Source organism: Sinohyriopsis cumingii, chromosome 15 (assembly GCF_028554795.1).
Source record: "Sinohyriopsis cumingii isolate HCF-2022 chromosome 15, ASM2855479v2, whole genome shotgun sequence".
In the NCBI taxonomy this organism is placed as follows: Eukaryota; Metazoa; Mollusca; class Bivalvia; order Unionida; family Unionidae; genus Sinohyriopsis; species Sinohyriopsis cumingii.
The window spans coordinates 73,692,867-73,822,444 of NC_142975.1; the positions used below are offsets into that span (position 1 = coordinate 73,692,867).

Consider the following 129,578-nt stretch of genomic DNA (forward strand, 5'->3'; position numbering starts at 1 on the left):
TTCACGATTTTAATTTGATTTCATTCATTTAAACTAATGTAACTCTTCGCAAGTTCATAAAACGATGGATACAATAGAAATTCGTAACAACAAAGTAGAAAATCAATGTTCTTAACATCTTTTAAAGAGACAGGTTAGATGAAGTGTGTCTACACCGATTTGATAGGCGAGTTTGAGGTCTTTAAGACGTAAGAAGGATCAGCACGTGGTGTTGACGTCACAACTGGTGATCCCATACTACTTGCATTGCTGTCAGATGCTCTAACTGGAATGAAAGGTATATAGTATGTCGAAAAATGTGTATAAAACGTATTATGGATATCTAAGGCACAATTTTCTATGTATCATCACGTTATTTGGTATATGCAAATATGCAATGTATCCGAGACGAATTACACAGACAAATGTTCCACGTCTAATCGTTAGCATAAATAATAAAGAATTCATATCTCGTCATTCCAATATTAACTTTAAACATGAACATTATAGATTGTTTAACCTTGGTTGAGGCTCAGACCTTCAGATATAATAATCATTCGAAAGCCGCAGTTGGTACTTATATACACATATACTAAATATTTTAAATTATCAAAAGTAGGTATACTAGTTTCGTTGCGGTTTTGCTATGGAAAGGTTTATTTTAATGTCATAAATGTCAGAGTCATGCACGATATAAAATGTTTAAGCAGCAAAATCTACCGTCATGCTCCAAGTACAAAGTTTGTCATCATGCTCTAAGTACACAGTTTGCCATCATGTCCTAAGCATAACATTTGCCATCATGCTCAAAATACAACATTTGCCATCATGCTCAAAGTACAACATTTGCCATCATGCTCAAAGTACAACACTTGCCATCATGCTCAAAGTACAACACTTGCAATCATGCTCAAAATACAACTTACGGGTTCTGTAACCAGAATATTGACCTGCCACTCACCAAGCAACTCAGTCATGTGCAATTTCCTCCAGGACGCGGTACGGATTACGAATTTTTTTTAATGTACCCGTATGATGTAAACGTTACCGATATAAAAACTAGGTCGCATGCAGGATGTGGCCTGCGGGCCGTAGCTTGCACATGCCTAAAGCAACTAATCTTCTTCATAACCATAGCTTTCGAAAATGAGAAAGACGCTGCAATGATTTCTGTACCGATTGGAAGATGAACAGAAAGAGGAAGAGAAGGATGTGGCCCTTGATAACAAAAACGTTAATAGCTAATTTAGTCTTCTAAATCAGTACTGATTAGCATGAACATGGAATTTTCCCTGATTTACAACTAAACGGTGATCAATTATTTTCACATGTGGAAATTATTAGGTAGTAATGAAAACTTGTGTGCAACTTGATTTATTCCCACTTGTAATCAGGTCCTATGTCATCCATCCATAACACCTGCGTTTATATTACTTTCTATTTCCTACTAGCTTAACACCATTTAACTTCAATTGATACAAAAGTACCATAAAATAATACTCTATGTAAGACGACGAAACGACCTTTGGAGAATAAATCTAGAAGACGTACGGTATTTTTGACATAAACAGAAATGCTTTTCCAGACATGGCCTTGGTTGTAAACTATTTGGATTCCTCGGCAAATCCAGGCTCAAACAGTCTCCGTGACTATCAAAGGTGAACTGTCTCAAGAATCGTTGTGAGAGAGAAGTTTCTGTTAAGAAAAATTGTGGATTCTTAATTAAAGTTGTACATCGTCGTGTTCTTAACATGCGTCTGCGTGGATGTAAGACACCAATTCCATGTGGCATAATAAAGAATACTATATGTATAGGTGTCTCCACGGATTTAAAACAGCAATTACATGTGACAAAATAATAAATACTATGTGTATAGTACAAGCAGTGCCGGATTAAGGCCTTCCAGGGCACATAACATATTATGGTGCCCACCACCCACTCCTTCTAATTTCATGTGAAACTATTTTTTTAAAAAACAATAATAAAAGCTAAAACGGCGGGAAAATACCAGTGTTGTTATCTTTCCAAAACAAATTACTCGTACATGCAGATCGAAATAGTCATATATAATTCATTCAGTTTCATCATCAACAATTAATTTGATTTGATTTTTGTGGTGGCCATGTTGGGCTGGTGCCCTAGCACGTGCTGGTGTGCCTAATGGTTAATCCGGCAATGAGTACAGGTTTCTGCATGGATATTTAAATCACCAATTCCATGTGACAAAATAACGAGTACTATGGGGTGAAGAAGGTGTTGAAAGATTCGGCTGAGTCAAACTAGGATAACTATAATACTTGCAATTTGGATATACATAGCTCTAAGTTTGTATATTAGTTCGAACTCATCACAAGAATTGTCGCAAGTATCATCGAGATGAAAGCAAGAGTACAACCAGTGCATTTTCTAAAAAAGTATGTATGTAAATTCTCTCCAACATAGAGTTATTTTCTGATTTGTTTTGTGTCCTTTATGTTGGTTTGATGGAAAATTTAACACATTATTGACAATATCATGGCAAGTAATTTAAGTGCCTTTCTCAAGAACACACTGAGGTAACCTATCTTGGTTATCCTGGTTGGGTAATGAACCCGTTAATCCATGGGTACAAGCCCGACAATATGTGAAAGTGTGGGAATTTAAGACTGGGTTTGAACCGGCATAGAATGTATAAGAATTTAACATCAAGTGTTTGCCAGCATGGAGTCGAGTGGGTATGGACATTAGCGTTTGGGATGGTATGACGTCTATGGAAAATTTAACAACAGAGAAAATCTGGGTCTCTATGGGGTATATGGACCTTTAAGGAATCTATGTCACTTGTAAAAAGATTGACTGTGGATGATTACTGCTGTTGTTCCTGTTCGTGGACAATGTCAGAATCTTTTAAATAGGGTAAAAGATGAACCCATACTATGTACAGTACAATAAAATACAAATCTTGCTAACTAATGAACGTTCGTTAGTAAGATCTTGGTTCCTATGGTCAAAGATGGCTTCATCATTCCTTGAACTTGAACTACGTTTTCGAGTTAAAGGAAAGAGATAACCATAGTGATCTTGAAACCGGAGTGATACGTTTTCATCGAGTCTAGAGAGATTGTCTCGTAAACAATCAGTAAATGTTCTAACAGAAACTTCAGGCTTCATTGATGAATCAGATATGCGCAAAGATTGTCCAGATATCGTCCTTTATACAGTGCCTCGTATACAATTGTCGCGGATTCGTATGAGCTTTACTTTGGACACTGCACATGACAAAGGAAGAGGTTCTAGCAGATAAAATAATAGGAGTGCGTTTTACATATCAATTATACTTTGTGATACACTTGTTCTGTTTTGCACATTTTTGGGACGGAGTGGGTGTTTACACCATTTCCGCAGCAGAAAATCTAGACAAACGAGAAATAGCTTTAGAAATGTGTCCATTAAGGAAGCCGTCTCCAATAAATTGTGGAACAAATTTTTAAACATAGAATGATGTCAAACAATGCGTGTATCGTTCTGGTCAAATGATGAGATCCGTGTGCGGTCATGTTTAGATATGTTATGCATAGAGTGAGCGAACACTGATCTTAAAACATTTTAAACACATAGAAAGAGGGAAACAATGTGGAAACCACTGGACCACCCTCGTGGCTCCAATCCTGAAACAAATCACCAATATTCAAGTCTCCTTTCCTCAGTTTAGTCCAATATATATATATATATATATATATATATATATATATATATATATATATATATATATATATATATATATATATATATATATATATATTGGACTAAACTAATATATATATATATATATATATATATATATATATATATATATATATATATATATATATATATATATATATATATATATAGGATGACTTTTTCATAGCCAATGTAAGAGCCATTGCATCATAAAGTTACGTGAAAAGGCTGGACCCATTGTGGTTTGCCATAATTTAATTTTTTGGCCGGGGGTGGATGAATATGATATCTTTCATCATTGAAGATTTTGTCTGTTATAGTTATTATCATGTTAGACGTGTGAAGTTATAATATACCTTCCGTTTTTATGTTTCTCAATTACTATTGTAATGCTATTAAAATGAAAGGTCAGTTACTGATAGAATGTGTTCATGGTTCACACGAGCGACTTCGACAAGAACATGTGGGAAGAATGGATGTTGAAAATTGCAAATGAAAGATTTCTCTACAAACGAATAGGTCATCAAGTAGAAAATGGATTTTTATATATACCAGGATGTAATAAAGCCCAATACAGAAATTATAGATTGAAACATTTTACCATTCAGCCATCGCCATCCAGTTGCATTTCGACATGCTGCAACCCAATATATTCCACCATATGTAACCAGCCTCAAAACAAGGTTGATCCATGTGTTGTTGTCAGGAATTATTGTAAATTCCATAATATAGTTTTTACAATATTTCGTGCACAGATCCCAACTCAGTTGTTGTTTACTTGCGATGAAGTAAGTCTTGTCTCCTTCTTCGACCCCATGCATGAAAATGGGGAATGGATTGCCTGCAGCAAACAAAAATACTTTAAATCACTTTATCTGGAACGAGCAGATCGTGACAATATTTATCTATCACAGTTTTAACCATCCTCAATAATGACATACAGCTAAAGTCAAGTCCTTCACTTCATAAACATAAGTTGTCTCTGTACTAAATTACCCTAAGTATGTCGTGAAAAAAAAATCGTTATTCATCTTAAGGATCGGGCATATAAAAGCTCTTTGTAGGAAGACAGTAACATTCATGACAACTCGTATGCATTGGAAACTCAGCAAAGAATCTAACATTATTGCATAAACGATGAATGAGAAAGAATCCTTATATGCTTTTGTATGTTTACGTCACGGTAATATATTGAGGTGATCTGTAAGAAACTATCTTATATGGTAAAATGTGTTAGGTGTGAGATAATCGAAACAAGAAAATTATAAAAGTCCATCATAAATATACATTAGAAAAGAGATACTTGAAATGTATTTGACAATCCTCTCTTTTATGGATTCTTTGACAGCAAACGTCTACTCTAGTCTCCCAAGAACATATAAAAGATACACGGAAGGCTATACTCCTTGCCACTAACGTACTGTCTGCATGAACAGAAGGAATTGTGGAAAGGACAAAAGGAAATATAGATTAGCTGAAAGTATTAAAATACACAATTTCAGGCTTGAGATACATACTTTGGGACTTCAAGCTTTGAGATACATACTTTGGAACTTCAAGCTTGAGATACATACTTTGAGACTTTAAGCTTGAGATACATGCTTTGGGACTTTAAGCTACGTCACAGAATTATGTAACAAGCTTCCACTTGAAGCAGATTTGGAAAACTTAATAAAATTGCTCACTGTAGCAGAAACTGATCTGAGATATATAATTGTGTGTAACCCTACTGTAACTTTGATGACAGAAAATAAAAATAAAACTTTACAGAAAATTTCAACTCTTTTTCGAATGTACCTGTCAAAAGCTACAGATGGGTTTTTATGATTTATGTAAAGTGAACCATCATTTCACAAAACATATTAACGGAATATGTCATATAACTAACAAACAACGTTATTAAACTAATTCAAAGTACCAATTCAGTCTTTTCAATGCTGATATCCACAAATAATTTTCACAGTACGTTAGTCTTATATGTAAAACTACGTTACGTACAAAGAATATCTGTCTTGCCACTGCATCACTTCCTCATCAAGTTTAGCAATACTTTTAGCAACGGTGTGCATTTACATCGTAGCTTCATTCCTGTCAAATTAAGATTTAATTTAAAATTCTTACTTACCAGAGACATTCCCAGACTGTTGACTGTTTGCCCAGGAGATTCCTGCCGATGTCTTTGGTGTGGTCCGAACGGATGTCATCGGCCACTTGAAACCGTCCTTAGGTGAATCGGATGTTGAGCCAAATGTAGAACCTTGACTTGTTGTATGAATCTCGTGCTTATCTGGGGGAACAAAAACAGCAAATGATATAGTTTAATTAAACTTTTTGTGAATGAGATAAATGTAGCTGAAATAGTTGATTGAATTGTATAGCCATCTGGTGATTGAAATGTACAGACATTCAGTGATTGAATTGTACAGACATTCAGTGATGGAATTGTATAGGCATTCAGTGATTGAATTGTACAGACATTCAGTGATGGAATTGTACAGACATCTGGTGTTTGAATTGTACAGACATTCAGTGATTGAATTATATATACATTCAGTGATTGAATTGTATAGACAGTCAGTGATTGAATTGTATAGACATTTAGTGATTGATTTTGTACAGACTTTCAGTGATTGGATTGTACAGACATTCAGTGATTGAATTGTATAGACATCTGTGGTTGAAATGTACAGACATTCAGTGATTGAATTGTACAGACATTCAGTAATTGTATTGTATCGACATTCAGTGATTGAATTGTACAGACATTCAGTGATTGAATTGTACAGACATTCAGTGATTGAATTGTACAGACATTCAGTGATTGAATTGTATAGACATCTGTGGTTGAAATGTACAGACATTCAGTGATTGAATTGTACAGACATTCAGTAATTGTATTGTACAGACATTCAGTGATTGAATTGTATAGACATTATGTGATTGAAGTGTATAGACATTTAGTGATTGAATTGTACAGACATTCAGTGATTTAATTGTACGGACATTCAGTGATTGAACTGTATAGACATTCAGTGGTTGAATTGTACAGACATTCAGTAATTTAATTGTACGGACATTCAGTGATTGAACTGTATAGACATTCAGTGGTTGAATTGTACAGACATTCAGTGAATGAAGTGTATAGACATTCAGTGGTTGAATTGTACAGACATTCAGTGATTGAATTGTACAGACATTCAGTGATTGAATTGTATAGACATTCAGTGATTGAAGTGTACAGACATCTGCTGATTGAAATGCAAAGACATTCGGTCCTGAAGAAGCAATCGTTGTTGTGTGTGTAATCTACTTCAAAGTATCGTTGTTCATTTTTTTAAAGTAGATAGTGTTATAAAATTTCTTAACCCAAGCGCAAATTTGTAAAGAGAAAAGGCTGGTTTGGGGTGGGCAAGTGGGTTACTGTTATAAAACAAAGCAATATAATTGCAATGAGAAAAAGGTTTGACATGAAATTACATTGAACTATTTAACCGCAAATTATCAATTAACCAAAATATGGCTTAGGTAAGGTTCACGGATCAAATATTTAAGATTTTACATTGTCCTGGTAACTTTACATTTATCCGGGTTTCAATTAATTTATCATTAAATGCGTTATTTGTGTGTCAATACCATTGGAAATTTAATACTTGTAACTGTTTTATTTTTCATAGACATGCTGTATATTTATATGCAGTGGCCCCAAACTGTTGACATTATTGTTATGGAGACGATGTTAGGTTTTTTAATTGGTGAATACATGTAAACACTTTCATTGGCAAGGCGTAATGTTTTGGAATTGAAAAAATAACATGTGTGACAATCTAATGTACCAGCACACCTGTTGATGAGATTGATGAATTGATGAACAATACATTGCTGATATTTTCTTGATATATGCAAACCTTGATCAAATTTGTTGCTAAATCACTTCATCAGTCATACCTGTTGATAAATCCATAAATTATGATACCGGTTAATAAATCCATACTTTGATCATATTTGTTGATTATTTCATATATTAGTCGTATATGTTGGCAACTTCCATGCATTACTTATATCCGTTTTCACAAGATATCATTGGTAATTATGTATTGCTGAAATATGTTTTAATTACAACTGTTCATGAACGTCATCATTGTTGTATCCGTTGATGATGAATTTTACGCGCATGAGTAAGGTAAAGGATTTAGTTCTTAATGTTTATTTTATGAGAGGTTAAAGTAAGGGTGTAAATTAGCATTAGTTTCCATTTTAAAGAAACATCCATTCATTTGCTGGTGTGACGTGTCTTTGCCATATACAATCGGAAATGGTTTGATCCTGTTCCAAATGTGTCAAAAGCGGAATTGGATTAGGTGGAGCGTTGACACGCAGGTCTCCCATCAGGAACTGTTTATCACTTATCTGCTTCAAATGATGACCTTCCTGACAAGGATGCAAGATGGCGAGTGATTATCTCGTTTACTTCCTTTTCGTTGCCCCTTGTTCTTTGATTATTACACATAAAATGCATATCCATCGTTTATATTTTGGTGCCTTTTAAGAAAGAAAATACGGCTGTTTTGTGTCTCTATCCCATAAGTGAATGCTTGGCACATTATTCGTTAAAGTTTACACGTCTGTCATTTTAAACGGCGAATATATCTATTTATCATTGTCTCTTGACTGGTTTTCAAGTTTCATTGTTAATATTAAGAAGTTTAAGTGCCTTTTTCGCTTTTCTTTATTTTTGTTTTAGAGTTAAAGACTATATCATTTCGTTAAGACTCAAGAAGAACCTGTCATGCTTAATATGTACCAGGACTTGTCCTGCATTGTTCATTTTTTGCACTTGTGATTTCTGCCGTTGGCTTTGTGGTGTAAAGGGTCTGGACATATTTAGGTGGAATCATCGCATAGTTCACTGTAGGTGAACCTGGTTGTAATTTTATTGTTGTTTCTGTTGTTGTAGCAACTACTGCTAACTCTGTTGCAGTAACTTTCAATTCAGACTGTGTCGGTGAAGCAGAGCCGGATGTGCCTGTGTCTGTAAATATTGTAGATATAGACAAAGTGAACCAGTTTTCATCATTAGGACTTTATGTAGAAAATGTCAAACTACGAGACGTTTTCAATGGTAATGTTTCAGTCTACATTGAATGTGGACGTTAAACATATCATATACGTAAACACACTGCACGATTATGAATTGGATATATGTCGATTGGAATTAGCAGTGTATGTTATTTGTTTGGTTTTTTTTTCTTTCTATTTATCCCTTTTAAATTAAAGAAGAGATTCGCAAAGAACAGAAATTAATATTTGATTTATATTATCATATTATTATAGAGTAGATTCCTTTGCTGCCACGGGAAACATTGTTATGAACCAAGATGTATTTATTCCATGGATCTGTAATGCAAGGAGTATTATTATTATTATTATTATTATTATTATTTCCCTATATTTCCATTAATAAATTCTAGAGTTGTGCAATAGTAGTAGTAGTAGCGGCAGTAGTAGTAGCAGTATTAACACCCACTCACCTTGACATAATACAGAAAATATTTTCTGACGTCCCATTCTTGCAAGAGTTTTGATCGATGGAACCATAATCAAACATGACGAATTTTCATAAGCTGTATCGGTTGAAAATATACTATTTGTCTAGGCGTTAGTAAACGTTCGACCTTTGGAGAGAAATCAGGATTTTGTCGACCGAATTTGATAAAAACAGAAGCATAAAATTTGATAAAAACAGAAGCATAGAACTTAAACATGCAATTTTATTGTGACTAAATATAAAGACAGTTATAATCTTACGGATAAAACTACTACTAATCTTACGGATAAAAATAATACAACAATTACCAAGATAAAGCAGGATTTGTTACTGTTTGCAAAGTGCTTGGTTTTGTCACTTTTCAATAGTTTCTCATTGTTATAATCATAGTCATCGTTGTCGTCATCATCATTATTTAACAGTGCTTTAGAAAACAAAAAGCCATTCAGTATATTTATGCATGTATGTATGTTTGTTGATGGAAATGTGTGTGTATGTAACTGTCTGTAATATAATCCTTTTGAATGTAGCAATCTCTTGATTCAATGACTTCATATGGTATGCTGAGATGGTTAAGGTCAGTTAACAAATAGGAAACATTTACATAAAGTGGATGCATTAAACTGAGTTGCATGATAACGGTAAAGTCCTACAACTGTCTGCTTCTTTGTATTTAAAGTCGATCGCTCACGCTGTTTCGCCCTTGGCGTACCTCTTCGTAGAAGAAGATGTATCTAAAATAGAGCAGAGCCTAATACGTTCGGGCTGGAGTCATCTAGTGTTGTCGCCATTTTGTGAAGGTCCTCAACATAAAGGTGTGTCTGCGTCTATGAGTAAACCCAGTAAACGTATTCATCTATGATCATATCTTAACTGTTGGCACCCAAAATATTTGCATGAAACTGTCGTTTTCTTGTGAACACATTTAGGGTCTATTTGTAGTTTTTGCACTTTCAAATGTAATTCTCCTTAATATGTCGTTTTATTTATTGTGATGCCAAATCTATGTCGTTTTATTCACACAATATTTGCATTTACAGTATTTTATTGATAGTTTTTCTTTCTCCATTTCTTCTATCAGTTTTTTTATCTTGCATTGGTAACCTTTTACACCGAATGGGTGTGCATCACATACATAAAATCTGCATTATTGCACATCAGGTGTATGTTGTCCCTGAAACATTCTTCATTTGAAATATCTTGCCTCTGTATGGACCTGAGCGTTCACAAAATTTATTGTTGACTGTGACATGTATTTCAGTTGTTTACTTTTGATGACTACGAGATGTCAAATGAAAGTACTCTGAAAGCTGAATGTTCAAAATGTTGATATCCACAAACTGCTGTAATAGAAATAAACGTAAATGATATTAGCTTATTATGTGTTACCTTTTATTATTGAGCGTTTAGTGCCTATGCTAAAATTATAAACAAACGTTTTGTCCAGTACAACTGCATAGCTAATTTTTATGTCAATCACTGGTTTCCATTTTTTGCACGAAATTTGAAATAAGTTTAATTGTCATTATGACTGCATTAACATCTATGTGATTTTCAAATACCATTTATGTTTTCCAAGATCATTTATTAGCTTGGAGGCTTTAACTTTGTATTTGTTTTTTGTTATGAACTTTAACTTCTTCTGTGCTGTCACTGTCTTTGTATCTTGGATACTGTTCATGTTTTAGTCGCCTTATAGCGTTTTTATGTGAAACATTTTATTGTCTATATGTAATGCATTGGGGATTACTTTCCTTGATGCCCTTGTTTTCTGATCAATATAAATTCACACTATGCGCATGTTTAACTCATTTTTTCTGATGCTCCCTGTTTTCCCGAAATCTGTCATTCCTAAGAATCTTGTTATCCTTCCTAATGTCTCAGTTTTCGTGCCCCTTTTCTTTGGTTTCAATTTAGTATATGTCATCTGGTTTATAACATAGAAATAACTTTTCTTCATAAAGCAATCCTTCCCTTGTATCATCTCCCTTTATATCTTCCGGTCTTTGGTTATAAGAATCACTTAAAATTATTTTCCTGATATTAGAAATTTCTTTGCTTCAGGTACAAAAATGACTCTTGACAAATATGATTGCTTGTTTAAGTTTAGAAACTCTAATGTTTCCACCTATTTTAAATTTGGGTGTTCAGAATATATTAGCTCACAAATAACTGAATATATCAATTAACTTTGATAAACCTTGGACATATCAGATTTTATTGTTCGGTGTAATATATTTGTAATCTAGTCATTAGAGTTTTGTTAAATTGCTCCACTACGGACTATTTTCAGTTTGCTAAGTTGAAAAGTATTCGATTCTATCCTTTTCTAACAAATTGGATATTTTTACTGTACGCTTCTTTCCATTCATTAGGCTGTTTATTTTCATGCTCTCGGACTTTGCAAATTTATCTGGAAGCAATATATACGTTATAACATTTTATTCGTGTTTTGTTTTTACTTTTTTTGATTAGGCAAACTTTAAGAAAATCTGTCAATGTCAAGATGCATTTGCATCTATTGGTGTCACACTTTTCGTATGCCTGCATGCCAACAATATCTCCCTGCCACTAGTAATTCACGTGATTAACATAAACTCTTTTGCATGAAAGTCTTTTCCTCGCTTGTATGTGTAATATGTTTGTAGATTATTCAGTTAATCATTATTTTAATACAGTGTAATTTTTGTGTGTTCAGTTTAATTTGTTCTCAGATGTGAATTATATTTGTGCAAGCAATTGCCCTTTAGGAATCACAGTAAAGATATCTTAAATACAGTCATTTGTCTTGTTCTGAAAATTCCAAATCTATTGATCTACCTTAGGAATATATTGACTCTGTCGATAGAGCTATGATGTCCTTAATGTTGGCCATTGAAAACATTATAACGCATTCATAGAATATTTTACTCTTGACCCATTGTCCTTTGGCGTTATGAGCAAGTGAAAAAGGACATCCGTCCAAATTGCAAACTTTCATTTTCAGCAATTTGCAAAGTTCATCAGCCATTACTGAAGAAAATGATTTCAAATTAATGTTAAATTGTAATATTATTATCTGTAACAGGTTCGTCATATACTGAGCCAATATGTGTTATCTGAAGACTACATTTGTTCCCCATAAATAATATCTCTTGTTGCCGAACCGCTGTAGATTGGCCTAGTAAAATTTACGAAAAATATCTTCCACTTGTACTATACTGTTGGCCTTATATACATCAGCAGTCATCTTCATCAAATACGCAATGTATTCCTTCTTCTGTCTTACTGCATTGATAATCTTACGTTCAAATCTGTTGCTGATTCTTTCAATATCATAGTAATTGAATATAATAGGTAAATCTGCTTTTTTCTAAACCATTGCTGAATGTTGTTTGCAAGGACATATCAAACGTATTATTTTCAGTTTATTCCGTCCAAGCTTGTTATCAATTAATTATGAATTGCCAACCGACATTTTACGTTTGTTAAAGTCATAACATATGTATATCACCTACCTAAAACATGTTCAGTTTATTGTTTTGCACCATTATTTACATTGTGTCGAAAATTTAATAATTATGTGAATTGAGTGTCAAAGGACTCGAGAGTATTTTTGTTTTAGAAATAAACACAAATTGTCGAAGATATAGCGGTTGTATTATTCTACTCTATTTCAAATGGTAAAAAAGAATTAATCTGATTAAATGATTCAGCATATCACTTTGTAGAAATCGCCAATGTATTCAATTTTCCATGACATTCAGGGTATTTTTCTTTGTCTTTCTAAATATGAGCGGTCTGAAATAATGGCGTATAGGCATAGGAGATGTCAAAATTAAAATTTACAATTTATAACTAATTTAAGACTCTTCGTTACTCAACTACTAACTTCCACGTCCTTTCCAGCAGGAAAATTATCACCGGATGCATTCCAGTAAACAAAATGAGTTGCAACAATTAATAGTCTCTAATGATATGCAAGAAGGAGTACTGGACGTATTCTGCATTCTCCGCTCATGCATCGTTAAGGATCAATTAAGTTATTTCTTGTCTATTCACTTTTTAGCCACCATCACCACTACCACCCAAAACATAATCATAATAAAGATGAAAAATGCTGAAACACTAATGTACATTATATGAGTATATATGACTGCTGTGTTAATTTAAATGAAAAGAAATACTCAAAAAATACCATTGAGCCATATGCAATAAGTGTTTAGCTTGACCGCACCTAACCATATTCCGCCATCGATGTTTTTCAATGTTTCCTGGACAAATTGTTCTGTAGCATCATCATTATCGAAATGAAACATTTCCTTTTCAAGTCGTTTACAAAAAGCCGTGGCATCGGATTTATTTAGAAGATCTTTGTAATAATAGTAACACATGTTTCCACTGGATGTAGATTTGCAAAACTTAGTATGGTTGCTCACTGAAACATAAAGCGCATGGGATACAATAATTTTAATGGCAAATATTTGGTTTTACAAAACGTGATGGAAAAAAAACGTATACTGCATACGATGTCCCATCTTAGGGCGAATGCAATTTTTGATGAACGCGTATTGGCTTCGAGGGAATTGGAAAGAAATGAACATCTATCCAGCATCAAGCTGAATCATTTGCCTGCATAGCGAATGCGATCTTTTATTCTCTTCATTACCAGTTAGGTAAAAGTATTTGATGATTACATCTGTTCGCCATTGGTTTAATGGTCATTCGTAATTACTTTTTTCCAGGTTGAGAAAAAACTATTGTCGTGTGCACCTTATTACAAGTGAACTCTAAAATCGCTAACATGTATCCATAACTAACAAGTATCCTTGAAAATACATCATACTAACGTTTACATTTATTACATTTAATCAGAAAAACATAAACATATTTTGGAATTTTCTCTCAGACTGCACACAGAGCAACAAAGCAAGCACCATTATTTACATTCGGCTAAGCCACGACAAAACCAGATGACATTTTACATGTCATTTAGGAACTAGAACTTTGATCCCGTGCACACTAAAGATGTGTCAACACCACGAAGCCCATAAATTGATACAAATTATTGAAAAATATGTCGTTTTCTGTCTGGTTCTCTTTGTCAGTATCACAGACAGTCATATTAAAAGCAAGATCCGTCTATATTCCATGAATATGTTACTCTGCTTTAATTTAAACATGGATTACAATGGCTTAACAATACACTAGCTACTTGAAAATGAATTGAATTTATGACACGCTACGTAGTTAGCAAACGTTGGTAAACGGCAGTTATTAACGTGTGGTTCGATTATTTTTCAGTTGACGTTCTGCTATTAATTTATTTATCAATAACTCAAACTCGTTGAACTCAACCAGCTTATTCGTCAAATGAATCTGTCTCCAGTCCCATTCTTTCCCCGATAGTTATTAGGTGAATCCCTCTCTAGTTCCTTTTTGTCACTTTGTTTATAAAATAACTTCTTCTCTAGTCCCCTTCTGTCCCTTTATTGTAGATAGTTCCCTTCTTTCCCTTTTTATCCATGAATCCATCACTAGTCCCCTTTCTTGTATTATTTATAAGATTAACCCATCTCTAGGCACCTTCTACACTTATTTATAAGCTAATTCCCTCTCTAGCCACTTTTCACCATTATTTTTAAAACAAATCCCTTTCTAGTCCCCTTCTGTTCATTATTTAAAAGAAAAATCACTGTCTAGTCCCATTCAGTCCCTTTATCTATAGACGAATCCCTCTCGAGTCATCTTATGTATATCATTTATAAGATAAATCCCTCTCTAGCCACTTTCTACCCTTATTTATAAAACAAATTCCTCTCTGGTCCCCTTCTGTTCATTATTTATAAAATAAACCCCCTTCTAGCCCCTTTCTACCCTTATTCATAAGATAAATCCCTCTATAGTCCCATTCCACCTTTGTTTATAAGAAGATTCCTTCTCTAGTCCCGACTCTCAGCTCTTTATAAAAGTTTAAGATAAGTATTTTGCGACAATATAACTTTTTAACAAAATACTAAAGATATCACATACAGTTTCATCATCTTAAATAAAGGCGACTACTTTATAATAATTTACCAATTGTCGTCGCGGACTGTTGTGTTGTTGTAGCGTTTTCTGTCAATACTTCTTTTATGATGTAAGGCGTTTGAAGAGATCTCGTGGTAGGAGTTGTCGACGTCAATTTGTCAGATGTGGCAACATATTGCTGTGCTGTTGGCTTAAAAGTAGAGCTTCGACTTGTCGTAAAAATTCCCCGTTGATCTGGAAATCGGCAATTTTGAGAAATTATTGACTTTCTATGGAATCATTATATCATCGACGGCGTGAAAATATCTAATCTAATTTTTAACGATGTTTAGCGCCAAAATGCAGAAATGATCTCCCTTTCTCAATATTACACCGTTACCCACAAGCTTTGGCTTATTATGAATGTCGCATACGTTTCATATAAACTCAGGTTGTATTTAGCAGGTACATTGTAATGAAAAATACTTGAAATAATGCATTATTGAAAGTACGGCTTTTTCTTTTAACTTTCTAGAATTAAATTATTATCTTTCAAAGTTTGACCCAGAATCAGTCATATCCTCGACTTACCATCTGATCGGCATAGCAAATAGGGAAAATTTATAACTGTTACACCTGTCTTCTATACCACAGTATACATCAGTAACATCCCAGTCATTCAAATTCTGGGACGGAGTCTAGAAGTGTGTTTTGGGAAATATAACTAAAATGAAACAAACTGTTCGACCTAGTTCTCCGCTCAGATGTTTTTGAGAACCTGGTTTGACCAAAGTCACCACACTGATGTTTCAATGACCTTGATTCGACTCGCATCACCATTCAGATATTTTGAGGACCTTGATTTGACTCAACTCACTATTCAGATATTTTGAGGATCTTGGTTTTCCCCATATCACCACTCCGATGTTTTGAGGACCTTGGTTTAAAACCTACTCAACACTCAGAGATTTTGAGGACCTTTGTTCGGCTGTATTATAAGCATAGACCCACTTAATTTCATAGGAACTAAATTAATCAAAAAGTCTGAGCAGTATCAAAGGTGAAACGATAACATGGGCTACAGTTCCCAAACATATCAAAGTCTGAAATAATGTTGTGAAGATTGTACTGGTTGAGATCAAAAATACACCTCAACAGCAATTTATTTTGTGTTTCCTTTGATATTCTTATATTTAATACAAGAGAGTATTTGGTATCTTTGTTAAGAACTAGTTATTCCATAGCTAAAAATTATATTGATCTAAATCAATCGATCTCTTCTTCCTTTGCATACCAGTATTGCTCCGTACAGTACTTACATTCTTGCCATAAACAAAGGCTGTATTCATGACAGTTTCTTGACTGTAGACTATTCACGGCTTTTGCTACGTTCAAGCTGAGACAGTTCCCGTTGTTTTCAGCGTGTACGTTCTCTAGTAGGTGTGGCGACAATGATGTGTTCTGTTGCGAAGCAATGTAAACTTCAATGTGAAGATTTAGAATCATTTGTAAATTACAGCTTATTGGTTATGACATCATGGCACTGTCATCAGATATATGATGAGGTCTTTTTTAAAGTCCGCGTTACCTAAATTGTATTTATATTCAAAGCAAGATAAATCCATAAATGGTAGTGATAAAAACTTTAGTGATTGGCAAATAATGCAACCGTACTCTTATAAAGGATATGCATTCAGAAACATGCTAAATAAAGAAAAGAGTCATTCATTTTCTTGAACTGTTTGAGCAGCGACGAGAATATGTATTTTTGCATTTGATACATTTAATAATTATGAGAAATTCTGTTGTTGAATAATATATACAGAAACACGGAGACAGACAGATGTATTAGTTACTATATATATTGTTACTCTAAGCGTTGGAAGAAAGATGTAGACAAGTATATACGCATTAATAACAAATAAAATATTTGACAATATTTGAATAAAAGTCTGGTAAAATTGATTGACGAAATGTTTGTTTTTATGAATCAATTTGAAGATGGCAAAGAAAAGACAAAGGGTATACTTTATAACCAATCAATAGTCTTTATTTCAATCTAAAATAATTTTTTGAGATTTTTTTGTTGCTGTCAATATGCCTATTTTTCTACTACTATGTCAATCGATACAGACAACATTCAATTTAACGAAAACTGATACACATGAAAATGAAGGAAACTACGGTATCTTAAAGTACAGCATTACTTTCGTGCTTTCTCCAGGATGCGCGATATGGCGCGAATCTTCCTAAATTTAATAATCACCTTTCGCTAATATTGAGCTAACGAGCGAAAATTACGCAGATAATTTGTGGTTTGCTTAATTTACAATTCGTTAATAATAGCAAAATGCAATCTGATCATTCAAGTATTTAACTTTTTAGATCAACCGTCATAATAAAGTTCTATGGGATTGAACAAGGAGATGCTTTCATTAATTTTCTTGTTATGAAAAGCTTTTCTGTCAACTGTACTTGGCGAGGTTGTACAATGGAGGACACCCAGTTTTCTTTATCTTGGTGTCAGGGGATCTACCGTTACTAGCATTTTTAATGCATGCTAGGTAGTGCCACGATGAAGTAACACACTATTGCTACTGCTGTTGCAATTACGAAAATAGACCAATGGGAGTTTATATTTATTCAATACAATTAGTTATCACACACACTTTTGTAAAACAAATATACTGTAAGAGGTCTATACATTGATATTGTTCTCATATAAACTCTACGATCCCTAAAATTTGAAATCCCCACCATTATGATGTCAGAAGTGGATTCCTTTAACTCCTCACCCAACCTCACTCCCTAGCAAAAATCATGCGAAAACAGTTTTGGTTATATTTTATCTCAAGATGGGATCAATGCGTAGAAAAACGAGTTTTACTTGGGAGCAATTACATTAACACGATTATGTAGGGTACCTATACATTAATGTCGTTATTAATGAAAAGTACGTCAAGAGACTTAGTCGAATGAGTCACTAGGATACAAATACGAAGTAACATAAGAACACGTCATTTCTGTGTAAAAAAAAAAACAAATTGCGATTGCTTCTTTATGGTAGAGACTTTGAAAAAGGTCATAAGAATCACGACTACTGCTGATAAACGAATACAGAAGAAAACGTTTTTTACCGTTTGACCAATACCAGTTACTCGCTTTTCTTGAGGCTGCAATTCAATACACATCACCTTGCCTAAGAAGCTTTAGAGTGATGTCAAGCCAAGTATGATTGTCGGCAATTACAGCGAATTCCAGTTGATCATCTTCTTCTCCAAACGATGGCAGGCAAATGAGGAAGTGATTATCTGCTGAGAAACAACAAAAAAATCTACTTTTATTCTTTTCTGTTCATGTGCACAGGGCGAACAGCTTTCTAAGTGTATGCTTAGTAAACACACACACACTTTACGTAGGTCCTACATTAAACGCACCATTGAGAGTAATTTTAACAACAACAATGACAAAAAGCGCTGTTGTTATATTCGCATACATTTTTTTCAAAACCATTTAGAGCATGTAACCGCAGTGTAACGCATGTATTTGAATGCTTCCGATTCTCTGATTTTACTGGCTTTGAGCATTGAGACTTGTTCCCTATGCGATTTGAGTAATAATGTCCTGATGCGATTTGAGTAAATATCCCTTTATGCCATTGTAATAATTATGACCGTATGTCATTTGAGCAATTACGTTCTGGTGAGATTCGAGTAATTGTGTCCTGATGCGATTTGAGTAATTATGCCTTTATGCCATTTGTGTAATAATGTCCGTATGCCATTTGAGTAAATATTCATTATTCCATTTTAGTAATTATATCCTTTGCCATTTGGCTAACAATGACCTTATGTCATCTGCATGTATATGTCCTTTGCGATTGACGTCACAAATAATGATACATGTTATGAATATTCTCAGTGACCACTGCCCATTAAAGAGCACACAACGTTCAACCACGCTATCCCAGTGTCTGTGCCTTGCAAAGGTACAATTTGCTTGAGCCGTAACCAGAGCACTCCAGTTATTTCACACTTAACTGATAAAATGGGCTCCTGATAGATTCTTCGATGCTAAGAAAAAAAATTATCTATGCTTATACACATTTAATATAGTCTAGTTATTGCTTTTTACCATTTAAATTTATATTTTTCTTATGTTTGTACGATGACTAGTTGGTAGTAAGGCGAGTATTGTATAAATGAATAATACTGTGTAAAAAATGCCATGAACTTCTGGCCTAACTGTCATATAAATTCTCAAGCTGTGTACGTACTTACTTTAAAATATTTGACCCAACCTGTAAAATTGCAATACAGGACAATTCAATCAGTTCCTTATGATTTAGCCACAAAAAAACCCAGCTTGTTTTAACGCAGAGGTTTAAAGCAATAATCAGCACGCAAAACTGTGACGTTTTGTGAAAGCAGCAAGTGATTTTATTATGAAGGTCTTACTGACTATGTCTTAAAACACGGAGACAGACACAATTTTCACTGTAATGATGTAGCATGAGGTACAGCAATATCGAACATTAATGTATATTTATACAAAATAAATATATAAAAACTATCTGTTAACTACACTACGGTAGGTAAATAAGACAATAACAACGTAACTAAAAGGTTCCAAAACTTTCAGTGAACACAAGTTATTCATTCGGAATCCAATTAGCCACGGTCCATCATTACATAACCACGCCCACATACACCCATAACCACGCCCAGATACATTAGCATATCCAATGATATAAAGTGAAAGTATTTTATGTTGACACTTACCTTGTCTGAATTAATAATAATATTAATAGTGCATTCTGAACATTTCGTGACGAATGATTTAAAAATGTATAGGTTATATATATATATATATATATATATATATATATATATATATATATATATATATATATATATATATATATATATATATATATATATATTCTTTTGCCAGCGATAGTATTTGTCCCTGGTCCGTAGTTATCTAGACGTGTTGGGGTTTGAGTGACATGCGGCGATAAGTGGATTCCTTCGCAAATGTTACGGATTATCTATTTCTGAGAAGTAATAACAAGCAATTAAAATACTTAGAAGCCCAAAACAAATTTATCTATGCACATTCATTTGATTTTAGATGAAATGTGGAGTTTGTTGGTGTTTGATATTCCAACAACGGAATTCCATGAAACTATATCGCAAAATCAAATTTGACCTACTGACCGGATAACACGAAATACTAAGAATACATTTCTCCATGACCAATATTATGTGGACGAATTCATGAATGTAACAAACATTTATCATGGTCCCTAAAAAGACCTGATATATTACGTCTCTTAACGACCGATCCATATCAACCAACTGTAGAAACAGGGAATTAACAAAATGGAAACACGGTTCGAAAACAGAGTACAATTCTCTTAGCAAGATGCAAATACATATCTTTTGCGAGAGTAATAAGTGATGCAAAGAAAATAGAGCAAATATTCAAACCTTCCCAGGAACGTAAAAAATCCATTCTAAACATGAATCGTAGGGTTAAATGCCTATACAACTAGAAAGGTTCCTTGCCAGCTATTTCAAAAGTTATTATTTCGTAACTTGCAGTAGCGTTAAGAAAGGTTATCTATAGGCAAGTTTCTAATTTTAGAGGAAGTATGAAGTGCGTGTGGTGTTTGATATGAGATTCCGATTATGATTACATGTCACGTGTGTGTTAACGATGTTACGATCCGTTGACCTGACAGCATGAGTTATCTATACAACGAACACTACTCCCACACAAAGAACTGGTTTTTTTTTTCTTTCTTCCTGTACCTATATACTAGCTAGAGAAAGATTAGAAGCAATCAGAAGATATCTTCCTGTTCGTGATGCTCTCAAACAAAACTTGCAAGAACGACAAGAAGCACAAGTTGAATATGTAGAAGATAAAGAACAATGTCTAGCCTGTTACAAAGATTACTGAAAGAGCAAAAGCAAAACAAACGGACAAAAAAATTTTAGAAGACCTTTCAACTAAAATAGCTGCCGCTCAACCACAACCTCCACCACAACCTTGTGACGAAGAAATTGAAGGCGCTGTTGGAGGAGAACCAGAACCAAAAGAAAAAGTTGAAATGCTTGAACAATTTACCCCAGAAATAATTAATACAGTAAAAGGAGTTGTAAACTTGAAAGATTTTGCTGCATTTGCTGCTTCGAGTTATAGTTTCAGAAAAAGATATTTAAAACCTGAATATGCTACTAAGCCGATATCACACGAAAACAGGTTCAGATGGTTATTTCGAATAAATAAAGGAGGTAAGCAAGTCAGAAAAGATGATCTTGATTATAAGGCATATTTAGATGAAATAGATAATTATTATTCAGAGCTAGAGCAATATTTTAAATCTGATCCTGAACCTAAAACAGAAAAACCTCAAGAAGAACTAGAACAACCAAAAAATCATATCGACAACAAGAACAAGAAAGAGAGGAATATAAAAAACAGCACCTAAATGAAATTAAAAGTAGATTTACATCTGAGGCTTTAAATAATATTAGAAAAATAAAGACTGTTGATAAATTGGTAGATATTGCAGTAACATTTTATGAACGAAATAAATATCCAAAACATGAACAATTTGGATCTTTGTCAGAAATTGATTGAATTAAAAGTGTAGTTGTTTCTAATACTGGTCTTGCTCCTTTTTATGAAGAGGGTAGGGAAAATAATTTTTTTAAATGTTTCATGATAAAGTAATAGAAAGAAAACAACAATTACAACAAGAAGAAGGTATGCTTGCTGAATTGTTAAAAGATACGCAAAGCTCTGAACCAAACACCGGAAGTGGATTAGAAACTTGACCTGACAGTGTTCTTGCCGATGTTCATCGCTTAGACATTCTGATCGGAGGAAAACGTGAAGGAAATAATTCTCCAGAAATTATTAATGAAATAGCTGATATTTGTCGAAGATTATATTCAGGCGGTGCTGTCGATCGTAATATTTATCATTCTCTCATTAACGAAAAATTAGATGATTATTACAGCGACTGATAACAATTAATTAATCAGTATGTAATTTAAAAATGATTAATGCTCAACGTGAGCCAATAATAGTTAGGGTAGTAAACTGACGATTGCCAACGTACAGAGCGATTTACGGAGATGGACTTGGTGATGTTAGTCAAGATTCTAATTAAGAGAAGAGTTTCAAAAGCAACACCTTTCCAAAACAATATATTTGCGTGGATGTATTTGACTATAAAAGACAGACAGAATCGCTCTCCCCAGTCAGTCTGGAAATGCATCGGGAGTGAACAGAGGTAAGTGAAATATTTTCTTGAATATGTTTAGTTAATTATCACACAGATGTTTAAATTATTGTATAAATTTAGTTACGATGACACACACAAACATAAAACCTGCATTAGTCGTATAAATATTATGCAGTAATAAGCGAGATAACTACTTAATTACTCTGCCGGAGAGAGCTTTATCTTTTGACAGAGTTATTTGCCTTCAACAATGGCAGTCTCAAAATGGATAAATAACGGTTATATCATGACATTTCACCCAGCATAAAAAAAAAAACTTATATGATTCATGACTGGCAAAATGCACTAATGCACTAAATTGCTCACCAACACTGAAAAGAAGTCTCAGAATGAATAAATAATTTTTCTATCAATAATTATCCTACAATGAGTATAATGACACAAAAATATTAAATAAATAGTAATATAATATTAGTATTCACAAGCAAGGTAATTACTTAATTACTCTAGTGGAGATAGCTTAGCTTTACAGGGTTATCGCCCTTCAACAATAAGATTTGTTATGTCTGGTTTGGCAAATATGTTTCAGAAAAAAAATGTGGGCGCCAACATTATTATTATGATATATGCTCGATGTACAAATACTATTATTGTTAACAGTAACTGAAGGAATTATATCGTATTGTCCGTAGAAAGACGTTTGGTTACCACAACAAAAGAAATATTCTGATGATGAAAATCCTGATATAACTGATTTTGAGAATAAAAACGCGTAAGATCTTGGAAACAAATATTTGGTAAATTCACCTAAGGAGGATCCTATGATCATATACAACATTTTGCAAGATTGATTATAGATGATGCTGAATTCTATTTTATAATTTCTGATACAACGAATAGTAACACGTTTTTAAGTCGAAATAATATTAATTTATCCGACAAAACTAAATTAGGTACCATTGTGAGATATATCGATGGTGAGTCACCGCAGTTTACTCATTTAAGATATTCAATACTTGCGTACGTTTCGATAAATCTAGTATCGATGATAAATAGAGTTTCTGAATTTGCTGTCAGAGTCGCTACAAATGCGTCTTATATCAATAAGAAACACGGGATTGCTAGAAATATTGCAGATCGGCACTTATGCATCATGGGGTGAATGGAGAATAAAACAAGTAAGTATACTTAATTATTCTGAATCCGCCGACGTTGAAATTAAGGATATTTATCACCCTAAAAATCAAAATATCAAAATTATCAATTGCGCCATCGTTATTTGATCATGTAGCTTGACATAAAACAGTTTATCTCAATGGATCTGGTAGTTTTGGTAAAACAACTCGTGTGATCGAATTATTCTTGAACAGTTGTTCAGAACTAGTTGTATTAACACCTACACACAGACTCGCAAGAGAAATGAGAGAAAGAACTATTAAATCATGCACTTATCATAAATTCTTTCGATGTAAGGGAGATAAATGAACTCCTGAACGAATGGGAGAGAAATATATTCCAAGGATTATTGTTTGGGATGAAATATGCACCGTTTCATGAGAAACATTAAAACATTTTTTTGATTGGTTATTGATATAAAATAATGTTGTAATAATGTATGGCGATGATGGTCAACCACCGACTTTTGTTGGAACGTCTGCACATAAATGGCTGAGGAATTTTGTATATTATTATAAGGAAATAACTGATGATCATATTGCGCATGATACAGAATTAAGAGAGTTTAAGAAATGAATCAGACTATAACCGAATAAAATCAAATGTGAAACAATGCCTGAATTAATTTCAGAAACTCCTATGAACAAATTTGGAATTTATGGAGACCAAATGATTTGATAGTGGCAAACAGAAAGATAGTTCGTGATACACTTCAACAACAAATATTTATGTTATATAAAGAGAAAAAAAAATCAAATCTACCCGTACCATTGTGTTATCGACCAGCAGATACGCGACGATAAAATATCGACGTTGATATACCAGGATCGTCAGAGAAACATAATCCTGTATTAAACGATGTTAAGTTCCTGTCAGTGTTGTTGAGAGCGCGTTCACTATGGACAAAACTCCATGGACGCTAGGATACGCAATGACAATTAATTTATCACAAGGATAAACCATCTCTGATACAAATGTTTGGATCGTAGATGATCGTATCGAATGGTCAGATTTAATTTGTCTCGCAGTGTCTCGAGTCAGAAGAATATTTCAGCTGCGAAGAATTGTGATAGACTTCACAGAAAATAATGATCAAATTCAGGAAACTAACAATGATATAGTAAGAAGAAAAAAATTAGTTATAAACATTGTGAGAAAAAAATAATCGAGACTTTAATCTCTATGCTGAATTTATCATGACTTTAAAACAACGACATCACTGTGCAAGCTGTAACACAGTAATGCTGTGGCAATATTCAAATAATAATCCAAGACAATTTACCGTAGATAGAATTAATAATAGTCTTGCTCATATACGCGAAAATGTGATGCTGACCTGTCTTAAATGTAACCGACGTGGAGGTGCTAGTTTACAAAAGTGAATGCGCTGGTAATTGTGTGTCTTCAGGAATTACTTGTAATTGTTCACGTACCAATCCACGCTGAGGAGCAGTTGAATCTAATCTGTAGATTGCAGGTATACCCGTGGATCTTACTACAATATACATTTTATGTGTTGTAATAATCCAAATAGGATCAGTCGCTCCTTTTTTACCAACTTCAAATTCACCGGGTTCGTATAAATACCTGACAGTCACATTACCTAATACTGGTTGTTTTGAAAATTCATTTCATTTTGCTGGTATATGTTTTCTGTAATTGCATTAATGGGTTTCTTGGCAGTTGTTCCAGTACTTACATTATTTAATGCAGTTATCACACTTGGTAATCTTTCAACCCATTCGCGAGATCTTATATCTTTCTGAATGATTTCCTTTGCATATTAATATCCAAATAACAGCTCAGCAAGTTTTGGATTAAATCGTTCAACAATTGCCTGATCAGATGAATTGCAGTATCTCCTCGTCTGATTTTGACATTATGTTTTTTCATCAGAGATGATACTGCATCAAGACATTTCTTGCCAGGATCAACCTGTAGTAGCTGCAACCATCGCAAGAGACCTCGTTGATAATTCGCTCAAAAGCATAAGGAACTTCAGTTACTATTTCAGTTTATAACGGCTCTGCTTTTATATATCTACTTGCAACATCAACGACAGTTAACGCGTATTTGTATGTTCGTTATTGACGTCTACCAATTTTAATAGCATCGTGTGGTAAAAATAAAATATATGCTTGATGAACTTCATTAAGGGTGCTGATATCAAAATGTGCATGCTGAATTATTTAGGTGGTGGTAAATAAATTTGCTATATTGCCAGTTGTGCTAACCAATTTGCAGCTACAGAACGTGTAAAATTTGCTGCATCAGCGAGTTTAGTAATCGCTGCTCTAACCCTCCAATATCCTCTTGGGTTATTATAAAACAATTCCATTATTTTAATAATCGGTTGAATAATTACTGGCTCCTCATACTAGTTTACCTTTCATCTCAGATCTTACCAACCATTTAGCTAATGATTCTCTAAAAGATTCATTTTTATGGAATTTAACAAGTGAATCAACTTCACATCTGCAAAATGTCGTTGTTAAAGATTTTTACTTTAATAAGCTACATCATGAGCGTGACATACTTGATCAATAGTATTTATTGGATACTCTCCAGGTCTTGGTTTATCTCGCTCATCAAGTCAGATATCAAGTCGAGTTCCAGGACCACAATAATTATATCCTAGAAGATGTTTTCTCCTGGATATTTAGCCCATTAATGGAGTTCCTGATAATTTTATTAATGAAGTAGCGATATCACCACCAGAAACTTTGTGTCCGGAGAATAATTTATTTTTATTTGTAACACATCTTACACATTTATCTGTAAGTGCACTTGTGGGGATGGATTCTCTATGTCGAACACAATATAAATCAATATTTGTTATTATATTTGTGAAACAAGACTGTCGTTGAAAACAAGAGCCAGTAAACCATATTTCAGCATTACCGAATTCCATCAGAATGATAATAATAGGTCCATCCGGATCGGGTAAAACACAATTACTGCTTAATTTGATACCGAGATGGCTCAAGTGGGATACATTGTATTTAGTAGCTCCGTCAGTTGATGATCAGAGATGTTACAATGTACTTAAAAAGTTTAATGAAAATTCAAAATTGTTGGACGAAGATGGTAATGATATTATTAATTTTATCACCGGTATTGATGAAGCCCCATCTTTAGATGACCTCGATGGATTTATTAATAATTTAGTAGTATATGACGACGTAATGCTGGACGAACAATCTTCACTGTGGTGCAAATACATGCGAAATGCATGCAACAACACATGGATCTCTATACAGTGTTCATCGACCTCACCAAGGCTTTTGACTCTGTAAATAGAGAAGTCATTTGGTTCGGCCTTGGAAAACTTGGCTACACTAGAAAGTGCACCACCGTTATCCAGTGTACAAGGACGATATCACAGCAGAGGTCTTTGCCAATGGGGGGTGCTCAGAGCAGTTTGTCGTCTCGACCGGAGTGATGCAGGGCTGTATGCTCGCACATGTGCTGTTCAACCTCTTCATCACCCAAGTCATACTCCATTCATTGATCCCTGTTTGACTTGCGTCGGCTGTCTACAAGAAGAAAGACACTGGACAGACTGCTACTATACTCTCTGTTCGCAGATGACTGTCCACTTATGACACAGAAGGAGAACCACCTTATTGTGAATAAGTTCTCTTAGGAATCCAAGCTATTTGGTCTGACAATAAACCTAGATAAAACAGAGATACTCTTTCAGCCAGCTTCTTACAAATACCCACCACAACCCGCCATCAACATCGAGGGGAGACAGTTGGAGGACGTAGAGAACTTTACATACCTGGGAAACACAGTGTCTTCAGACGGGTCTCTGGACAATTCAATTACAGCCAGAATACAGAAAGCAAGCCATGCTCTATGAAGACTTCGTGTCCGAGTCCTGAAGGAAAAAGACATTCAGATGCCTACCAAGACCAAGGTTTATCAAGCTGTCGTCCTCCCCTCCCGGTTATATGGCTGTGAAATCTGGACCGTATAATGCAGCCATGTGAAGCAGCTCGAGCAATTCCACATACGCTCACTACGATCAATCATGCAGATCCGAAGGCAAGACTGTATCCATTTAGAAGTCCTCAAAAAGGTCTTTATTCATAGCACCGAGGCACTGCTACTAAAGGCGCAGCTCAGATTGTCTGGCCACTTCATTCCGGTAGAGAAGACCTGAATACCGAGACAGATCTTCTATGGTGAGCTCATGTTAGGAAGCTGGAAACGAGGGCACCCTAGGAAAAGGTGCTAAGACAACATTAAGTGTAACCTGAAATATTGCGGAATCCAACCCCGCGAGCCGAAAGCTTGGCCAGTGCCAGTCTACATGGCGCATGCTCATCACAAAGGATGTTGAAGCAGCAGAAGATGACTTGAGAGAAACAAAGGCACATCGCACCATCCCAGACCATCATGTCTACAGACTTCCCACGCCCAACCTGTAACATCCAGTGTGCATCCAGCGGTGGACTCGGGGGCCACATGCCTAGTCACCGTGGGAAGTACAACTAGTGTCATCATCTGACACGATGGACAGAAGCAGCAGCAGAAGAAGAAGAAGAAGAAGAAATGATATAGTATTTCCCTTAAAAGATTCATATTGACGAATCCCTTGTTACTCTAGTAATTTGTGTTTCATTTACGAAATAACCGGCTCATCTAGTGATTTCAAAACACCCGTTGAGTCTGACTACCAGTCCTCCTGTAATTGTTATATACAGAAGATGCAACTGTTGATCTCCTCGGTTTCTCTATACGACAAATTCCTTTATGTAGTAATGCATATTCTCACATCTGCTGAGGTTTTAAGGATAGACTTTTTTAATTTGTATCCGTGGGTTCTTTTGTGACCACGCTTACGATGCGACATTTACTTTACCTGCAAAATCATAGCAAACGACATTTTATTACATATAATTCAGACTAATTCCGCTAAAACTTTCAATTGATTTTTAATGTTTTCTTAACTCTATATCAAAGGTGTTAATGAAGAAATTTCATACTGCTCTAGTAACATAATAGCAGCGTTAAATTTTAATAGTAGTACAATGTTATTTTTATTCAAACAATATTGATGTATGTATTTACTTCCGCGTATAGAGATCGTACTATTTTAAATTCCCTATTCATCAGTCATAATGTACACTTCCTCTGTAGAAGTAGATATTATCCGTCCTAGAAACGGGAGTGATAAAAGGAAGTTTCAAGATAACAAAATTGTCAAAAGTTTTAAAAATAAACATTGGGATGAGCGAGTGAAAAAGAATGTTTGAACATCAAAACACAAAAAAGTAAAAACAATTTGAATTCGCATCTCTTGTTTTGAAGCCATGAAACGCAGAAAGACAAACGTGGTTGTTTGTAAATAAGATGCATTGTCTCGCATACAGTGTAAACCATTAGCAAGGATACTTTTGCAATAGAAGTGGTTCAATTGCAACCAAACGTTTACCATTCATTCAACACTATGCAACTGCTTTACATATAAATGCAAAGAAATGAAAACTGAATAGACGATATAAAGTATATATTTATCATTTCTACAGACATGAATCTTGTGTGGTGATCTAATTTTTGAAAACACTCATGAAATTGTTATTTTAATTTTTTAGCTGTTGTTGTATGGTTTAACGCCATTTTTCAGCACATGATAGGCTATACATGGCGGCCAGTATTAATGGTGGAGGAAGAACCCGGGAAAACCCCGGAAAGAACCACCGACCCACGAGAAGCTACTGGCAAGCTTTCTCACATACCCACGTTGGCTGAATCCGAGACTTGAACCCACGCAGACAGAGGTGAGATGGTAGTGATCAGTAACGGACAGCGCTTTAGTCCACTCGGGGCCCCTATTTTTTTAGTAAAAGGTTTCTAAGATCACTGGAGTCTGAAACGTAGATCATTATGACATTTTACCGGTAGTCAGTAACAACCTACAAAGTGACCGTAGCATCTAATTTCGTGATTATGCAAACGTAAAACTGACTAATAATAATCCAGTCACTTTATAAAAGAAAGCTATGAAAAGTGTCATGAAGTCTTTCGGCTGTGAAATTTGGAGCTCTTATTGAGGTGTATAATTTTTGGCAGTGCTTGTAGATAGTATATATACGTGCGAGATAAAACACTCGTTTAAATCTAAAACAGTCTGATCTTTGTTACTTTGGTTGTAGACCACGCACAACTAATAAAATTAAATGATTAACTAATGGTAGTTCAAATTAATGCTTAGTGTTTTCATATCTTACCACATTCCTTGCTACTGCATAACAAATTCAGGTTCCTAGACCTAACTGCTTGATTAAGTTCTTTTCTACTGGATTTTCATATCTGTGTGCCAAACCTCTATCTTACTATTTAACCTCTACTATACTGTAGTGATATTTGAAACTTAACTAATGCCGTAAATGGAATTGAAAACATGCTATATTTCTGGTGCGTCAGAATTATTTTTTTAAGATGGAATGGAGGAGTACCCGACAACAAGGATGCAGAGAGAGAGAGAGAGAGAGAGAGAGAGAGCTCATTTAGGGAACGGGGCCCCGAGTGGCCGAGTGGTCTAAAGCGCTCTCCGTTACGGATCACTGCCATCTCACCTCTGTCTGCGTGGGTTCGAGTCCAGGATTCGGCAAATGTGGATATGTGAGAAAGCATGCCAGTAGCTTCTCGTGGGTCGGTGGTTCTTCCCGGGGTTTTCCCGGGTTCTTCCTCCACCATTAATACTGGCCGCCATGCATAGCCTATCGTGTGCTGAAAAATGGCGTTAAACCCCACAACAACAACAATCATTTAGGAAACAACCTTACCGCATAATACAAGAGATTATTTTAACACTCTAGCATAGGTTGGTGATTACACATGCATGTCTGTCTATACGTTCTGGGACCATGACATGTATATATTTCATCAGCATACTAACACCAAAAAAAAGCAATCTTTAAACCGGCTAAATGATCATACATTCAAAACAGTCTAGAAAAACACGAGAGACGAATACAATGGTGTTGTCATAGAAACAAAATCAAGCCGTATCGTGACATCAAATGTGTCGCTGTGCCTGTAGTATATGTTGATGTTGGGTTTAGAGCTATTCTGCAGCACATGATAGGCTATACATACATGCGGGTAAGTGTAACTGGTGGAGGAACAACCCGGTAAGAACCATCGACCCACGAGAAGCTACCGGCAAGCTCTCTCATTTACTCACGTTAGCCGAGCCTGAGACTAGAAACCACACAGACAGAGGCACTGCTCCAGAACACTGAGTGCTTTAGACCATTCGACCAGTCCATCCATCCTTCTCTCTCTCTCTCTCTCTCTCTCTCTCTCTCTCTCTTCTTAACTGATAAAACTCTCAATTCTTGTTTACCATGCGATAATAACTTAGCATGTTTATCTCCGACCACGGTATGCGTTTCTATTTATAGATTTATTTGATATATCGTAACAGATATAATTTTCATGAATTTCCTACAACCCTTGTTTACCGTACTAGAATAGCTTAACAAAGTTGTCTCCCAAAACATACCGCGGGTATGTTTCTATTTATAAATGTATTTGTTGTTCATAACAGATAAACATACCTAAAATATCTCGAATTATTTTACCGCGCGAATAAATATATCAGTTGTTATCTCTCGAGAAACAGTTATCGCAAATATATATTTTAACAAGTTGCGTTAACTGGCTGAACCATATGTCCGAGATGAAGACGTCTGTACTTCATCAACCTATTCCAAATCTGGTTAGAAATGAACTAGAACCCCTTAATTTAGATTCCCAAGTCGTAAATAACTGAGACGTATTAATATGCCAAACGTAAGTAAAATCATATATAAAGGGCTTTAAGAATTTTTCAAGAGAATTATAAACGAATACACATTTTATGATAGTAGCACTCAATATTTTGTATGACATTTCTAACGACACTGAAACCTACTTGAAGACGATAACAAGTCATAAAATACGTCATTTTTATTCTGTTCAAGATCAGCTTGATTTACCTGTCGAACCTATGAAACGTCCCACCAGCAGAATGGGATCATTTTATACTATAAAGTGACATAAGAGTATAATGAACAGAGGTGAAAAGAGGAGTGTCACTGAGATAATTTCTACATTTTACATACCGTATTTTGGGCTGCAAATAAGCAATATGCAAATGAACTGAATGCTTGATAAGGTTGTCTATTTAAGCTTGTTAGGAAAAAGTTATTAGCTGGTTAGAGAACGCTCACACATAGATTTATTTGAACGCTGAAAAATAAAAGTCTTGCTTCATCGTCAACAATGTGGAAAACATTACTTTCTTTTAAGCCACTGAATTTGTGCTAACACTCCCTCACCAAGGTCATATAAATCCAGTTTGGTTAGATGCAGTCGCTGGTTTAACAGATGTTTTGTAACTTTATAGTGTATTGCAAAAATTGAATTCGAGGCAAATATCTCCCACCGAGTCCCACCACTGCATGAAATTCTTGAAGATGATAAAAAAAAAACGAAAGCAGTTAGAGAGAAAAAAACAAAGAAAATAAGCACGTGGACATACTGAGTTTATTTCGTGGAATTTAAAAATAGCATAATACGGAAACAATACTGAAGGGTCGATTAATTCTGAAGATAGCTGTAGATTCATGTTGCTGTTAATAGAGCAGGAAACTAAAAAGCTAAATGATGACAAATATACAGAAACAAAACAAATTTGGTACGATGAAACCTAAGTTTGTGCCGGAAGACATTTACTCACATGCATTGAAGGATAGATTCGAACGATTCAATGAAAAACTTCTGACGCCAGAGCCAAAGTTGTTTTCAAGTCGGAGTGACAGTAATATATCAAACAACGATTACCGGTATGTTCAATGGTATTATGTCACATCAAAATCAACAAATGTTTTTGAAAATCATGTACAGCACACTACAAACTTGAGCCCGTTCTCTATTAAATTGGTCCCGGTTTAGTTCATGATGATAGTTTAATAATATCTGGTATATTGAACTTTTGACAGATTATTGATATTTCATAGTAACGTTGAGGTTAATAATGAAAACAATATCATGTGATATAAATTTCAAATATTCAATGCATTTTGAAAAATATCCATGCTGTCGATTCTAAGAATCGTAATGATCAATGATGTCACAGTGTAAATTACGTCATCTGACAAAGATTTTGGACATTTTGCAGATCTAGCAGTGATAAAAGATTTCGTAGATTATTTTGACTTGTTTTTGTGTGCATGTTTTACAACTATTTTATACCCATGTTTTTTTTTTTCCTGATTATGTATTGTATGTTTCATTTGTTATTATTTTATTCAATTCCTATTTGTATGGTTCAATTTTTGGAACTATTGCAGGTACTACTCCTGGAGACATATGACTAATTTTGTCTTCCATAGATCAAGAAGCGTCACTTAAGGTTAATCCAGTTACTTTATCCAACTAAGTTTTATCCTTTTCTTTTAATTTCTGAAAAAAATAGAAAACGGTTGTGAAAATTATGAATCGAAGGAATGGAAGATCGTGGACATGATTATTTATGATCTGTAAATTCGAATATAACTGATGATTCTATTAACGTTTGCTAGTGGTTTTGAAGATCAAAATATACTAAGGGGCGATTTTAGACAACAATCCAGAACACAACATGAAATCATTTTTGAGAGACCGTTCAAAATTCTGATTATAAATGTGGCTCCTTTGCAAATCTGTAAGCAAATATATTTGAGGCATCCAAAAAAATATCAATTGTGAAATTTAAAATTCAGATCAAAAGATATATTCGGCCGATTCAAGGATCACTGACAATCACGGGATACAGCTTTTATCAGCTTGATCAATATGGAGAAAACCCAGCGGATCTGCTTTTATGAGAGAATAAAATACTACAACAACTATGCAAAGACATGATTTATGAACACAACAATAAAAAAACAGATGCATTTTCGGCGTGATTAAATAAACTCTGATACGCAGAACCTAGCGAAAGTTCAATGTCAGAGAGAGCCTAAATAGCACATTGAACTATCGGTTACCATCAGACAACCTATGTAATGCAATGAGAAGGTACATGTTTATCGTTGTACAATGCATGACTTAGAAATCGAATCATTTTATTACACAAATTATAAACTGGAATGGATACATTGTTTCATATTCTTCGAAGAGTGCAACATTTTTGCCTGCAGGTGAAGAACTAATTGTCCGAACATTATATACAATTATTGTAAATTCAGTTATAATTGAATGTGTAACAAATGCAAAGCTTGAAAGGATAAAATTTTCCAGTTTGGAATAGAGATCTGATTGATGCAGTGAGACAAAGTGGAAGAACGGCATCGAGTTTTTTAAATAAAAGTTTTGTTAGCTTATTTTTGTTTTCGTTTTGTTTTTTCTTTGTGACTGTGTGCCACGAATGGCAGCTGAGAAAAAAATTCGAAAGATCAAAAACAAACATGATATCACAAATATTTAATTTTATATTTAAAGCGAAAAATAAACAAGCTAAACATTTTGTGAAATTTCAAGCAGGAATGTTCATTCTCATCCATAATTACCCTTGGATATTCTACAGCTACATAATTGTAAATATCTTCAATTATCAATTCAAACGTTTTGTAATTTCAATACCGTACATTATTTTCTAATCCAACAACTACCGGTAATATCGCAAGTTGTGCTGATTCTCCAATTTTATTTAAAACGAAATCAACAGAAACTCATCCGTTCGTGCAATTTAGATATTATCTTTTCTTTTATTGTGTGTCTCACAAACAACTTTTACATCAACCACATTTATCTGGTGTGACTGAAACTATTCGTATCTGCTTTTTTACATATTTATTACACACCTATTTAATATTACATGGCCGATCTAATATTCGATATATAAAAAAATCAGTATCGCACACCCAGTCTGGAACGATATTTACAACTTGAAATATTCAATAATAGTCGACTTATAAAATATCGGGATTGATTTATTGCTTTTCATTTTAAATTATTCAAAATTTAACATTTGTTATTTTAAAAAATGTGGTCATATTGGATGAAAATGGCTGTTTTGCCGCTAGGGATAATAGAAGAGTTCCATAAGTAGCGACGGGCAGTATATTTGCATTTCACGATATCTAGGCCCAAAAATTAGAGTTAGTTGAGGTGGGAAACAATATTTTGGACAGAATGGTTCTGAGTTCTCAGATGAGGCTGGTGTTCAAAGTGACTTCATACATGAGACAGACGAACAGACAGACACGTCTTATGTTACGTGTTTAGGATCTAATAAACACTAACACAAGAAAGAGTGAAAACAACAAGCTTTGAAAAATATAACAATTTATTTCCCTGGAAAAATTCTGCAAAAATGAAGAAAACAATTGAATTAATGATTTTAAGAATCAAATCCAAAAATAATTCAAGAATAATACACGAAAACAAAATTGAAAGAACTAATAATAAGATGTTCTAACGATTTCAAGTTCGAATCCCGACGAAGAATCCAAGATGGAAGACGACGACGTACGCTGTAATACGTAGTGTTGAAATCTACAGTTCCTTGTAAAAACAAGAAATATCATTCAGGTTCTGGAAATCTGAAGAATTTTGTTATATGAAAGCTGTCCTTGTTCAGCAATTTCATATGAGCACACGTATTTTCCAGGGAAAAAAAGAATTAATCCTTTTGAATCTAAGTAATCTGAAATAACTCCAAACAGCACAACATACAACTTCCAGTGTAAGAGCCCAACTACTGAAAATATCTCTCCAAAACAAAGGTTATATCGTATTCTAAAACGCAAAAAGGGTTCTCGTGATTATGTTCCAGAACCTCGTAGAAATTATTTGCTTGTTAAAGATCACGTACATCCAGTGTGGCCCTGACGAAAGCCAATCATTTTACTCTAAGAAATAATATAAAAAAATTACATCTTAAATCAGTAGTCCCATCATTACTTCGACAACAACCAATCATTTTTAAATAAAAATAGAACTTATTTACAAGCTTGCTAATAATTTTGAATCAAGGTCATGATCTAGGTCAACACCTGGTGTTTACTAAAACGAACAGTCACGGTCAAACTATTTTCTAGAAAAGGCATCATCTCTAGTAAACAAATTTACATTACAGTAGCATGTAATTAAACGTAAAAAAATTAAAAACTGACAAACGAACAATTAAATTGAAATAAATATATATTAAATCAGATATAATTAAATCAAATATACATAACACACAGAGAGAACACATCCGTCTCCGGTGAAATTTTCCCTTGAAATATTAAATAAATTTAGACAAAGTAAGAAAGACTCTGCAATATCATATGAAGATTCAAGTCATTGTTAGAACTTACCCACGTTTGGACAACACTTTACCTTATATTTAATTCCCAAGAGACATTACACAACGTCAAGTCATCTAAACTACCAAACCTAGGTAAACTCCATTTCAGCTTCATAGTTTAAAAAGTATGGTCTACGGAGTTATATTTGATTAAGGAGCAAGTTTAAGTGCAGGAACACTTTATATATGAAACTTTACCTTATATTTAATTCCCATAAGACATTCAATATCAAGTCATCTAAAATACCAAATTTAGCTAAAAATCCATTTCAGCTTCAGAGCTTAAAACATATTGTCTGCTTTGTTATAAACGCCAAATGCCTAGTTAATTAAGTGTACGTTAAAAAATAAATATGTGTTATGTAATTAATACTAAACCGTATAAGTGTTTTTTTCGGTGGAAAGAACTCTTTTGATACGGCATAGAATCAAAGAGGTCTACCACCCATTCTGAACAAATCACATATGTAGTTTTATATATTTTGTAACAGATATCGAAGAGTTGCTTTAAACAAAGGAAAGTCATTTATGGTGAGAATTGTGGATGCGTTCCTGGGCCAAAATGATTTTTATAGTATATAAATTACATCCGTTGAGTTGTAGCGCACTCAAAGTGTCTTTGATTTAGTGATGACGAAAGGTTCATAAATCTACTGGAGATATTTAGCATTTAAGAGATTCTTCTGAAAGATTTAGACAGGTTATATGTGACCTTTGAAAGTGAAAGTGAAGACGTTATGTTATTTCAATTTTACAAACAATAAAGGCGTGTATGTTATAGCTGCTTAATGGAAGGTGTTCAAAGCTGCATACATGGCTGAAAAGTACCTCGGTTTTAATATCCACGTTAAAGCAATGGAAACGTTTGAGGTTTTAAACAGCACTTGCAAAAACTCCTGTAAAGTGCAGAGATGTATATCGCTAATAAATGTGATCCAAGCAACTTGAAATGATTCAACAAAAGGTTTTGCAATTCACGTGTTTTAAAAAAGTCTGGATTTTACCAAGACCTCTTATGAACAAATCTTTATACATTTTGATTTACCACACTTAGAGAGCTGGAAAAAGAACATTGAGAAATGTATACACAGTTATTTTGACTGTCCCTATAAAGTCACGGCAAATCCATACACTGATTAAAGACGAAAGTTTATAATCAAAATTCTTTTCTACTGCGAAATTCGCTTGAACATCAGAAAGCACAGTCTTTACAACAAAGTACAAAGTAATCCTAACTAACTTTTAGAAGCAGACAACCTTTTTGAAAGAAATTCTTTATGATTCCTGAAGGGCCATATACATGTTATTACTTAGTGTTATTTATAGATCCATTATGCAGATGTAAATCTGCCTTATAATGCGTACTACACTATAATTGTATTTTTTTATTTAAGCTATGTGGCTTTTGGATATATAACATTGAATTAACTAATTAATTATATAATTAATGGAATAATTGAGAAGGACTAAATTGTTGTAGAAAAGAAGAGTATGTAACAATAGCAGCACTTGTTATAGCAACTGCAGTAACAAAATCAACAGATACTCTCTGTACAGCAATTTCGTAAGAAGGACTGCTTTTCCAATTCTATATGCACCTTCTACAAAAGTTCCAACTACTCTATCACCACCACCTACACCAGGTCAATCAATGTTTAAAAGAAGAGGTTTAGAAAATTTTGCAAGTTCTTTTGTATTGTTTTGTGTCATTAGTAGAAGGAGCATTTCTTGGAATTCTTGGTTTTGTGACTGGCTGGTTACTCATGAATGCTTGATAAATTTCTTCGGTTTGTTCTCTATTTCAAAACGTAAACAGCAGAGGCAACTATGAGGTATAAAATAAATGATTGTTTCTTCATTTCATTGTTTAGGCTGGGTTTTTTTACCTTTCTAAATTACTTTATGTACTTTGAACGTCAGAGAATATGATAGAATAAGCGTTTGTTTTACTCACATCATCATCAGAGTCATTGTTCTCTGCATATTGGATATTCACCCTGTGTTCTTGTTTGTCCACAACATTTGTTTTTTCTACATGTCAACGACGACTATTTGGCATTGGATATCTTTGTTAATACCCGAGATCTTTATGTGGAGGAACGTTTTATGGCTTGCATGTATAACGTGTATGTAGATTCTTTTGTTGGCAACTGTTTCAGTTTATATTACTTTTGATTTTTCCCAGTTAATTTGGTGGGTCCGCCCAATTGGTTGATATTTTTTGTGAACATTGTGCCGTCGGTTTGAAATATATGTGCTTTAAAAACTGTTTACTCTAAGATATTTTGAATACTCTAAAGATGTTAACAGAGTACTTTACGTTTGACAAAATTTCTTTTGGTGTAATCAACAAGCCAACAGAGCATCCACCTACAACTGGTACTTTTAATTTCAACAACATGTATTCTTTTCAATCCTTTCAACCATGTGAATGACTTCAGATCGATGTCAACTTTGTTGCCATTTAAATAACTGATTCAAATGTACTCATTTTGTATACCTGAGTCACCACCTGCTGTTTAAATCTGACTTTGTTTCACAAACATTCGAACTATATTTTTGACCAATGCTTGTATATTGAATTTTAAAAGTTGACAAGATCTTCGATTTGTGCTGTGCATTTAGCCGAATGCAACTTAACATATTTATCCAAACCAAGAAATTAAATTTATCCCTAATGAACAAATTTGATCCTCCGGACAATTTTAACACTTTATGAATTACATGTAAGGTATTAGTCATATTTCAAATGTCATGATAGCATGGTAGTATTTCAGTAGTAAGGTATCGGAACGATTTGGCGCATATGTATGGAAATTCAGTTTCAGTGAAATAGGTCCTATAATAAAGTCTACGAACGTTCATTCCTAAGATAGTATTGTATAGTTAATTAGATTTGCAGGTCTCCCATAGACTACTGGTGCTTTTGTAATTATTCACCGAACTATGTATGTTGATATTGTTCCATTTATTCTATATATCGTTTTTAATTATGCGCCTTACACATCTTTTTATACTCTGAAGCAAATATCGATGTACAATTTAAGCGTGAAACATATAAAATTGGAAAACGTTCCCTTAACATGATGTACTTTCAAACTGACAAACCGGAACCATTCTTTTGTGGATATGCACTCTACTTTTGGTTCCTTTGCATAAGTCGGTTACAACCGTTGTACATATCGCATTTTGATGGGCAGGAACTCCATTTTTGTGTGGTTTTCTTCTGTTTTCATATGTATATAAAATTAACAATGACTTGAAAAACAACACTCTACTCATGACATTGGACACTTGTATTGCCAAATGCTTGTCAATATAACTTACTGAAAAAATATACTAAGATAAATTCTCGTGCTCATTTCCACCCGTGACATTTGTTGGCGCTGCTTGCCAGATATCCTATCTAGAGTCTTATTTAATAAAACACAATGTAATATATAATTTGCATACATGAACCAATAAGCATTTTCGCTCTTTTTATTGGTATCGCTACGTAGATAAGTATATAGTTCAGATACTCCCATCCACCCATACAATAGTGTGATAACTAATTGCAGTATACCTAAAAATTCCCATTATACTCCAACTCCACCCACCATGCATCAGCAATCGCACACACACAGCATTGCAGACATTCCCATCCAGTTTCGAAATAGAAAAATTGCCTTCCAGTATATTTTGGAAGTCCCATAACTATTACTGATGCTTCAAGCTGTAGTTTTAATTTTTTTGTATTCGCTCAACCAACATTCATCACAGCCATCACTGGGCTATTCCAAAATGGACCCGGATATAAATTATATATAGTTGTGATGGTATTAGTTACAGTATATGTACATTTTATAGTCAATAATGACAATACTGTGATATTAGTTACATTGTATTTATACTTTACAATAATAATGGATATACTGTGATATTACAGTGTATATGTACTGTACATTCAATAATGGCTACACTGTGATATTAGTTACAGTGTATATGTACTCTACATTCAATAATGGCTACATAGCTACGATGTCGTAGCCTCAACTTCAATTGTTGTGGTTGAGGCTACGAACTGATCCCATCATGCAATGGAGCAAAAAAAATCATCACTAAAGTCAGAAAAACAAACAGTGTACATAACTACATAAGTATAATCATGTTGTGAAAGAAATTTGGCTTATTTTGAATTTATTAAGTCCTTACACGATAAAATAAATTGGCATGGTTACTCTAACCTTATCCTGTCCGCCATGACAGATAATGCGAGACTCTCGCCGTGACCCATTTTCTACGTAAAGCTTGCCAGACCATATTTTTGATATTCTACGCTGTATTATTATCAATCAAGTGCGAATAATGGCTTCTTGGTGGAATTTCAAAGTTGCCGATAAACCGTATTTACTTTTAATGCACAGAATTTCTGACCCAAACGGCGCCAAAATTTTACTACGATTTGTTTACATTTCCTAATAAGGCGTCAATGTCCTTATATCGCACACAAACAAACGAGGCTGAGAACGGAAGTAATCATTATTTGAAACAACATGGCGGACGATCTAAACGAAAATATCGGCTAAAAAAGGTAAACGAGATTTTACAACTATTTCTACAAAGATTTTCGATACTTCCGGTATTAAATAAGAGGACTACTCAATTTATTGGATTATATGCAAGGATTATGTTAAAAGTGTTATTATTAGGCTAAAAGAGCGCCGGGTGTGAATCACACCCGGCTTGCTCCATTAACGCGTATATGCTCATGTTAGTACCCTGTCCACGAGGTACGAGTAAGGGTACTAATATTAGTACTAATGGCTACACTGTGATATTAGTTACAGTGTATATGTACTGTACATTCAATAATGGATATAATGTGATATTACTTACAGTGTATATGTACTGTACATTCAAAAATAGCTATAGTGTGTTATTAGTTACAGTGTATATGTACTATATTTTCAATACTGGCCATAATGTTATTTCAGTTTAAGAAAATTATACAAATATGACAGTAAATAGGTATTTTATTTTTAATTCTGGTTAATATGTGTTTTTAGTATAAGAAAATTACACAAACATGACAGTGATGTTTTGTTTTACTCTTAATATTGGCTACAATGTTTGATTAATTTCAGAAAATGATACAATATGGTGAAAAATATCAGTGCGTAAATGCAATAATTTGTTTTTACTTACAAGTGTTCCCAGTTTGCAAGAGTTCACCAATAAATATAGTTCATAGCTGAATCGTGCTTATCGCGATATCCTTGGTGAAAGGCGCTTGGGGGTGGGGTGGGGTAGTGGAAGAGGGAATGATGATACATTATGTTGTACTGCCATATAAATACGTACGTTCCAGTGCTGATACATATCGCTGTGTAAGTTGTAGTTTCTTATCCCCTTTTATCTAATCGGCAACAAAAATTTTGAAGACAATTTTATGCAACAAAACTCAGGGTCACCAATAACCAAAGATGAGTTCGCTCCCAGACCACCACTCTACCGGCTATATTATTGGTGTTGTTGTTGTTGTTATTATTATTATTATTATTATTATTATTATTATTAGCTTATGAAGGTCAGTTGATCCCGCTCGTATAACGAGATCTTTAAATATCAACGATTTCTTAACATAATCCAGCAGAAACGTATCTCATAATGTTTATAGAAATAACCACTTTCAAAGATAGACCTCAAATTTTGACCTAAAAAAGTAACATATAATGTTATATGCTTTTTTAATTTTGATCCAGGTGACCCTAAATTAATTTCCTTCGGTAACATTGCGAAATGAATGTTAGAAATATGAGATATAAAGAAATAAAAGTTCAGTTTCCTGTATGTTACCATTATATACGTTGCTAAGAAAACAAAATGGTATAGTGGGCGGAGGGCGATAAGTTTCATTAGTTCTTTTCTTCTTTTTTTTTTCTTCACAATTTTTCAAATATATCTTACTAATCGAAAAGTTCTTATTCGTAACTAATAATAATATGTCAAGTATAAAATTATAATCCAGAAGTGTAAGCCTGAAAAAGTATGAAAATGTTTGTGGAAAAAATTGGACACTTTGTCTAATTCTTCCGTACTTTAGACGTCGTTGTATTGTTGCATGCAATGTATCTTACTACCGAGTGAATCAAAACCCTGAGTCTGACTTGAGGCCAATTGTTTTTGCCTATTTACACTTTTGTACTTGGGTTTTATCTGCTTGTATTATAATTCCCATGTTTTAGAAAAAGGGATTGTGAAATAACCCCCGTCTAACTATTCGTTCGTCTGTCTCTAGCTGCATCTCCTCCAAAACCGCTGGAAGAAAATTCTCCAAACATTGAACTCGATTTGACCAAATGATGACCTGCGACTGAGTATGCTTTCGGCCCTTTGCTCTGTGGTACCTGAGAGGAAGTAAAGGATTAAATTTACAAAAATTGCAATTACAGTGACATTTTGTGTTACAACTCTTGAGTCGCGTTCTGAAGATGCGAGTAGATACTTGAGAGGGGCCTGGGGGAGCTTTGCAACTGCATTTTGATGTAAGACCGAGTAGGGGGAAGGGGAATGATGTAGTTCTCAGCCATTTTACATGTCTAAAGATTGTCTGTTTAATTCATTTGCGACATGAATTGTTTGCGTTAGATATTCAGTTTATCCGTTCCTATTGTGACATCACAATGTTATGTGACTAGCTAACGCGATATTATGGCACAAGACTTCACAACCTAAAATATTTTTTTAAAATATAAAATAAATTAAAGATTAGTCCAATATAGTAAACAAGATGGTAAAATACACCTGATAACACCTTCTAAACATAAAGTTGTTTACGTAAGGAGATGTGACACCCGTACCATCCTCTTAACAGACTTACCATCGACCACCGGACGGAAGTAATTTATGATACTATTTTATCTTCATTTTCAACGACTATAATATACAACATTCATGCACCAGTCAAATATACCCTGAAGGGTTATCCTCGAGTGGCCCAACCGACAGTGGCCCAGTCTGGATTTCAGTTCGCATCATCAAAGATTTCACATCCAAAAGACATGGAGTCCGAGAAAAAATTTCGAGAAAGTCAAGTGGAATTATACGAGAATAGTTCTATCAGGTAGGAATTTAACAAGACCAGTTCAAAATTATATGCTCAAGAATTAAATAGTATGAATATTTATTTTTGAAAGCATCTCTCTCTCTCTCTCTCTCTCTCTCTCTCTCTCTCTCTCTCTCTCTCTCCTTATTGTACGCTTTGGTCCCTGTGTCTACTAACCGTGTCTTTCTTGACTTAAGATAGGTGTTGTTTCCAAAAATCGTGTTGATCCATAGATAGTCATCACCTATTAATTAATTATTTTTGATCTTCTTTTACAAAAACCAGTCCAGGCAAACATCAGTGATTATATTAGGCGCATTAGTTTCATACATTTACCAGCAACATGTGTTTGAATAACTCTTTTTCAGTTTTTTCCGTAAACTTTTTTCTTTTCTTTATAATTTGACACTACGTATCGTGCCAAGTGCATACGAGTCCGACCTGTTATAATTTGGTCTTTATGCCTTATTTAAAACTCCGAAATGTTTCCTTTGAATAAGAAATTAAAACTGTGACTATGCATATTGATAAGAGAAAATTGAAACATAACCCCTTGTACAACATCACACAAACCCACACACGTAGATATACCCAAACGTTGATTAAATGTGACTAACAATGTCATCCGGAGGAAATGAAACTGATTTGAATTCCCATCCCCCAAAATAGATATAGTGAAGTCTGCAGTCAGATCGAGAATATCGCCTGAGAGAGAGAGAGAGAGAGAGAGAGAGAGAGAGAGAGAGAGATGGATCAGATAAATACTTTAATACTGTTTATAATCGTGTTTATCTACTGTCCGTCTTTCCGTCTATAAATTGACCCTACATAGATTGTAAAATTATATCTTTCTAATATTCAATTATTTACAATTGGACTGTCAGTCCTTATTAACTAATTTGCTTTCACCCATAGCTGTATTAACTATACACTACAAAACTCAAGCACAAATATGCGATTATGAATGAAGAAAGAAAGCAATAGTTATATTAATAAAACAATAACAATAAGTATTGGTACATTTTTTAAAAATGAGGAAGAATATGAGATTCATTGTAACGTTGTTCCAGGCGTTGAGATAAAGACATGAAAATATGGGGATAGAGATGCTCTAGTCTGGTATCATGAGCGAATCGTACAGTTTGTAATACTGTGTTTGGAAAACTGAACAAGTGGTTAGTTTTCTTTTAGAAGGCGATCTTTCGACATTTTGCAGGCAAATGTCCACTTTTATCCGAAAAATGGATATTCCAGTGTAGCAGCATGTGTTCGTAATATTTAATACTACGTCAGATACAGCGGTCGTCGTCTGGTGTGTCTCTTGACTTCATTTAGTCCATATTTAGACCCAGCAGGTGTTCATCTGGTATGTCTCTTGACTTCATTTAGTCCACATTTAGAACAAAAATGTGTTCATCTGATGTATCACTGGTATGTCTTTTGACTGTATTTAGTCCACATTTAGAACAAAAAGGTGTTCATCTGGTATGTCTCTTGACTGCATTTAGTCCATATTTAGAACAAAAAGGTATTCATCTGGTATGTCTCTTGACTGCATTTAGTCCATATTTAAAACAACCCGGTGTTCATCTGGTATGTCTCTTGACTGCATTTAGTCCATATTTAAAACAAACCGGTGTTCATCTGGTATGTCTCTTGACTGCATTTAGTCCATACATATTTAGAACACACCTGTGTTCATCTGGTATGTCTCTTGACTGCGTATAGTCCATATTTAGAACACACCTGTGTTCATCTGGTATGTCTCTTGACTGCGTATAGTCCATATTTAGAACACACCTGTGTTCATCTGGTAAGTCTCTTGACTGCATTTAGTCCATATTTAGAACACACCTGTGTTCATCTGGTATATCTCTTGACTACGTTTAGTTAAGAGTTTAACGTTGTTTTTTTTTCTGCGTTTATCGTGGTACACACTGTCAGTTGCCGCCTCACGTAGCAAATAACTCCCGAAGAGCGTTATGTAAGCTGTGTGAGTCAGCAACTGACAATTTATACTACGATTAACTCAGAAGAAAAAAAACGTTAAACTCTTATAATTGAAACTTTTGACATTTCAATTATTTGGTATGTTATTATTACAGAAATCTTAATTGAGCGTAGTAATACATGTTTGGGGTTTTCTATTACGTAGCTCTTTATAGAACTTAGGATATTCCTGCTTGATCGAAATAAGGTCATATTTTTAATTTAAAAAAATTGTAAGCATGTTCTTTTCTTTTAATGCTTACCTCCTGTCTGTATTCACTGGCAGTGTTTATCTTGTGATGTACACGTGACTCTATTTATAAAAGTGTGTATTATTAGAAAAGTAGTTCTCCTTACTGTTCATACAGAAATAAACGCAATTCATTTTGATCACGTGGTAACATTCTGATAAATTGAAATGTTAATTTACTTTACCAGCTACTGGCATTGCAATTATTCCATATTTAGAACAAACCGATGTTCATCTAGTATGTCTCTTGGTTGCATTTAGTCCATATTTAGAACAAATCGGTGTTGATCCGGTAGATCTGTTGATTGCAATTATTCCATATTTAGAACAAACCGGTGTTCATCTGGTATGTCTCTTGAAAAAATAGTAGAATAGACTTTACTACACGTTCTATATTATGAAATTCTGTACATACAACCTCTAAGTTTAGAATATCTTTTCATTTTGTTTAATAAAATATCGGACTTTGGCAGCATTAAGCTCTCGACATGTGTGTGTGTGTGTGTGTGTGTGTGTGTGTGTGTGAAGACACACATGCAAGCATACATACATACATACATACATACATACATACATACATACATACATTGAGTTATCAATTTATTTTCAGTTTGATATCCAGAGAAAATATCATTTTCACAACTTATCGGCACCATTATTCTAGCGATGCCAAACAATATCGTTTCTAAAAATATTAAATGAGATAAAGTTACATGGATATACATGGATTTCATAAAGTGTGAACTTACTATTGTATGTTATATTTTGTTACGCTATTAATATGGGCCAAGTGGTAAAATGGGGAGGGAAAAATGCAAGAATTGTGAGGGATCATTGGGAGATATTTTTAGGCAATTATTTTGAGTGGGGAGTGTTTAGTAATGGACTTGTTAGTTGCTTTATATTACAATTTCATCACTATCTTAAGTCTTCTGGAAAATGACCATGAAAAGGAAAACAAGAAAAGAAAGGTTATCTCAAACTGGAAGATGCACTGGGAAGCAAGGAACAAATAATAAAACTGAACTTACACGAGAAATGAATATTTTTCAAAAAACTGGTTCAATTTAAATTAATTGGACAATGTTGCTACAAATATATGTTATTAATTATGTTACTACTTGGTGTCGACCTGGGTTGGGTCTGGAATATTGGTCAATGACTTCACTTGGTACCTCAACCCTTGCAATGTCTCTTTGAAATTGACGCTTCCATCAATGGACTAACAAGCACCACAAATCTTATAATTTACGTTTTAAATTTAAATATGATGGGGGGGATTTTACCCCTATCGTTTTTAAACACAAGTGCGACCAATCAATGTTCTCTGGGCTACAGTCAAGTCTAAAAGTCTTTCGGAAAATGTAACAAACAATCTCATCGGTGTTAATTTTCTCACTGACAATCATTTTGTACTGGATGGTGTGAACGTGGATGTTGTTTGTTCTAGAATACTGTTCCAAATTGTCACATTTCTGCTTCATCATGTCGGCATATCTCTTGGGATCTGAAATCTTTTTTATTTCCCCGAGATAGGTGCTCGTGCAATGAAGTCACATACTGCTTCACTTGTATTGCCAGGGTACCGTCTACAAAACGGTTCAATGTCTCGACATTGGTTTTTTTCTGTCAGTGGTTGCAAGGGGCTTCAATAAAAGCTGGCAAGTTTTTTTTCCGTTCGACTAATGACTTTGTATGCATGCTGCAATCGAACTACTTACATCAATGTTGCATGGAATGTTTCCATTTTCTGTACCCATGATCGCAACTTAAATACAGTGAAGAGACATGCCAAAACAAAGCCCATGTGTCTTACATAGTATTGAAAATGATAAAGAGATATACCACACCAGGGCGGCTGAATCCTTCCTAATGCTGGAATATAGTCCAAAGACATAGCAGACATTATCTTGGGGCTCTCATTTCATATATTTTAATATCAAATTCAATTTGGCATTTTCCTGCAATCGGATATTCTTATGGTATAATAATAACGTAAAGGTCATGCCCGTTTAATACATTTCTTTTACCGTTTAAGTTGGAGAAAATACGAATATTTTCTTGATGTTGGGTTTAGCCAAGCTCTTTTCCACTATTCTGGAATCAACCCAGAATACACTCTTATACGAATATCAGCACAGCATAGAGTTAGCTAAGATGTGATCAGTCCAGAATACACTAGTATGCTGGGATCAGCCTAGCATATAGTCTACAGAAGCTGGGATCAGCCCAGAATATACTTTAATGCTGGGATCAGTCTAGCACAGTCTACAGAAGCTGGTATCAGCCCAGATTACGCTGTAATGCTGGGATCAGCCTAGCACCAATTATACCTGAGCTGGGATAAGCACAGAATAGACTATAATGCTGGGTTCATCCTAGCTTAAATTCACTTAAAGATGGGATCAACCAACCATAATACACTATTATGCTGGGATCAGCCTCGCGCATAGCGTATCTTTAGTAGGGATCAGCCCAGAACACACTTGAATGCTGTGATTAACCTAGCAGATTTCACTTGAGCTGGGATCAGCCTAGCACTAATTCTACTTGAGCTGGGATCAGACCAGAATACACTGTAATACTGTGATCAGCCTAGCATCGATTGGGAATCATAGTCTTGTACATTTAGATTCTAACCCATGAGTAGCCGCCACAGAGAGAGCCAAATATTTTTTAATATTTTAATTAAGTATTGATGTTATTTTAGTTATGACTATGATTTTGTACAATATTAGTAATAATGAATAGTGGCTGATTTAAGAGAAAGTGAGAGAGTGGGTGAGTAAGAGACAGAATGATGTATAAACTCATGTATACTGTATTTTCTTACAATGCATGTATTAAATCTTTCATCGTACCTTTCAGTATGTTTAGTTGTGCATAAAGAAGACTTAACCTGCCGTGTCATCAGTTTTACTTAAATAAATGCCAGTAGCTTCTGGTGGGTCGGTGGTTCTTTCCGGGATTTTCCCGGGTTCTTCCTCCACCTTAATACTGGCCGCCATGTATAGCCTATCGTGTGCTGAAAAATGGCGTCAAACCCGACAACAACAACAACAACCTAAATAAAATTATGACATGCAAAGCTAAGTCAACTTTTTCTTCCTATCTTATTCACGTAATCAAGAGAAACCTAGGCCACAAACGTTGTTTCTCGTATTCATATATGTCGTTGATCGTGTTTCCCAGTGTAGAACAATGTGCAGGATAGCTCTATCCAACCTCACACGCGACCTTCGTCCTGACTCGTGGACTATTTGTGACCTTCTACTGCAAGCATAGCGCACTCATTTAACATGAAAGTCCCGACTTCCATCATCACTTGTGTATTTTTTCCAAGTATTAAAAAAAAATAACCCACAAAAAGACCTCACGATTAATTGCAACACATGTACGTACTAACAGTGGCGGAAGTCAGGTGTCCTGCAAACGGGCCATTTCGCACCGATCAATATGAGAAATGCGTCTTTAATCGAAATTCGAGTTGAACACGCCGTTCTTGTTATTACAGTCTTTTAAAATTTATTTTATCATTATAATTTCAGTAGACTAGATCAATTCTAAATCAAAACTGTCCTATTTCTATTTCCTAAAACTGAATCGAGGACTATGTAATTAGTTTTGACTGCCTTAATTAATCTTATGGATAACAGTGAGCTATATTTTTTACCTGTTCACATTTGTGTCATTGCGCAAGCTACTTGCAATGCTCAATTCGAACACTGTGTATTGTCATTATCATAATAGTTTCAACCACTCTCCTTTGAAAGATAAATTAATATTTAACGTCATTTAAAATGTATACAAAAATTTCAAAATTTTACACCGCCACCCTTATAATAAGTGATACTTGTCTTGCCTAAGCTAAAACAGGAGAGACAAAAATCAAGTGATATGTGCGATTAAGGCTTCTATTTCCTACATATTAATTAGATCTAATTAAAAGGTATAGCAGACTAATGGCATAAATACCTATACAACTATTAGAACATGAAAAATATTTGTATGAGTATTTGATATTTCGAATGATGAATTTGAAATTCAGATAAAACAATTATAATACAATGGTATACTATGGGCTTTAAAAATAAATAAATAAATAAATAAATAAATAAATAAATAAATAAATAAGTTTGTAATGAATTCAAGAACAATAACAAAATAATTAGGTAATTAGGTACTAGCTGTATTTGTACTCTCTCTCTCTCTCTCTCTCTCTCTCTCTCTGTTTCCTTGTGCAAAAATATTATCTTTTAAATTTCGTTTGAAGAACTTTGGTTGTGCAGTACTTTGCTTTAATAATTTTTTTACATGTAATAGAAACTTCTGTGTTTTTGAAACGACCATTGGCAAGTTCGCCTAGCTAAGAAACTTCCGGGACATTCCAGACTAAAGATATTCCAGCCGTATTCTTTATCCGGGCAACTGATCTCCCGTCGTGATCCCTCCGCTTAACTTTGACTTATCAGATCATGATATTGGCAGGAGATGTAGGATTCTGGCTGACGATACGTGGTTGGCAACACGAAATTGGGATTATCATTCTCCTCCACTTTTAAATTAAGGCGGCATCTATGGAAGCTAGGAAAATTGCTTAAACAGATGGCTTCCAGAAATGATTCAGAGAAAAATGCATTGTTTTGAACATACGGAGGCCAAGAGTCACGTTTAAGGTTGTTTTCTCTTTGCTTCGTGAAATCTACTATGGTATCTGATATCTGAATCAATGAAAGTTTCACAGGCGAATACATGTTTGAAGTTACTTTATCTTTTAAAACAGTCGATATTTGACATATATCTTAATTCGCTATTATGAAGCAAGATATCAAAACAGCAAATGGAGATATTAGATTCCAACCGTATCATAAAGCAAACACTGACAGTGAAGATATTGCCGAGGAAAAAGACTTTTGGTAAGTAATGTAAAACAAAACATAGGATATATGCTATTTGCACTTTCGTCTTCGTTTATAGATTTGATAGATTTTAATGATTATTTCCTTTCTATGAGGAATCGATATTGGGTGCATATTTTCTCAAATGTAATACTCAGCTAAGTAGTATATACACTCATCATACTGGACCGCTTTCACGGGACTTCATCATAGTATGGACTAGTTTGGACTAGTTTTGTAAATTGGACAACGCGACATTATTATTATCACCTATTAGTGTTTAGTAATTAGCGATAATTAGAGATATGAATATTTCTCTGTATTAGGGATTTAGGTCCTACTTCGCCGCATTTGGCATGAAATGCCGATCGACGGCTTAGAATTGCGTACTTACAAGTGTGAAGTAGATAAAGCCATATAGGTATGAAATTTCATGAATATGTGGATCTTGATTTTATCAGAACAAAATTAATGGTGTTAGCTTGTGTCATAGGAACTTTAAGTAGCAACGCTTATTGTCTTAGTGTCCTTGGAAACAGAGAAACAACGACCTCACTCCAAACTCAAACATTATTTTCTACATTGTTTCGGTTTTCTCTGGGTCCTAATACGGACTTATAAGCTCGCTACTTTATAGACTTCTGGCTTGCTATAATATTCAACAGTTTGCAACATCACACTTTGTATCTACTAAAATTTAAATTTGAGAAACTTTAATGCAAAAACAATATAATAATGACTTAAAATTTTCAAATATTTACACAGCTCTCTTGACATGTCTTGCAGATTTAAAAACAAATGAGAAGTAATGTTTGTCATTTGAACTATTACAATTTGACCTGAATATATAAATTTTGCAAAACCCTGTATGGAATGACTAAATAGTAAGCATGTCATTAAATTGTGAGTAAGATACACTTTATTATAATTCATAAAATTGAAATCATGACTAATTATATTCCCACTGTGTTAGGATTTCTATACAGGTATTATAGTCGTGACCACAAGGTTGCATAGCTAGATATTATCTTTTCAAGTATCAATTCAACGTGACGTGTGAGCGCGCGCGAACGCACGTGTGTGGTTCTGACGAACTTGTTCGGGTGACATCTACGACAAGAATTAACGCGACAGAAAAGCACAGTTAAAATATCCTATACTATTTTATAACTAAAATTGAACTGAGCAATTTTATCCAAAATGGTGAAGTATTAAAGTTTGGCAAGCTATGTGCTAAAGCCTGCATAGATTCATGCAGGTTTTACTTTTTAGGAGGGGGGTGTGGATCATTGATAATTATCTCTTGGGACTCACCTCACCCCACCAGCCCGAAAATGGTGTCAGACTTCAGAACCGTTTATTCGTTAGAGTCCCAGAGAGAGAGAGAGAGAGAGAGAGAGAGAGAGAGAGAGAGAGAGAGAGCTCTTGGAAAAAGAGATTTTGTATGACTGTCTTTGTTTAGAACATTATTACTGTATGTGTCTTATTATATACATGTATGTATCTTATAAAGCTTATAAGATGAGAACATATTAAATCTGCTAAACACATGCATGCTAATTTGATAATCTTTCTGATAGCAAAAGTCCTTTCTTTATTATTCATAGTACATCTTTACCAAAAATATAGCATTATTAAATTATACATTTCGTTTCACTTCAATCATGATAGAAAGAAGTTAAGGCCTTATGTATAATGACAGTTAACTTCTATATTCCATGACCTTAATTGACATGTAGAATTTGTTTGTTTGTTGTTGTTGTTGTTCTTTTCCTTTTATTGCTTTTGCTTTTTGAACGGCTCGTTTTATACATTAACTATATCGTGCTGAGGAAATGGAACTCACAGAGCCAGGATGGCCTTGGTGGGCATCGAATCTGCTACCCTTATACTATGAATTCGACGTTCTACCAGCTGAGGTACTTCGAATCCCTTTTTGACGTGTAAATGTGGGGCGTTTTCAAATTAATTAATCTGAATAATATTTTATGTTGCATCATTTTCATATAGGTCATGTAGTCAAGGATCAATGTATAAAATGGTAAGATACTACAAAATTCGCATCCCTATAATTACCTATAAAACACATTTTAAACTTTATTTATTCGGTGGCGATTGCACAAAAATGTATGCTAATATATACGAGGTGCTTATTTGTTGATTTTTTGGCGGGGTATGAAGCCCGGGAACCCGGAAGAAGAAAAAAACCGACCTCGGATTGACGACCACGTTTACTTGCATGTGTCAGACCCGCGGATTGAATTAAGGAGAGTCGAGATACCACGATAGCGCCTTACTATGTCATCCAGGTCCCTTTTAAATTCTTTATTTAATTGGATTGATACAGTATTTCAGAACGCATAAAATAAAACCGGATATATATAAAATGCTAAGTCATCAAAATAACGTTAACTGAGAAAAACTTCTGACTCATTTATCTATATCCACGTGTAATAAACCTCGGAACGTTTTATCTATTTTAAACAATGCATCAGTTCATGGCCTACACTAAATTTTTATGCTGAATTTAAACGCGCAATCTCAATACTACGTCAATAGAAAATCAGGTTTTGGGGGTTGGTGTTTTTTTTGCATCAGATCTTTCTCGCATTTGTTGCGATTTACAGCCCTTTTGAATTATTTTGATTGATATATCGATTCAGGACCTGCAAAATTTCTCGTAATTCAAACACTTTTACAATGTGATAAGTTTGTTTGCAATGTGTCTGTTAATGGGTTATTTATCGTGATGATAAATCAGTTCAGAACCTTCCAATTTACACCGTAAATCAAACGTTTTAATGACGTTTAAATTACGTCAAAACATAACCTGCATTTCTATTTTTCTAATATTTTTACAGTTAATTGCAAGTTATTGGCACTGCAAATGATGCATGGCGTGCCTTCCTGGCTCTAGTTTCAGCCACTTGAGACACTTGGGAAAAATGTACGACAAAAATGTTAGTGGAGATAAGACAAAGTCAGTTTGTAAATAATGATATTCAAACGTCATAGTTTTTATGGATTAATGATCGTGAATAATGTATCATGTGCGTTTTCGTAAATAAAATTCTCTTCAATGTATTCTCCTCACTAGGTTTGTAAAGGTTTGTTCGCGTTAAGAAATTTAGTCGGTATCAATAAATATAAAAAAGCTTGATATTGTACAGCGTAATGGACATGAAATATATGTTACGACGCGTACTTTATATCAAATGCCAGCATGTCATAAACTTAGATCATTGCTTTGCTCTTTAAAACAAGTAGAGAAGGTTTATCTACATCGGACTAATCAATGATTTACCGCTAATCACCGGATCAAGAACCCGACTTTTCCACATTGATTCACGTATGTTAAATAATCGATTGTTGCCTATCTAATGCATGAAAACGGTCAAACCAATATGGCTTTATCAGTCATTCCAAAGCATACGCGCACACAGGTTTCTGCCTGTGTCTTTTTTCCTTACGCCTTCACCGGGATTGATTAGTTTCAGCGCCCTCTAATGTGTCCCTAACCTATAGGATACCTGATATTGACGAAACTTGGTCAGGTAATCCGAATTAATGACGATAAGTTAATCGGTCTGAATGCCACCGTGTCCCATTTATATGCGTAGACACGTCTGTAATATTTTGTATTACTTACTGTTTTAAGGTCAAGTGACTTGCTAGTGTCTTGGTGTACGAAAGTGGTTGAACTCACCGCATGATGGTAAACTTTCTACCAAAAAAAAGTTTTGTACTAATGAAACTGTTAGCGAAAAATTAAATTTACTTTTCAGTGTGTTACTAGAGCAGTATATTGAAAAAAATTCAGTATCTTATATTTTCATATTTATTCAATAATAGACATCCGCTGTCCGACTGTCTGTCTGTCCATCTGTCTGTCTCTCTGTCTCTGATTTATGTGTACACAGATTTTATATTGCCATTATTTATTTATTTATTCCTTCATAATCCAACAATATATTGTATATGCATATTGTATTGTATTGACAATGTGCATTTTTGCATACGGCAAATCAATACAGTTCTGTTCTGTTCTTTTCTGTCATAGTTGTAAAACTGTGTCCATCTATTTTATACGAATAGGCATAACATGGTGGTTGAGTATGGCATAGCCACATATCACATAGGGTATGTAACAAGTGAAGATCTATGAATTATTACCTGTAAAAGCTGTCATTGAAATGTTCAGGTACAATCTGTTTTGCGGAAATGTATTTATTTGAGCAATTATATGCAATTATAGGCAATCTGAAATTGAATTTTACACGCAATGTATCACGACATTGAAATAGTATTGAGCTATTGCACTGTAATTATCCCAAGCAAGGTGCAACGGCGTTATAATTTTCATTTGACTACTAAAATGAATACTTGTACTGCTTCTATGAATACTGTTATTGCTATGAATTTTACTACTACTATGAATATTACTACTATGAATTCGGATGCGGGAGGTCGTGGGTTCGATCTTACAAAAATGGTACTAACAGCTAAATAATACTATCACTGCTATGAATACTAATATTGAAATGAATACTACTACTAGTATGACTACTACTACTACTAAGAATACAGTTACCACTATGAATAATACTATTAATACTACTACTATTACTACTAATATGTATATTCTACTATTTATACTGCTAATATTATTACTATTATGACTACTATGAATACTACTAGTATGAATATTACTATGCTACTACTGCTATGAATACTACAACTATTATGAATACTACTAGTATGAATACTAGTATACTACTACTGCTATGAATACTGCCACCAATATGAATATTACTATTACTATGAATACTACTAAGATTACTTTTACTAGCGAGCCAGATCAAACAACAGACTCTAATGATAACGTGTATTAGCTACACAGTAGTTCATTTACTAAATACTTTGCTTCAGATTTCCTATTTCCAGATTTTCATATTTACTGCTGATGAGTAATTCAGCATAAAAGTCAAATTGTAGAAAAAGGTTAAAATGACACTTTTTTCCAATTACAACTTTGCGACTTAAAATATATTATGTTATTATGTACGTATGAAATTATTATTCCACTCAACACAAAAACAAGGTCCTTAGCACAGGCAAACAACAAGTACGTTTCCTACGGCAAAATATTTCCATGACCTCGTGCAATAGCGTTATTATTGTTGTTCTCCTCCTGGTGTCCTTTTTGTAGAGAACCGCCATGTCAGTCCCCAACTATTATAAAATGCAGGTCTCACGTCACTACAGGTGCTCCCTCTGCTATGGCTTTACCTATATTACTGTCATTGTTATTATTAATGCTACTGCAGGGATTATAATTAATCTTGCAAGTTTAAGTTTTGAAAGACCCCCTTCCCCCGTCCGTCTCAGTGATCCGTCTGTCATTATTGATTATTTTACTACCTTACAGGTATTGTATACTTCACAAATTTTATTGTAGAACTGACATGTAGATCTATTCTCTTTTTTTTCTCTTTTTTTTTCTGTTGTAGTTGTTGCTGCTTGTTTTCGTTCTATCTTCTTTCGATGTAATGCGCATAAATACATTTATGTATTCTAGAATGTCGACCTCTTCAACTGCAGTTTAATAAACGCGAAGAGATTTATGCATTGTTAGCAATTCGTAAGACAAGGGTAATTGATCCAGTTTACGTTTCGTGTTCAATTTACACGAACTTTACGCATCATTAAGTGTTACAAATGTAATTTTAAGTAATTATCGAATTATCTCAAACGAAGCGCAAACAGTTTGGCGATGGATATGACACGGTTGTCTATTACAGATACATCTGTTTTCCTGCCCCCATAAAAGAAAGTTTTATTTTAATTTGTTTTGTTTCTATTTAAAGGATCATTCAGTTAAATATGCTTTTGAGTTCAAGAAGGGTATATCACCTTTTCAAAGGAGCTAATGGAGATTTATGATTAGTTAATGCTACCTAAGCCATGATTAATGGATTATCGTTTTATTCCAGCTTTTCGAAACAAGGAAAATGGTCAGGCCGAACCAGCTTGGAGAAAACCATGATAATTCTTGGGGTCATTCTCTTCTTGGGACTTGCTGCTCTGGCTATAGCACTTGGCGTTGTAGTGGCAAACAAAAAGGACACACACGGTATATATATATATATATATACTTAACGTTATCAGTATTATCTCTGATTTGTAATATATGTATTTTTATTTGTAGGAATGCAATTAAAGGACAAGAAAGTAAACTGCAGTATAATTTAGACAATCGATCGCGTTTTTACGACGCCAAGATGAACAATTAAACACATTTCATAAGCACTCCTAATTGTTTCTCTGATAGAAAGATTTACATCGTAACGGTTTACATGAAAAAATGAAAATAGACTGCAGTCGGTTGATGTCTTTTAATACTTAGTTCTCAATAGAAAATCTACACAAGCAGGAAGGATCATAGATAATGTTTATTCTAAAAAAAACTCAAAATTGATTAAGCTACATTCGTGTCTTATCATGGCTAACAAAATATACGTTGGCTGATCGCCGCCTGCAAAATAATCGGGTACGGAAATAAAATATTTAGTTATAAAAAATTTAAAAATGTTGATGTGTGAACAGTTCTGAGAGGGTAGAACAGCTCTTCCCATGGTCTAATCACAACAATAGTGGTGGTTATGGGGTGGGAATTAAAGAGAGATGTACGACATAACATTTTTGTTTGCTTCATTTTGTCAAGTTGTAGGTAACTACCATATTTATTCTAATAGATACATCAGCGATGTGCGGGTGCCGAGGGGGCTGTGTTGTTGAAAACCTTTCTTCATTGTTTGACTTAAAACTTTCGTAAATTAAATTGCTTTTATTTTTCTTACTCGTGTACTGTTTTAATTATTTGGACATACCATTATATATATATATATATATATATATATATATATATATATATATATATATATATATATATATATATATATATATATATATATATATATATGGATATCTAAGCCTAAATAAGGTAGGAATTTCATTTTTATTGTGGAAATGGGGGTGGGGCTTTTATTAGCAGGGGCTACTATCAGAATAACTACGGTAATCTTGTGCAATGTATATATGACATATGTTTAATCAGGTTTTAATGGCACATCGGCATTATAGTGGCAATGTCGTGCCGATTCCAGCTTAAAGCCTTGCATACAAAGTAAAAGTTAAGTACATCAAAATAAGTATATCAAAATAAAAGATTAAAGGTAAAAATGTTAAAATGATGAAAAAGATATAGATTTCAAGGTAAACAATATATAAACCTTAAATTAAGGTGTCAATATATAAACTACATCCCCATCAAAAAGCCAAAATGTTGTCTTTAGTCGCATCATCGCAAAGCGTCTGAACGTAATTTGCATTCACAAACCAGGCAAGTTCGTCATATAATCAAGATACTGTTTGTTCATGATTTGATAGTGAAATCAATGTACAAAGATTTTTAATGTTTCTTTTCTCATTATCGGTACTTTTCCTGCTTCAAAGAAAAAGCTATTTTGGGAGAAAACTAATAGGGCAAATGCCATTTGTACTGTTTCAGGTTTTTCAGTGTTGTTAACAACTCGCGATGACTACAGACTTAAGATCTGTATTCTAGAGTCGATCGAATGTATGTCAGATAAATTTGGCTTTGATTATCTTTAGATAAGGTGTACTTTAACTTCTCCCAGAGCCCGATACACGCTGAAGCAGAATGATATTATATAATCGATACGGTTCGACAAAGAGTCGTATGATGTTTAGGCAACGCCAAGGTGACGATGAGATAAAGCAATTTAAGAAATTGATTTTTTTTTAACCTGAAAATTCCAGATCTTAGAAATATTAAATTCTTTGGTTAGCAAACAAGACACACTCTGTTTTTGAGGAATCGAAATTTACTGGCTTTGTGAAGATCATCATATAGTTGTCACTTCAAACATGTGTAAACATGTGCAAATCGTTCCTAAACAGTCCTCACGTCATACGTGTGCAAACATTTGCAAATGCTTCATACACATTCCTCATTTCACACGTGTGTAAACATCTGTAAATGCTTCCTACACATTCCACTGCTGAGCTGAAGAGGCAAGCCAGGAACGCGCGTGCCATCAACCCTCCTGGACACTCAAGCCCCTTGTCCCTTATGCAAACGAACATTTCGTGCAAGGATTGGCCTCATAAGCCACCTGCGCACGCACAGAACAGAACCAGCCACTCCAACCCTCGGATGACTAGAGTGGTCCTCGTCGACTCGACGGACAAACAACAATACAATCCACTTCATTTGTGTGCAAACATATACATATTCTCCCTACACAGTCCTCACTTCATTCGTGTGCAAACATACACAGTTCCTTCTTACACAAAGTGCTCTCTCATCAGGATTATAACACAGTCTCACACACACCAATATTGTGTCCTCTAAACATTAAATATGTAGGAAATATAAGTGTATATGTTGTGTCATAAAGTCTCATGTTTTCTTTCTCGTTACAGTTACGGAAAGTTGCAACTCGCAGGAGTGTACACAAGCAGGTAAGACATTCAGTTCAATTCTCTCTTTTTTTCTGCCAGGTTCAGAATGTAACGCAAGAGCTGAAATGTTCTCCATTACAATTTAGATTTGTAACAGTGCTCTTCTTCTTTTTCTTCTTCTTCTTCTTCTTCTTCTTATTATTATTATTATTATTATTATTATTATTATTATTATTAATATTTCGATCGAAAACAGGTGACATATTTTGGACATTACATCTGTGAGAGTGACAATTCGACTAATATCTTACGTTATATTTTCAGTGAAATTCGAGGAATTGCTGATTGAAAAGTTTGTTAACATTATTACTGGAACGTAAAGAGACTAAGCGGTTACTAACTTAAACGTTTCAAGTTGTTTTTCCACCTTTATTTACCCAAGTTCTGCAGAATATTCCAATAATGCTATCAGGAGTTTCATATGCAAAATATTGTCAAAGTTTAATGAAGGGGAAAAGAAAAAAACATTTCGGTAAAACTAAACAGATTACAGTTATGAGGGTAAAGTGCTGCAAACCTACTTTTTTTCTCGCGTGTTAATTTCACAGAGCTAGCGGAAGAATCTATTCGCAAATATAGAACAATTATGGAGGATAATTGTAGCTGTAATCCCCTTCTTGTATGTGTTTGAATTACAGCAATTTCATAAAAGAGCGGACTATATGTACATGTGTCCGTCCGTCGTCCAGGATCATAGCTCTTGTGTAACTTAATATTTTGGCATCTTAAGGTGAACGTGTCGCGCACCAAATTCGGGTCAATATGGCCGACTTTCCAACATTTATATAAAACTAAGTACTACGTCTGTTATAATGAAACTTATATTGGGAGTGCATTATGGGATGGACCGTGGACCGAAAATTGGTTTTAAAATCATGTCAGGGATTTAATTCGAATACATTGTGGCCTATTGCGAACGAATGTACAGTAAGGGCGCATATTTAAAAATATATATGTCATACACCAAAACTGGCCCGCCGTGACCTGTTGTAGGACTGACTCTAAATTGCCTAAAAATTATGTACGTCGTCCCTGTCCAATAATTTATATCCTTCAAAGCATGCTGTTATTCAGCTTGCCCTATATTTGGGATAAACGTATGTCATGCATTAAAACTTCATCAGTGTGACTGTCTTTCCAAGATTTATTACATATGTGCTAAAATCGTGAAAGGGCTTGAATACCAGTATATGTCAACAAATTGCCACTCAAGATGCGCTGAGGCTTCATCTTATTATCGAAGAATTGCAAAACACCAAAACTGGATCGCCGTAACCTATTTTCCAATATTTGGAACATTGCTTAAAATATTGTCTATGACTATCCACACAGTTTAATATCTTGCCATCAGACACACATTGTAAGAGCATATTGGAATTAAGCTGCGCCACACACTAAGACAAGATTGTCGTGACCTGTTTTTTGTAACACTGGTTTAAAGGAGAGCTCATTTTCGCAAATAACTGTAGTTTGTGTTGCGAAAATAGTTGTCTTCTATATCTTCATTCAACATAAATACATGAAAATAATAGAGCTTGGAAACTTTGGAACTATTTGGAGATGTTTTATATTGAGCAACCATGTTTTAAACTAAAGTAAACTAACAAGAATAACACGTACCAAGTAGATACGTATAAAGAAAGCACGTGTGTAAAACTGCACGAAACCGAATTATTAGTGGGGTTTTTTCTTACCCATTAAATAATTCCAAATAATCTGTTTGCAATCTACTCTAACCCTTATGATTGATGAACATTTGAAGACATGTGCTAAAAATGAACCGATCTGAAAGTTCGTAGAATATTATGTCTAACCTGCATAGCCACCTAAGGCAAGTAAAGTCATTACAACCATAATTTACTAATTAATGTGAAAACATACACAGTGTTTCATGACCATGCACGCGACAGTGTCACGAAGGGTGAATTACGTGTAAATGTGTGTGTGTGTGGGAGGGGGGGATTTTTTTACGTAGCTTTAACAATTTTTCAGTCATATCGCTGCGATGTCTGCAATGTGGCAGTTTATAGTGATGTCTAGCACTGGGGCATCATGCCGCAGAAATGTAGCATGACGTCCCACCCAGTCACAATATCCTGACACCAGGCCGATCAGTCCTAACACTAGCCTCTTAATGCTGAGCGCCTCGTGAGGCAGCTGTTATTACCATTTTTGTAAGTCTTTGGTATGACTCGGCCGGGGATCGAACCTCCCGCTTCCGAGGCGGACGCTCTAACCATTAGGCCACCGGAGCGGTGTAAGTGTAAATGTAAAAATATTTAATTGAACATGAAATGTATATGTATGTCACTTTTCTCCACGTGTACCTTTCTGTCTCTTATGACTTCAGACGCTAATCAGGTTTCATGACTATATACATCAAAGCGTCTGTGATCTCTGTAACTTGAAAAATAGGTCAATACGACCTACTTTTGTAGATAGTTTGTATAACCCTACAAGGTGAATGTACCATTAAGCTTCATAATTGTGCACACAACAGTGTCAGAGAAACAATGCTAAACGCACAACCGTAACTAACCGCTGCAGCGTGAAAAGTAGGTCACTGTAAAGTAATTTGTTTTTTAATCTTCTTACAAGAGAACAGATATCAAGTCTTGTTACACTAGGCTCAGTTCGAGTACTTATAAGGCGTTCAGTGATGGGTGAATTGAAAATTGCTATGATCAACGTTTCCTGTGCTGTCTATACTGAGATTCCTCCAAGAATGAAGGACGAGCATGTTTTTGTTCAGTCAGTGCTATTGTAAGATTTTGTTTGTATTCAGTAGTTTCCACTGGCGAGAATTTCTTGAATTTGAGAGATAACTTTACTCAACAAAGCTTATTAGTGACAACAACACGGTATAAAAAACTCAGCCGGTGATAATCATTTAAAATAGTCATAGTGATACATACGTTTTCTTTGTGAAATTAAATATTGTTTAATTTACTCTTCTGCAAAATAAGCTAACATTTGTGTCCCCTTTACATTGATTAGTGTATTCGGACTGCTTGGATTTCACACCCATGCGTATTCTATGTGTATAGTATTATGATTCAGCTATTTTGTGTCTAGACTGTTCATATCACATTCTCGCAGACGAAATGAGACTCTTATGGACCTATTACCTAACAGCTGGGGATGGAAGGGGGAGGTGCTATTGTTTTTTGTTTACTTGTTTGTTTATTTGTTTGTATATAAATAAGGCATTCCTAATAAGTTTATTCCAGCAAGATTTATTTCCTTTTGTACTCTTCACATAAAAGAAGAATTGCTATTTTAGTAAAAATAATTGGCTGTAAAAAAAAAAATTATTATTTATTATTATATTTTTTTGTTGCTTTAAACGGATTTTTTTCTCTCATTTTATTGAACTATGGGTATAGTGATGTATTTCCTTTAAAGTCTCTTTAACGTTTAGCGCTGTTACTATGCTGTTGTGCGTTACTGATTTATTTCAGCATATATATATATATATATATATATATATATATATATATATATATATATATATATATATATATATATATATATATATATATATATTTATTGCGCGCAGCCAATCAGTGCAACGGCTATAACGATATATAACGGAATTATAAGCTCATATTTGCAGTGTTTTGTTTCATATTTCACCTTTAAAAAAAGACTTATAGAGCGTTCTATGTTGAGCTATTCAGATGTCAATCTGAACGTCAAATTTCTGGCAAATTTGTGCTGCCAAAAATATGTTGCATAAAGATCGACGTAGAAAGCAATTAAACTTTTGAAAAGTTACTAGTCATGCTATAATATATGAGTTACGTTCCACATTTATAACGTTTAATGGCGATCTGTTAGTATTTAAAGGCATAGGCACATAAGCAATACTCTTGTACGTTTTACAACTCGAGTTGATATAGGGGTCGTAAATAAATTCATGTAATTCTGTGTCAGAAACTACAAACTGATCCAATGGCATGTAGAAGTTTAATACGGACACGCGTGTTTTATTGCTGGGTACGTTATTTGTGAGAGACGAGCCATGCTCTTCTATGTTGGGCATATTCAGCACTTTCCAATCCAGCAGAATATTTTGAAGTGATTCAAATCTTTTTCCATACTGAAATTTTGACCAGGCTATTGTTGTCGGGTACAATGTCCTCTTTAACGCGTTGTACCGGGTACAACATGTTCCTATTTATAGTATTGTCTTTGTTCTTTTGTTTCGAGAAGCTTAGAAGAAGTTAGATAAGGAAATACTCGCTCCTTTAGAAAACAACAACAGCAACAAAAAGGAAACAAACAAGCACAAAACAGTACTGGTAAAATACTTGTGTCTAATAAACAAAATGTAATAATGATGAAGTCCTCGAAAAAGTAAGCAAGTTTTCTATTTAACATTATGCACGGTTTCATGTGTATTTTTTGGGGGAAAGAACTCCCTCAAAAATTATACATGTTGGATGCTCTCTGCTTTTTTGTCTCGACAGAATGTGTAGGGACCTGACGAAATTCCAGTTTACAGTCCCATAAAGCTGTTTAACACGTAATATCAATAATGAACACATCTGCAGCAAATTGGCCCCCTTCCCGCCATTCTCCAAATAACCGCCATTCAACAACCACCACACTTTTATGTCATTATTCAAAGCATATATTCCCGACCAACCCCGACCCATCTTTTATAAGACACTTTCATTTTTCAGTTTTTGGCAAGTTTAACAAATTTGACATCTAAAGTGTTGCTGACTTCATTTTGAGTGCGTGGGGAAAAAAATTATTACCAACTACGCAGGCACAAATTATTTCCAAAAATCTCTTGAAAACAATTGGTCAGTCGGTAATATACACTGTATGATCATGTGTATTGCGTTTCTTGTTTCCATACTTACTTGGATATATAATCGGTTGCAAACAACCTACTTAGTTTTAACGGCAATTTCAACACAATTTTGGGGCCCCGAGTGGCCGAGTGGTCTAAAGCGCTCTCCGTTTGTGATCACTGCCATCTCACCTCTGTCTGCGTGGGTTCGAGTCTCGGATTCGACTAATGTGGGTATGTGAGAAACCTTACCAGTAGCTTCTCGTGGGTCGGTGGTTCTTTCCAGGGTTTTCCCGGGTTCTTCCTCCACCATTAATACTGGCCGCCATGTATAGCCTATCGTGTGCTGAAAATGGCGTTAAACCCTACAACAACAACAACAACAACAACACAATTTTGAATGTATCATGCCGTGGAAATGGTATGTCAGTATGTTAAAATGACACCTGGAATGCCAACCAGGGTTCACCTGGACGGGTGTAGGACGCATTACTCCTGGAATACGAACATGAGCCCCTGATCTGTTACAGCATAAACCGCGGGGAATCAGCCTGTACACTGTTCATTCTTCTTTTGATTTGCAGCGAACATTGCCGACGCGGATTTGTCAACGTATCGTGCGACAGCAGTGCTGTTTAGTGCATATTATGCATGAGTTAATACGATATTCGCAGGACATGGACACTAGAGTACATAACCACCATAAACAACATCAAGAGTACTTAAGAGAGTAATTTACCACGCAAGGTCACGATGTCATGAATTGTTTTGCTGAATCAAAAGTACTCAACGCAAGATTTAGGACTTAATGCACCTATAAACGGACTATGTAAATGACTTGAGTGGATTTTTGAAGAGACATGTTGTTGAAGAATTTATAAAACTGTCATAATTGGGAGCTTCTGGGCAAATACACTATTACAGTTTGGTTCGGATGACCTCTATATGTGTCAAAATAACTGAGATTCAATTTTGGTTAAGAAAGAACAATGTCTCAGGGTATTTCGTATTTGAAATATAGAATACAATACAAAGTCATTTAATTGAGAATTGGACACCACATTTTCCCATTTTTTCATTAATTATCCAACCATTTTCTTATGATGATATACATTATACGATCATACCTGTCTGAGTGTACGTATATGCATAAAGTCTGTAAATTACTACTAGACCGTTTAGGGTATAGACATGAAGATTTCGTATATGACTGGGGTGACTTGTAGATGTGTGCGGCGGTTTCAAAATTTTGAGGGGGCTCCGGGTGGTCGTCTTTACCGAATTGACATCTCTCCTCTGTCCGCGTGGGTTCGAGTTTCAGGCTGGAAAATGTGGTTAGGGGCTATCTATTTAGTATGTACGCAAAAATCTGGCAAACAAAGCTCGACCCCTCCCCCTCCCTGTACACATGCGTACTTTTTTACACACACCCCACCTGTGTACGTACGCTTGACGCACCCCACCCCCCATCCCCCACCCCCCATTCTATAGAACGGCATATATTTAATTCACGCAGAAACGATCAATGATTAATAATATTAACGTGTTTAATAAAACAGATCGTCCACCGACGTTGAATGTTTGGCTACATCAAATAAATAAACTTCTAAAATTTAATTCGTGGATTATTCTTAGATTATTTGTGGATTTGAATCGTAAAACCGTAAGTTCTTATTTTGTTTACTTTTACAGTGTTTTTCCGAGGAAATAAATTATTTGTTATATTTTTCAAAGCTTGTTGTTTTCAATCCTTCTTGCGTTACTGTTTATTTGAGGATAACTGGGGGGAGGTGGCACCATTTCCTTCCCCAGGAACAACTGCAATTGTGCGCACGCCACAATAATTAAACTCAACTCAACAACAATTTGAGGATAAACACGTAACATAAGAGGTGTTTGAATTTCCGAATAAAATTTAAATAAATGTCTTTGTCAAAGAATTATGTATGAGCACTCAAATATTTCCAGGAAAAATAATTAATCTTTTAGAATCCAAATAATTTGAATACAAATTAAAATATAACTCCAAACTGGTCACAACAAAAAGAACAACTTGACATCAAGTGTTTATAAGCCCAAACTGAGAAATATCTCACTAAACTTCACTAACAAATCTAACTACTTTGCAATTTCGGAAAACACAGAATTGCGAAATAGGGCTGTTTACAGTCTAACGTCACATACTCTCAGTGCGACCTTGATAAAAACCAATCATTTTACTCCAAGAATAAAATTAAAATAAAACGTTGTTTACTTGTCTCAGTGATTTCTGAATCAAGGTCGGGAACTAAGTCGAAAATAGAAACTGTGTTTCTTCGATTATGTATTTATAAAAAGATTCAAGTCAAACTGAATTTTCTATAAAATATCAAATTTCTGGTAAACAAAATTACATTACTTATACATTTAATTAAACTAAAAAGATTTTAAAACGTACAAGCAATTAAATTAAATCAACTATAAATTAAATCAAATATAAATAACAGTACGATATTGCTGCATTAACTCAGTATTCTATCCCCGTCGAATGTTCTTTTTTCGGATGCAAATTTATTCAGTACTGTCTCCCAACCCACCAACCGATTTAAAAAAATTAAAGCATCAAGATATAAGATGACAATGTTAGTAACAACTAAGACAATCGAGTTAGTAATTATAAATCAATGAACGAAATGAGTAAATTTTGAGCATTATGTATATCCTTGATGTTTTTGTTTTCAAAATATGTGGTGGGGTTGGTCAAGCTGTCGGGGTGGGTGTAGGATAAAGATATCCAGGATTTAATTGAGAGTGAAAATGCACAAGGGACCGCTCTTTTGGCCTAGTGGTTAAAACGTCCGCCTCAGATGCAGGAGGTCGCGGGTTCGAACCCCGGCCGAGTCATACCAAAGACTTATAAAAATGGTACCAACAGCTGCCTCAATTGGCCCTCATCATTAAGAAGTTAGTGGTCGGCCAGGTGTCAGGATAATGTGACTGGGTGGGACATCATGCTACATGTCTGCGGCATGATGCCCCAGTGCTAGACATCACTACTATAAGCTGCCACACTACAGGCATCTTAGCGATATGACTGACAAATTGTTGAAGTTAAGTTAAAAGTCCAAATCACACACATACACATTCGAATGCACAATGAACTCACAAAATGGGATAAAAACTGCTCAGCCTATAATAAAAATATACGGCAAATAATCGAGTTACCATGGTACGTATGTGTATTCATTATGGACCTTACACAGAAATGGCGTTCCATATTTATGTTAAATGTTTTACATCCTTTGTCTAAGAAGGTTCAAATTAATAGTTTTATACAATTTTTCAGCTGCACGGATACTAAGCTCTCTAGATAAGTCTATCAACCCATGTGAAAATTTCTATGACTTTGCATGTGGCACGTGGAGGAGAAAGAACGTCATCCCAGAAGATCGGTCCAGCACAAATGTCTTCGGAGTTCTCAGAGATGAGGTCCAAGTCACCCTCAAAAGTGAGTAGCGATGTACATGAAGTTGGGTGTAAGCGTAAGGAAGCAGTCAAGGCTTTGGTCTTTTGTATTTGTGTGTATGTTGATGTTTTTGTTTGCTGCATGTATGTTGACATATTAATATTTTGGGTCCATTCCACGCCACACCACCTCTCTCTCTCTCTCTCTCTCTCTCTCTCTCTCTCTCTCAGTTGATTATAAGGCAAAACCTTCAGCATTCGAGATTATATAATGAATGGCCTAAGATGATGTAGAGGTTGAAATTGATTCCCTGACTTTTTACGAACGAAACGAATTTCTAAACTATTGGATATGTAATAAACATGGATGATTACAATATATTTGTGAAGTACGCGACCTCTCAGAATGAAAATATATAAATAAATCGTTCAAATTCCCAGTCAGTGTGTATATTATTGTACAACAAAAATGAAGATAACAAAAAGCGTTACTACAAACCACACGTAACACGCAAATAATATTGTCTATACTCGCTTATAAGTCGAGTCACACTGCAAGCAACCCTCCAAAGATCCTGATCTGCCGTCGCATCGTGCGAGTGCAGATTAGGGTCTATGTTGTATGTTATGCTGATTACTCTTAACAAACTACACAGACACATACCTGCCGGAGATTTATGCAAAGGCAGATATGGGTCCGTGCAGTTTGCTGTTGGGTTCGATTTAAAAACGAATACATACGGTAATAGGACAGGAAATTTTTGTCTCTCAAGATGAGTGTAGATTCGTTAGTATAGGTAATACGGACTATTTTCAGTATAAATGTGAAATGAAATTCGCCGTAACTTTTCATTATCAATGGAGCCGTAACGTTTCATTATCAATGGACATTTTGGGCCGTGACCAGCAATTTAAGAGAAAAATAAGCGGAGGCGGAAAATTACCTGTTGGTAAGGTCATTAGGATTGAGAAATCTGTCTGGTATAATGCTTGTTGAGAACCCACGGCGATGGTGTGGAGTGCCTTCTTTGATTGAATCAGCAGCAGTTCCATTTTTATCTCTGCTAACGACATGATGATGTACTCGAGTTCGCTATAATGTTTCATGAAGTAGCCGGTTGTTTATCAATCGGGTCACTGACCATTGCGTCATACTGAAGTGTTCTAAAAATAGATATCTTGACACCCAGTACAACCCCAAACCAAAGTTATAAGGTAATAATGAGTATTGTATGTTGTTTTACTTTGTATTCGAGAGTATTTTCAGTTCATCTTTAGGTATTTTGTATATGTGACGTATTCGGGGGAGAGGGACATAAAACATAATGTTCGTTCTTATTAATTTCTTTGTGCATGTTTGAACCACTCATTTACAAGGAAGATTTTCGTCACGTTTAAACTTAGAAGTAAATTTTGAAAATTTTATTCGCAAACATTTATCCCAACTTGCCTTCATGGTGATCGACTTGTAGGTTTGTTTCTAAGAAGATAGGCTCGTGTGTGCGAGAGTGTGTATTTGAGATATGAGTATATATGTGTTTATGTCTTTAATGTATTTTGTGTTCATAATGGGATATATGTGCGTGCGTGTGTGTGTGTGGTATCTGTGTATGTGCATATTTTTTATTCTTACATGTGAGTGTGTTAGAGACTGTAGTGAGTGTCTTAGAGACTGTAGTAAGTTTTACTTGTACATATACGTTGCATTAGAAGTTATAATTTTCGATTAAATATTTGAGGACTACTTGCAAGATTGTTAGATTCTGAACAAAATGTATTATCCTCAGAAAATAAAGTTATTATTATTATTATTATTATTATTATTATTATTATTATTATTATTATTTCCATTCCAATATCAATGCAAGCTTTTGAGTTGCTTTTTTTTATGCAAGAAGTGGCATACGATGCCAATCGATCGCAGAGAACGGCTAAGGGGATCAGCAAAGACAGCTATGACGGTATGGCATCTGTCTAGAGTTACAGAAATCTTTGGTTCCTGCTGAGGTCCGTTCGGGTATTTTCTCCTCTGTGATATAATACTGCCAACAGGCACCGAGGTTTTCGGGGAAGGGTCTACATTCATGCTGAATTAATTAACATATACGATACGCCATTCTTGCACATAAGTGGTTATATTTCTGAATTGATAAGTGTTATGCCTTCCAGGTAAAATTTATCGAGGTCTGTATGCAGTTTGCATGAGAAGTGCCGCTATTCGGTTACTTGTTCGATTCAAGTTGGGGACATATTGCAGAAAGAGCTTCGTGTATCCCTGAAGCTAACCATGTGGGCTCGGAGATGCACAATAAGCCCGATTTGTTCTTAGGCCGTAAGAGGCGACGAATGGTGGTAAGAACCGTCTTCGCTTAGTACATCTGGCCATAGAACACAATTAATTTTACTATATGTTCTCTACATATGTTTCTCAGTACTGACCTTTCCACTGTGTGACAATCAATACAAATCATATGTTAATCTAAAATACCTTCAAAGATGACTTCACGGTGATGTTCTTGTCAAAGGTTGACCTGCTCTTATTTTGATATGCTAGACTGTCAACAGAGCAGCATGTAAACAGAACACAGATTTCGCTTCCGGATCATCACCAAGGCCTTATTACTCACTGTGCACTGTCGCCGAAATACACACAAACAACCACACCCTGAGCTCATATTCTCAAGAATAAATAATTACCTTTAAATCCCTACCAAAAATGCATAAATAAAACTCTTATATCACCATCACAATCAGAGAGGAAAAAAATGTTCCAAAATTATACTAGAACTACATTCGTGGGTACTGAACTGGAAGTACTAATTGTTACCTGATTCCATCTGATGACCGAAGGCAAGGCACTCTACTCATACTGCATCGTTACTACATAACCTACTTGTGTTGCCGTGCCGTAACAACAAAACAAACTACAACTAACCTAAAAAGACATATCCTGACTCTCGGGGGAAACGAAACATGTTCCGAAAAACGGAGGATGGGATGAACGAGTTTGGGTAATGCCAAATCAGCACACTCAGCAGATATCTGTACCTTTGTTTCCTATAGATAATTTATTTCTATGAAAGGGACCGAACCAACAGAATCATCGCCATTATTTCGACTAGATAGTGAAATGTCACTCAAGGCGTGTATCGGTTACAAGGTTTGCCAAGTCCCTTGTACCAACTATTATATCAAGATACGTTCGGAAATTTATTTTTCTCAACCACACCCACCCTAAAGACTATTGTTTCCGTGAACATTGAAACATATATTCCAGACCTGCTCGGAATTCGTATGCATAGAAACTTTAGCAGATATCTGTCAGGAAAAAATATGATCAACCACCACCCCCCACCCTCAGCCTGCGGATCATTCATATTAAACAGACATATTTTGATCGAATCTCTTGTTCACATAATGGCGATTATAACGTCATACAGTTCATGCTATCTGAAATGACATTAAGCTCAAGTACAAAGACGTTGCTGGTGCAAACATTCTTCCTTACAGGCATGAATTATACTGTTTTTACTTTAAAGATGTTGACTGGTATGCGTTGTTTTCATTATTAATTTGATTTACCACATTCATCGTCTTATAGTGCTGCATGGCTCCCATGAAGTCGTGGCGTATATTTCTCTCATAATTTTTTTTCTTCACCAGACCATGGATTTCCATTAAGTGGTATATAGCTAGCTATTATCATATGTCAGTAAGTGGTAAAATCTGTGTCTTTCGATTAATTAGTCATTGCATTGACGCTAGTTGCACAACAGTGACGCCGTTCCCGTATTGGCTAGCCTTGCAACTTCCACTGCAGTGACTGGTAGAAGTTTCACATCGGCGCGATGCATCACGGGAAAAAGGAGCTAAAATTCAGATCTTTTATTAAGGTGTATGGTGATATCTGCAGTCTCACGAGAGTGGAAGTTTGAAGAAGTTGTCAGAGAAATATTTCCACTGTATGGCGATAAAAGCTAAATCAAGCCGAGTGACCTAGGCTACGTAATATATTTTGCGCGTTACAATAAATACATAACAATGCATGTGCTCGAACCAGTAACTGCAGAAGAGGGACGCGAGTTTGCTTATTTATTGTTAAGCGCCCGTTTTATCCACTGACACTACATCATCGCTGGGTTAATTTATGCAATCGGGCCAACAAAAACGCCTATCGTTTGGTCTGCAAAACAAATTAAGTCTGATGCGTAGTTCCACCTAACGCTATCACTAATTACATCTCCATATCTATTTTCATGTCGTGCTTCGTCAGCCTTTGAGAAACTACAAGTAATTTTCCCCCTAAAATCTTGTCTACATTTTGATGCTTTTGATATTCGTGCCATTATATCTCTATCCCGCCAATTAATAGAAAGAAAGAAGAAAAAACGGAGATCAAGACTTTACTGTCCTATTTTATATTTTTATTAGAAGTGTGCAAAATAAACTGAACAATGTTTATGTTACGCCAAGTAAGCTACATTACACTTTTTTCCTCGTAAAACCGATTACTAATCAATCATTTCTTCGCGGGTAACTTTCTTCTTATCGACATCCATTGCGACAGAAGTTCTCAGAAAGACATTTAATGTAAACGGTACAGTCGTTCGGCGCTAGTTGGTCGTTTAGCTTGGGAAGCTCAAAGAATATTTATTCATCTTTGCAAGTGTCAAATTGGGCATCGTAGACAGAAAAGCAGACGATATAACACGTATGATGGAGAATTCTATTTGGTTCAAACTACAGTCAAGGCATAAATTAATCTGATTTAAGAATGTCATATCAATAAAGAATGTTAGAGGTCAAGTATGCGGAACAATTAGAAAGGACACTCGAACAACTTGGAATTTATATAAGTATTTCAGTGGGATACTCAAATAAGTGGGCTGGAGTCATATTGAGGTTTATCAAAGCATAGCTACCTCTTACGGTTTATGTTCCCACTTTGGTCATTACAGTATGTATTTTGGCAACGTGACTTTAAAAGAGCCGAACAGAAAGGATACACATTAACTATAACTACTAGGATTTTTTAAATATATAATTAATAAACCGTAATTGGGACAAAGAAGATATATTGTCTTAGTGTCTAAAATTTAAAAAGTAAAAGCAAAAACATATAAAGTCCAAAACATGTTAAAACTAGTTGAAATAACCCGTTTAATGTACAGATGAGTATATTTTCAAATGTCTTCAAACCATTGTGGTCAGTGATGTTTAGGTGCGAGTAATTACATCTTTACATCTACATGTTACTATGTCAATTTGAAAATAAATTTGATTTTTTGGGGGGATATCGTCAATATTTGAGGAAATTTAGGAAACTAACCAAAAATGTATTGCGTTTTCTAGTGGCAACTAATGGAAAGGTTTTGCTTATTTGTAATTACAGAGATGTAATCAACATTATAATATACAGCAATGTGTAGTTTCCATTGTGTTTAAGTCATTTGTCTAATATATATTATGTAATGATCCCAGTCGAGAACAGAAACATTAACAATTTTAATGTTTCGATACCTCTAACACAGGCAGTACATGTCATGTTTGTGTGTGTGTGTGTGTGTGTGTTCACAGCTGGCACAGGACATAACCCATACATCAATATGTCATAATGTTTTGGAAAACTTTTATCGTCTGATCCCAATCTCCCTAATAGGTGTAGTGTACGAACTCCGGATTACCAGGATTAATCACGTGTCTCTGAGAAGGTAGAACAGCTAATGCTACACTGTACCTAATACAGCCGTATATACAATTAAAACACTCAGTAAAGGGATTAAAACCGGAAAATATAGAATCCTGTATTTAAATGACTTGACAACAATTCTGCCTTCTACAAAGTTTCAAGCAAATGCGAACTTGCTTAAAAAAATTAAGGGTGCTGTCAATTAGCAATAAATTTTCATAATTTATTTTAATGGCGGTAAACTTCAGTTACGAGTTTGAAAACAATTACACTATCGCGGACTAGCGGGAAAACGTCTTGATCTTGTCTCCATTGCAATACACAGTGTTATGTTAAAAATAATTTTTTAAACGCATCACATTCGTTACAGTCTGAAACCCATTGTCAGGATTACAATCCGCTTACGATGAATAAATTCTGAAAATATTGCTACATAGTTAAAGTCCAATTATTGTACGTCAATGGCAGATAAAAATTCTCACAACTTGTGTGTTAGTGTGGTATTCTGTCAACGAGAAAACCAACATAGAATTCCTTATAAAGCTCTAGCGACAGGGACGGCACAAGCGCTCGATCCTGGTTACATATTACTGTAGCAGACTAGTTCCGAAGTTTGCGGGATTGGCCGAGTTGTCGTCAAGAATGATCTGCATCCTGGGACCATATTTATATTCCCCGCCCCCAGCGTATGTGTAGAAATGTAAACCGTTTTTATTTACAGATGATAATTAGCGTACTTAATGTGAAGGAGATCCTGAGAGGTATAATCCTGTACTGAATAAACTTGATGAAGACTCGCCGTTACATGCGTTCAACATGTATGTATGTATGTATGCATGTATGTATGTGCGTACGTGTGTGCGTGCGTACGTACATACGTATATATATATATATATATATATATATATATATATATATATATATATATATATATATATATATATATATATATATATATATATATATATATATATATATATATATATATATATATATAAGTACGTATACAACACTAGAATCTAATAAACTATGACAGATAGTTAACTTGATACAATATGTTATTAAAGTTGCTTTTGATAGGTAGATTGGCGAGAAATTTTCTCAGGAAGTTCTCGAACGTTTTCGCTGAACATTACTGGCGTACAGTTATTGCCTGCAACTGAAAGTGGTTGCGTAATAGAATTTTCCGTTCTATTTCGTAATTTCGTCTTTAATTCTCTATTTTATTTTGAAACTAATAAAGGTTGGAGTAATTCCTAAATGTTTCCTTATCAATAAATTTAATCTGTTATAGCATTTATAGAGCCTTGAAATTACGTTACACTAGCTTTCATCTGGGACTTCAAGGCGACAAGGTAAAACGCGGCAGACGCCTGCGCAAGTCCCTGTTAGAACTGGATTGCCTCTGGCTATTTGACGATCGCTAGCTCCAAAAGATGATAGATAGATAGATAGATAGATAGATAGATAGATAGACCGATGTATATATGGATATCCGTATTATTCTAATTGTGTTTTGATTCTTTGTAGACCTGCTCGAGGCCGACAACCAAGCCTCAGATTTAGCTGCCATCAAACGTGTCAGAGACATGTACGTGTCTTGTGTAAATGAAGGTAAACGCAAAGTTATATTTTTTCATATACATGTATTTTGTATTGATTTTCCAGGAAAATCGATTTGTTATTACAAGTTTTAAAGCACTGTAACTGTTCTGATCCGGTACAATGAATGTGAATTTTTCATGTATGTTTGTCGTACTTGTTTGCAGTTGCTATTTCTCATCTGCGTTCGGTTTATTATGAAAATTCTTGTTGTTCCTTTTTTTCTTCCCTAAAATGATTAGTGCATTGGAAATGATTTACCCTGATGTTAGCATCTGCGCAAGTGACTCGTCAGCTAAGGTTGACATGTCTCGATCAGCCTTTGCAAGGCGGCTGACGTGCAAGATGGCTGACGTTTGAAGCGTTCTGGAATAGCTCTGATAATGTACATCTATCAATACATTAGTGTCCAAAATTAATTTTAAATTATGTATTCAGGCAAAACTTAATTGTATATTCTAACCGAGATTTAATTTTCATTGATTGTTTTGACTGATTTTACTCATGTTGAATGGATTGAAGGAAAATAAAAACTTAATGGTGGTAGCCCCTAACCATTGTTACCTTTCGACCCTTTCTATCAATATCTTTCAATAATAGAAAAAGTCAGTTAATTAAATTGACTGGTAATAATGCATAGAGTTTTACATCTTCACCTCAGTTCTATCTTTGTTATATCCCACATGGAGTGGCCGAGTGGTCAAAAGCGCTCACCATTACGGATCACTGCCATCTCACCTTTGTCTGTGTGAGTTCGTGTCTCATGCTCGGCTAAAGTTGGTACGTGAGAAAGCCTGCCATTAGCTTCTCGTGGGTCGGTGGTTCTTCCCGGGGTTTTCCAGGGTTCTTCCTCCACCAATTATACTGGCCGCCATGTAGAGCCTATCTTGTGCTGAAAAATGGCGTTAAACCCTACAACAACAACAATATATTCCACATGACGTTCGTGACTGGATATCCATAAGAGACTGGTTGGGAAAAAATGAGAGCATCTATATAAAAATGATCACAACAAAAAAGAAATCTTGTCTCAACAACCCTCAACTAGATGCACTTACGTCCTCATCTAAAATCCAGTACAATTATCAGTTCCCAATGCAATCATTTCATAATCATCATTAAGCATGTACTTGACAGTAATTACCAGTACTATCAAACTGAGAATGATATTTTAGGAATCCTAAGTTATGATCTATATGATACGTTTGCTACCTTAGCATTCAAAAGCATAGAATCTGAACGCATATCTTATTGAAACGTTGCCTGTTCTGATATGAATATATACAAACCGACTGTACTAGCTTATACGTCCACTTCAACTGTAAATAAGATAGACCCTGGTCTGTCGTCGCATAATGCGCCAGCAGATCAGGGTCTATGTTGTTTGTTCTACTATTTATACATTATGCGCCGGTAGATCTGGGTATGTGCAGTTTGCAGTTGGATTCGACGTAAAAACGAGTACAGACGATATTTATAGGTTACTGCATTTGAATGGGAAATATGAACTAGGGTTTTTTTTCTTTCTCAGAACAATACTGCACGACCTTGGTGGGTGAAGTATTAGTTCGATAAACAAAATGAGTTCATATTTTCCCATATAAATGCAGTCCCTTTTTACTATAGGCACATTTCGTTTCCCTACCTAAGGCTTAATAATACAGGAATACACTACAAGAAACAAAGTAATTAAATTTATTCTGTATACAATATAAATGCACAACCGTAGATTCATCTATACATAGTAACAATATTAATGCGCACACAGCAGCTACCTTTGAACTTATTCGCGCTACACATTAGTTTAAAAATATTCTCGTTCTGGTCTACTTAAAATTGAAATTTAGAGTCATATTTTGAATGAATGCGCATTGACAAGAACTTGTCCAGTTGGTTTGGAATGAATGGATTTTGTTTTTCTGTTGATCCAATTCAATTCTACTTTTTCTGCTTACGATGGACTGGATCTTTTAGGTATATTCTGTTCAGTAAGGAGAATGTGATTTCAGTTAGAACTGTAGTCAAAATTACAGTACAATTTCGGTGTGCATCAGGTTTTCCGTGACATGGGTCATGCCATTCGGATTTGCAGAACTAACTAAGAAAGTGCAATTTGAGGAAATGCAACATGCATTAATGTAAGTATATTTATTACCATTCTTATTACCAGCTAGAGAAGACATATGTTTATGTCCTGTCACTTGCATATTCGCTGTTGGAGGACCCCAGCTATGTCCTGTATCATACATTGTAAGTCTTCTATTGCTAGATTGACACTGTATCAAAATAGTTAAACGGGGAAAATTACAAAGCAGCTGTTGTGTGACAGTCCATTTATCCAGGGGAAATAATACTTTTTCGTCGTCCTGGCTTATTGGCTGTGAGGCTCTTAGTTTCCTACCGAATGCATTTTTTTTTCTTGAATTTAACGTTTTGACTGGCTAGTAAAACGGTACGTATCTGAAAGATATGCTAAAAGCCCTTGGCCTCAATATGCTTTTCTGTGTTATTTTTATAGACCCTAGAGAGCACTGATGATAGTATGAACCATTCTATTTGCGAAAAGTTACGAGTATGTATCCTAAATAACTGTTTAAATGAACAGATGGGTATTTTCAATTACTTCATCTCTCACGTTTGTTGTTGACAATGTAATATCACGTTCATTCGTTTGCTTGTTTGAAAGTTTCATTTGTGACTCAATGAACTCTTCTACGTCGTTAACTGTATCATCTCTGCTTTCAAATGTACGAAGCAGCTTGTTTAGTTTATTCACAAACAAATGCAATGAATCGAAAGCTGAAGTCTCTACTACCTGAACGTAGATTGCGTGTTTACAATCAAAGTAGTTCCTAAAACATCATACTATTTTTAGACGCACGTGTCGTGCAATATGAAGCCGTCCAATATCGAAAAATACTGAACGATTCTAACAATGTATCGTTAACAGATAAAAAATGAGCATATAACAATTGTATTTCCTGCAATTTATCACGTGCGTCAGTTTGTAGAACAAGATAGCGTTGTGATTTAATATGGGGTTAGAGGGATTGGACTGCGGAGGCAGGAGGAATTATGGCGTGGGTTAGGAGGAACTGTATTTTGTAGATGAATAATTCTTGTAATTACAACTGATACTAATATGCCACGTGACCTGATTTGATGACAGCTATGTCAGTGTATGTTAATGGTATCCAGTTTACTAACCGGTTACTAAGATCTTGTTTAGTTTTGCTGGTATATTCTTGCGTGCGCTCATTTCCATGGCCTGCATATCATGGTACCTATACATGCATTCGTCTTGCAAAAATAAACAAACATCACTATAAGTTGTGTAGGTCCCTACTCATTTATTCACGTCACTAATAGATGGACTCCAAGATTTGCGCGTGGTATAAGGCGCTCGCCTTTACCGATCCCTGATATCCCACCTCAGTAAACGTGGGTTTGAGTCTGTGAGAAAGTTTATCAGTAGCTTCCCGTGGGTAGGTGGTTCTTCCAGAGGTCTTCCAGGGTTCTTCCTCCACCAGATGCACTCGCCGCCATACATAGTCTGATTATGTAAAGAAAAGAAATGGACATTACCTGTTATTCCTTCATTGACTCCAATATTGGTCTGTGCGCTATTATCCTCATGGGAAAAATAATTTATTTTGCTTTTCTGCTTATCTTGGCTCTTTCCCTTGCCGAGTGGAAAAAAACTGTTCTCACCGGAACATTATATCTCAATAGGACTGATTTAACTTATCTACTCAATTATAAATCGTGTACAACTGCAAACTGCATAGATCCAGAGCTACAATCTCATAATGCGCCGGCATATCTGGGTCTATGCAGTTGGAATTGAGTAATGAGTAGTTCAACAGCGTAGACACGGATCTGATGCTGCAGTATGCGACAACTGATCATGGTCTTTGCTGCTTGCAGTTGTTCCCAATGTTTGATTGAATACAGATGGTATATGTGGGTAAAATCAGAAACTAACTGATAATTTGTTTACATTATATAAATGTGTTTTAAACGCAAAAGCATGTTTATTTAATTCTGATTTCTGAAGACAAAAATTCCTTGTTAAGGACAATCACGTTTCTTTCATGCAATAATACAATACCGATTCTATCAAACGGGTACCTGAAAAGTATATTTTTATGTAAATTATAAGTTCCATGCTCATTCATTTAACTTAGCAAAACTATTTGTATGTCAAACTGATGGTAGAAGTAAACATCACTACATTAAGCTTATCGCATGACTAGTATGTATGATACAATTTTTCGTATTTCTATATATTTGTGGACTTTGTCATATTTGTGACAGGAGGATTCCGATGTACACGTGGGTCTGAAAATAATTATCTTTTATTTCTATATGTCATATATGTCAGGTACATCTGTCATTAGTTCTTTAAACTAGTAATATTTTGAATTTACGTTATTGTAGTTGTCTAACTGTAATCAAGTTATTCTTGATACTTACAGCATTGTCTTTTAGAGTCTTCCATGGGAGGAAATAATTATAATGATGTTGATGATGATGATAATTATGATTTTCAGTCACCCTCTGACGTCATTCATACCCCGTTCTTTATACAAAAGTTTTGTTATAAGCGATTTCTTGACCTGGTTCGGCCCCATAATTTGATTGCCTTATTGAGTGCATATATATATATATATATATATATATATATATATATATATATATATATATATATATATATATATATATATATATATATCCATTGCGATATACTTGACTGATATAACAGAATTCGCATGTGTTCTGCAAGTTTTGTATATTCATTTGTTGCGATTGAATCGGCCTAATGACTGATTTTATTTAATTTACCCCTATATAACAATTATTGACACTTGCCCGCGACGAATGAGCTATATTGCTTTTGCAAAGGGAGAGAATCCCTTCTTCATCAGATGGTGTTGAAATGGAAAGTTTGTGTTAGAATTTAGTTAGTTATGCACTAAATATTCGTTCTATATATAAGTTTTCATTGCAACATGTTTATCTGATCTATTAATTACAGCTTATATGCTTTGGAATTCTCATATTCATCTGCTTTTCTCCCCACGAGGTACGGCTGCAACTTTCACCGGGGGGCGGAGAGAAAACATTCAACACCGCATAGTGTTAATCTGCAATTATAGTGCGGTTAATTAAAATCTACAATTACAGTGGGGTTAATTAAAATTTACAATTATAGTGGGGTTAACTAAAATCCACAATTATAGTGGAGTTAATTAAAGTCTACAATTATAGTGGGGTTAATTAAAATCTACAATTATAGTGAGGTTAATTAATTTATTACTAAAAGTACGTTTCAATCCGGTAAACTTCCGAAGTAATAATGGCTTTTTGATGTCGTTTATTTTTCTTCTATTTTTCATGTTAGATTGCGAAATTTATGGGATGGGTTGGGGGTGGGTTGTTTGTTTGTTTGTTGTTTTTCAGGATGATTCAGGTCTATACTCTTTGCTAGGAACTATTTATATGTCCTTACGGAGCAAAGTCTATGTCATGATCTATCGAAACTTATCGGTTCCTAAAATCAAAAGTTCAATAAAATAGCATTATGGAGCGAGCGGCCTTTGTTTAGATTGATGATTTCGAAATAGATCTGATTAAGATGTGCGTGTGTGTGTGTGTGTGTGTGTGTGAGAGAGAGAGAGAGAGAGAGAGAGAGAGAGAGAGAGAGAGATTTGAATTAGTAATGTAGTTTTAAAATAATTTTAGTCATATGCTACAATGTCTGCGGAATGACAGTTTATCGTGATGTCAAGCATGCCGCAGACATATAGCATGATATCTCACCCAGTCTCATTATCCTGACACCAGGCTGACCAGTTCAAACACTAACCTCTTAATGCTGAGCACCAATACCATTTTATAAGTCTTGGTATGACTCGGCCAGGGTTCAAACCAGCGTCAGGGGCGGACGCTCTAACCACTAGACCATAGGAGCGGTGATCTAATAAAAGTATCGCTGCTGACTTTAACATGATAACATTATAAGAGATCAACATCAAACTTTTATTTCAATATCAACATACATTTCTAAACAAATTTTAGATTTTATAATAACCGTTTTTACTTTAACAATGCAACGAATCAGTAACCGAAAAATAAGACAATTAAATGTTTTAGAACAAAACTGTAATACATGCAGATGTATTAATCCCCCTTCAGAATTATTTGGGTGAGTGAATGGATAAATGTATAACGAATTAACAAGCAAATTATTCCACCCCAATCTCCAGAAAGAGACCGGTTTTTAACAAGTTAGTACTGAGCATGGGTCTTAGATGCAATAATCTCTTGTGCGCCATCTTAATGTAACTGTTTTACACTTTAGCTGGACAGCCGGTGAATATAGTCTTTCTCTAAATGGTGAATGTGATCCTAGCTGTAATTCTCTTCGAGATCATTCTCCAGCGAAATTCTTAGAAGAATTCAGTAATGCCTACATGTTCACCAAAATCAGTTGGCAAACTGCACACATCGTGCGCTTAGCTACAAATCTCGTCTGAAAATATCCTAGCAAGCATCCAGTCTCTATAGCAACCAGGTGTCTTATTTTATTTCTGTGCTCTAATTGAATACCTCCTAATATGTGTGTACATGCAAAAAATGGATTTCCTGTTTATATTACTTTTTGCACTATGTGATGAATGGATTTGGATTTTGGATTTATGAACGCGGCTTTAAAAAAATTCAGTCATATCGCTACGATGTCTGCAGTATGGCATCATGATAAATGGAAAAGAAATATGTTTACAATATATGAGAACTTCTGCGTGGACTTTAATTTTTCCATTTACATTTCAGATGAAATAGAAAAAAGGAATATATCGGTTGCGATCCCATTGCTAGAAGAGCTAGGGGGATGGCCGGTTCTCGGGAATCAACCTGGGGGTAACTGGCAAGCGTCCGACTTTAACATCATAAAGCTTCTTGTGGGACTTATCAAGTATAACAACAGACCACTCATCAGTATGTACGTCAGTTCCGACGTCAAGGACTCCACCAAAAGAATAATCTATGTAAGAATATGATCAATGGAAGCCCAAATATTCCTAATAAATACAACCGACATTTTTCGGAATAACGGAGTTTATTTTTATGGATGTAATGCACGCGCTTGTCGTATCATCTGTTACGGTTTCCATCTCAATTTTTTACTTTTGCCAAGGTGGATCCATGCATCAGCAGCTGGTGGCCTTAAAAGATATAACGATTATTGGGAATATCTAACTTTCCGTATCGATGCAATATATCATACTGTCACCATATCGCGATACCCACGATACCACATGATGACATAGGATAATCATGAAATTTTATCAGTCAATTAACAGTTTAAAAAATTGACATACGTCTAGGATTTACTGATCCATCTAGATTTATTTATTTATATTGTATCAATTATTTTTAATAATATTTAAAATAAATACACAGCTTACGGATCATAAGCCTTTTGAATAATATATATACTAAAATGTTATGTCACCAACATGTCTTATCAAAAGCAAATGTGTCTCCGCGTGTAGAAGAAATAATAATAATAATAATAATAATAATAATAATAAAGCAACACACAATAATAACAGTCTAGGAAGAATGGGTTTCCTAGCCTATTTTTATGTCAACAATCGCATACATTTTTTTCAGGCACTTTAAATTTATTTATTTATTTATTTATTTATTTATTTATTTATTTATTTGTCTGTTTGTTTGTTTGTTTGTTTGTTTATATATTTACGTATTTATTTATTTATTCAACACAGCTTGACCAGCCAGAGTTTGGACTTCCTAGTAGATCCTATCTTGTGGAACCTCAATACGAAGACAGAAGACAAGCCTACAAGAAACTGGCAGTCTCGGTGGCAGTGTATTTTGGGGCAGATCCAGCCGTTGCGGAGTCTGATATGCAAGATGTTCTTCAGTTTGAAATCGATATTGCCAACGTAAGTATTTAGATCCTTTTGCACTAAAGATCATAATTTGTCTTCATTATTATTATTATTATTATTATTATTATTATTATTATTACTATTATTATGTGGATGATTATGTGGATGTTTACCATTAATTTTGTTCTCGATATTAATCGGACATGAAAGGTAAGCAATTCAGTCACAAAACCTTGATTACTGTTCAAAAGTCTTCATTATATTTTAGGAAATTTTGAGCATTTTCTGAAGTTTAAGAAGTTGGAGAAATTTTCTAATCTGTTCTTTATTGATGTAAAACGTCTGTGTGTGTGTGTGTGTATGTTCTGTTTCTTCTTGCAGATAACAATGAAACCAGAGGATCGTCGAGACAACGAAAAACTCTACAATAAAATGTTGGTGCACGAGTTATCCAGAAATTTTACTGAACCATCTAGTGCTGATCCAATCCAGGTAAGGCGAAGGAAAGGGTTATCTTCCCTTTAGCCTTGCTATTTCCCTAACGTGCCGTTTTAATGCTGCATTATGAATTATAATATGTAAATATTGACTGTAAACTTTCGAGGTTGACCGATTGTTGCAGACCACATCATATTTATACCCGTTGTTCCTTCTTCGTTGCGAAAGGATACTCAGTAAATATCGCAGGTTTAAAGGAAGGCACTGCTAAATCTGCTTAAGAACATACATGGAAAAACAGGTAATTGATTGGAATTTGCTGGTTGTTATTTTCTTCTTCTTTTAAACTGAAACACATGAGTATATTCGCCACGCCAATTCATTCTCTTCCACTCTCTCGTATAATGAACAGTTTTTCTTTTCAAGATTGTTTCGTAATTTGCTTTTTACAAGTAGTCAACGACTTCTGTTTTACGCTAATATATGTCTTGTACAAAGTTTCAGGTTTTTTTCTACCTCCTACAGTTCACTAGAATCTGACTGAATAATTTTAACAGTAATCTAGGTACAATTGCACGATATGTGTCATTTTGTCTTTAATTGTGCATGAGGAAACGTTTGTTTAAAAAACTAGAACACATAGAAAGCATCGTCAAACCTAAATCAAGATATTTATATGATGTTGCTGGGAATCTATCATCCTAATTTTTTACAAAGAGTTAGATGGAAAGAGAGATTAGCCCATTAGCCAAAGGTCTACCAATCACCCTCCCTCTCTTTCTCCCTATATATATATATATATATATATATATATATATATATATATATATATATATATATATATATATATATATATATATATATATATATACATAGAGAGAGAGGGGGGGGGGAGATGCACACACACATAGTGAAGGTGTCTTTTCAATGAAATTTGTACGATAGAAAGTCTTTTTCATTTATTACAGCTGTAGGTCGTTGATTTCGCAGCACTGATTAGTCCGTCAAAGCTGCTTTATATATATATATATATATATATATATATATATATATATATATATATATATATATATATATATATATATATATATATATATATATATATATATATATATATATATATTCTTCATAAAATAACTATGCCATTGGGATAAATTTAATGCAATTAAAATTTATATTTTAATTTGATTTGTCTACATGCAGTTCAGTTGGTTGCAATATATAAACAGCGTGATGACACTGCCGAACGTCTCGATTCCCATTAATGACAGTGAACCTGTTGTCGTTCGAGCGCCGCCATACTTCAAGGAAATGTTTGCTGTTTTCCAAAAGTATAGAAACAGGTATTATACACCAAGCCACATTTTTCAGTACTGTGTAGCGTTTCGTATCCCCAGCAGTGTGACAAATAGGATGTGCATATCATAAATGTCCGAGCAGTGTAAATGACGAGGGGTGTATATCGTAAATTCCCGAGCAGTGTAAAACCAAGGTGTGCGAGTAATACATTCCCGAGCAGTATAGTAAATGAGTTGTGCATATCGTAAATTACCGAGCAGTGTAAAACGATATGTTCATATCATAAATACTGAAAGGCTGCTACATATTTGAATGATATTTAGATGATATTAATGCAATGACAAAAGCGTTAAGAAATATTAATGATTTTGAATAAATACATAGGTGTCCCATTTAATGTGAGTTCTGAGTACAGAAATAGGATCTAGACAAATTGAGATAAAGGTCCCAATACTTTTATTCCGTTAATGATTGTTGAGAGTTTCCTTTTATAGAATGTAATGGATTGATATTTCTAAGCGTAAAGTGGGTTCCTTGCAACCAATGACGGAATCGCCAAATAACAAAACTTTTCAGAATATATTGAAAATCAACTCAGACTGAAATGACTGGAAACAAACAAAATATCTACAGTGTCGATGCAACATTCTGATAATGTGAGATAAAACTTTTCAACCACGAGACTGATTTTGAAGTACTAATATAAGTAATAGTTATTGCATGTAATTGCACATTGATGACAACTGATATCTACTGTGTGTAATTACACTTTCCTGACGAATGCTATCGTTTGTGATTATACTTCCCGGACGAATGCTTTCGTTTGCAATTACACTTTCCGGACGAATGCTTTCGTTTGCAATTATACTTTCCGGACGAATGCTTTCGTTTGCAATTACACTTTCTGGACGAATGCTTCGTTTGCAATTATACTTTCCGGACGAATGCTATCGTTTGCAATTACACTTTCCGGACGAATACTATCGTTTGCAATTACACTTCTCGAACGAATGATATCGTTTGTAATTATACTTTCCAGACGCCTGCTATCCTTTGCAATTACACTTTCCGGACAAATGCTATCGTTTGCAATTACACTTTCCGGACGAATGCTATCGTTTACAATTACACTCTCCGGACGACTGCTATCGTTTGCAATTACACTTTCAGGATGAATGCTAACTGTTGTATGCAATTACGCTTTCAGAACGATTGGTAACTACTATATGTAATTATATCTTCATGACGACCGCTAACTACTATATGTAATTAAATGTCCATTAGGACGACTAACTACTTTATGTAATTACATATTTAGAACAATTGCTAACTAATGTATACAATTCACTTTCAGGACGATTGCTAACTACCTGGTGTGGAGAATAATGCAAAGCAGAGCTTCTAACTTGCCAAAGCGCTTCAAAGATCTTATAACGGATTACAATGAGGTTTTTAATAATTAATTAATTTAGTGTAATACTTGTTAAACACGTTTTCTTTTAAACCCACTCCTTTCCTTCGGGTGGATAGTAATATAACTAAATACAAATGACACAGTAAATATACCTCATATTTTTGTGATGACGAATTGTCTTAACGACCACAGTAAACTTCTATAAATTAGTGATGGAATGTTTCTTGATATAGTCGACAAAAGAAATGAAACCAAAACAAATGAAGATATATATATATATATATATATATATATATATATATATATATATATATATATATATATATATATATATATATATAGTCAACCAAACACTCGCGAGACTCATCAATCTTGGTGTAAACGTTCTAAGAGTCACTCGAGAGTCCGGTTAAGCGAGTTTGATTTTTACATTCCTTTCTATTAAAGGTAATTTACGGAACGTCAACTCCCCGTGCCAGATGGCGGGACTGTGCAGATTACGCCAACGATCAGATGGGCATGGCGGTTGGAAGGCTTTTTATTCAGACGTCTTTTGATGAGACTGCCAAAAGTTCTGTTAGTAGTGCTTTGAATTTATGTATATTTTTCACAGTTTTTGTATATGTCCAATTATAAGTGTATAAAACAAATTAGTCAAAATGTTCAACTGACTGCTATTTACGAAACTCTAAGAATAGTTATCTTCGTAGTCCCTACCATTCTTTCCAACGAAACAAACTTCCGGTTCCTGCTGCGTTTTGTGTGCAGTTCGGTCGGAATTTAATGTCTCCTTCATCCGTCCGTATTTGCTGTATAAAATATTAATAAAAAGCACAAATTAATCTATTATCTGTGTATGAGTATTTAACATCATACAATTTAGCTGTGCAAAACTAGAACGCATAGAATATAATATCAAGATAAAAAATATTAGAAAAATATTCTGTAGATTTTTTTAAAGTTTGGAAGGCCCCAAAGAAGTTGAAAATTAAGCCAAAATTTTACTTATTTTAAATCAGTTGACTATTTTTATCTGTATTTTTTAATTTTTATCACAGATTACAGAAGTTACTATTACTATTTTGATTTATCAGGGTATTTATTTTTCATTTAGTTGGAGAAATATACCTAGAGCAATCGCTATGACTAATTATTCTGTATCGTTCCCAAAGGATAACGTTACTTGTCAACGCGTGATTTTTTTCTAGAGATCAAAATGTCAAACGAAACAAAACACGGTGTTGTTTCTCTTCTTATTTAGGCTTTAGCTATGATAAGTGACATTCGAGAAGCTTTTAAAGAAATCCTAAATGAACTGGGTTGGATGGATGATACAACGAGGAAACTTGCTGATGAAAAGGTACCCGGATGTGTGATTATTCTCAAATGGTTAATAAATGTAATCCTGTGATTATTCTAAAATGTTTTAACATTGGTATATGTGTGATTATTCTAAAATGTTTTAACATTGGTATATGTGTGATTATTCTAAAATGTTTTAACATTGGTATATGTGTGATTATTCTAAAATGTTTTAACATTGGTATATGTGTGATTATTCTAAAATCATTTAAAATATATATATATATATATATATATATATATATATATATATATATATATATATATATATATATATATATATATATATATATATATATATATATATATATATATACACATATATATATATATATATATATATATATATATATATATATATATATATATATATATATATATATATATATATATGTAATTGTTATAATATGTTTTAGTGTTCTCAAAGAATTTTTTAAACTGACGTATAATAGGAATTGTTCTAAAATGTTTAAAATTTCATCTATTTGTTGTTGTTCTAAAATGTTTTAACATATGGTAAAGTTGTGATAGTTTGAAAATATACCAACATCTGTTATACGTGTAAATGTTCTAAAAATGTTCCAACATATGGTATGTGTGTGAGTATTATGAAATGTTTTAATATTTGCATTGATTTAAATTTATATTGTCAAAAAACTGTTAAAACACATTTTACATTCGTTCATTCGCTCGTACATACAGGCAGACAGATTATCTACCTATCAGGTTACCCGCCTATATGTAACTGCATGCATATATCAATATATTTTGTTAACATGCATTTTAAAGGTATTCTCTTATTGCTCGGTTATACTGGGAGAAAATTTAGATAAACGGATATATTCCATCCAACTTTGGTAATTCTTTTGTTTCAGGCGAAGGCAATAAGGGAATGGATTGGATATCCGGATAATTTGACAAACAATACTCTTTTGGAAAACATTTACGTAAATGTAAGTAGGGTTTTCCCTCCGTTAATTACTTACTCATTTCACTCGTTTTCTCGCTTACATACATACATACATACATACATACATACATACATACATACATACATACATACATACATACATACATAATTAATTAATTAATTAATTAATTAATTAATTAATTTCTACACTTTCTGGTCGTCGTATTAGCATAAGACGATGCCGAACTCTGATAGGCCTGTCTTACTTCTTACTTCCTGCTATTATATTGTATACGCTGTTCGACAGGGTCCAGTTTTTCACCATTTTTGTTCTCATAAATTGGATGAGTCAAACAGTGACAGCTGATAAGAAGAAAAATAGTCTCCGCATGCCATTTTATTTTATACACAACACAATGTAAAGCAACATCTTGATTTTGTCACAAACATTACAGAATACACACACATATAAATCTTTATAATTCAGTATGTTGCAGTAACAGACAGTCACTACTGATATGCATTAACAATTGTTAACGCACGCCTTCGTGAATACATGTTTACTTGTTATCTCATATTCCTCTGCATTTGTTCATGCATTTTGTCACAATTAATGTATTGTTGTAACTCCATGCACAATCCATCACAATCGCCAACCCAAACTTATATATATATATATATATATATATATATATATATATATATATATATATATATATATATATATATATATATATATATATATATATATATATATATATATATATATATATTACAGGTGACAGTGGATCGCAGTAAATATTTTGAAAATGTTTTGAATAACCTCCACAGGGCGGCAATAAGTGGCCTATATAACCTCAGAGAAGAATATAATAAGAACGTGTAAGTAAAAACAGTATGCACTCCGATTTATCTGAATGAACATTTTATTTATACCTGGATACAAATTTAATTGATGGTCTAAATCTTGTTTGTCTGTCCGTTCGTCTGGTTAAATTTTGAATTTAAGTCAGTTTAATGGGCACTGTGGTTGGTCAATCGTCATTTGTGGATTTTCCATCTTTTCGTTTTCCAAATATTCAGTCATAAGACCTTAATCGTGTGTACGTTGATGTAACTACTGCAGCAAAATAGCCGTGTTCCTTGCGAGAAACGTGAAACAACTGTCTCTAATGTACCTCAGAGAGCTGAAAAGCCAAAAATGTATCACAGATAATGAAAGAACCTTGCTGCTTGTGAGAACATTGGCACGTTTTCCTCTATATGTGCTTTTTAACATAATTGAAGCAAACTGTAGGAGTAGTTTATTTAAATCTACTTGCTTTACGACAAGAAAAAGAAGCAAACAGGGTCTTTTCTGAACACAAATCACTACTGATTACACCATTTCTGAGGTAAGCGTCTAAAGAAACGGCGTATTTGGGTGACCATCCGAAGTCATTTGCCAAAGAGAAAATATCCATCATTTTTTTTTCCGGGATTGGATTGTGAAGAGTAGGTTTAAATGAGTTTTATCGGAATATAAAGCCAACCTTATTTTATTATCAGAGTCGTTTATTTTTCTATTTGTACATGCCAGTTGTTCGTCCCTTAACAGAAGTAACAGAGTGAAAACACCTGCAAATTCCATTTGATAACGTCTTACTGTTATGCAATATCTATATTTGTATAAGTCCTGATATATGATATTAGTAATGAATGTGGATGATGTCTTCCCAACTTATGATGGTGTCTAATTTTCGTAATTGTTATTCCTGACCGTGAATTGTAGTGATTATATATAACTGGATTTGGCGTATGTGTATAGGGTTTATTTATGATGTTAAAGAACGTAAAATTGCATAGGAACTATAAATAGATGCTTACCTACGTCTTGACAGTTACTAATAACAGAATAATTAGTAAATATGTTTACGCTTTTAGGGCTTTTCCCATTGGACAGGTCGGTCAGGTGTATCTCAGAAATATTAAGTTAACTTCCATTGGATGGGTTAAATCAACTGAGCTCTTCTGCGATGTTAGGAATTTGCATTTTGTCGCGTAGGCAGTAGTAGCAAGGTGCGTTTTCACCCTTTTGTGTATAAATACGTGTAGCTGGACAATTTTTGCCATTCTTATATCCCGTATTCTTGTTGTAACATCAGCCTGCATACTTATTTTATGTTGTATTTAGATATTTGTCAAGAGGAAAAATATTTATCAGGATTATTCAGTGAAAATTGAAAGTGCTCATTGAACTATATTTTCATTCTAGAACTATTGTCAATTATTCAAGGGAGATGTAGACAATGTCATCTTGACAACGTCACGATTATAGGCGAAACAGTACATTTTCGGTACTGAAATATATATAGAACTTTTCATTCTTTTAGACTTTAATAGAACATTGTCAGGATTAATTTCAATTCACTTCATAATACTGTAAGTTTCATTTACATTTTGATTTAAAATTTTGATAATTAAATTATTTGTTACGTTTTACAGACTTGTTGGTTTCGCATTTTTCTGTTACTTAATATATGAAAATGGAGTCGTATCACTTTCCATAATCCTAAATAATATATTTCAGTTGAAATTTTATCAGCTTCGTTGTTTGAGATTAGCTGACCTCATAAAATGGCATTTGTCAGGCCGTCTTGAGTTGACACGATCATGTAATAATGATCCCTATTTTTAAATGATCTTTAGTTTTGCCCTGATGTTTGTGTATATATTTGTGAAGTCATGTTCACTAGTTTTATCGCATTTCAGATGGACCACTCCGCCAGCAACAGTCAATGCTTTCTACAATTCAATTCTCAACGTGATTAGTAAGTTTCGTCGGCTTCTTTAACACTACGGAACGTTCAATATGTACGTTTCTTCTTCTTTAGTCTTGTATACTTAACTTTGACATTAAATCGGTTTCTTATACACAGTTGCTTCGTGATCATGCTCATTGGCAGGTATTTCTTTATACAATATATACTTTTTCTCGAGGTTTGAGAAATATGACATTTAAATGTAAATGTAATGGAATTTGTAAACATCAATGAAATAAACTATCATAAAGGTAATGTCTACATTTCTGGGGTTATATTACATTGACGATTTGGCAGACAAGCATCGCTGTACACTACGGCCTCAAACGAAGAGTGACAGTGTACACAATTTCACACTCCATCGACTTCGTGATCACTGGAAAGTGATGTTCCGTAGGCACATTTATATTTGTGAAACATGTGTTCATAACAAACGTTCCGTAAAAGCAGTTGAGTTTCTCATATGCATATTAAACACTGATGAGTACCTTTCTGGTGAGGATTCCTCGAACGTGAAAGTATAAATTTTCATGTTTTCTGATATTGACATTATTCAAAGTATTCTTTTAATTTCATATTCATGAACAGGAGAGAGATAATTATCTTTTCAGTCTTTTTCTATTATTGCATTTTTATGGTGAATGTGTTGATCCCGCTTATCATGAACATGTCTATTTTCTTGATTTTTTCCCCAGTGTTTCCCGCCGGAATTCTACAGCCACCATTTTATGCAAAGGATCAGCCAAAGTAATTTCAACGTTTTATCATAATATTTGTTCTTTAACACATTTTTGAAGAAGCCGATCAATATAAATAGTAAGAATCAATCTGGAGATGAGTTAATACTTATTGTTTATAGACCTTGCAAAATTTAAGAGACGGAAAAAGGGAAAAATGCATAAAGATCACTTTCATTCAGCATTTTGTTTCATTGAAGATATTAGGGCTACAAATCGTACTGAATAACTTGAAGCCATTGGTAAAATTATGTAAAGAAACCCTCAACGTTTATACTTGATTTTGGTCTTTTAAATATTTTGTTTAGGCGCTTCAAAATATTTTGTTTTTACGCTAAATATTTGATTCTGGCCGTTTGTAGATTTAGTCTTAATGATAAACATTATTTGAATATTTAGTCTCAACGTTGAACAGTTTTTGCCGTTTGTATATTTAGTGTTAACTTTTCAGAGAGTTGTTTTTGGCCATTTTTATATTTAGCTATAATATTAAATATTTTTTGCGATTTGTTTATTTTGTCTTAATGTTGTATATTTTCATTGGCCGTTACTTGTCTAAAGCAAAGGTTAGTTTACCCATACGCTGTATATCTAGGCCACAAGTATTTTGCAACTTTTAATTTTCTTTACATATAAATTTGAAACAAAAAAGAAAACAAATTTCTTCTTCTTCTTCTTCTTCTTCTTCTTCTTCTTCTAGAGAGAGAGAGACTATGATTAAAATAGGTTGAATGGTTCTGGTACAGTTGTTACCTTTTATATCACTTGAATTGTTTAGTCTCCATTATGAATGTCTGAATTATCCTGAGCAAGTTACAATTTTGATTACATTATATGTCTATATCACGTGACAATATAACAGTTTAAGCTATTGGAATTTTTTTTACCTTGAGCAGTACGAGTAATTTTTGACGTTGAATATCAGAGGTCATACACTATCTTTAAACACTGTAACCAACTATATTAGTTGCGCCGCTTGGACAAGTGGACCCATCCAGCTTCGTAATATAAATATTTTATTTTAAATCTCTGAGTTAATCCAGTAATTATTCTGGTTGTTTTATTGTGCGATCTTTATAATCAGATTCTTTTTTTATCAATACACCTAACTCAAACAACGTCAGCATATTATAAGACTGGTCTAATCAGCATTATGTACATCTTATTCAGATTTGTTATAGAGACAAAGGTATTAAATGCACGCAATATTCCTAACCTCTCTGTACATCTGGTTTTTAATTCATTTGTCTGGGTGATGTGAAAACGTTAAAAATTTTCAGTTAGAGAAGCCTCAAGGATTCAGGTTTGTAAAGAATACAGCGTGACTTTAGTCACGGTTGATAGCAACTAACCACTGTTTAGACCAATCATTATGTTCCTTTTCAATTATTATTTTGCATCCCTTTCTACAACGTTAATATTAAGTAGATGACACTATATATACATAATATTGGTAAAAGATTTTGTTAGACTCGCGCCTTCATTCGCTGTGTCAATAACATGTATTCCGAAATGGCCATAAATCTGACTTTGTCTTCCCTTGATATTTCTTTTATTCTCTTAACAAATTTCGTGTATGTTTTCAGATCCATGAACTTCGGAGGTATAGGCGTTGTGATAGGTCATGAAATAACACACGGATTTGATGACAGAGGTATGTTCGGCACAGATTGTATTCATTATTAAAAGTGTTAACCTTCCAAGCCTGCCAGTTCAGAAAACTGACCGTACATAAAAGTCCTGCCTCTATGGTAAATTCAAAGAAAAATTGGTTATTCAGACTCCAAACGTATCTGAAACAAATATGGAGTGCAATTATAAAAATCACTGACCTTCACTGCAATAAAATACTCCAATTTTTGGTAGAAATCGTTGAATTTATTATTGCACTTTCGTAAGAAAAAGAGCCGCGGTGGCTCCGTGGTGAGCGTGCCTAATCACGATCCGAAGGATCGAGTTACAATTCTCGCCCTGATGTGTCTATGTGCAATACATTCTTACACCATCTTATCTAGGTATGATATGATATTTCGTGTTTCAAACTAAGTGAAACACCTATCAGGCAATGAGTGAAGAAAGAGCGAAAATCCGATTTCATAAAACAGAAAATGAAAATGTTTCCGACATTTAAAGAAAAGGGGACGTTTCAAGTTAAATTAAATGACAATATACTACCCTCTTCGTGATAGAACATAAACAAGTCCATCAAATTTAAAAGAGTACGATAATTTGAAAATTAATTTCGTCATGTATGTGTTGCATACTGTTGCAATTTTGGGTCAGGATTGCATGTCATGTCCCCTAAACCAGTCCATCTTTCTAATTTCATACACATACCAACATGAATAGTTGATGTGATGTGATGTGATTTTGATTTTTAACGTAGCTTTAACAATTTTTCAGTCATATCGCTACGATGTCTGCAGTGTGGCAGTTTATAGTGATGTCTAGCACTGGGGCATCATGCCGCAGACATGTAGCATGATGTCCCACCCAGTCACATTATCCTGACACCAGGCCGACCACTCCTAACACTAACCTCTTAATGCTGAACGCCAAGCGAGGCAGCTGTTAGTACCATTTTTTAAGTCTCTGGCATGACTCGGCCGGGAATCGAACCCACGACCTACCGCATCCGAGGCGGACGCTCTAACCACTAGGCCACCGGAGCGGTATGAATAGTTGAAAGTTGCCTTTACATTTAACTACCGAACCATATTGTTGCCCCCTCCCCCGAAATTGTAACATCTTGGCATATAGACTTATTATTAACAAAAAAACGATCATAACACCTACATATTTTTTGAACCGCTCCGGTGGCCTAGTGGTGAGAGCGTCCGCCTCGGATGCGGGAGGTCGTGGGTTCGATCGCCGGCCGAGTCATGCCAGAGACTTAAAAAATGGTACTAACAGCTGCCTCGCTTGGCGTTCAGCATTAAGAGGTTAGTGTAAGGAGTGGTCGGCCTGGTGTCAGGATAATGTGACTGGGTGGGACATCATGCTACATGTCTGCGGCATGATGCCCCAGTGCTAGACATCACTATAACCTGCCACACTGCAGACATCGTAGCGATATGGCTGAAAAATTGTTAAAGCTACGTTAAAAAAGTCCAAATTACACATATACACATATTTTTTTATGCAGGCCGACAATATGATAAGGACGGCAACCTTCAACAGTGGTGGTCGACTGACGTCATCAATAATTTTAAGACGAAGGCTCAGTGTATAGTAGACCAGTATGGCAGCTACCTTCTTCCTGAAGCAAATATGACGGTAACACTTCAAACGTTTCTTTTATGTGCTTTCTCATGATTTTTACGGTTTAAAATGGCATCATAATTTGATCATTCAAGTTTGTTTATTTTGTATATTTGACTCCCTATGCATAAATGTTTATAGTTATAACTAAGTTTTATCTTAAGCCAGTTTTTTGTTGTTTTTTTTTTTTTTTTTTTTTTTTTTTTTTTCTAGCTTTTGTGCCATTCATACGTTTTCAGTCTTCTCTCAAACTTGTGTGGTATTCACGATCTGGGAGCTTTCAGACCATTCATAGTTTTCTGGTTACGAGAGGTTACTTTGTTATCGTATCTTGTACCTTTCGGTAGAGTAAAAAAATGAATGATCTATAACAAAAAGAAACAAAACTCTCGGATCGAAAGAAAATGGAAGCCCACCACAGGAAAATTACATGGTCAGTACCATTGTAGCAGATGAATTTTATATGAGTATGTTAATTATTGAATACGTTTTCAGTTACAAACTATAGCTAACGTGTCATGATTAAGCTTATACAATGGTTGGCACCCTGTAAAGGACATTACATTGACATTAGAGCACTTGTTGGTAGAAATGGAACGTATTGACACTGATGCTTCCAATTTGCTACCTATCCTACTGCTATAATAGGCAGTGAACCTTCAATTCGTATACCAACACCAGGTCAAGAGAGGACCAGTATACATCAAACACATAGACTCATCAAACGAGAACAAATTTAGTGAACTATACAAATTATGCAAAATTCTGAGAGAAGCATCTACTGTCCAGACAATCATAGGACTATTCTCGGTAACACAAAGTAATACAGGTACTTAACACATTAACAAAGTAATGCAGGTACTTAACACATTAACAAAGTAATACAGGTACTTAACACATTATTATGTGCTTAGTTTAGTAAACTAAGTAAAATACATTTTATTTTCAGTCCGGACGTTTCCAAAAGTTACATTTGACCCGAATATCTTTCACAACATTCTATTTGGGGGACATGTTGTCATACGTTACACGTGTTAAACATGTGATTAACGGTTCACAAAATATTTGTAATATTCGAAATTAATCGATAACAGATATAACCATTTATTTGAAAATACATATTTTTTAAATTAGTTTTTAATTAAAACTGAAAACATTTTTCGATGCCATTAAATTAATAAAAAGATTACTCCGGAATTTCCGTCCATTTCTAATTGGCGGAAGCTACCGAAATAGTGGTACAGTGAGAAGCACCACCAGACGAAATACGGCTGTCAACAGGTATACCAGTGACACTGCGTACCTCTACCTTGTGTACAATCACAGTCCAATCAATAAAATATTGGCAAGTTAAATCTGATTGGCAACCAGTGCTGCGTCTCGCTTCTTTTCCTGTATCCTACGATCGGTCTGGAAGTCCAACAGTATGTTGATTTCCTGTTCTCAGCAATTTGTTTCGGCACTATTATCCTGGTAATGAGTACAATCAGGAACAGCTGTTTCCTGAATATACCAACCATCTTCAGACCATAAAGGATCCACCAGTGGAGTCGATACTATCTAGTAGCCGATATACACCGGCTCTTTTCCTATATTCCGAAGATCTGTTTTATCAATAAACATTTGATATTTTGTTCTCCTCGACTTTCGTCCATAGATTTATTCTGTTTTGCTTGAAGTAGTCCTTTGTCATGTAGGCGGTAGTTAGCCCTCTTCAGCTTTCGCCAACGTCCATATATGTATTCCGTTCTGAATGGAGTAGTCCTTTGCAACGTACATGGGTAAATGCTATGTCTACAGTCATTCTAGTGAGTATCTTTCACATCATTTCTAAACATGTCATTGCTTCATAGCTGCAACCTGTTCGATTGTATCCCTGTTTTTTGATAAGGACATTGGTGAATTACTTCCAGCGTTAGTATGCATTCCTGTTGCCTGGTTCTTGTAGACTTATATATCAGTAAGTCAGGAACTTGGTCTCTGAGAGAGGTTGTCAAACTGGGACGTGTTTTGTAACTGTATCCCAGGGATTTCGTTGTCATTTTTAAAGCATATTGTTTTGACTTCACCAGAAGGTTACAAAGTGTAATCCTACCCAGACCATCTGATAGTGTAACACGTGTCTCTCGGCTAGAATATTAACTTAGCTGAAACAGTATGATATAGCCTTTCATCTGTTAATATAGCACTGAACACCAATCAACAGTCAATCAACGTCCCTGAGCTAATCTTTTCTAACCATTTTGAATATCCCTGTGGTTTTTTGGTTGTCGTATATGCTACTGTATAATTGTTATTATTATTATTATTATTATTATTATTATTATTATTATTATTATTATTATAACATAATTATGACTGATATCATTACAGCTTAATGGTATCAACACTCAAGGAGAAAATATTGCAGATAACGGAGGACTGAAGCAAAGTTTTAGAGTAAGTGTCAACGACTGTGTGTAACTAAAGCAATAAAAGTCTACTAGCAGACCTTGAAAGACGTGTGTTAATATATGTGACTCTGAAGAATGAAGAATAGGTATAGAAAATGAACTAATGATATAGTTTCCTTCTTAAGTAAAGAACGCGTCATTGGTAACTCTTGCGTAAAAGCGTCTCAAGCTTGAGCAAGCGTACCTTACATAAATACCCATCAAATAGCGTGTTTCTTCTGTTATAAAAACGGTTTATCGAACTTATATGTTTTATATTATATCTTTTCTTTGCAAAGGCCTATCAAAGGTGGGTCGAAAAACGAGGAGCACCGGAGCCATTGCTTCCTGGATTAAACTTCAATCACAATCAGCTTTTCTTTATTAATTTTGCTCAGGTAAGTCCTGGAAACTCTAGCTCTCTCTCTCTCTCTCTCTTTATATATATATATATATATATATATATATATATATATATATATATATATATATATATATATATATATATATATATATATCGCTAGTCGAAAGAACGGTTTACTGAATAGATTTGAAAAAAACAACGTATTCATTAAATGGGTTTTTTTTTGTGTCTTATAAACATTATTCAGTTATTTGACTGGTTTACCTTTTCATCGTTTTATTGGACAAAAAAATTAAAACAGCAATCTTTCATATTTTGGAGACCCATTGTCTAGAAAAGGCATGTCTAAATCCCTTACTTCTGGTTTTCATTTTTAATGTCCAGGTTACCAAGACTTTGGTCATGAGGCTGTATTCAGCATTCTACATGAATGCCATCTGTTTAGAATCTTGCCGTCATAGCTGAACATTTCATAATCTGTATAATAATTCATGTAACTTAGTGGTATACGTACTTTTAAATGTTAAAAGTCATGAACATTACTAAATGCTCATTTTTGTCCAACTTGTTGTATATTCCTTAAATCTATTCTTCTACTTGCACCCCATTGTTGAACGCTTTTAATGACTGTTTAACATTAATATACTGTATTGATGATGTCCTTTTCTGCAGATATGGTGTGAGAATCTCAGACAGCAGGCAGGAATTGATAGAATACTGACTGGGGTACACAGTCCAGGTAGATTTAGGTCAGTATCCTGTCCGATAATCACCTGGATGCTTTACAATGTAATAATACACCAGTATTCTGTCCGATAATCGCCTGGATGCTTTACAATGTAATAATACACCAGTATTCTGTCCGATAATCACCTGGATGCTTTACAATGTAATAATACAGCAGTATTCTGTCCGATAATCACCTGGATGCTTTACAATGTAATAATACAGCAGTATTCTGTCCGATAATCACCTGGATGCTTTACAATGTAATAATACAGCAGTATTCTGTCCGATAATCACCTGGATGCTTTACAATGTAATAATACACCAGTATTCTGTCCGATAATCACCTGGATGCTTTACAATGTAATAATACACCAGTATCCTGTCCGATAATCACCTGGATGCTTTACAATGTAATAATACAGCAGTATATGCCGAAACGTAATGCCGAGACAAAGAAAGTAAAGTACCTCACCTAGAGAAAACTTGACAATATATTACGGACGATGAGAGGACTAAACTATAATGCGAAAAGATTTTGTCATTAATATTATTAAAACGATGAATGTTTATAAGAATATGAATACCCTTCCTTCTCTGTCGCAATTGTACCTATGTAATCAAATGTAAAATCTTAAACAACCACTTTCTGTTGACGGTATTCCCAAAGAACGTTCATCTGTAGACTTCATGCATTGAGGAATCCAAATGAACTAAAACTTATTTTTGCTACAAAAAGAAAAAAAATATAGAAATACTACAACACACTGGATAATATGATTATTAAAGCTGTGTCCCTCTATAAATCGATAAAATAGTGGATATTGTATTTGGTGCTCTTCTTTTTTTAATCATTTTCTAAGATGTATTTTATCCGTGAAGCCGTCTAGCACAGGATGTAAGAATAACTTTTGACAACATTAAAAGAACGTATAGACATTGCATCTTGGGCTACACATATCTCAAAAATGAGTTTATATTTATTACTGTGATTCCAGGGTGATTGGGACACTTCAGAATTCCAGGGAATTTGCAGAGACCTTTGGCTGCAAGCGAACAGAATACATGAATCCGGACAAGAAATGCTACGTGTGGTGATCTGACGGACAAAACAACCTCCTGCTATAAACATACTGGCCTTTAGACGATCTTCTAGACGTCTATTATAATCTGATAAATTCAAGAAAGATTAGACACAAAATAAACAGACAAATGTATAAATATAAACATGTATTAATTTTCATTAGGTTCTGTCTTGGATAAAAACTTGAATTTAAAAAAATTCGATGAAATAGGGCTTAATATCATTATGTGTTCAGTTGAGTACGAATTGTTTTCTTAATTATAAAATCTGTATAAAAAGTTGTAAATCTCTTACACGTATATGTATGGTATACAAATATTAATTAAATATGGATGATAATTGAGTACAGGGAAAAAATTAAGTAAGCTTTTGGCTCTAGACTTCGCTCAGAGAATGCAACAGATTTAAGGTACACGTGAATATTTTGAAATTGCTGATTACTGGTTTCTGTGTATAATGTTAATACTTCCTATCATATGAACTAATGGACATGATGCTTTGTAGACACATGTGATATTTTCAACTCTTCCCTCTCATGATGTCATGTTATTTATAGACATCGTATTCATGCATCTGAATGTACTTCACAGTGATTTCTTATAACTATTTCTCGATGTACTTGTGTAATATGATGAAATTATGCCTGGTGTTGAATAATTTCTGAAACGTACTGAACAATATCGAGCTTTTATCAATCGACATTTGCCAAAGACATAAATTATTCAACGAGTGTTATATATTTCATTTGAAATGAGCTCTCATATGCGATCTTCCATGTCCTTTGATCTTCTGATACCAATGAGCAGCTTCACGTCCTTGTTCTACAGAGGGCCAAATGATATATAATATTTTTGTTCCTGCATTTAATTATAAACAACTTTAATGAGTGCCGGTATTACAATTTATTTTAATTTAGATTATATGAACTATTAATTTTTGCTATGGTCAGGAAACACAGTTGACGAAATCATATTCTACGTTATGTATATATATATATATATATATATATATATATATATATATATATATATATATATATATATATATATACAAGCTGAGCCTACCATTTTGACAATGTTTTAATACATTTATAGTATGTATATACATAGTTCGACACAAATGAATTCATTCACATCATACATTTCATCATAAACCATCTATGTTCTGTTGAATGTGTATTCATTCATTTTACATACAGTTCAGAATTATGCTAGTGCTAGGTGACAATATTTGCTTTACTTGATTCTTATCTCTGTCGGCATTTTTAGATTTTTGAGTTCAATCAGTACATAATTTCAAATTAAAACTTAAACGTCCCAGGTAATATACCGTCATGCCTTGCTAAATTATGAATCACTCCTCCAAAAAGAAACATTATTACTGACACTCTATACAAAGATAACTACCTAGTCAACATCAGCCTCCAAAACTCTAAAAACTGTTTTTGATTCGCTAGCCGGACTAGCGTCATGGATAATAAAGCATTTTGGGTTTGCGATTTGTGAAGGCGACAAACGTTTATGCTATCAATCTCTTATAACAAATAATCACATTTGAGATATCAATCAAAATCCTTTAAATAACATGTATATAACATTTCAGTTGAGGGACAAGGGAAAAGATTTGTTTTGCCGCACGATTAAGGTGTAAATCTACTAGATGGCTGGTCGTCTCGGACAAGAAAAATAAGAACAATCAATTTACATTTAATAGACTAATAGTGTATCATATACTCTATTCCACATATCTTTCACTTCAGAACAACGTAATGAATTTTAACCATCATGTCAATATCTTGCTTTAAAAATGTCAGATCGTCCACTTATAATTGTACTATGATATTGAAAGAGTCAACGTGACTTTATATAATGGTGTAAAACGTCTTATATAGGCACGATTTGTGCAGTGCTAAACCATCTACAATGCACATTAATTTATTACATGATGCACTGGCTTAACTGTACCTAAAATATTGCTAGCATACACACAAAACTTGATTGTATACTTGTTATTGCAATATGTTTCATTTGAAATGTGTTACAATTACGTACATCCTCAAATATTTTACGATTTCGTAAGACTTTAAATTTCTATCTCCGCATTTTCAATAAAGCGTTCTACATGCAATAATGGCGACGTCGTTATATAATTTACGGTACCTTAAGACAGGAAATTATTATTAATGACATTTGTACGTGTGTAGATTCTGTCGACACTTGCCTTTGGGATGTGGCTATAGTCAGATAGAAGTAATTTGATATAACTGTCAAACTCCAGAGTAACTTAGATCCCATTCTAGGCATGAAAAGACAAATTTTTACATTCAGCTGGTACTGACGACAGTGTTCATTCCAACTGTCTAGGTTATACGTTAAAAACTATAGAGACCACACCTTGAAATAGTATAGGGGCTTAATATACATCAAGAGGCAGTCGTAGGCCTATTTGAGACTTACCCCCTGTCTCGTAGTTTAGAAACTACTGAGACCACATCTTATATTCCTATAGAGACTTACTTAGCATCCAACGAAACGTTCATACGTGTGACAGTCATTGGCTCAGGTCCCATTCGAGCCCGTTCCTCACGAAACGAGCCCTTTGGCCATAGCTTAGAAACTTTCGAGATGCTAGCCACAAAACCGTATATATAATAATTGGGCATGACAGACAATGGTAACAATCCAATTAATATTTGCAATAGGGTAGCTTTACCGTCATGGACCTACCTAGATGGCTTACATTTCTTGGTGAATTGAGAAGCAAAACGTGTAATAGAAACATATAGTTCTAGTTATATATTTGTCTCAAAGAGGTGTTTTAAAACAACAATAGGAATAGAGTATATTATGCCTGATAATAGACCATAAATCTGAAAACAGATTTGTGCAAGGATTTATTATCTTCTGTGATGGAACTTAATATGGTGCACAAGATATACTGAATGTTCGTATATATTTCATGTCATTGTGTGTATGTATGTATATATATATATATATATATATATATATATATATATATATATATATATATATATATATATATATATATATATATATATATACATGTTTAACACAGTAAATATCATTTCGTATTTAATCAGGAACACAGATGTATAACGTAATATGTATTGTAAGATATTTTGAATAAAATGATCTGTTTTCTGATATGTCATTGTTTACCTTATAACAAAGATCTACGTAATATGGAATAGATTTCTTAATTTACATATATGTTACGAAATTAATACGTTTGCATAACGATTGACATACAGCGCATACAACGTTTTGCTATATATGGAATTTATAGCACATACCTTTGTAACATCTAAAACCTATTAAAATTAACATACTTGCTCAAAAGAGGATTTATTAGGACTAATCGTGTTGTTTATCTCACACACCATAACTATATACATCTATGTAAAAATGATAAAGATGAAGAAACAAATTGAAAATAAATGTCCAAGAGATTGGAGTGGACGGTTCACTGGTTCTTGTAAACCAATCATTGATTTTTAAAAACCAATCAATTGTCAACAAGAATTATTATCTCCCCCTTTTCAATAAAGCTTTCTACATGCAAAAATCGCGACGACGTGATATAGTTTACGGTATTTTGAGACTAAACAGAAGGCTCATTGTTCACCAGATATGTGCTTTCTGGACGTGTTTCCTACTGACTCAACAGAAGGATCGATACTCAGAAGTAAGTAAATTCATCGTGTTTAGCACCAAGGAAAATCCGCGAAAACTAATTATTTGTAATCATCGTCTAACATGGATCTTAGAGATGATTATCGCATATTAACACATTTTAAAAGATCCACGGACAAGCTCCTTTTCTTCTTTTTGTTTGATATAAAACCGTTGATTTAGTATTATAATGTATTTTATGTACCTTGCATTTTTAATCAGAAATCCAGTTTTTCAGCATCTCTTGTTCTTACTTTGGATTTCACTCTTAATTTTTGACAGTCTTAAAAAATTGGGGCACTCAGAAACCGCTCTGTTTTGATAAAAATCGTACCATCAGATAGTGATATTAAAAAGAACATTTTTATAAACATTATTTTGTTGATAAGAATATTAAAAAGTGTTTTTAATTTATGCATCTCAAGTTTACGATTTACTTGTAATGTCTCGTTTTACAAACTTTTCATTCATATTATAATTTATATGTGGTGCTTGGGAACGATCAATATAGACAGCATGTTTCAAGCACACAATTCAGTATTGTTCTGACTCTTAAATCCATGATTTCTAGTACATCGGGTCCAATATTTTCATAATTAAACAGTTTTATGAAGGTTTTGCACACAAATATTATTTACGTACAACTCTCCGGTAGCAGTATATGTGTTATTTAGTATGTCACATTAACAAGACTGACAAGCAAGCTTTCCAATTCTGTAACTTAGCGTCAAAATAATATTGTGATTAATTTGATGTCTGGGAATAGGGAACTCCTTACCCTACGTTACCACAATTACCAGTCCCCATTTGATATGCAAATGATGGCACCTAGCTTCTGAGATTAAAAGAACTGTACGGATGTCATTGATTTCAAGTATCACTATTCCAACTAAGCCAGTCAGTTCCTTTTGTATTATGTCATATTTGCTCTGCATTTTCTTGAAGATTTGTTGAGCTGTCAAGACCAGTGCTGTTTGCATTCAGTGGAAAGGAAATTAAAGTCTAAACAAACGATAACATATTTACTGGGTTCCGCTATTGGACATTTGTGTAGGATAAGAATTATACGCATGTTTTGGCAAGTTCCTACAAGACAGATATTGCCAGACAATGAATCATCAAATATGCTGTCTTTTGAATACACTGTGTCAAAGTTAATTACGATGATAAATAAAATGGTTGTGTTGCATCTGAACTCAAAGTTAATTACAATGATAAATAAAATGGTTGTGTTGTATCTGAACTCATAACCAATATACATTGTGGTAAACGTTTTGAACTTAATGAGTATGATGATAATTTAATTAGTTCCAAAAGAAAACCCACGGAGAACAAACTGTTTCAACAATTAAATACTCACAGCTAAATATTTTACACCTATAAATAAGCTCACGAATCATTTATTTGTCGCTTGTTCGGAGAATGTAATGCGGAAAAGCATATCCTATCTTAATTTAAAGGTGGAAAACATCAAATTTATACACGATTTGTGTCTTACAAATTTATCTGCTATGTACATAAATTAATCGCATGGATGCATTGGCTTAAATGTACTAGACGTATTATTAGAATGCATACAAAACTTGATTGTATACTTGTTATTGTATTATGTTTCATTTGAAATGTATTAAAATTTTGTACATCGTCGAATCTGTATCAGGGCAGTTGGTATTATAGCCCAAGATCCTTGCCACAAATTTGATCTCGTAGTTTTACAAATAATTGACTAACTCATTTGCATATCGACAGGAAACTAGTGATATATGGGGATAGATTATTTTAGGCTGTAACGGAGAAGTGGGCAGTCCAAATTCGTCAATTACCTACTTACGTTAATAAGTCTTGTACCCTGTGATAGTCACTATCATACGGACGAAATGACAAGGAATAGTACCAAATTACATACCTCATACTTAATTTCATACAATATGCAGTAATAGACCGTAATAGTGTCCCTGAATCCAATCCTGTAAAAGTCATGTCCTAACATACGGGTGACAGAATAAATAAATATTTGCTCAGTTTGACGATTCTTTATTCATCAACTCTTTTCTTAAATTTCTCTGATCTGTCTTTGAACTCCAAGCTTAAAAGTATATTATCCAATGGAAGGGAGTTGCGAAACCTTCGGAAATCGATAATTCGTACGATTTAACGTCCAACGTTTTAGAACAAAATCCACTGTTCCATCACTCTAATATCGGCATGAACAAGTGAAATGAAACAAAAAATATCGTTCTAATCAATTTCTTTGAAAACGAAAGCATACTCAAAGAGATCAGATATGACATTGTAATCACTAAAAATTTACTGGCAACTATCTGAGCAATTTACTCCAAAAAAAGTTTAGATCGAAAATAATCATAGCCATTGATAATAATTTCATGAAATTTTCGGCGCGGTGAACCTTGTTCTGGAACAATGATCCTGCAGATTTAGAAAGTTTTTGAATGAATGGAACTACGATTTATCACAATTTAGTTAGAATAATTTTTTTCGTTACTTTATGTGCAAAGTGTTACGAATTCCTAGCTTGGAGATCGATCACAAATCTTTGGGCCAACCAAAAGTAACTATTCCAAAAGTAAAGTTTAGTTTGATTGGCTGGTTAACATAACGTTCCGGTTCAAACTCATACTCATTTCTTATGATATTCAAGTCTGGAGTTCATACAATATTGTAAACAACCCGATCAAGAAATTTGCTCAAAACCAAGCTGTTAAATTAAGATTTTAAGATCAAGTTATAGACTCAAAGGAATTTGAGAAATGAAGTTAAAGCAGCAAGCTAGCAAGAATTTAAAATTACACGCATTTACCATACATTACTTTGAAGCTGATCAGTTTGGCAGTTTTTAATAAAATATCCGTAGACAGTAACAAGTGATGCATTGTCTACTATCTCCGTTGACGATATTACATGATGTAGTGTCTGCGGTACGTATTAACGATAGTACGTAATGTAGTGACCATAATTTTAATAAATCACAAGTTTCTCCATTTTTAAACTTTTTTTATAGAAGTTATACGTAGAATCCATGCATATGAATACAAGAGAATTCTGCATATCCAAGATTTCACGGGTCATTTAAAGAGTTCTCTCACTGGTCAATTGATTCTTTTTTTCGTCGGGCCTTACGTCTTGAATCCGCCAGAGGAAGCTAAACCCTTCTCCATTTCAAATATAGCATATGTGCGTCCATCGTTATTGATGCTCAGTGCATACTAAATTTAGTTAAATGTTAAGGGTAAAGATTCTAGAAGAATATATAAAATGACGTTGAATGTTCTAAGGCTCAAAGCAACCATTTAGAAGTCTTAATCTTGTTTTCATTGGATGCGGGTAACATTGTTATTTACGCGTCAATAAAGGAATATTTATATGAGTCATAACTTAGTTCGTTGATATGATCTGTACTGCTCTCCTCAATTTCACACATCCAGGTATTGTCAACGAGAACATCTTTCGAAAAAGATAGGGCACACCACCATTATCATTGTTTCACCGAAACCAATCATAATCTTGTTTCATATCAACATAAACATAGGCTAGTAATAATAAACTCAGTGTCAGAATATAATAATTTAACATTGTCACCATTGTAAAGTGTTTAGTTATTGTAAGAAACGTTGCACATTTGAAAGATCTCTCTCTCTCTCTCTCTCTCTCTCACACACACACACACACACACACACACACACACACACACATATATATATATATATATATATATATATATATATATATATATATATATATATATATATATATATATATATATATATATATATATATATATATATATATATATATATATATATATATATATATATATATATATATATATATTCCAGTTATAAAAAAATTAAACATCAATTTAGATACGAAACGATTTACGTCTACAAGCTGTGTGTTAAATTATTTTATGTCATAAATATAATTTTCAAACTTTTTGGTGTCCTAATTAATTCAACATCTATCCACTTTCTTAAATTTTCCATAGATTGTCTATAACCTGTTTTATTAATTAGTTTTAAACAGTTTGTATCTTTATCATTTTTCTTTCCTTTTGCACAAAGGTTTGTGCTTGACTCAGGATACGGTTTCATTAATTAAACTCTATACATTGTTTACAACTTTCATGCCAAATTTTCAATTTCTATAATGTACTACATATTTTCATTTATTCGTTAAATTAGGAACCAATGTTTTACAATTAGTAAATATACAAGATAATTCGTTTGAGCATTTATTTCGATATGGGCTCAACCTATTGTTTCCACGCCTAACGCCTCAAGAAACATAAATTGTGCTTGCAATGTATTGTTTGTGGATACTTCAAAAAAAACCTCTAACATATAACCTTTTTACCTTCATAAAAAATTATTGAAATATTAATCCAGTTGGGCTTGATAGCCATTTACAACCAGGTTTTGGCAAATCCTAACCACTTCTTTGAATTATTGCAATCAAGTTACAATTACCAACTTATTATTAAATACACCCATCGTGCCGCCCGTAAACATTTTTCAATAAACTAAAGCATCATCTAATTTTATATTAGATATTAGTTTATCCAAGCTGTTATTTAAAATTTGTAAATAAAAATACATTTCAATGAACCAGTGCAGGATTAGATATTTTGTTTATTATATGTATGCTACACATGAGACCAAAATAAGAAAAAAGACGAGAATATTAGTTTCATGTGGAGATATTTGTGCTTTATAATTAAATCATTATGTCAGAACCTCTAAATTTACAAATACGATGACAATGATCTTTTATGTTGTCAATATATATTTCTAATGCAAATATGAGCAACATTTGTCTTTTCATATTTAATTGCGTCTACATCTGTCATTTTAATTGTAACAAGATTTTTGTTTAAAACTAATATCTAGTTTTAACTTATTCATTATATAATTTTTATAAGAATATTGGTACGGCTATTATTCTTCTGTATAACTCCTGGTTTGGTATTTCCCCTCAGTTGGTTGACTCATCATCATATCAAGACCTTCATATATTGTAAAAAAGCAACTTTTATTTGACTTTGGTTTTTAAAAAGAATATATTTTTCTTTTATTCGCAAAACATACTTTTGACATTTATGTTTTTTTCTTCACAATCAATGACATTTTTATCTAAAATAGTGATTATCTCTAAATATATGCTAAATAAACATCGACGACAAATATGTATTTTAATATTTATGTTTACTGATATGTTATGCTAACCTACTTCTTCGTTTAATTAATGCATATTGATTGATTGATTTCGACATCCGATACCGATAATAAATCAATAGTATTAGTTCTAATTTTTACATCTGATGTTCTTAAAGGAGACTAGAAATCAAAATTTTCCTTTTACGTATGTAATTCTCTACAGATTTTAATTCGACTACAATGTTTATAAATTAAATATCGTAAGCGGGTAGTGATTATATTGCGTGGAAGATACCACGATTCCGTAAATTGCCGAGTTTTTCCCAGTTTTAATGAGACGACAGATCACGTGGTACCGTGACGCTATACTAGCGAGTCCTCGAATATAAACATAAACATTGGCAAGCGAGGCAGACAGGAGACCACATTGGGTTGCACATTCAAAAGTTGAATCTGCAGTCTGATATAATAGTTTATGTACTGTACTGGTAAGTACTAAAAGAAATTTGTTAGGCACAGGCCCCGGGCTGGTGACTGAAATAAACTAAAGTCCTGAATGAAATTCCACAAGCCCGGACAGTTCATACCTGTCAACTCTCAAGCCGGGAGAAAAACCTCCCGATTTTGGGGGTATTTCCTCATCTACATCCCGATCTCGTAATATCTCTCAATTTTGCGCAGCGAAGTCCCGATTATTACATTATGTCAGTCAATTTTCATTTGTCAGAAGAAAAAACCCAACCCCAAACCATTTTTAAATATAACGTATGCAATCCACAGTCTAAACTGCCACACTGCTGACATCGTAGCGATATGACTGAAAAATTGTTAAAGCTACGTTAAAAATTCAAATCACACGCACACACGTCTAAACCCGGCACTGGACGAAATAATTAATATCATACAACAGTTTTTTTCTTCTTTTTTTCTTCTTCAGTAAATAGAACGTGAAGATTAAACATTATTTGAGGAAATTTCAGATTTTTTAAACAACTACAACAGTACTATAGTAAAAAAAAATAATTAAAAGAATAAAATTGTCACCAATTAGCTTAAATGAATGATCACGTTGAAATTTTCTCTGCAAACAAAATCGCATCTCCATTTCCGCCAAAGAAACTCTGCCAGTTAACACCTGACATTCCTCTACCGTATATGAAAAGTTTAATTACCATGATTAAATTACAAGGAATAAAACAAAATATACCATGCAGTATATGTGGCCCTAAAGAACTAATTCTGAATAAATATTTTAATCAGCAAACAGTGTTAAATGCATTAAGACTTAAACCTAAGAAAATAAGGTGGGGCATAAAACGTGAGAAAAACAGTTGCCACAAGTACGGTAACTTGTGACTGCAGATTTGAACTAGCAGCAGAGAGGGTGAACAGACCACTTAGGGGAATGGTCACCCTTGTGTTTTACCAAAAAAAATAGTGACCACTCATAGAGGTCAATTACCACGTCTACGATTATTGTTTGTCCCAAACAGAATTGTAGACGAGCCCTCTCTGCTGCTATCAATATTGGGAATCATCATCTGAATCATGGGAATCTTCATCTGTTTCATCTTCATCTGAATCTTCGGAATTTGTTCTATGTTTCAAGTAATATTCAAGTTCTGATGGTGGTTTTTCTATTTTGGGATTTATGTTCTTTCTTTTTCTGTAATAGTTCATCAAACTTCGATATCGATCTCCACCGCAATTTTTGCAAATCTGATATAATCCTCTAACACCGTTGTTACAACCAACACATCTTCGTGGACCAGCATGAGGGTTTTTCTTTATAAGATAATTATGTTTCTTGCAATATTCTCCACGGCACCTTTTGTTGCATTTATCTGTTGTTCCTTGACGTAACCACGCACAGTTGTTCATTATATTAATGATATCTGTTTAATTCAATTTAATTTTATCATCACCCCTGTTACCCAAATATTTTATCAATACCCACACGATATCTTGTTCTTGGATCATGTAAATTTATTGTTATAAATCCATGTGGGGTAGCTTGCGCTCGTGAGAAGAAATTTTTGAATTTAATTATATCCATGTCACCACCACACCAAGTTTGATGAATATTTCGCAACGTGTGTGTGTCTACGCCATTAAATACAACTAAAATGTTGCAGTTGTCTCTGATCACCTTCGGAATTTGTGTATATCGTTGAGTAACATAGATCACGTCTGTATTTTTATGTCTCCCTCGGGAAAATATTCTGGCTGGATTTGATTGTTTATCTAGCATCACATCGTCGTATACAACTAAATTGTTAATAAATCCGTCTATGGAATCTACGGATGGTGCTTCATCAATATCGGTTATAAACTCTATAACATCATTATCCTCATCCAGTAATCGCGCGTTTTCATTGAAATCTTTAAGTACATCATAACATCGCTGATCATCAACGGATGGTGCTACTAAATACAACTTATCCCATTTCAACCATCTCATTATCAGATTAAGTAATAATTGCGTCTTACCCGATCCAGATGGTCCTATGATAATCATTCTGATGGAGTTCGGTAGCGCAGGATGATGCTTAACTGGCTCTCGCTGCCGAGTTGCTGAGAAATCAATTATATCCATATATATTATAACATGAATTTATATTGTTTACGCTGTAAAGTTAAAACTCCAACTATTGATTTAGCTACGGTTACAACAAAAAATAAAAAAATAGCGTACGGTGGAAAATGTTCTGTATGCTGTAGAAAGAAATTTTCGTTTTTACCTAATAAGCGCGGTGGTGATATTGCTAATTTGATGTCAAAGTTTCCAGGTGCTCCATGGGCTAAATACAGCGGAGAAAAACATCTACCAGGATATAATTATTGCGGTCCTGGTACTCGACTCGATATCAGGCTCGATAATCAGGATCAACCAAAACCAGGCGAGGAACCAATAAATGCTATTGATCGAGCTTGTCATGCTCATGATGTAGCTTATAAAAGTCAAAATCTACAAGATAGGCATATTGCAGATGTAAAATTAATTCATTCATTAAATTCTATAAAAAAAAAAATATTAGAGAATCATTAGCTAATTGGTTAGTAAGATCCTCGATGAAAGGTAAATTAGCGATTGGAGCTGGTAATTAATAATGGAATCAATTTATTATTCACCGAGAGGATACTGGAGAGGCAAAGCAGCAATTGGTAAACTCGCTGATGCAGCATCGGTTAAACATTCTACTGCTAAAACGTGGTTATCTAAACAAGCAATATGGCAAATTTATCTACCACGTCCTAAACAAATTCAGTACTCGTATTTCGATGTCAGTGTTCCTAATGAAGTTCATCAAGCTGATATTCTGTTTTTACCGCATGATACTGTACGTGGAAAAACGTACAAGTACGCGCTAACCGTAGTTGATGTTGCAAGTAGATATAAAGAAGCAGAGCCGCTATCAGCGAAAACATCATCTGAAGTAGCCGATGCGTTTGAACGAATTTATCAACGAGGACTCGGACCACAAGGTGGTCTACGATGGCCGCAGCTACTACAGGTTGATCCTGGTAAGGAATTTCTTGGTCCAGTATCATCGCTGATGAAACAACATAATACCAAAATACGACGAGGTCATACTGCAATTCACCGTGATCAAGCAATTGTTGAGCGATTTAATCGAACACTTGCTGAACGGTTATTTGGATATCAATACGCGAGGGAATTTATTCAGGATAAGAGATCTCGTGAATGGGTTGCAAGATTACCAATCGTGATAGCTGCATTAAATAATGAAATCACACGAACAACCAACATGAAACCCATTAGCGCGGTCACAAAAAAAAATATACCAACACAACGAAAAGATGCTGGAAAACAAAAAATATTAGGTGATGTCACAGTCAGATATTTATATGAGCCTGGTGAACTTGAAGGTGGTAGCGCGAGAGCAACTGATCCTATTTGGAGTGTTACCATACACAAAATATCTACCGTGACAAGATCCACTGGAAGAAACGCAAGTGTTTCCAGACCTGCAATCTACAGATTAGATTCAGCTGCTCCTCAACGTGGATTTACACGTGAACAACTACAAATAATTCCCGCGGATACACAACTACCGCCGCGATCACTTCGGTGATTTCGATCACTTAACTAGCGCCTCTACGTCGATTACACTCAAGACAGGTTAACATGGTATTTTATCGTGTATGACCGCGACTATTATCTTTTCTATCTACGGTAAATTGTCTTGAATCATTACTCGAATACCGCCATAACATTATACAATTACAACTGGTGCAATGATTGTTCTGCTGCTGTTTTAACTCAATAATAAATTCAACATCAAGATCAAAGTCACGTTTATTTTTTTTGTCAGATTGTGTGTATCCGATTAATTTTTTTCTTATTATATCATCATCGATGATGTTAAATTTATCAACGATTTCAGGAATTATGATTCTACGTAATTGAGATATATTTCTGACCCTCGATACCGCTAAATAAACTAAATTTGACCACTCGATGCGATCGTCTACAATCCAGACTCGTGTATCAGAAATAGTTAATCCCTGAGACGAGTGGATTGTCATAGCGTATCCCAACACCCATGGAGATTTGTCAGCGCGTAATGCATCTTCGACTACACTGATATCAACGGCGACAATATCATTTAATACGAGATTCTGTTTCCTTGACTCTGTCTGTCCTGGAATATCAACATTAATATTCTGTTTTCGTGTATCTGATGGTCTATAACACAACGGTACGGGTAGTTCTGAATATTGTTCTTTATGTAGTTGAAATAACTGTTGTTGTAAAGCGTCTCTGATTATTTTTCTACTTGCTACGATCAAATCGTTGGGTCTCCATGAGTTCAAAAAATCACTCATTGATGTCTCTGAGATCACTCCACGTAATATTTCACACTGAATTTTGTTTGATTGTAATCTGATTAATTTTTTAAACTCCTTCAAATTTGCATCAAGAGCTCTATGATCATCATCTATTTCTTCGTAATAATCAACGAAATTTTTTAACCAATCATGTGGAGATGGTCCAACAAAAGGCGGAGGTTGACCATGATCGCCACACATTATTATGGCGGTATTTTTTGTCAACAACCAATCAAGAAACATTTTTAATGTATCCAATGACACCGTGCATATCTCATCCCAAATAATTATTTTAGGTATATATTTTTCTCCCATCCGTTCAGGAGTCCATGTATCCCCGCGCCACCGAAAGAAACTATGATACGTGCACGATTGTACTTGCCGCTGTTTCATCTCACGTGCGAGTCTATGTGTGGGTGTCAGCACGATTATATCTGAATTTCTAAAAACATTAATCGTTCGAGTTGTTTTGCCGCATCCACCAGGTCCATTGAGATATACTGTCTTATATCTAGTTATTGGATCACTCAACGATGGTGCCTTCGACATTTCTGATATTTTATTACCCTCACGATAAAAATCTCTCACTGGAACATCTGCTGATTCTGTGTAATTGTGTAATAGTTCCTTTTTTATTCTCCACGAACCCCATCGTTCATCATTACTTGTAAATTTCATAACAGGTTCTAAATATTTACTTGAAATATAAAACGAATCTGTTGCGACTCTGACTGCGGTCTCAGGAAATCTATTAATCATCGATAATAAATTTATGGAAACATAAGCCAACATGGAAGATCTTAGATGAGTATATTGCGGGGAGACATCATTTATGTAACTAACGATCGTACCTAATTTTGTTCCGTCGGATAAATAAACACTCTCTCGATTTACAAACGTATTTTTCGCCGTTGTATCAGCGATTATAAAATCGTACTCGGCATCATCTAAAATTAATCGTGCGTGATGTCTTTTATAATCATATGCACCACCTTGAGTAAATTTACCTATAATTTTTCTACCGAGATCTTTTGCGGTTTTGAGTTTATTAGGAATATCATCTTCGGAAACATCCTTAAACTCGCTGATAACTTCAGAATCTGACATGGGCAACCAAACTTTGGTCTGTGCATGATATGATATAATTGCCTCACTGACCACCAACGATGTCAGTATCATACAATCTAGCATATATCGCAACAAAACTATAGGTGCCCAACGTTTTTCACAAAAATGTCTGCCAAACCAAACATAACAAATCTTGTGAAGATTTTCGTTAAACTCGAACGACTCAATACAGGCGAATCCAGTCAGATCAAAATCAGGTAATGGTCCATAAATTGCCACTCGCGTCATCTCGTTTGTAGGGTGACCAAATCTTTCAAAGAACGTAGAACAATCTCCGTATCCCAGAAAACTTCCTGGATAACATGCAACCATATCAACCGAAATAACATCATTGTAATTGTATTTGGTATTCCATAATCCGCCATGTCCATATTCGACGCAACTTGCGCGTACGTCCTCGAGTAAATCAAATCGTGTTGGTTTCCATGAATTTCGTTCTCTGGCGAAATGAGCCGCAACAGATGGAACGGTAAAACAATTAGTTAGTAATTTGTCAGTATTTTCCGCGTGCTTGCACTGTAAAAACGTCGCAAGATTTTTCATCTCGTCATGGAGGGATTCTGTGCGATATATTTCACCGTTCGGTTTGACAAACTGATCAAATTCACCCTCCTCATTACTTTTAAATAACCATACCGATACAGGATCGGTTTTACTTATTTCGTTGATAAAATCAAACATACTATCTGCCCCAGAATTATCTGGGGAGTAAAATCTAACAGTTCGATCACGTGGAAATATTGTTACTGCGTTAGTCCATGCGTGCGCGTTATGATCGATAATATTTATTGGAGCTCCCTTCGATTTATATTTCGACTGGTACAGTACTTCTCCCGTTATTGTCGCCACTGCTATTGGAAATTTTAATATTTTTCCTAACTCAGCAACATCTTTTATTGTAGCACCAGTATCCTTAACTGAATCAGCCCACGAGTTTATTTTTTCACGCCTTAAATCAGTTAATCCATTTCCACGCATCGCGTTTGTAAAGTGTTCTATTACTCGTTCGGCTACACAATTTAACCTTGAAAATTTCATCGGCGCTAGTTTATCAACGTTGGGTTTTTTATTTATCTCATAAATTCCATAAATAACTGCTGTTACAGGATACGCTCGCTCATAATACGGTTTATCAATACCAGTCAATAGACCCGGTCTGGAATTTTTACTTAATATGATAGTTTTATTATTACCAAGGACAGGATCATATTTGTCACGGATAATCCAACTATCTGTTTCTGTTAATACAATAAATTTTACTCTGAAGAAATATTTTTGATTGCCCTCGTATTCAGCGATGTAGTTAATGATAGTTGCCGCTCGCTTGTCGTTCATTGTGGCGTCCGTGACAGTGTTGCGTATAATCTTGAACGTTGACCATGTATGAGATGCACCATCCGTGTAAAATTCTTTCTTAGCGTCATGAATTTTCGAGATCAAACTTTTATTTTTCGGATCAACCAGATCTCGTACTGGCAAGTCAGAAGATAATCTGTCAAGGTTGAATTTATACTTAACAGGCCTAGTTTGGGATAATCTCTCAAACTCGTTCATATAATTAAAACAAATATTTAAATAAAGAAAATTATATATATATATACAATGTCCCAATGTAGATGGTTGATGATCGGCTCAGTAAATCGATGCAACAAATCCTGTAGAAAGGAATTTTGTTGGATGCACTCACAAAACATACGACGAGGAAGTCTAGGACCAATACCATGTCTACGGTGTGGTATTGGAGTGCGAGGAAAGACAGAATTATGTGGAAAGTGTGGCGGGAAACGGTTCAGAGAGCTTAAAAGATATTATGACAAAAAAAATAATAGCGGTGAAAACGCTATAAAATCCGTGAGGGATTATATATCAAGATTTCAGACAAACAATGATTTAAACATATAATATTATTATAATGGAGCAAAATATATTTGTCCCACATCCTGTCATAACAAACTATGAATCAAATATTAATGGTATCATCAGACACTGCAAGTTGAAGAGACCAGTTGGTTGTATTAATAATGTTGGTTATCTTAGATTTACAGTTGGGAAAAAACATTATTTCTGTCATAGATTTACGTATGAATGTTTCTTCGGAGTGATCAATGATGGTCTTGTTATTGATCATATTGACGGGGACACTCAAAACAATAATTTATCCAATTTACAAGCTATCTCTCACAGCGAGAATAATACACGCGGTAATACAGGAAGATGTAAGACAATCGGAAAGAGGGCGGTAATTTCTACAAACATAGAAACCGGTAAAATAATTATGTTTCGTTCGATGCGTTCAGCTGCAAAATATTTTGATATTCACTCGCATTCAGTACAAAGAGTGGCAGAAAATATATATAAAACAGCTTTTTCGAAAAAATATAAGCAGAAAATTACATTTCAGTATCAATAACTATCATCACCACATTATTAACTATCATCACCACATTATTAACTATCATCACCACATTGAATTAATTTTTTTAATTTATGTCACAGTAGGTCCTCCATACACTACTGAATTTTTGATTACATAAGGGAGATTACTTTGTAATATATAGTTTTCTTCGTAGATGGTTGGTGTTTTATGATTGTAATTAGTCAGTTTAACTAATTACATCGTATTGTGCCGACGAACCTAACTCATTAGACTCATAAGTATTATTTATGGTTTTTAAATATTTCCCCATCATACAACACATGATAATATTATTGATCCGTAGGAAGCTGTGTGTGAAACAGAAACCGTTACTCATTGTAATTGACCTGCAGTTGTGTGTTCACTGAACTTACATTCTGGAAAGTTCTTTGACTGGTGCATTAAAGCTACTGTTATTATTGATTTTCGGTCTGCTTAGGAAACCAGCTACAAATACAGAAACTATTATTCAGAAACTGTTATAAATACAGAAACTATTATTCAGAAACTGTTATAAATACAGAAACTGTTATTATTCAGAAACCGCTACAAATACAGAAACTGTTATTATTCAGAAACCGCTACAAATACAGAAACTGTTAAATACAGAAACCGTTATTATTCAGAAACCGCTGTTTAGTGTAAATATTGGTTCCTTAGCTATATATTAACTTCCGAAACATATGTTCGTAACAATGTTTGATAGCTCGATCAGTATGGTATTGGCCTGTGACGCTCGCGGTCCAGGATCAAACCCCCATGGCTGACAATTTGTCGGTGGTGCGCATAATTGCGATTTTTATAATAGTGGGGGGAACCGCAAAAACCCCCCCGCTCAGCAAAATTCACAACCACAATATTGACTTGTGGTTGATACATATTTTCGTATCACCCACTGGATTAATTATTGTGGGTGTGATTTTGCTGAGCGTACATGTTTGTACTGTCCTTAGTTAAGTTATATGTTTGTACTTCATTCATAATCTGAGCTCGCTAATACACTCGATAGGGGCTCTTCATTCATTGTATATAACCATTTCATTGTATATATCCATTTCATTGTATATATCCATTTCCTTAGTTAAGTTATATGTTTGTATTTCATTCATAATCTGAGCTCGCTAATACACTCGATAGGGGCTCTTCATTCATTGTATATAACCATTTCATTGTATATATCCATTTCCTTAGTTAAGTTATATGTTTGTACTTCATTCATAATCTGAGCTCGCTAATACACTCGATAGGGGCTCTTCATTCATTGTATATAACCATTTCATTGTATATATCCATTTCCTTAGTTAAGTTATATGTTTGTGCCGTCCATGCATAATCTGAGCTCGCTAATACACTCGATAGGGGCTCTTCATTCATAATCTGAGCTCGCTAATACACTCGATAGGAGCTCTTCATTCATTGTATATGTTGTGCTGTCCCTGAAACATCCCGACGAACTCGCTAATACACTCGATAGGTGTTCTAGGGATATTTTTTTTATTTTAAAGATTTATATATTATATAATGAACCATGAAAATATCAATGATGTAATTGTCGCTATTAAAAAATTGAAAAAAGATGGAATTAATATATCTGATGAACTTAATCCTGAAAAAATAGTTTCTGACTTTGAGATTTTACAAGAACGTAAAACCATGGGGACACACACACTATCATCTGAATACAGGCTCATGAAACGGATTCAATCGGCAATGTTTCAGTCGCTAGCTACCGTAGAAGATGATCATGTGAAGGAGTTCGTTCTTCTTTCTACCGCCGTAGAAAGAATTAAGTCGTTATTATCCCACGAGTATGAGGCAAAGAAAACGATTAGTACCCGTATAAGACTATTAAGAAAAATTATGTCAGAGAGTAACTTCGTTACTGGTGAAACGATCCAAAGTAGTAATTTTGAAGATGACTGAGATCTTTGATCAGAAATATTATTCTGAATTTGATGGGTTAGTAATTTGGTTTTTTTTACTGAAATTTAACAAATTTGTACAAATTTCTTAATTTTGACTACCATTTACCCCATCAAAAGCATAAAATTGTACAAATTTCTTAATTTGAGTACCATTTACCCCATCAAAAACATAAAATTGTACAAATTTCTTAATTTTGACTACCATTTACCCCATCAAAAACATAAAATTGTACAAATTTCTTAATTTTACAAATTATTTATTTCTGAATTAATTTATTTATTTACTGAATTAATTTTTTTTTTTTACTAAAATCAAGAAAAATGCACAAATTACTTGATTCTGACGGGGTAGTTGGTAGTCAAAATCAAAGAAAAATGCACGAATTACTTGATTTCTGACGGGGTAGTTGGTAGTCAAAATCAGGAAAATTGAGCAATTTCGTTGTATTTTAGTAAAAAAAAAAAAAAATCTCAGTAAAAATAATATTATTAATAAATAAAATTAATTTATAATAAATAAACTTTATTAGGAACAATTTGACAAGGTTAGAACTTTCTTGATTTTGACGGGGTAGTTGGTAGTCAAAATCAAGTAGTTCGTGCATTTTTATGTTTCTGACGGGGTAGTTGGTAGTCAAAATCAAGTAGTTCGTGCATTTGTATGTTTCTGAGGGGGTAGTTGGTAGTCAAAATCAAGTAATTTGTACAATTTCAGTAAAAATCAGGAAAATTAATAAATATTATTTTTTTTTGTGATAGAAATTTTAATTTTACTTTCATCGACTAGCTTTTTTAGTTGCCTGGGCCGATTAATTTGTACCAAACACAAATTTGTGCCAGTAATAATAAAATATTTTTTTAAGTTGATCGAATTTGATTCTGAAGATCTACGACAGCAATCCCTACGACAGAAATCCTTACGACGGAAGTCCTTACGACGGAAGTCCTTACGACGGAAGTCTTAGGACTTTACATACAGATTTATTACAAGCTCTTCTTCACGTATGTCAATTAAGCGATTAAGGTGGTCTGTGAGTTTAAAATTGATTCGTGTTAACATATTATTGTGACACCGCAAATACACGGGATTAGTTGGTTCTTGCACGATTAAATTTCCAGGGGGAACTTGTGGTGTGAACGTGTATAGGATGTATCCTTGTTGAGCCTGATTTGATCTTCCGAGATCTATTTGATAGCTGCCATCGATTACGTCACAAACCAGATTGACCGCGACCGTCGGTGTTATATTAACGATCCGCGGGGATACGTGTCTTCCGCCGCCATGTGGATCATTATCATATCTGAGAACAGTTGGAGGTGGTGCTAGTTTTTTCCATGCATCGAGTATTTTAGGGAAGTTTTCGTCGATAAGATCGTTTAATAATTTTACTAGTTCTCTAGCATCAATCCCCGGTATTACAAATGTTGGTAATTGTTGTTCAGTTATTTTGTAATGATTGAGAAACCATGGTCTAGCTTCATAATTATCAATATTTTCATCACCGTGTTCAACCATGTTCACAATGATAGTTTTATTAACGTATCTAATATCTGATATGACCTGATTTAGATGTTTTATCGTCTCAATGATTTTTTGTTTTACGTCATCGCTGTAGCTATCAGTAAAGAAATTTCGTAGTTTGTTGATTGATTGTTTAAATTCAAAATTAACAGGATCAGAATATGATTTAATAAATTCTTCATCTACGAGTGGTTTTGCTAGAGCACCTGTACGAGCATTACGTACATTATTTATTATTCTAGGAATGTTTTCACCATCAGGAGCTCTAAAATAAATGGAAATATTGCCGCTCTCCTCCCATCTCCACGGATATTTACCTCTATATTCAGGAACTGTCATGAATTTTCTTTCATCTGTAATAAAATCTGCCCGAGTTGGTTCAGGTGGTATCGGTGTTATCGGTGGTGATATTTCAGGCCATCCTAGCACGGATCTGATTGAAGATTCATAAATATCAACGGCATAATCAGGCGAGTTTATTTCAACCGTCGAGGACAACGTCGGCTCATGAACATTAATTGATATTTTTGATTCCTTTCCCGTTATTGATTTTATTCTACGCGCAAATTCCTCACTGATCTCTTCAATCTGGTAACTGCCGGTTGGTATTCCAACAACAACCCAGTCAGGTGTTCCATCGGATTTGTTCTTGTTAGTAAATACGAGCGAATTATTTGCTGGTGTACCATTAAATGATTTTGATCTGATATTTGGCCAGCTGTAATATACCCGTAATTGTGCTAGTGCTATTTCTTTTACTGGAATTGCAGTAGGAAAATTAACACTAAATTCAGGATTAATTGAACTTACCGAGATCATCGTTATCTTTGGCGGAGTTGTGTTGGTCACGATCTGCTGGAGTAATTCTGTCATTATTGATACTTGTATCTTTAATACCGATACCTTCATCGTATATTTTGGTTATCATTGAAAATTCGAAATCAGATATAATTCCATCACTGAGACTCGCTGATAACAACGAGGATAATTTCGAGTATGCTACCGTCGCTGTATGTAATTTTATTGTGTAATCGGATAATTTTTCGTTCGTACAAGTACATATTTTTTTTGTGATGATACCAAGCACACCTGCAATAGTTGTTGCTGCTGAAATACAGATAGTTACAGCTACTGGTGCCATCGTTGTCAACGCTGATAATATTACACCGGTTCCAGCAACAACAGCGGATACTGAATAAACAATCACATCAACGATAACCAATCGTCGTCGATATTTTTTTACTTTTACTGTATATTGATCGACTTGATCTTTTAGCGTCGCCTGCCATTCACGCGCTTGATTGTATCTGTATTGTGCACCGTCCATATATATTTTTATGCAGTAACCAATTGAGGTGTTTCAGCTACAAATTCCAAACACCACCAGTAAGATGTTGCGGTTAATGTCTTATCATCTGCTTCCAGGATAAATATTTCTTTGAATCCGATATTTAATATAACAGATACAACCCCGGAAAACCTGTCGGTGGAATGACGCCATGGAAACGTTGTAAATATTTCAAATTTTGCAGCACTAAACACAGATAGTCTGTACACGCCAGTACTTGTTGCGATATATTCGATAGTATTATTCTGTTTTGACCATGTTGCGAATCCCGATGATACCGTGTATACGATGTTTGTGATATGCCCGGGAGATATTTCAGCTGGAATTTTAATCAGATTGGTTTTATTGATAATCTCAGGAATTCCCGCTACGATGTCTAGCTGTGTTCGTTTGATCGTGTCTAGGTTACTTTTGATATCAACGAGTTTTATATCGATGACGGAAGGAGTTCCAAAGAACTTATTTATGGCATCATCGGTTTTCTGAAAATTTCTTCGAAGCCTTGTAAAACCGGTTACGTGAACGTCATACTCGGCCCGTAGCGTGGATAGTTTTCCATCCACGTCGTCGACGTATAGTTTGTTTGCGACGTCGTTGTCAGATTTTGGAGCTGTTACAGCTACTATTTTCTTCCCGTTCATGCTAAGTTCACCTGTCATCGTGTCACCGGTGTTTCTCACGCGATTAGCAACACTTTTTGCAATTTCATCTCTGATGGTTTTAAGTGACATACTTGAATCTCTGATTCTACCACCGTCAGTAAACACGGGAATATTATCCGTAACTGCACCAAGTACTCGCCGGACTATATCATTCCATTTGATATTGCTGGTTTTTAGTTTACCATATCGATCTTGAAAAATAACAACTTCATCTGGGTCAACTCCAGCCAGGTTCATAATATCAGCGAGGTCATCTTTAGTCGCATACTTTGACAGATCAACGTCGGATTTTATTTTCTTACCAGTAGAAGATCTTCCGTAAATGTCAACCATTATAATAAGATCCGTTGTTTAAAATGCTTTACGCGCAACAAATCGGTTGCTTGTATAATCGTGCACGACTTTATGTGGCGGCTTGAATGATTTTGATATAGCGTCGAGTACATTAATTACTTCACGGCCGCATATTGGCGGATCTGTCATTGTTTGTGTGGGTAGCGTTGAATACCAAACTTTATAACCGCTAGTTGTTGCGTGGAGTGGTGCGACATACTTGATAAATTCAACAGGTGGAGCTAACCCGTACGAATCAAAATAAACAATTCCACGCGGGTCAACCGCGTATGATACCCAATGAGTACCAGGTCCGGAACGTTTGTCAAGATTAATAATACCTGTTTCTAGTTTGTTTGGTTGTTTCGGTAATTGATCTCGCATAAAAACACCTCTAAAGGCGGATATTTTTAATTTTTTAGCGGCATCAAGTAAATCAAAATTTGATGATGGAACGTCTAACGAAATGACCCTGGAAGCCTTAGGCCTCTCCCCCAACGAGATCCCGGTAATCTTAGACCGCGTCCCTTTTTTTTGTTATATCGTCCACCAGTAACTTTTTCGAAAATTTTTTTACCCGCCGCTCCAGCAACACCTCCAGCAACACCTAACGCGGCCGCTTTTGCTAAGGCTGGAGCAGCCGCAGCTAGTAATGCCGGAATGGCCGCAAGAAATGGGAATATGCCACCCGTTTTAACCATGTCTTTGATGGCGCTCGGGGAGAGATGGAATTGAACTCCAGTTTTTGATTCTAGGGCTTTATTGAAATGTTTAATCTGATTATTTGTCAACGATAATTTGTTTGGACCACCACCAATCTGATCTCGTTTTAGTGATATTTTAGTTCCGCATTTGTTGGCGGTTTTTGATTGAAGCTTTTTTACCTGACCCGGGGTCAGAGTAACATTAACATGACTATACGACATTTTTATATAAAATATATTTTTCTAAATAGCACGATTAAAGATTTTCCACCGGTGCATCAACAACTCTCATTCGACCACTACCACCTTCAAGTAACATGGCCTTGTCGCTAAGTATGACCGCGATCGCTCTGTAAGGACCATAAACAACTGGTGGACCAGCCGCGATTTCTGGCAGGGCATTAACACGAGCTCGAAAGTGTATATCAACAACAGATTGTTTGGATAAATCAAGATGTTCTAGTGAAAAATAATAAATCGGATATAGACCTGTAAAATCTAATTGTGATATTTGCAAACCAGTATCTATATTTTGATCACGTCCCATGAATGACATTAAACGATGATATGCGCGCGCTACATGATTTTGTGCATAATTTAGTTGTATATCCTCGGCTGGTTCTTGATGTCCATTTATCCGTAAAGAAACTTCACTAACTCCAAGGTTGTCAAATATCATATGTGAACGTTCTTGATTATTCGTCCGAGCATTATCTTGTAGTGCAATAAAAATATGTCGTGGTGCAGAAACACCTTGTTGTGATGCTATATGCCATGTAAATAAACCATTAATATCGCTTTGAGCAGCATCTGTGGTTACTGTTAACCATGATAGCAATGATTTACCGCCTTGATCCATAAAAGATAGTAATTTTTGTTCCTCAGTAATAGATGGAGTCATTACTGGCATCCACAATGAAAGTTTTGATATATTTACTTTACCAGCATCAGCAACACCAGCACCTCGCCAGATTGCATCATTATCATTACCTTTTCTTACGAGCACAATTGTGTGTTTAGCTCCAAAGATGACTTTTCTAACATTTCTGCAAAATCCAAAGATGTGAGATAATGGAATTGCACACGAAAAATTTCTATCACCTCCCGACAGCGATGCTTGGCGTGTTGCAAATCCTAAGTTGAAAGTCGTGCTATCACCTTTTACAATATCAAAAGCAGCAGCTGGTCTGGCTGCGTATTCAGGACCATCAGCAACCGGTTGTGGATCAGATGCAGTACCTACTGGTGTTCGTATTTTAGCATACCTGATATGATCAGCGTTGTCGGTGATATCCTTAGCAAACATCATTGTTGGACCAGCTGATCTTGTAAAGTCGTCAGAATATCTCGCTAGACCAATTATTGTTGTAGCAACATCAACATCCTTCTGAACTGATTCAATATTTTTTCCATCAATCATGTATGTGGCGCTATCAAACAACGCCATGATCCCGTTGTTGACAAAACCAACACGCAAATTAGCAGCATATGGCGTATTAGCTACAACATTCGTTACAAGTCTACCTTCTACTTCAATAAACGCCTCAGCGGGCAAGAAATATCTACTTGTATCATGAACCTGTAATTCGATTCTCCCCTGATGATTTGGTTGTCTTGCGTCATAAGAATAAAACTGATAATCACGTACTGACTCGTACTTAAGGACAGGTGCCTCTATATCAAATGCTGGGTCTGATTCGCGCCTGAACATTTTTATTATAGTTACCATTTTTCCAAATGATGATCATCGTCGACGAAGACCACTTCCTGCTATTAAATTTGCTGTTGTATTTTTTTCTGCTTCTTCAGATATCGCCGCTAGTTTTTGATTTGCAGCCTGATTTATTATTTTACTTACGTCTGAGGGCATCACCTCAGTACTTGCCAGTTTCACCGGTGGTTGTTGTTTTCGTCGCAATAATCGTGCTAGTCTTTCCTTGATCGCCGAGAACGCCTTACCAGCAACATTGACAATTGCACCAGGAGCTTTATCACGAACAATATCAATAGCCTTCATCGATAATTGTTTTGCTACAGGTGCTACTTTGGGAGCTATCCTCGTGAATAATCCCCGAATGACATCACCAAGTCCATTTCCGTAAATAACACTATAGATTGGTAATCGTGAGTTTACCGCTCTAACCTGTGTGGGTTTACGATGATTATCATGCACAATCATCTTATTTTATTTACCATTTATCTAACAACTAGTCATCAACGAGCTCATCAATAAGTTCTCGGTAAACGCCAATATCCATGATGCCACCTTGAAATAGTCGCCGACAAATATCAGCTGCTTCATTGGTTATTTCTGTTGAGTTATTTCCTGCACGTTTTCCCCCTATAAGAACTTCTAACCGTGATACGTCATTGATGATATTATCAGGACATAAACCAGATCCTGTTTTAGGTTCATCTTGGGGTGGTGGTTGCATTACCGGAGTAGGTACTTCAGTGGTGTCCGGGGGTGAGTCACCTTCTCGAAATCCATGTGGTGAACCTGTCGGTGTAAATGTCATTTTCGGTGCAGAAATTTTCTTCGAGAAGGGTGATTTAAGTGACTCTTTAGCCTTTTTAATTTTCGACAGCAACCTTTGCTGTGGCGAAGAAGATTGTTGTTGTTGTTCTATTTGTTGCAGAGGTGGAGGAAGCTGATACTGGAAGGACTCTCCTTGTTTTGGTTGTTCCCGTCCCCCTCTAAGTCTTTCTACTTCTTCTTTAAGTCTTTTAAATTCTTGACCTCTAGCTTGTTTTCTGTTGTAATATACGCGATATATCCATTTAATGAAATTATCATCATTTGTTTTTTCATGACCGGGTTTTAAAAAATTAGATTTATTAGATATATTTTTTGATATCATCTCAGGTAATTTCTCTCTTTCAGTTTTTCTAATTTCCTCAACAACTCCTTCTTTAAATCTTGCAATTAATCTTAAGCTTTCTTCTGCTGATTTGGGTTCAGATGCAAGTTTTTTTCTCACATCGGCGACTTCAGCACGAAGTTCTTTAATGCCTTCACGTATTTCCTCATCAACAGGTGGAGGTTGAGCTGCAGCTATGTCAGTTGGAAGGTCTCGTAAAATCTTTTTTGTTTGTTTGGTTCTTCTTGCTGTTTTTTCAGCCTGCACTGCAGTTTGTTCTAATACCGGAAAAATACCCTTTTTCCTCTTCTCATCTTCCTCCGCAATATCTCCCCATATAGTTTTTTCAACAGCCGCCGCAGCTTTCTTAGTAGCTGCAGTGACGGGTTTAAATAGTTTTTTAGTGTCTTCTTCGTACTCAACTTTTGATTCTTGCTGCGCTTGCAGATTTTTTCTAAATGAGTCTCTGACAGGAAGAAATTTTTTAATTGTTTCTAATCGTTCTCGAGCTGTTCTTGCAGTATGAGATTCTGGATGTACCATTTTATTATAACATAATAATTTAATTAATATCAGCAGAAGAGGAATACAGAAGTTTGATGAACTATTACAGAAAAAGAAAGAACATAAATCCCAAAATAGAAAAACCACCATCAGAACTTGAATATTACTTGAAACATAGAACAAATTCCGAAGATTCAGATGAAGATGAAACAGATGAAGATTCCCATGATTCAGATGATGATTCCCAATATTGATAGCAGCAGAGAGGGCTCGTCTACAATTCTGTTTGGGACAAACAATAATCGTAGACGTGGTAATTGACCTCTATGAGTGGTCACTATTTTTTTTGGTAAAACACAAGGGTGACCATTCCCCTAAGTGGTCTGTTCACCCTCTCTGCTGCTGAACTGTTAAAATTAAGTCCATGGCATCGTAAGTAACAACAAAATAGGCATCGTTTATTTGGTAATCAGTTGCTGGTGCTTACACATACATACACACACTGTCGAACATGGTTTCTTTGAAGTATGTCCGAAGGGCAGTCCTTTTCACAAGATCAATGTAAGGATAAGGATTCTGTTCATTAGTCACACCGGCTTTATTGTTTGCGTACTTAAATCAAAACTTTAGCTATTTTGCAATTTAGCCAGAACTGACCAGAATATGCAAAAGGGGCTTGCCATAGGGGAATAATAAGGCGTATCACAGCGAGAAAAGGCACGTCAAATGGGAGGTCGCACATTGGGGCAAGGGGGGGGGGGTCAATAGTCCCTCCCCCGTTCTATTGTCAGACAGTTAATGTGAAACTTTGAACTTTTTTTTAAATCGCTCCTTTTTAAACTGTCCAAGGAATAGTTTTATATCAGTTCCAATTAATACAGATTACCGTTTATGCATACTACATGTATACAATGCATTTTTTTTTTAAATTTAATTTTTATAAGATTACTGAAAATTGTGTTTTCTCGAAACACGACAGGTTTAGAATCTTATTTTTAGCAAAGCTTCCATTTGATTAAAATTAAATCTAAATTTCACCTACGACAGTGGTGATTTGATTTAGATTGTGCCGTGTTAAGGCATCTTGAAAATAAATGTACTCATTTCACCAGCGCGATCAAAGTTTCCTCAGGCAAACAATTTTTGTTTCGACAAGCCTGACGGGCACCTCACTTTGAATACAGGATGGGCCGGAACTAAAACCAGAAGGGGCCCAGGGTGTAGGGCTATCTGATTTGTTTTTAGCACTGCTGTTTTAGATAAAAGATATGTGGATTGATTGTTGCATTTTGTGGTCACTTACTCGTCCTTCTGTCTATTTTCGTAACTCACACGTTTAACTCTTTTCCCAGGATTTAAAATGTCCAAAGGTATGTCTGGAACAGCGCCAACTTTTAGTCTAGGCCTAGCATTTGCGTATCTTTGAGCTGCTATTTTTTCATGATCCCTCTCGTAACATTCCTTTGAGAAATGTAACGAGCACATAGTGCTGTATGGTGTTGCTTTGAAATCGACTCGTTTGTAATAATGTACCCATTCTTTCATGATGCCTTTTTCTTTGGGAAAAAAAAATTTGTCCACAGGCTTTTCTTAATGTTCTATTACACCCGTAAGCAACGCAAAACGGTATTGTCTTTTACTCTGGCAACTCCAACTTGGGCTGCTGGAGTCGCTACTATGACGTCACATCCCGAAAGTAACCGAATAGGCGCGGAAATTTTGCATACGAGGTCACGGAAATTCAGCTCCAAGAAGAAAGGCCAATATTTAAATATTGGCATTACAGTCGCAGATGATACTTCAGAATAAGGTTTTCTGCTATAGTACTTTTATTATTATTCTATACTTCCACTGGTTTCTGGTCTCCTTTAATGGAAATAAGCATATGTCATAAAAACCAAAAAATATATTGAATTTGCTTCTTTTGTTTTTCAAATTTATCCGTATCATCTAATAACATGGAGTGTTGAAAATCTCCAAATGTTACGTGTTAACAAACTAACGATACGAATTTTGGTGGATATAATGCATCTTGTTCACACAGACCAAGTCAAATGTTTATTATCATTATTCTGAATAATAATGCAAGCTTGGTTATTTGTACAATTATAAGACAGCTGAATATAAAATAAACCACCCGTTGGGTTATAAACTGAAACCGATATTTTAGCACATCCTAAACAAGTAAACATCCAAATTCTACCACCACCGCTAAATTCTTCCGATCTTAGAGGGTGCATATAAGGTCAACTAATTTATGGTTGATGTCACCTGTATTAAGGACTAGCACCGCTTTATTTGCAATAAAATAAGATGCTTAATCATCCGCATGGCTCTTATTTAATGTCAACTTTTGTGACAAAATTTAGTTTTATTTTATTCATACCAAATTTGTTTTAAAATATTTTCACTTTGTGGTTGTATATTTGATTAAAATCACATTTTCACTCATTTCTAAGAAGATGCGTTATCTTTTGTTACTTTTTCAACATCTGAAAATTGATTTTCGGCGTTTGATTGTTTATGTTTATGACTGTAACTTTTGGAGTTTACTTAATCTGTTGATTTTGTTGTGGGTATTTTTAGTAATTAACGGTTCTGACCTATTTTAGGATATATCAGAATCTATACCTTATTATTTTTGTACAACTACTGGCTGTTGTTCTATGACTGTTTATAGAGCTGGTATTGTGGTCTTTTTGAATGATTACATTTGTGTATAAATGTTGTATAAGACATTTTTGTACAAGTATTATTCTCTTTTTTAATGTGTCATATTTCAATTTTGTCACAATTTTATCTATCTCGGTATCTAAAATTTGGATTGCTCAATATCTTTTATACTTTTAATAATCGTGGATCTAACTTTCACACTCCATCCTGGGGTTCATTTTGTGCATGCCATTAGAGCTCCATAACACTTCTGTTTGACCTATGCCAATAGAATTTGTAATTACATAATATTATAAAGAAAGAATTTATTATCAATTATATCACCTTTTGAATCTTCTATTTCATAAAGAATAGCATTTGTACATCTTAGGTTGATTATTTTAATCTTTACTTCTAATTTGTTTTCAAATGTATGTTTTCTCGTTGCTACTCTAACCATATCACCTATTAAAAATCTTGAGTATCTTTTCTTCCTAGAGGTTAATTTAAACAGCTATGCTGTTTTGCATTTCATTAAAATGTATGAGAGATTAAACGATCTCCTCACAGCAATGGAAATGGACGTTGTGGAATGACAAGAACAATACATTTAAATGAGTTGATTGCTGGATAGTTGTATGCACTATCTTTATAACATGATATAAAGTGTTTTTCATGCCTGAATCTATCGTGTATCCTCATTGGTGTTAGTGCTATGTTTAATGTGAAACAAAACTATCAAATATTAAACTTTCATTAT

At 34.6% G+C, this 129,578-nt stretch overlaps 1 protein-coding gene across 1 annotated transcript; it reads left to right on the forward strand.

The window, feature by feature from the left end:
• The first annotated feature begins 42,958 nt into the window (after window positions 1-42,958).
• On the forward strand, window positions 42,959-102,210 carry LOC149782073 (neprilysin-like). Its single transcript, XM_089933501.1, has 22 exons — window positions 42,959-43,091; window positions 56,204-56,343; window positions 58,719-58,757; window positions 66,887-67,048; window positions 74,225-74,308; window positions 81,134-81,348; window positions 82,093-82,272; window positions 82,600-82,710; window positions 83,860-83,999; window positions 85,310-85,403; window positions 85,817-85,945; window positions 86,631-86,729; window positions 87,607-87,684; window positions 88,420-88,523; window positions 90,393-90,451; window positions 91,138-91,189; window positions 92,766-92,833; window positions 94,325-94,455; window positions 96,814-96,879; window positions 97,172-97,270; window positions 97,909-97,985; window positions 98,961-102,210. Exons 1-22 carry the CDS (start codon window positions 43,030-43,032, stop codon window positions 99,058-99,060), a joined length of 2,289 nt encoding a protein of 762 aa, XP_089789627.1. The 5' UTR covers window positions 42,959-43,029; the 3' UTR covers window positions 99,061-102,210.
• The last annotated feature ends 27,368 nt before the right edge of the window (window positions 102,211-129,578 follow it).

Excerpts from the sequence above, each read along its gene's own strand:
- LOC149782073 (XM_089933501.1), top strand. The coding sequence starts at position 43,030 with ATGGAGTCCGAGAAAAAATTTCGAGAAAGTCAAGTGGAATTATACGAG. Across the intron at positions 67,049-74,224 it reads GGTCCAAGTCACCCTCAAAA|ACCTGCTCGAGGCCGACAAC; the intron begins GTGAGTAGCGAT and ends GATTCTTTGTAG. Across the intron at positions 97,271-97,908 it reads TCTTTATTAATTTTGCTCAG|ATATGGTGTGAGAATCTCAG; the intron begins GTAAGTCCTGGA and ends CCTTTTCTGCAG.